This window comes from Tinamus guttatus, unplaced genomic scaffold, assembly GCF_059628265.1.
Source record: "Tinamus guttatus ecotype Peru unplaced genomic scaffold, ASM5962826v1 Tinamus_guttatus_pri_ptg000332l, whole genome shotgun sequence".
NCBI classification, from domain to species: Eukaryota; Metazoa; Chordata; class Aves; order Tinamiformes; family Tinamidae; genus Tinamus; species Tinamus guttatus.
The window spans coordinates 65,676-209,854 of NW_028288866.1; the positions used below are offsets into that span (position 1 = coordinate 65,676).

The following is a 144,179-nucleotide window of genomic DNA, read 5'->3' on the forward strand; positions in this document are numbered from 1 at the left end:
CACTCCAAGCACAAAGCGTGCGCAGCACGAGTCTTGGCACAGCAGAACACTTCCCTTGGCATGCCCTTTGCAGCCTCACTCCAAATGGGGCTCTCCGCTTCATCCATCCCCTAACTCCGTACTAGCACCAACGGCCTGCTAAAGCGTTTCGCAGAAAACACCAAGGAACCTGTTTCTCACTCCAAGCACAAAGTGTGCGCAGCACGAGTCTTGGCACAGCAGAACACTTCCCTTGGCATGCCCTTTGCAGCCTCACTCCAAACGGGGCTCTCCGCTTCATCCATCCCCTAACTCCATACTAGCACCAACGGCCTGCTAAAGCGTTTCGCAGAAAACACCAAGGAACCTGTTTCTCACTCCAAGCACAAAGTGTGCGCAGCACGAGTCTTGGCACAGCAGAACACTTCCTTTGGCATGCCCTTTGCAGCCTCACTCCAAACGGGGCTCTCCGCTTCATCCATCCCCTAACTCCGTACTAGCACCAACGGCCTGCTAAAGCGTTTCGCAGAAAACACCAAGGAACCTGTTTCTCACTCCAACCACAAAGCGTGCGCAGCACGAGTCTTGGCACAGCAGAACACTTCCCTTGGCATGCCCTTTGCAGCCTCACTCCAAACGGGGCTCTCCGCTTCATCCATCCCCTAACTCCATACTAGCACCAATGGGCTGCTAAAGCGTTTCGCAGAAAACACCAAGGAACCTGTTTCTCACTCCAAGCACAAAGTGTGCGCAGCACGAGTCTTGGCACAGCAGAACACTTCCCTTGGCATGCCCTTTGCAGCCTCACTCCAAATGGGGCTCTCCGCTTCATCCATCCCCTAACTCCGTACTAGCACCAACGGCCTGCTAAAGCGTTTCGCAGAAAACACCAAGGAACCTGTTTCTCACTCCAAGCACAAAGTGTGCGCAGCACGAGTCTTGGCACAGCAGAACACTTCCCTTGGCATGCCCTTTGCAGCCTCACTCCAAACGGGGCTCTCCGCTTCATCCATCCCCTTACTCCATACTAGCACCAACGGCCTGCTAAAGCGTTTCGCAGAAAACACCAAGGAACCTGTTTCTCACTCCAACCACAAAGCGTGCGCAGCACGAGTCTTGGCACAGCAGAACACTTCCCTTGGCATGCCCTTTGCAGCCTCACTCCAAACGGGGCTCTCCGCTTCATCCATCCCCTAACTCCATACTAGCACCAATGGGCTGCTAAAGCGTTTCGCAGAAAACACCAAGGAACCTGTTTCTCACTCCAAGCACAAAGTGTGCGCAGCACGAGTCTTGGCACAGCAGAACACTTCCCTTGGCATGCCCTTTGCAGCCTCACTCCAAACGGGGCTCTCCGCTTCATCCATCCCCTAACTCTGTACTAGCACCAACGGGCTGCTAAAGCGTTTCGCAGAAAACACCAAGGAACCTGTTTCTCACTCCAACCACAAAGTGTGCGCAGCACGAGTCTTGGCACAGCAGAACACTTCCCTTGGCATGCCCTTTGCAGCCTCACTCCAAACGGGGCTCTCCGCTTCATCCAGCCCCTAACTCCGTACTAGCACCAACGGCCTGCTAAAGCGTTTCGCAGAAAACACCAAGGAACCTGTTTCTCACTCCAACCACAAAGCGTGCGCAGCACGAGTCTTGGCACAGCAGAACACTTCCCTTGGCATGCCCTTTGCAGCCTCACTCCAAACGGGGCTCTCCGCTTCATCCATCCCCTGACTCCATACTAGCACCAACGGCCTGCTAAAGCGTTTCGCAGAAAACACCAAGGAACCTGTTTCTCACTCCAACCACAAAGTGTGCGCAGCATGAGTCTTGGCACAGCAGAACACTTCCCTTGGCATGCCCTTTGCAGCCTCACTCCAAACGGGGCTCTCCGCTTCATCCATCCCCTAACTCCATACTAGCACCAACGGGCTGCTAAAGCGTTTCGCAGAAAACACCAAGGAACCTGTTTCTCACTCCAACCACAAAGTGTGCGCAGCACGAGTCTTGGCACAGCAGAACACTTCCCTTGGCATGCCCTTTTCAACCTCACTCCAAACGGGGCTCTCCGCTTCATCCAGCCCTTAACTAAATACTAGCTCCAACGACCTGCTAAAGCGTTTCGCAGAAAACACCAAGGAACCTGTTTCTCACTCCAAGCACAAAGTGTGCGCAGCACGAGTCTTGGCACAGCAAAACACTTCCCTTGGCATGCCCTTTGCAGCCTCACTCCAAACGGGGCTCTCCGCTTCATCCATCCCCTAACTCCGTACTAGCACCAACGGGCTGCTAAAGCGTTTTGCAGAAAACGCTAAGGAACCTGTTTCTCACTCCAACCACAAAGTGTGCGCAGCACGAGTCTTGGCACAGCAGAACACTTCCCTTGGCATGCCCTTTGCAGCCTCACTCCAAAGGGGGCTCTCCGCTTCATCCATCCCCTAACTCCGTACTAGCACCAACGGGCTGCTAAAGCGTTTCGCAGAAAACACCAAGGAACCTGTTTCTCACTCCAACCACAAAGTGTGCGCAGCACGAGTCTTGGCACAGCAGAACACTTCCCTTGGCATGCCCTTTGCAGCCTCACTCCAAACGGGGCTCTCCGCTTCATCCAGCCCCTAACTCCATACTAGCACCAAAGACCTGCTAAAGCGTTTCGCAGAAAACACCAAGGAACCTGTTTCTCACTCCAACCACAAAGTGTGCGCAGCACAAGTCTTGGCACAGCAGAACACTTCCCTTGGCATGCCCTTTGCAGCCTCACTCCAAACGGGGCTCTCCGCTTCATCCAGCCCCTAACTCCATACTAGCACCAACGGCCTGCTAAAGCGTTTCGCAGAAAACACCAAGGAACCTGTTTCTCACTCCAACCACAAAGTGTGCGCAGCACGAGTCTTGGCACAGCAGAACACTTCCCTTGGCATGCCCTTTTCAACCTCACTCCAAACGGGGCTCTCCGCTTCATCCATCCCCTAACTCCATACTAGCACCAACGGGCTGCTAAAGCGTTTCGCAGAAAACACCAAGGAACCTGTTTCTCACTCCAACCAAAAAGTGTGCGCAGCACGAGTCTTGGTACAGCAGAACACTTCCCTTGGCATGCCCTTTGCAGCCTCACTCCAAACGGGGCTCTCCGCTTCATCCATCCCCTAACTCCGTACTAGCACCAACGAGCTGCTAAAGCGTTTCGCAGAAAACGCCAAGGAACCTGTTTCTCACTCCAACCACAAAGTGTGCGCAGCACGAGTCTTGGCACAGCAGAACACTTCCCTTGGCATGCCCTTTTCAACCTCACTCCAAACGGGGCTCTCAGCTTCATCCATCCCCTAACTCCGTACTAGCACCAACGGCCTGCTAAAGCGTTTCGCAGAAAACACCAAGGAACCTGATTCTCACTCCAAGCACAAAGTGTGCGCAGCACGAGTCTTGGCACAGCAGAACACTTCCCTTGGCATGCCCTTTGCAGCCTCACTCCAAACGGGGCTCTCCGCTTCATCCATCCCCTAACTCCGTACTAGCACCAACGGGCTGCTAAAGCGTTTCGCAGAAAACACCAAGGAACCTGTTTCTCACTCCAACCACAAAGTGTGCGCAGCACGAGTCTTGGCACAGCAGAATACTTCCCTTGGCATGCCCTTTGCAGCCTCACTCCAAACGGGGCTCTCCGCTTCATCCATCCCCTAACTCCGTACTAGCACCAACGGGCTGCTAAAGCGTTTCGCAGAAAACGCCAAGGAACCTGTTTCTCACTCCAACCACAAAGTGTGCGCAGCACGAGTCTTGGCACAGCGGAACACTTCCCTTGGCATGCCCTTTTCAACCTCACTCCAAACGGGGCTCTCCGCTTCATCCATCCCCTAACTCCCTACTAGCACCAACGGGCTGCTAAAGCGTTTCGCAGAAAACACCAAGGAACCTGTTTCTCACTCCAACCACAAAGTGTGCGCAGCACGAGTCTTGGCACAGCAGAAAACTTCCCTTGGCATGCCCTTTGCAGCCTCACTCCAAACGGGGCTCTCCGCTTCATCCATCCCCTAACTCCGTACTAGCACCAACGGCCTGCTAAAGCGTTTCGCAGAAAACACCAACGAACCTGTTTCTCACTCCAACCACAAATTGTGCGCAGCACGAGTCTTGGCACAGCAGAACACTTCCCTTGGCATGCCCTTTGCAGCCTCACTCCAAACGGGGCTCTCCGCTTCATCCATCCCCTGACTCCGTACTAGCACCAACGGGCTGCTAAAGCATTTCGCAGAAAACACCAAGGAACCTGTTTCTCACTCCAACCACAAAGTGTGCGCAGCACGAGTCTTGGCACAGCAGAACATTTCCCTTGGCATCCCCTTTGCAGCCTCACTCCAAACGGGGCTCTCCGCTTCATCCATCCCCTAACTCCGTACTAGCACCAACGGGCTGCTAAAGCGTTTCGCAGAAAACACCAAGGAACCTGTTTCTCACTCCAACCACAAAGTGTGCGCAGCACGAGCCTTGGTACAGCAGAACACTTCCCTTGGCATGCCCTTTGCAGCCTCACTCCAAACGGGGCTCTCCGCTTCATCCATCCCCTAACTCCGTACAAGCACCAACGGGCTGCTAAAGCGTTTCGCAGAAAACACCAAGGAACCTGTTTCTCACTCCAAGCACAAAGCGTGCGCAGCACGAGTCTTGGCACAGCAGAACACTTCCCTTGGCATGCCCTTTGCAGCCTCACTCCAAACGGGGCTCTCCGCTTCATCCATCCCCTAACTCCATACTAGCACCAACGGGCTGCTAAAGCGTTTCGCAGAAAACACCAAGGAACCTGTTTCTCACTCCAACCACAAAGTGTGCGCAGCACGAGTCTTGGCACAGCAGAACACTTCCCTTGGCATGCCCTTTGCAGCCTCACTCCAAACGGGGCTCTCCGCTTCATCTATCCCCTAACTCCGTACTAGCACCAATGGGCTGCTAAAGCGTTTCGCAGAAAACACCAAGGAACCTGTTTCTCACTCCAACCACAAGGCGTGCGCAGCACGAGTCTTGGCACAGCAGAACACTTCCCTTGGCATGCCCTTTGCAGCCTCACTCCAAACGGGGCTCTCCGCTTCATCCATCCCCTAACTCCGTACTAGCACCAACGGGCTGCTAAAGCGTTTCGCAGAAAACACCAAGGAACCTGTTTCTCACTCCAACCACAAAGCGTGCGCAGCACGAGTCTTGGCACAGCAGAACACTTCCCTTGGCATGCCCTTTGCAGCCTCACTCCAAACGGGGCTCTCCGCTTCATCCATCCCCTAACTCCGTACTAGCACCAACGTGTTGCTAAAGCGTTTCGCAGAAAACACCAACGAACCTGTTTCTCACTCCAACCACAAAGTGTGCGCAGCACGAGTCTTGGCACAGCAGAACACTTCCCTTGGCATGCCCTTTGCAGCCTCACTCCAAACGGGGCTCTCCGCTTCATCCAGCCCCTAACTCCGTACTAGCACCAACGGGCTGCTAAAGCGTTTCGCAGAAAACACCAAGGAACCTGTTTCTCACTCCAACCACAAAGTGTGCGCAGCACGAGTCTTGGCACAGCAGAACACTTCCCTTGGCATGCCCTTTGCAGCCTCACTCCAAACGGGGCTCTCCGCTTCATCCATCCCCTAACTCCGTACTAGCACCAACGGGCTGCTAAAGCGTTTCGCAGAAAACACCAAGGAACCTGTTTCTCACTCCAACCACAAAGTGTGCGCAGCACGAGTCTTGGCACAGCAGAACACTTCCCTTGGCATGCCCTTTGCAGCCTCACTCCAAACGGGGCTCTCCGCTTCATCCAGCCCCTAACTCCGTACTAGCACCAACGGGCTGCTAAAGCGTTTCGCAGAAAACACCAAGGAACCTGTTTCTCACTCCAACCACAAAGTGTGCGCAGCACGAGTCTTGGCACAGCAGAACACTTCCCTTGGCATGCCCTTTGCAGCCTCACTCCAAACGGGGCTCTCCGCTTCATCCATCCCCTAACTCCGTACTAGCACCAACGGGCTGCTAAAGCGTTTTGTAGAAAACACCAACGAACCTGTTTCTCACTCCAACCACAAAGTGTGCACAGCACGAGTCTTGGCACAGCAGAACACTTCCCTTGGCATGCCCTTTGCAGCCTCACTCCAAACGGGGCTCTCCGCTTCATCCATCCCCTAACTCCGTACTAGCACCAACGGCCTGCTAAAGCGTTTCGCAGAAAACACCAAGGAATCTGTTTCTCACTCGAACCACAAAGTGTGCGCAGCACGAGTCTTGGCACAGCAGAACACTTCCCGTGGCATGCCCTTTGCAGCCTCACTCCAAACGGGGCTCTCCGCTTCATCCATCCCCTAACTCCGTACTAGCACCAACGGGCTGCTAAAGCGTTTCGCAGAAAACACCAAGGAACCTGTTTCTCACTCCAACCACAAAGTGTGCGCAGCACGAGTCTTGGCACAGCAGAACATTTCCCTTGGCATGCCCTTTGCAGCCTCACTCCAAACGGGGCTCTCCGCTTCATCCATCCCCTAACTCCGTACTAGCACCAACGGGCTGCTAAAGCGTTTCGCAGAAAGAAAACACCAAGGAACCTGTTTCTCACTCCAACCACAAAGTGTGCGCAGCACGAGTCTTGGCACAGCAGAACACTTCCTTGGCATGCCTTTGCAGCCTCACTCCAAACGGGGCTCTCCGCTTCATCCATCCCCTAACTCCATACTAGCACCAACGGCTGCTAAAGCGTTTCGCAGAAAACACCAAGGAACCTGTTTCTCACTCCAACCACAAAGCGTGCGCAGCACGAGTCTTGGCACAGCAGAACACTTCCCTTGGCATGCCCTTTGCAGCCTCACTCCAAACGGGGCTCTCCGCTTCATCCATCCCCTAACTGCCTACTAGCACCAACGGGCTGCTCTAAAGCGTTTTGCAGAAAACACCAAGGAACCTGTTTCTCACTCCAACCACAAAGCGTGCGCAGCACGAGTCTTGGCACAGCAGAACACTTCCCTTGGCATGCCCTTTGCAGCCTCACTCCAAACGGGGCTCTCCGCTTCATCCATCCCCTAACTCCGTACTAGCACCAGGCTGCTAAAGCGTTTCGCAGAAAACACCAAGGAACCTGTTTCTCACTCCAACCACAAAGCGTGCGCAGCACGAGTCTTGGCACAGCAGAACACTTCCCTTGGCATGCCCTTTGCAGCCTCACTCCAAACGGGGCTCTCCGCTTCATCCATCCCCTAACTCCGTACTAGCAGCAACGGCCTCCTAAAGCGTTTCGCAGAAAACACCAAGGAACCTGTTTCTCACTCCAACCACAAAGCGTGCGCAGCACGAGTCTTGGCACAGCAGAACACTTCCCTTGGCATGCCCTTTGCAGCCTCACTCCAAACGGGGCTCTCCGCTTCATCCATCCCCTAAGTCCGTACTAGCACCAACGGGCTGCTAAAGCGTTTCGCAGAAAACACCAAGGAACCTGTTTCTCACTCCAACCACAAAGCGTGCGCAGCACGAGTCTTGGCACAGCAGAACACTTCCCTTGGCATGCCCTTTGCAGCCTCACTCCAAACGGGGCTCTCCGCTTCATCCATCCCCTAACTCCGTACTAGCACCAACGGACTGCTAAAGCGTTTTGCAGAAAACACCAAGGAACCTGTTTCTCACTCCAACCACAAAGCGTGCGCAGCACGAGTCTTGGCACAGCAGAACACTTCCCTTGGCATGCCCTTTGCAGCCTCACTCCAAACGGGGCTCTCCGCTTCATCCATCCCCTAACTCCATACTAGCACCAACGGCCTGCTAAAGCGTTTTGCAGAAAACACCAAGGAACCTGTTTCTCACTCCAACCACAAAGCGTGCGCAGCACGAGTCTTGGCACAGCAGAACACTTCCCTTGGCATGCCCTTTGCAGCCTCACTCCAAACGGGGCTCTCCGCTTCATCCATCCCCTAACTCCGTACTAGCACCAACGGCCTCCTAAAGCGTTTCGCAGAAAACACCAAGGAACCTGTTTCTCACTCCAACCACAAAGCGTGCGCAGCACGAGTCTTGGCACAGCAGAACACTTCCCTTGGCATGCCCTTTGCAGCCTCACTCCAAACGGGGCTCTCCGCTTCATCCATCCCCTAACTCCGTACTAGTACCAACGGACTGCTAAAGCGTTTCGCAGAAAAAACCAAGGAACCTGTTTCTCACTCCAACCACAAAGTGTGCGCAGCACGAGTCTTGGCACAGCAGAACACTTCCCTTGGCATGCCCTTTGCAGCCTCACTCCAAACGGGGCTCTCCGCTTCATCCATCCCCTAACTCCGTACTAGTACCAACGGGCTGCTAAAGCGTTTCGCAGAAAACACCAAGGAACCTGTTTCTCACTCCAACCACAAAGCGTGCGCAGCACGAGTCTTGGCACAGCAGAACACTTCCCTTGGCATGCCCTTTGCAGCCTCACTCCAAACGGGGCTCTCCGCTTCATCCAGCCCCTAACTCCGTACTAGCACCAACGGGCTGCTAAAGCGTTTCGCAGAAAACACCAAGGAACCTGTTTCTCACTCCAACCACAAAGCGTGCGCAGCACGAGTCTTGGCACAGCAGAACACTTCCCTTGGCATGCCCTTTGCAGCCTCACTCCAAACGGGGCTCTCCGCTTCATCCATCCCCTAACTGCATACTAGCAAAAATGGGCTGCTAAAGCGTTTTGCAGAAAACACCAAGGAACCTGTTTCTCACTCCAACCACAAAGCGTGCGCAGCACGAGTCTTGGCACAGCAGAACACTTCCCTTGGCATGCCCTTTGCAGCCTCACTCCAAACGGGGCTCTCCGCTTCATCCAGCCCCTAACTCCGTACTAGCACCAACGGGCTGCTAAAGCGTTTTGCAGAAAACACCAAGGAACCTGTTTCTCACTCCAACCACAAAGCGTGCGCAGCACGAGTCTTGGCACAGCAGAACACTTCCCTTGGCATGCCCTTTGTAGCCTCACTCCAAACGGGGCTCTCCGCTTCATCCATCCCCTAACTCCATACTAGCACCAATGGCCTGCTAAAGCGTTTTGCAGAAAACACCAAGGAACCTGTTTCTCACTCCAACCACAAAGCGTGCGCAGCACGAGTCTTGGCACAGCAGAACACTTCCCTTGGCATGCCCTTTGCAGCCTCACTCCAAACGGGGCTCTCCGCTTCATCCATCCCCTAACTCCGTACTAGCACCAACGGGCTGCTAAAGCGTTTCGCAGAAAACACCAAGGAACCTGTTTCTCACTCCAACCACAAAGTGTGCGCAGCACGAGTCTTGGCACAGCAGAACACTTCCCTTGGCATCCCCTTTGCAGCCTCACTCCAAACGGGGCTCTCCGCTTCATCCAGCCCCTAACTCCGTACTAGCACCAACGGGCTGCTAAAGCGTTTCGCAGAAAACACCAAGGAACCTGTTTCTCACTCCAACCACAAAGTGTGCGCAGCACGAGTCTTGGCACAGCAGAACACTTCCCTTGGCATGCCCTTTGCAGCCTCACTCCAAACGGGGCTCTCCGCTTCATCCATCCCCTAACTCCGTACTAGCACCAACGGGCTGCTAAAGCGTTTCGCAGAAAACACCAAGGAACCTGTTTCTCACTCCAAGCACAAAGTGTGCGCAGCACGAGTCTTGGCACAGCAGAACACTTCCCTTGGCATGCCCTTTGCAGCCTCACTCCAAACGGGGCTCTCCGCTTCATCCATCCCCTAACTCCGTACTAGCACCAACGGGCTGCTAAAGCGTTTCGCAGAAAACACCAAGGAACCTGTTTCTCACTCCAACCACAAAGCGTGCGCAGCACGAGTCTTGGCACAGCAGAACACTTCCCTTGGCATGCCCTTTGCAGCCTCACTCCAAACGGGGCTCTCCGCTTCATCCATCCCCTAACTCCATACTAGCACCAACGGGCTGCTAAAGCGTTTCGCAGAAAACACCAAGGAACCTGTTTCTCACTCCAACCACAAAGCGTGCGCAGCACGAGTCTTGGCACAGCAGAACACTTCCCTTGGCATGCCCTTTGCAGCCTCACTCCAAACGGGGCTCTCCGCTTCATCCATCCCCTAACTCCGTACTAGCAGCAACGGCCTCCTAAAGCGTTTCGCAGAAAACACCAAGGAACCTGTTTCTCACTCCAACCACAAAGCGTGCGCAGCACGAGTCTTGGCACAGCAGAACACTTCCCTTGGCATGCCCTTTGCAGCCTCACTCCAAACGGGGCTCTCCGCTTCATCCATCCCCTAACTCCGTACTAGCACCAACGGCCTCCTAAAGCGTTTCGCAGAAAACACCAAGGAACCTGTTTCTCACTCCAACCACAAAGCGTGCGCAGCACGAGTCTTGGCACAGCAGAACACTTCCCTTGGCATGCCCTTTGCAGCCTCACTCCAAACGGGGCTCTCCGCTTCATCCAGCCCCTAACTCCGTACTAGCACCAACGGCCTGCTAAAGCGTTTTGCAGAAAACACCAAGGAACCTGTTTCTCACTCCAACCACAAAGCGTGCGCAGCACGAGTCTTGGCACAGCAGAACACTTCCTTTGGCATGCCCTTTGCAGCCTCACTCCAAACGGGGCTCTCCGCTTCATCCATCCCCTAACTCCATACTAGCACCAACGGGCTGCTAAAGCGTTTCGCAGAAAACACCAAGGAACCTGTTTCTCACTCCAACCACAAAGCGTGCGCAGCACGAGTCTTGGCACAGCAGAACACTTCCCTTGGCATGCCCTTTGCAGCCTCACTCCAAACGGGGCTCTCCGCTTCATCCATCCCCTAACTCCGTACTAGCACCAACGGGCTGCTAAAGCGTTTCGCAGAAAACACCAAGGAACCTGTTTCTCACTCCAACCACAAAGCGTGCGCAGCACGAGTCTTGGCACAGCAGAACACTTCCCTTGGCATGCCCTTTGCAGCCTCACTCCAAACGGGGCTCTCCGCTTCATCCATCCCCTAACTCCGTACTAGCACCAATGGGCTGCTAAAGCGTTTCGCAGAAAACACCAAGGAACCTGTTTCTCACTCCAAGCACAAAGCGTGCGCAGCACGAGTCTTGGCACAGCAGAACACTTCCCTTGGCATGCCCTTTGCAGCCTCACTCCAAACGGGGCTCTCCGCTTCATCCAGCCCCTAACTCCGTACTAGCACCAACGGGCTGCTAAAGCGTTTCGCAGAAAACACCAAGGAACCTGTTTCTCACTCCAACCACAAAGTGTGCGCAGCACGAGTCTTGGCACAGCAGAACACTTCCCTTGGCATGCCCTTTGCAGCCTCACTCCAAACGGGGCTCTCCGCTTCATCCATCCCCTAACTCCATACTAGCACCAACGGCCTGCTAAAGCGTTTTGCAGAAAACACCAAGGAACCTGTTTCTCACTCCAACCACAAAGCGTGCGCAGCACGAGTCTTGGCACAGCAGAACACTTCCCTTGGCATGCCCTTTGCAGCCTCACTCCAAACGGGGCTCTCCGCTTCATCCATCCCCTAACTCCGTACTAGCACCAACGGGCTGCTAAAGCGTTTCGCAGAAAACACCAAGGAACCTGTTTCTCACTCCAACCACAAAGCGTGCGCAGCACGAGTCTTGGCACAGCAGAACACTTCCCTTGGCATGCCCTTTGCAGCCTCACTCCAAACGGGGCTCTCCGCTTCATCCATCCCCTAACTCCATACTAGCACCAACGGGGTTCTAAGGCGTTTCGCAGAAAACACCAAGGAACCTGTTTCTCACTCCAACCACAAAGTGTGCGCAGCACGAGTCTTGGCACAGCAGAACACTTCCCTTGGCATGCCCTTTGCAGCCTCACTCCAAATGGGGCTCTCCGCTTCATCCATCCCCTAACTCCGTACTAGCACCAATGGGCTGCTAAAGCGTTTCGCAGAAAACACCAAGGAACCTGTTTCTCACTCCAACCACAAAGTGTGCGCAGCACGAGTCTTGGCACAGCAGAACACTTCCCTTGGCATGCCCTTTGCAGCCTCACTCCAAACGGGGCTCTCCGCTTCATCCATCCCCTAACTCCATACTAGCACCAACGGGCTGCTAAAGCGTTTCGCAAAAAACACCAAGGAACCTGTTTCTCACTCCAACCACAAAGTGTGCGCAGCACGGGTCTTGGCACAGCAGAACACTTCCCTTGGCATGCCCTTTGCAGCCTCACTCCAAACGGGGCTCTCCGCTTCATCCATCCCCTAACTCCGTACTAGCACCAACGGGCTGCTAAAGCGTTTCGCAGAAAACACCAAGGAACCTGTTTCTCACTCCAACCACAAAGTGTGCGCAGCACGAGTCTTGGCACAGCAGAACACTTCCCTTGGCATCCCCTTTGCAGCCTCACTCCAAACGGGGCTCTCCGCTTCATCCATCCCCTAACTCCGTACTAGCACCAATGGGCTGCTAAAGCGTTTCGCAGAAAACACCAAGGAACCTGTTTCTCACTCCAACCACAAAGCGTGCGCAGCACGAGTCTTGGCACAGCAGAACACTTCCCTTGGCATGCCCTTTGCAGCCTCACTCCAAACGGAGCTCTCCGCTTCATCCATCCCCTAACTGCATACTAGCACCAACGGGCTGCTAAAGCGTTTTGCAGAAAACACCAAGGAACCTGTTTCTCACTCCAACCACAAAGCGTGCGCAGCACGAGTCTTGGCACAGCAGAACACTTCCCTTGGCATGCCCTTTGCAGCCTCACTCCAAACGGGGCTCTCCGCTTCATCCATCCCCTAACTCCGTACTAGCACCAATGGGCTGCTAAAGCGTTTCGCAGAAAACACCAAGGAACCTGTTTCTCACTCCAAGCACAAAGCGTGCGCAGCACGAGTCTTGGCACAGCAGAACACTTCCCTTGGCATGCCCTTTGCAGCCTCACTCCAAACGGGGCTCTCCGCTTCATCCATCCCCTAACTCCGTACTAGCACCAACGGGCTGCTAAAGCGTTTCGCAGAAAACACCAAGGAACCTGTTTCTCACTCCAACCACAAAGTGTGCGCAGCACGAGTCTTGGCACAGCAGAACACTTCCCTTGGCATGCCCTTTGCAGCCTCACTCCAAACGGGGCTCTCCGCTTCATCCATCCCCTAACTCCATACTAGCACCAACGGCCTGCTAAAGCGTTTTGCAGAAAACACCAAGGAACCTGTTTCTCACTCCAACCACAAAGCGTGCGCAGCACGAGTCTTGGCACAGCAGAACACTTCCCTTGGCATGCCCTTTGCAGCCTCACTCCAAACGGGGCTCTCCGCTTCATCCATCCCCTAACTCCGTACTAGCACCAACGGGCTGCTAAAGCGTTTCGCAGAAAACACCAAGGAACCTGTTTCTCACTCCAACCACAAAGCGTGCGCAGCACGAGTCTTGGCACAGCAGAACACTTCCCTTGGCATGCCCTTTGCAGCCTCACTCCAAACGGGGCTCTCCGCTTCATCCATCCCCTAACTCCATACTAGCACCAATGGGCTGCTAAAGCGTTTTGCAGAAAACACCAAGGAACCTGTTTCTCACTCCAACCACAAAGCGTGCGCAGCACGAGTCTTGGCACAGCAGAACACTTCCCTTGGCATGCCCTTTGCAGCCTCACTCCAAACGGGGCTCTCCGCTTCATCCATCCCCTAACTCCGTACTAGCACCAACGGGCTGCTAAAGCGTTTCGCAGAAAACACCAAGGAACCTGTTTCTCACTCCAACCACAAAGCGTGCGCAGCACGAGTCTTGGCACAGCAGAACACTTCCCTTGGCATGCCCTTTGCAGCCTCACTCCAAACGGGGCTCTCCGCTTCATCCATCCCCTAACTCCGTACTAGCACCAACGGGCTGCTAAAGCGTTTCGCAGAAAACACCAAGGAACCTGTTTCTCACTCCAACCACAAAGCGTGCGCAGCACGAGTCTTGGCACAGCAGAACACTTCCCTTGGCATGCCCTTTGCAGCCTCACTCCAAACGGGGCTCTCCGCTTCATCCATCCCCTAACTCCGTACTAGCACCAACGGGCTGCTAAAGCGTTTCGCAGAAAACACCAAGGAACCTGTTTCTCACTCCAACCACAAAGTGTGCGCAGCACGAGTCTTGGCACAGCAGAACACTTCCCTTGGCATCCCCTTTGCAGCCTCACTCCAAACGGGGCTCTCCGCTTCATCCATCCCCTAACTCCGTACTAGCACCAATGGGCTGCTAAAGCGTTTCGCAGAAAACACCAAGGAACCTGTTTCTCACTCCAACCACAAAGCGTGCGCAGCACGAGTCTTGGCACAGCAGAACACTTCCCTTGGCATGCCCTTTGTAGCCTAACTCCAAACGGGGCTCTCCGCTTCATGCATCCCCTAACTCCATACTAGCACCAATGGGCTGCTAAAGCGTTTTGCAGAAAACACCAAGGAACCTGTTTCTCACTCCAACCACAAAGCGTGCGCAGCACGAGTCTTGGCACAGCAGAACACTTCCCTTGGCATGCCCTTTGCAGCCTCACTCCAAACGGGGCTCTCCGCTTCATCCAGCCCCTAACTCCGTACTAGCACCAACGGCCTGCTAAAGCGTTTTGCAGAAAACACCAAGGAACCTGTTTCTCACTCCAACCACAAAGTGTGCGCAGCACGAGTCTTGGCACAGCAGAACACTTCCCTTGGCATGCCCTTTGTAGCCTCACTCCAAAAGGGGCTCTCCGCTTCATCCATCCCCTAACTCCATACTAGCACCAACGGCCTGCTAAAGCGTTTCGCAGAAAACACCAAGGAACCTGTTTCTCACTCCAACCACAAAGTGTGCGCAGCACGAGTCTTGGCACAGCAAAACACTTCCTTTGGCATGCCCTTTGCAGCCTCACTCCAAACGGGGCTCTCCGCTTCATCCATCCCCTAACTCCATACTAGCACCAACGGCCTGCTAAAGCGTTTCGCAGAAAACACCGAGGAACCTGTTTCTCACTCCAACCACAAAGCGTGCGCAGCACGAGTCTTGGCACAGCAGAACACTTCCCTTGGCATGCCCTTTGCAGCCTCACTCCAAACGGGGCTCTCCGCTTCATCCAGCCCCTAACTCCATACTAGCAGCAATGGGCTGCTAAAGCGTTTCGCAGAAAACACCAAGGAACCTGTTTCTCACTCCAACCACAAAGCGTGCGCAGCACGAGTCTTGGCACAGCAGAACACTTCCCTTGGCATGCCCTTTGCAGCCTCACTCCAAACGGGGCTCTCCGCTTCATCCATCCCCTAACTGCATACTAGCACCAATGGGCTGCTAAAGCGTTTTGCAGAAAACACCAAGGAACCTGTTTCTCACTCCAACCACAAAGCGTGCGCAGCACGAGTCTTGGCACAGCAGAACACTTCCCTTGGCATGCCCTTTGCAGCCTCACTCCAAACGGGGCTCTCCGCTTCATCCAGCCCCTAACTCCGTACTAGCACCAACGGGCTGCTAAAGCGTTTTGCAGAAAACACCAAGGAACCTGTTTCTCACTCCAACCACAAAGTGTGCGCAGCACGAGTCTTGGCACAGCAGAACACTTCCCTTGGCATGCCCTTTGTAGCCTCACTCCAAACGGGGCTCTCCGCTTCATCCATCCCCTAACTCCATACTAGCACCAACGGCCTGCTAAAGCGTTTCGCAGAAAACACCAAGGAACCTGTTTCTCACTCCAACCACAAAGTGTGCGCAGCACGAGTCTTGGCACAGCAGAACACTTCCCTTGGCATGCCCTTTGCAGCCTCACTCCAAACGGGGCTCTCCGCTTCATCCATCCCCTAACTCCATACTAGCACCAACGGCCTGCTAAAGCGTTTCGCAGAAAACACCAAGGAACCTGTTTCTCACTCCAACCACAAAGCGTGCGCAGCACGAGTCTTGGCACAGCAGAACACTTCCCTTGGCATGCCCTTTGTAGCCTCACTCCAAACGGGGCTCTCCGCTTCATCCAGCCCCTAACTCCATACTAGCACCAACGGCCTGCTAAAGCGTTTCGCAGAAAACACCAAGGAACCTGTTTCTCACTCCAACCACAAAGCGTGCGCAGCACGAGTCTTGGCACAGCAGAACACTTCCCTTGGCATGCCCTTTGCAGCCTCACTCCAAACGGGGCTCTCCGCTTCATCCAGCCCCTAACTCCGTACTAGCACCAACGGGCTGCTAAAGCGTTTCGCAGAAAACACCAAGGAACCTGTTTCTCACTCCAACCACAAAGCGTGCGCAGCACGAGTCTTGGCACAGCAGAACACTTCCCTTGGCATGCCCTTTGTAGCCTCACTCCAAACGGGGCTCTCCGCTTCATCCATCCCCTAACTCCATACTAGCACCAACGGCCTGCTAAAGCGTTTCACAGAAAACACCAAGGAACCTGTTTCTCACTCCAAGCACAAAGCGTGCGCAGCACGAGTCTTGGCACAGCAGAACACTTCCCTTGGCATGCCCTTTGTAGCCTCACTCCAAACGGGGCTCTCCGCTTCATCCATCCCCTAACTCCATACTAGCACCAACGGCCTGCTAAAGCGTTTCGCAGAAAACACCAAGGAACCTGTTTTTCACTCCAACCACAAAGCGTGCGCAGCACGAGTCTTGGCACAGCAGAACACTTCCCTTGGCATGCCCTTTGCAGCCTCACTCCAAACGGGGCTCTCCGCTTCATCCATCCCCTAACTCCATACTAGCACCAACGGCCTGCTAAAGCGTTTCGCAGAAAACACCAAGGAAGCTGTTTCTCACTCCAACCACAAAGCGTGCGCAGCACGAGTCTTGGCACAGCAGAACACTTCCCTTGGCATGCCCTTTGCAGCCTCACTCCAAACGGGGCTCTCCGCTTCATCCAGCCCCTGACTCCATACTAGCACCAACGGGCTGCTAAAGCGTTTCGCAGAAAACACCAAGGAAGCTGTTTCTCACTCCAACCACAAAGCGTGCGCAGCACGAGTCTTGGCACAGCAGAACACTTCCCTTGGCATGCCCTTTGCAGCCTCACTCCAAACGGGGCTCTCCGCTTCATCCATCCCCTAACTCCGTACTAGCTTTCACAAATATTCCCTCCCATGCTTGTGACCATTTTCCCACACTTGTGAAGATTTTCCTACCCTTTTGTCTTTTACCCAACCTCTCCTTCTTTTCCCATGCTTTCTCAATATTACTGAGCTCTCGGTGTTCTTTTTGTGCTTTCCTTTTTTTCTCATCACTTCACACTCTTTCCACTTTTGTAACCATTCCCACACTTTTGACCATATTCCTACACTATCGTTCCTTACCCATTTTTTCCCTATTTTCCACAATCTTGACACTTCTCCAATGCTTTTGCAATTCTTCCTGCCATTTCATTTTTTTTCCCAATGCTTACATTTGCCATCTATTATTTTCCAACTCTTGCACTCATTTGCCACACTTTTGCACTTTTCCCTATGCTTTTAGTAATTTTCCCATGCTTTCCCTTCTTTCCCTTCCTTTAACTGTTCACCTACACTTGCCATATTCTTTCCACTCATTTCCCCTTCTAGAACCTTGTAAAAAACCCTGTACATACCAATAAAACCAGTAATGATTTCTTACATATTAAGACGATAGCTAGTGTCTCTTAGCTAGGCAGGGCACCTAGATGGGGACAAGAACAATTTCTTTACATATTGATTGCAATTAATAAATGGTATTAACTTCCTTCTCCACTCTTGCCACTCAAGGCTGCACCCACAGAGCAGGAAGTTCAGCAGTGGTAAATGAGTGTGGGCAGAAACAAGCCCATGTCGGGAACCTAAGCACGAGAGTCCCAAGTGTTTTGTCTTTTCGTGGTGGCCGGTTGGGGGTTAGTGTCAAATGGGGCTGAGGGGGTGTAAAACGCGGCTGTTCCCATGTGCTGACCTGATGGTCGAGCAGGTGGCCACGCTGGTGAGGAGAGCCTCAAAGTGGGAGCAACTCGGGGAGGAGGAGGACTCCAAAAAGAGTGAGGAAGTGATGGCCTGGGATGGCAAGGAATAGCCACGGGGTGATGTGGGAAAGAGAAGCGCAGGGAGGAGGCAGTGGGGTGCAGGGAGCTCTGCCTTGGGGTGAACCAAGAGGCAATCGAGAGCACAGGGGCGAGGACAGGGGTGGCCTCATGGTGGGTGTCTGCTATGGAGCGCCTGACGAGGGGCAGCATCTGCAAGGCCCGGGGAGGGCAGAGTGTGGAGGGGACAACTCGTCCTGCGCCCCAGGGACCTGCTCAGGAGTGGGGAGAGGAGGAAACGACGTGGTGCCTGGTGTCCCCATGGTGACTCCCAAGGCTTTGTGATGGGGGTGGCATCATGCCCACAGGCCACTGTGATGGGGCAGTCCCCAAGGTGACCGTGTCCCTGCTGGGGTCTTCACTCTGAGGAGAGCGGCACAACCAGCAGGGAGCAACTCCCCTTGGTGCCCGTGTGAGAGATCCTCAGAGAGGTTCCTAGACATGGAGAAGGAACAGCAGGGTAATTCCTGCTCCTCCTCCACGGAAAGGAATTCCAGTGCACAAGAGAGCACGAGTGAGGTGAGTAGTGAGGCTGGAGGGAGAGGTGGGAGGCAGGGCCAGGATCCGCATGGAGAGCACGAGGATGGCGAGCAAGGAGCCCTGAGTCAAGATAGCCAGGCAGGAGCTCCTCCAGTGAGGGGACTTGTATTCCTGGCCGTGGGAAAAGCAGCGCGGCCTGCACTCTCCCACTGTACTCGGTGCCAGTGAGGATGCACCTTGAATACTGTATTCAGATTTGGGCATGGGAAAAACGTTGAGGTCCTGGAATATTTCCAAAGGGCAATGAAGTTGGTGAAGGGTCTGGAGCACAGACCTTATGAGGAGCGCCTGAGGGAGCTGGGGTTATTTAGTGTGGAGAAGAGGGGCTCAGGGTTGTCTTTATTGCTCTCTACAACTACCTGAAAGGAGGGTGCAGTGAGGCGAGGCTGATCTGTGAAATACTGATAGGAAAAGAAGAAATGGCTTCAGGTTGCACCAGGAGAGGCACTGGTTAGATATTAGGAAAAATTGTCACATGGAAGGAATTGTAAAGCATTGGAAGAGGATGCCCAAGGAAGTGGTGGAGTCACTGTTAATGGCAGTGTTCAAGACACGTGTAGATGAGGCACGTAGGGATATGTTTAACAGTCATGGTGCTGAAGGGTTTATAGTTGGCCTTGATGGTTTTGAAGATCTTTCCCAAACATAATGATTCTATAATCTGGATGCTTCAAGGCCCACATGAACCCCATGAGCTCTGTGCTGAGGGCAGAGAACAGGTCCAGGCCAAGCACAGCCGCATTGTGCTCAGCCAGGAGGTTCCCTTCGACACGAGGCTGGGGTTTCCTGTGCTTAGGAGCTGCTTGTACCAACACAAGTGTCCCCATCATGGGCCTCCTTCTCCCCACAGGTGGGCCAGCAGGAGCTGCCCGCAGCAGTGCAGTGCAGATGGACCCCAGCTTCGTCCCATCGAAGGGACCGGATGTCACCGCTGCCCGGCCCTCAGGACTCACGCTGCTCCCAACATGGCATCGCACAGGTACAGAGCTGAGCGGCGGTGACAGCCAAGCGCCCGCCTGGGAAGCATGGAGGGAGGGAAAAGGACACCAGTAACCTGGCCTTTGTGGTGGGCTTCAATTGCAGGTCGTGGAGGACACAGTCAGCGGTGTCTCCTGTGTGGTGCAAGATCTGCATCCCTCCACCGGCCCTGTAAGGAAGAGTCCTTCAGGATCTTCAAGGCACACAGGATCCAGCGGGACACGTCTTGCCAGGGTTCCTGGAAGAACAGGGACATCAGATGTGCCCAGCTTCCCACCTCTCCCATCCAAGGCAGCTTGGCAGGCACAGGGAGGCCTGGAGGACTGTGCAATAAAACCAGCAGGATCTGCAAGTCACACCAAGCTGCCTGCTCTGGAAACGTCCTGCAGGTCTTCTCCCAAAGGCAGCGCCTTTGCCCTGGACAAGGAAGAGGTGGCCAGGAGAGTCCTGGAGAGAATGAACAGGGCATTGGAGAGGGTGGCTGCAAATTCCAGCAAAGCTGCTGCCAGGGAATGCTTCCCACCTGTTCCTGGTGCTGGGGTGGCTCTGGACTCAGGGAAGAGAAGGGAAGAGTACAAGCTAAAGGCATCGTGTCTGGCCTTGCCTCCGCTTCAAAGACCCAAGTGGAAGACCCATGCTCTCATCCAGGAAACTCAGGAGCATGTGCAGTTCTTGCCTGGATCTAGGCCTGAGTCTTCAGCATCATCAGTGGGAGAAGCCAGGATGTTGCAAGGGGGTCGTGAGAGGACAAGTCTTTCCCTGAAAAGCCAGCAGCTCTCGGGAAGCTCTTCCTTTGTCCTGGGAGCACAGACTATTCCTCCTGAACAGCAAATGCCTGCCAGGGCAAATCCTGAAGATGAAGTGGCCTCTTCTGCCCCGGATGATCCCGAGCAGGGTGCGATGGCAGCTGAAGGTGTTTCAGAGGAGGCTGGACTCAGCAGCTCCTCCATTGCAGTGGTGCCACCCAGCTCTGCACAAGACGTCACTGCCGGGTGCTGCAGTGAAATGGCCCCACTGGAATCCCCATGGCCCTTCTCACCTGAGCCTGTCAGCCTCATTCAGGGCATTGATGGAGAAACTGGCACGGAGCTGAGATCTGAGAGCCAGGGGCCTGTCCCACATGGCCCCACACCTCCTGCTGTGGATCTGGAGGACGCAGGAGTGGGGCTGGGGTCTGCCCCCTTGAGCCGTCCTGATGACGTGAGCCCTGGAGCCAGCCAGCAGCCAGCACAGCCTGATGCCTTGGCACACACCGTCGATCAAGGCACACAGGCAAGCTCATGGCTGCTCCAGACCATGGAGTGCGACCAAAGCAGAGCCCCTGCAGCTGAGGAAGGGCCATATCCCTGCACTCATGGGGAAGAAAGGGAGGTCAGCAGGGCTGGGACACCAGCTTCCCCAGGCAAGGATGGTGGGACAGGGACACCACGACGAGCACCGGCAGGGCAGGATCCGAAACAGCAGCCTGTGGGCATCACCTGCCACGTGCAAGGAAGGCCGCTGCGTGTGCACCAAGACAACACCGCGCGGTACCTGGGGGTGCTCAGCGTCAAGACAGAGGCACTGGAGGAGCTGGACAGGAGCTGCCTGGCCCGCACGGGGCAGAGCTTGGCCCAGATCCGGGAAGTCACTTTCCTGAGGAAGGAGCAGAGCCTGCAGGAGAGCCAGGGTGAGGAAGAGGAGGGCCATGGGGAGCGTTTCTGCCTGTCAGCATCAGGATCCCTCAATGTGAAACCCAAGGAGGTGAGTGCATGGGAGGGCTGGGCCAGGTGGGAACCTTCCTGATGCTGGGGCCAGCAACCATGCCATGCTATGACAGCCGGCTTGCCCCAGCACTTGCAGAAAAACCCCCAAGAGACTTTTCCTGTTGGGAAAAGAAGTTCTTGTCACAAATTCTGCCTCTCTTCTCCTAGCTCCTTGCCAGAAACTCCTTCCACAACCTGTGGAAACCAGAGATTACACAGGTGGAGCTCCTCAAGGACGCCAAGACCAAGTGGGAGGTGCTGGAGCGGCTCTATGCTCATGGCCCTGTGCAGAAGGGGAAAGCAGGAAATAGCGGCCTAGATGAGAGAGCACAGTGGAGCGATGATCTGGAGGATGAAGAGATTCTGCAAGGGCAGGAGTTGGAGGAAAGCAGCTCCCTGCCCTGGGTCAGACCCAGCCTTCGCAGCCTATTTGCAGAAAGGGAGACGGACCTCCAGAACGTGCCATGCTCACGTGATGTCAAGGAAAGAGAGGCTACCAGAGAGGGCTGTGGTGAACAGAGAGCCCCTCTGTTGAGCCAGCAGTGCTCAGAGTTGCTGAGGCAGCAGCACCTGCTTTGCCCAACACCTTTCCGGAAACTTCAGGAACAAAAGAACCAGAGGCCTTCCCTGCACCCAGTGACCCACAGAATTCAGGAGATAAAGTGCCTTCCTTGCCATCACTTCTTGATGAAGTCACACCAGAGGCCTCTGCCTTAGCTGAAGAAACCTGGGATGAGATTAGCAGCAGTGCATCTCCCAAGGAAGTCCTGCTGCAGGAAAGGACACCAGGAGCTTCTCTCCTGGCTGCAGGCCCTGCTCCCCAGGTGAGCAAGCAGCGCCTCCCCTGTCCCCACGATCCAAGGGAGCTCCTATGTGAGCTGTGTCAGGGGGTTGCAGAGGGCATGCCCAGAGCTGCCCCTTCCCAAGGGATCCCCCTGTCCACGGTGCCCCACTGCCACCCCCAGCCATTTGCCCTGTGCAGTCTGCCATGGGGAGATGATGGGTCCTCTCCATTTCCAAGTGCCAAAGACGCAGAGCTGACATCCCCTCCACCCCTGCACCACATTCAGCCCTGGGGCCTGGATGCCCAGCGAGGAGGGAAGGGGCAGCCCCAGCAGCAGCCCCCTCCTCACCCAGTGCATGAGCCCCCTTGTGCCACGCACGCCCCCATCTGCCTCTGTTCCCCTGTGCATCACGGCCCCAGCCCAGCCCTGCTGCTACGGCCCCACAAGGAGCCATGTCCCATCACCGTGCCAGCCGCAGGTCCCTTCCCTTGGGACATGCAGCCCTGGGCAGCCTCCCCCAACCTCAAACCCTTTGACCCTGTGTAACCAGGGGCACTGGTACCCTGATCAGCAGCAGCTGATGGCCAATGGGTGCGTGTTCTTGCTCTGCCCATGCAGGATGCTTTGGAGCCCCAAGAGGAGGAGAAGTCTTCGTCCTCCTGCAGCCCCACGGCAGACATTGAGCCAGGTACGTACCCGAGTGGAGAGCCCTGCTGGGGACGGCGGGTCTCTCTGGGACAGCGAGCGGCATCGGGGCCGGCAGCAGGAAGCGCTCGGGGGCTGCTGTGCTGAGGCCACAGCCCCTTGGGAAGCCCTTGGCGGCAGGGACAGGCAGGTGCAGCCCTGCGCCCGTGCAGCCCGTTGCCCACAGCTCTGCTTCCCACCGCAGGCATCGCTGCCCTTCCGGACATCGCGTCTCCCCGGCGATGGCGCTCGCGGCTCAGGACGGCGCTTCGGGCCCTGCACAGAGCGTTCTGCTGCCGCTGCATCGCGGGGCAGCGAGAGGAGCGGCGCAGGTGAAAGAGCCCGGCAGGATCCCAAGAGCGGGGCTGGCACAGAGCGACAGACACTGTGTCCTGGCGGGCACAGAGATGCTGCTGTGTCGTGTCCCCGAGCACCCGTGTGCCCATGCGAGCTCTGGTTTTCAACAGCCATTGCTTCTTACAAATAAAACCCTCATAAACTTTTTCTCCCCGTGTCACTTTGTGTCAGGCCAATCTCCACATTTGGACTAGAGCAGGCAATGCCAATGCATCCAGTAGTGTCTGGAGAGACATTCGTTCACCAGACAGCCACAGAGCTGCCATGGAGGGAAGGGGCTCCTGGAGGTCTCCACTCAACCTTGTGCTGCAAGTGGAAGCAACACAGGGGATTTCCCAGGGCTGGACAGGGCTGAGCTCCCATGCTCTCTGGGGATGGATTCCCCAAGGCTCTGGGACCTTCCCTCAGTGTCAGCCAACCTTAGGCCCCTCATCCTGTTCCTGGGCACCACTGGGAAGGCTCTGGCTCCATCCTCTCCCCACGCTCCTCTTAAGCAGCTACAGGCAACACTGAGATCCTCCTGCCTCTTCTCCCAGCTGAACAGACCCAGCACCCGGGGCCTCGTCTCCTGTGTTCTCTCCCACAACTCGCAGCCATCGCAGGGGTCTCCACTGGGCTCACCCAGGAGCTCCTGGCCTGGCAGCAGCTCCGGGAGCAGCCACCTTCGCGGCCCTGGGGGCTCTGCACGCTCCCGCTGTGGAGCTCGTGGTGCCATTCGGGAGCTCGTGGGGCTTCAGTGCCCTGGGCGCTGGCTCCAGGCTGCCGTTTCTGAGGCCGCGGGGCAGCTCCTCCTGCCTCCTCTCCAGGACGCCCGGCTGCAGCTGCCTCCAGCCCTGGGCCTGGCCGTGCCGAGTGCCAGCCCAGGGCAGGCGCTGCCAGCAGTGGCTGTGTGACCCGTGACACCAAGGCCAACCAGTGCCAGCAGCGCCAGGACACACTGACAGGTCACCTTTATCACCACAGAGGTGACACCTCAGCACTCAGCCAGGGTTTGTTGCCATGGACCCTCCTGGCCCCAACTCTCCAGCTTGTGAGATTTCTGGTCTTGGGATCCTGGTTATTCCCATACAACTCCACCCAAAAAATGCTCCACACTAGTTGGAGGATATAGTTTAATTCAGGAGATTAAAACTTGCTGTTTGTGGTCATCATGAACAATTTTCTTCTTCTTCTTGGCTGCCTTTCCAGTGCTGAGGAGGGAGAAAGGAAGAGGCTGCGTGATGCTCAGGGACAAAGGCAGAGAAATACCCCACACTAGCTCAGGACATGTGTGCTTGGATGTGCTTCTGATGGCATCTCCCTGCTCATCGTCATGTAACACAGGCCCTTGTGTTCCAACAAGGCCCCCTTGCAGCACATCAGCCTGTGGCTGAGCCTGCTGGGGGGTGATCCTGGCTCTGGGATACCCCCTTGGGGAGCAGTTGGAAAAGGTGCAGGCAAACCCTGGAGGGGCCCCTTTATGCTCAGCTGTTCAGGACTTGTCAGTCCCAAAGCTGCAGCCTGTGCTAAGCAGTGGAAGGGAAGTCTCATCCTAGGCCAGCGTGACTTGTTCAAGGTGAAAACAGGATGCAGAAGCACTGACAACTCTCACTCCGAGACCCCTCCTGCTTCTGTCCTTCCCCAGCTCCTCCACCCTGGTCCCATTTGCACTCTCCAGCAGAGCACTTGGCATTTGCTTGGGACTGGAAAGAGGCGCTGAGGGTCCGGGTGGAACGCAGATCCATCCCATGTTGTGAGAACTCTCAGGGTGCTCTGTCCAACCCAGTGCCTCGGGCTTGGGAGTCTGACCCCTTGTAGGACCTCTGCTACTCAGCGGTCCCAGGCTTTTCCTGGAGCTGGCACATACGTACCCTTTCGGTTCAGTCCCCTGTTGTTGGGCCTCAGTTTTCACCTCCTGCATTATGCCGGACAAGGAATATGTTACGGAAAAACCCTCATCTTCCAGGTAACATTCAAATACTTTCTGAAGAACAGGTGGTTCTTCAGGCAGCTTCTCAATTGTTGTCTGGATCTGCAAGACAATTCCCAAAGGATTAGTGCTCTGCTTCCAAGTCCACTCAGCTTCTCTCAGCTTGCACAAGTAACAGATGCATTAAAAAACCAGAAGACAAGTGGTGTCTTTGAAAACAAGCCACTGGCAAAGAGAGTGAGGGCTCAAAGGAACACATTGGAGGGGTCTTGTACAGCCGCTGCCCATTGGCTGATGCTTTTGCGTAATTCAGACTGGCACAAGAAGCACTTCATGCATCAGGAGCACCTACCTCTTCTGCCTCCTGAGGGCCTTCCTTGTCCGGCCTCGCAGCTGGTGGTCGAGTGGCAATGGTTCTTCTCCCACCTTGTGCTGCCACCCGAGTGCAGGCCCTGGGGATACACGGGAGCACACTGCAAATACACAACGTGAGGAGTCGCATGAGCACAGGGGGAGCTGGAAAACCAGCCCTTGCTCACACGCTGGGCATCTGCTTCTGCAGCAGAAGGCAGCTCTACAGGAGAAGCTCGAGGTTTGCCTGGATGAGGCGGAATAAATGGAGAGAGCAATCCCCCCTCACCAAAACACCCAGGGGTGCATCACATGCCCAGAGGAAAGCTCCAGGTACCCACTTTGAGGCTTCCTCTCCATGCAGCATGGAGAGCAGCAGGGTCATTTACAAGCACACATTCCAAGACACACTGTTACCCTCTGTCCTGCCAAGTGCTTTAGCCACTGCTAAGGCAAAGAAAGAGCTCCTCAGTGTTTAATCCTGTCTCACTACAAACTCTCTGGCCTCTGGTAAGAGCCCCCATGGTGGGGCAAGCCCAACACACACCTCTCCTCCTTCAGAGGCCTTGCAAGAACACAGGATGTTTCTCAGCCTCACTAGATGGCCTTAGAACCCCAGCCCTATGAACACTCCCCCACATTCATTGACCCAAACCACTCACCTGACAGGACACTTCTTCTCCACTTTCACCTCCTTTCCTTCTCCTGCATTTCGAGGCACTATTTGGAGGGGTGGCTGCGGCTCCCGTGAGACGCGGCACAGGGCAGGAAGCTTTTCTGCAAGCAGGAGACAGGAAAACACTTCAGAGCAGAATCACAGTCACCACTGGGACAGGAGTGACGTGCAGATCTGCTCTGGTCTGGTCTGGAACGGCAAGACCTCAATGGGAGACCTTTAAAGCCAGGTCTCCTAGGCTGTCTGTGACCTGTCCTTCACATTGGCTGCTGTCCAATTCTTTGCCTTTTCTCTTTGCAACATCATTTCCTGACATGGGCCATTGCTTCTGCTCTATCATGTCCCCGCTAGGGGAGACCTTTCACAGCTCACAGTGATGTGTAAGTGTCTTAAGAGAGCCTCTTTGGGGCAATAACTTCTTCACAAGAGGGAAACGCATGCCGGGATCCCTCTACAGGTCTCACAGGCCTGCGTTGCCTCTGGTCACACAGTGAACCCAAAGGCAATGCTGAGGGCACGTGCAGCAGAAACTCACAAGGAAAGGGCAGAGCTACTTGTTTTGGAAATCCAGTGAAGTCTTGGCACCCATTGCCACCATCCTGACCATCCTGAGCAGCTTACTTGGGTTCCATGAGATAGGTCAGGAGATAGGGCACTCTTCGCATTACCATTCTGCTCCAGGCAGAATGGATGATTTCCAATAATTGTCCTCAACTCTGTCTCTCTCCTTCCTGACCTCCTCAAATGGAAGAGCGGTTTGACTGCTGGTACACTGGTGCATGGAGTCCAGTGGGAAAGCTTAACTCAGAGGGACCAACTGCATGCGGAAGTGCTGGGCTGCCTTGAGCTCTTTCTCCCTCAGGCCCTCACTTGACATTTGCCATCAGGGATGAGAAGCAGCACATCTCATGTCTCAAGGCAACCGACATATCACACTGGAGCCTTGGCTCCAACACTCGACACCAAGGAGGAGAGAAGGATGAGGCACAACTCCCAACCAGGATTTAACTGCTCCATTACCTTTCTCAACTGCCGTTCCCCTTTCCTTTTCCAAAGCAGGCTTTGCTTCATCCACGATGAGAACTCTCACCCTTCGATGTCGAAGAGCTGGACCTCTGCCAGTGGGAGGTCTCCCAGGTGGAGGTCTCACCAGCAGGTGGTTGTTGGAAGCCTCCAGCCCCAGCCTGCAAACAGCAAAAGGACAGTGTTCTGATGGAAGGACTCCACATTTCCTCTGTAGCATATGCTAACCCTGGGGACCAGGACACCAAATAGAGCCACTCTAAGGGCCATCCTTTTCCAGAGCAGAATATGCAGAATAGGACTGATCCTGCAGGACTGTCTTAGGAAGTGGAGTGACACAGCACAGAATTCCAGCATGGAAGTTTCCTCCCCAGGCTGCTCCACGGCTTCCAATCCCCACCCTAGGAGAAAACTTTTCCAAAGCTTTCCCAGCCATATGACCCAGGCTACCTCTGGAGATCAGCTCCCAGCAGCTCTCCATGCTGCTGTCCAGGCAGGACAGACTGGCCTCCTTTCCTTTCCTCCCACTTGCCACCACCATTTGAAATCCCAGTCTTGCCCTGCACATCCCTGGCAGTCCCTCCTACACATGCATCGCTGCATATGGAAAGAATGGCCTCCAGCCCCCAGGTCACTAAGGGAACAAACCCTCTACAAGCCGGGAGCCAGCACAGAGCTCTCCAGAAGCCCCTGCACAGAGCTCTGCAGAGCCTGAACAAAGCCAGAAAAGCCTGGAGTTCACTGCTTTCCAACAACTGGAAGGAGTTACTCCCAGATCACCTCCGGAGCGCCTTCACAAGCCCTGGCAATGCAACACTACCAAACACGTGCTGAGAGGATGCTCACAAGGTCAACCAGCAAGCAAACATACTCACTTTGGAAAGTGCATGTCAGAGCCAGCTCTTTGAGTGCCTGACAGCACTGAGTCTTTTCTCGCTGACATCTGCAAAGGAGAGGGACACATGTGAGATGCTGCCAAGAAAAGCCTCTTGTTGCCCACAAGGGCCACCAACGCTTCCACTCTTCATACAAGTTACTGCCCTTCAGAAGTTCTGAAACAGTCTTTGCTGTTCTGCACAGCAGCTCCTCCTTTTCACAGAAGACGAGCTACAGGGGAACACAGGAGAATGGGTAGTAACACTGCAGGGCTTTCGGCAAGGGCAAGGATCAAGAGCCTCCCTGGGCAGGACGGCAATTCTTTCCTAAGGGACAAGCCCCTGCAGGAGAGCACAGCTGATGGCATTCCCCCAGAATGTGAGGAATGGGCAAGGCAGTTCTTCTAGGGAGGGAGAAGAAGGACAGGGACAGAAGGTTTGTTATTCCCTGAAGGGAACACCATTCCCCACACTCTCCTCTGACCACGCTCTTGAGGCTGCCTGTCAGCACCATTGTGCCCCTCATTGAATCCTGGCAAGACTGAACCTCCCTTTTCTGTTATGGTCAGTCGTGTAAATGATCACAGAGATGAACGGAAAATCTGTCTTCAGACAAGGAAGAAGCAGCAGTAATACTTCCACCAGAATCAGGCCCCAAGAGATACTTTAGATGCTTAGAGGGAGAATGTGGCAGCAACAGATGCACTGCAAAAGCAGAGCACAAGGAGTGTCTTTGAAAGCAAGCTCATGGCAGAGGCAGTGAGAGCTCAAGGGAACACATTGGAGGGGTCTTGTACAACCGCTACCCATTCTCTGATGCTGTTGCATAATTCAGGCTGGCACAAGAAGCACCTCATACATCAGGAGCACCTACCTCTTCTGCCTCCTGAGGCCCTTCATTCCCCGGCCCTGCAGCTGGTGGTCGGGTTTCAAATGTTGATCTTTTTCCCCCTTGTGATGCCACCTGTGTGCAGGGCCTCAGGATACGTGGGAGCACACTGCAAATACACAACACAAGGAGTTGCATGAGCACAGGGGGAGCTGGATCAGCAGACCTATCTCACATGCTGGGCACCTGCTTCTGCAGCAGAAGGCAGCTCTGCAGGAGAGGCTACAGGCTTGCCTGGATGTGGTAGAATTAATGGAGAGAGCAATCCCCCCTCACCAAAACACCCAGGGGTGCACCACATGCCCAGAGGAAAGCTCCAGGTGCCCACTTTGAGGCTTCCTCTCCATGCAGCATGGAGAGCAGCAGGGTCATTTACAAGAACATGCTCCCATATACACCATTAGCCTCTGTCCTGCCAAGTGCTTTAGCCACTGCCAAGGCAAAGAAAGAGCTTCTCTGTGTTTAATCCTGCCTCACTACAGACTCTCTGGCCTCTGGTAAGAGCCCCCATGGTGGGACAAGCCCAATACACACCTCTCTCCTGTCTTGAAGAACACAGATTTTACCTCAACTTCACAAAAGGGTCTTAGGTCCCAGCCCTATGGACACTCCCTCACTTCCATTCACCACAGACACTCACCTTCCAGAATGCTTCTTCCCCTCCTCTTTCTCCTCCTTTCCGTCTCCCACATTCCCAGGCTCTACTTTGAGAGGTGCTTGGGGCTCTCGTAAGAGGCAGCGCATGGCAGGAAGCTTTTCTGTAAGCAGGAGGAAAAAAAAAAAAAAAAACACTTCAGAACTGAAGCACAGTCACCATTGGGATGGGAGTGACATGTAGATCCGCTCCCTGCTTGCTCTGAAAATCCAGTGAAGTCTTGGCACCCATTACCACCCTCCTGACCAATCTGAGCAGGTTACATGAGATAGGTTAGGAGATAGGGCACTCTTCCCATTACCATTCTGCTCCAGGCAAAATGGGTGATTCCCAATAATTGTCCTCGACTCTGTCTCTCTCATTCCTGACCTCCTCAAATGGAAGACCAATTTGACTGCTGGTACACTGGTGCATGGAGTCCAGTGGGAAAGCTTAACTCAGAGGCACCAGCTGCATCTGGATGTGCTGGGCTGCCCTGAGCAATTCCTCCCTCGGGAGTCATTTGACCTTTCCCATCAGGGCTGAGAGGTAAAACAGCTAGTGCCTCATGGCATCTCATACATCCCATTGGAACTTTGTCTCCAACACCCAAAAACAGGGAGAAGGAGAAGGCACAACCCTGCACCAAGTTTCAACTGCTCCTTTACCTTTCTCAACAGTCTTTCCTCTTTCCTCTTCCAGAGCAGGATTTGCTTCCTCCATGGTGAGAGCTCTCACCCTTCGATGTTTCAGGACGGGACCTCTCCCAGTGGGAGGTCTCCCAGGCGGAGGTCTCACCAGCGGCTGGCTGGGAAAAGTCTCCAGCTCCTGCCTGCAAACAGCAAAAGGACAGTGTTCTGAAGGAAGGACTCCACATTTCCTTTGCAGCACATGCTAACTATGGGCAGACACACACGTCAGAGCCATTCTCGAGACCATCCTTTTCCAGAGCAGAATACGCAGAATAGGCCCAATCCTGCAGAACACTCACTTTGGAAAGACCATCACTGATCCTGAATGGGTCAGTGAAACAGCTCTAGTATTCTCCGAGATGACTCTACCCTTCATCTTCGGCATCTGCAAAGGAGAGGGACACAGGTGAGATGCTGCTAAGAAAAGGATCTTGTTGCTCACAAGGGCAGCCAATGTGCTTCCACTGGTGACAGCAGACCCTGCATTCGACAGAATCATAGCTGAGGGCCCAGGAGTGAGACCCACTGCAAAATAAAAAAGTAAACAAGCAAACAAACAAACAAACAAAAAAAACACAAAGAAAGGGCAGAAGAAAAGTCGCTGGCCTAGAGAATGGCCTGATAGGGCACCAAGGACTAGGGCAGAGAAAAAGACAAAATGAGGAGCTGGTCTGGGCTACAGGCTGCTTACAGTGGGGTAAGCCCTGCCAGCTCCTCTGGCCCTAGCACCACTGAAGAAGATGTGCTCAGGCAACCTTAGGAATGCTGGCAGCTCATCCACAAGCTGCAGTTGCCTGGTCTTACCACAGAAGGACAGGGAATTACAGCAAACCACTCCTTCCAACAGCACCAAGGGCAATCAAAGGTACCATGACCCCCTGCCACACAGGAGGGATGAAAAACACTGACGACTTCTGTCCTCAGAGAGCGAGGGCTGAGATCACCAGAGAGCTGGCAGAGATGTCTGATACCGCCAGCAGTGCAGGGAAGGGCAGGAGGGGTCACTGTGCAGGAACCGGCCATTCCTCTAGTTCAGGAGTGACCCCATGCCCAGACACATTGTGGCAGCCCAGGAGAAATCCATTCACTTGAGCTTGGTTAGGGATGCCAAAAAGCAAGAGGTAGCACTGCAGAAATGCAGAACTTACCCCAAGAAGAGCTGTTATCACCTTGTCAGACTCATTCATCCTTTCAAGAAGGCTTCTGTAAAACTTCATTTTCACAACTTTGTCTTCAATGACTAGGATGCCAATGTCCCTCAGAACAAGGGCAACATTAGTCCCAGTCTGAAGACAGGAAGAGAGCTGGTTCATGGTCTCTCGTATGCAACTCAGCACTACGTTGGAAGGAAAGCTGGTGTAATATGCTATGCGATCGTACTGCAGGCGCACACATCCGGTACGACCTAGGCAGCAACAAAAGAGCAAGAGTAACACAGTCACCAGTGGAGCTCTACAGCAGGCAAAAAAAGGAAAACAAAAAGAGAGAGAGAGAGAGTGAGTGTGTCTGCAGCTGGAAGGTCTTCCAGCAAGACGGTACTACAGAACTGTCATCTTTAACCCTCTGGAAATCCATAAAGAAGGCTGATGCATCCCTCCTGTGGGAGAAATTGCTGGTAATCCACAGCCTCATGCGCCAAGAGTTCAGCAATGCTTCCTTCCTGCACAAACTAAAGAAAGGCTTCTGGCTAACTCGCATGACCGTGAGGCAGGACGGCAGCACAAGGAGAGGAAAAAGGGAGCCAGTTCCCAGGAGAAGGCACTGCTGAATCTTCATTCATGCTCCCTAGTAAAGAATATTAAGTAATCCTCATTTTTGCCTCACTCCTTCTGGCCACCCCCAGGCCCTCAGAATTGCCTTGGGTGCCCGAGGCCCATCCCCAAGGGATGCCAGACTGATCTTATAGCACTATAGCCCCAACAAGGTAGAGTCACTGGAAAGGAAAGGCCCACTGGAAACACTGCCCAGAGCTCCTGCTGCCCACGGCCATCATCCCCGTCACACTGCAGCTGCACTCCTCCCAGCACTGCCCAGCAATCACTGCACAACTGGCCTTGGAGGGATTTTCCTGCACAATAGTGTTCCCATCACTGTTTCACTCTGCCAGAGAACACTACGAGTGTCTTCAATCCACTTTGAAGCAGAAGCAGCTTGGAAGAGCCAGCAACAGTGCTGACCTTCGCCCTTGCAAGGCCTGCTGAGGCAGCAATAAGGAACAGGAGTTTTAACTACATTGGATTAGAAGCAGCAGCTCCAAAACACTTGATTGGAGACAGCTGTAAAAGCAAGTCCAAGACGGAGACAGAGAGGACCCTGCAGTTCTGCATTATAATGTCATAACAATACGAATGAAAATAAATAAATAAATAAATAAGACCTGAAGCTCTTCTTAGCACCCAATGGAGGAACTACAGATTTCAAACAGCCCATATAGAACAGCAGTTATCCACATCCCACTGATGTTGCAAGGCAGAGCAAAAGTTTCAACCTGTCTGCTTACCAGCATCATCATCCTCCTCTTGGTCGAGACCATGACGCTCTGCAAGCTCCTCAGACATGCAAAACACAGGTCTGTAGGCTGTCACACGAGCAGTCTTGCCACGTTTTCCAATGACAGAGACTTTTTCTCTGACAGCCCTGAAGACCCCAAGTGGACAAATTTTCACATCCTGCAAACAGAAGAGAAGAGAAGAATTCTAAGCAGGTGAAGGGAACAAAGAGACCCAGGTCTTGTGAGAACATGTCCATGGTGTGATGGGCTCTGCTCACTCCTGACATACAAAGGAACAAGATGGAGCCCTCTGGAAAGCCTTGGAGAGATCCTTTGGAAGAACATTCCAGAAGGTCCCCTCTCCATCCTCCCCCCACTCTCAAAAGTATATGTAGAGCCTCCAACCACTCCCAAGAACAAAATTGGACTGGAGATTTGCCGTCTCTCTTTAGGGAGACATTATCCATGGCACTGTTGCTGTTTAGAGCATCGTTCTCCAAGGGATTTCCTTTTGGTTTCAATGAGGGGCAGAACGATTGCATCCAATGGCACAGAGATGCCAGGACTGCCGGAACCATCAGAGCTGGAGGGGAGGGACAGCAGGGCAGACCCACCGTGTTCTGCACCAGCTTCTCCACGACATATTCAGCAGCACCGTCCCAGATGAGCACAGCCGCTGGAAAAGCAAGGGAAAGGGCTGCCTGTCAGGCTCCAGGTTGGGCAGTTCACAGCCATCCAGCACACACCTCAGCAAGGAGATGTCAGGAGCAGGCACCAACAAACAGCACCCCCTCCCCAAAATGACCCCCTGCTGCGAGGGGCCACAGCGCTGAGGTGGGCACTGCCTTCAGGCTGGAACCTGTGCCCTGAGTGGGGCAGCGCTCGGCACCTGGCACAGGCGTGAGGACGCGGCGATGCTGCCCGGGACAGCCACGCTGTCTCCAGCTCACAGCCTGCACTGCCAGCCTGGAGGCACGGGCAGCGCGGAGGGAAGGAGCAGAGGCAGCGCCCGGGGTGCCGCGCAGAGATCCCTGCGGAGCTGCGGAGCAGCGCGAGGATTCTTCTGCAGCGCATGCGGGGCCGGCAGCCTCTGCAGAGCCCAGCAGGAGCTGCGGGAGCCCTCGGCCTTCCTCACCCAGCTCTCCTTGCCTGGCAGACACAGCTCTCGCAGGGTGAACCTCTCCCTAGGGATGGTGGTGGTGGATTTTCACCCAGCGAGGGGATGGAGATGCCCGTGGCAGTGTGGGGACTCAGGGCATTCCCGAGGGACTCCACTGCATGGCCAGTTTCCCTAAATGGGATCCCTGCACACACACGGCCACCAGAGCTGCTCCAGCTCCTTCCCTCACCAGGAGCTTGGGTGGGTGATTCCCCACTGTGAGGCCAGCAGGAACCCTTGGGAAAGGGACATCTGCCCAGGGGCCCCGGGACAGCAGGGGCAGCATCAGGGCTGGATCCAGGAGTCCTGGCGGTTGCACTGGCACCACAGTTAGAGGGGACCATCAGCCTGGGCTCTGCCTGCTGCCCCCAGCTCCTCCAATTCCCCCATCCCAGGGTTTCCACAGCCAAGTTCACAGTTCATCATCTCTGTGACAGCTCCTGGAAAAGATCTCCTGAAGGCCTCACCTTCTGGGGGTACTTTTGGCACCGCCTTGCCACGTTGTGTCCTGTGGCCACCCTTCCAGAGCGCCATCCTTCTCCTCCTCGCTCTGGGTCGCCCTGCAGAGGGAGGTGATGAGGACAGAGCTCCTCTCCTCCTCTTCCTCCGCACACGTCACTCAGCACTAGGCTGCCCACGCTGCCCCTCGCCGGCTCCCGCTCGGAACCAGCAGCTCTTTGGAGCAGAGCAGAGCCAAGAGCAGCCCCAGCGCCTGCGCTCTCCCAGCTCCGCCGTGACGTGTGGAGAGAGGCCGGGCCACGCAGGACAGGGCAGCTGTGGCTGTGACACGGGACGTCCCCTGTGACCGCAGCCCGTGTCACAGAGGGGACCGGGCCCCTCGCCCCCAGGGCCTGGCCAGGGCTGGCCCTGCAGCGGCAGGGGCTGCGAGGGGCGCTGGGGCTGCCCTACGCAGGCTCTGTCACAGGGATATCCCCCCGATGGGGTCCGGCTGGGCTGCACACTGAGCCTGTGCTCATCCGGCCACGGCCCCGCGTGGGGAACCTGCCTGCCAGGGAGGGCAGCGGCACCGCAGCGCGCTCGCCCCATGGCCACACAGCGCGGGCGGCTGCTGCCGCCGGGGCAGGGAACGCTGCCCACTGAGACCACAAAACCTCCAGCAGCTCCTTGCAGCCACCCAAATGTTCTCCTGGGTGCTCCAACCAGCGGGTCCTTCCCTTGCCAGCTCCTGCAGAGCTGCAGGCCCCAGATAGATCACTGAACACAGGAGCCTCACTGGCCTCATCACACCACAACCAGCAGAACAAGTGGAGAATGGGGGCCCTGAAGCCACATGTGTGGTGACCCTCGCACAGGGAGGGAGCAGCTGCAGGGACTTAGAAGATCAACACAAGCTCTCAAACTTTTAAAAAGATCGGCAAGATCCATCTGCAAGGAACAAGAGACACTCAAAGGCAATCTGCAGACCTCTGCTTTGAACACACTCAGATCTAGGGTGGGGATGCCTAAGGTGGCGAGGAAATGAAAGAGTGGAAAGCAGCTCATACCCACACTTAAATAACCTACTGCTGAAGCAGGTATCAGGAATGAGGTTTTCAAAACTTCCCAGCTGCACACTTGCCCACTAAATAACTAGTAAGGATCTAAGTATTACATCAGCTAAGGCAAAGAGGAATTCCTGGGAAAAGGTCAATTTCGGGAACAGAGAGTAAACATGATTTTGTTGTTCTTTCCTTTGTTTGCTTTCCTCTCTTGTCCTCTTTTCATTTCCAATAGAACAGCAGACACTGCAAGGAACCTTTGACTTAAAAAACAAAACAAAACAAAACAACAACAACAAAAACCATTTTCTTCTCTGAAGCTTTAAAACCCAGCTGGTACCATCACTATGTGAGTATCTGAGCAAGAAAGAAATGAGGGTGGTGTTGATTTTTGAAATCTGGGGATCCCAGAGTGTCCCTCTGCCAAGAGCCCAGGCAGAAGTGCTGGAAGCTGGACCAGAGGAGCCACTGGCCACAAAGAAGGAGAGAGGATTTCCCAGATGGTCATTCCTCCCGATGACCATCGAGACCCAGCATGGCTCCTCACACACTGTTCCTCCACCATGAAGATCACAGAGCTGGTATTTCTAAGGTTCAGTCACAGGGGAGAAATACATTTACTATAAAGAGTTCACACTCATAGAATTCCCTCCAGAAATGCCATGGCCACAACACCATTTATAAAAGTTGGTAAGGAGAGCTTTCTCTTCCTCTGCGCTTTCCTTCTACCCTCATGGAATTAAAAAAAAAAAAAAAAAAAAGGGAGACAAGGGATAAAGGGAAAAGGGGAAAAGGGGATAAAAGGGGATTATTTCCATTGTCAACAGTACATACAAATCAAGATATGCATGGAGGGATATATAATTTTATTGATGGACAAGAACAAAAAAATAAGGGTAGTAGAACTATCACTCTAGTTCTAGTGACAGTATTTGAGATAATTTGAAATATTTCCCACTCATGAAGAACTCCTTCAGCAAAGAACAAGTTTGTAGAAAAAGCCAGTTGTCCAAGAAGAAATACGTTTTGTTTCTTTCACAGAAACGTATCCTAGAGTCACCAAACAGAATTGCCACAGACAAAACAGAGTTTCTAACTGTGAACATGCTTGTCTTTTTGTCTTTATCACAGCATTAAAACTGGCAAGTGGTTTCTGGATTTGAATCCACTGAATCTGAATCCATTTTAATGTCTGAGCTTAATTTTTGTTCTTAGAATCTTCTGCAATTCAGGGTGAGGAGGTGTTTTCAGCTTTCCTCACTAACCCTTGGAAAAGATCCCTACAATTCGCAGTGGCATTTCTGGAAACAATATATGAAAACTGCCTTGGGTCAGCATACACTGGCAGTATGTCATAGAATCCTTATGGTTGGAAAAGACCTTCGAGATCATGAAGTCCAACCATAAACCCATCACCACCATGCCTACCAAACCATGTTCCTAAGTGCCTCATCTATATGTCCCAGTCCAAAAAATTGTGTGCTCAAAATTTTACTAATATCTCTCCAGATGTCACTTATGATAGCTCCCTGTAAGCATGAGGCACAAGGCGCATTCCTTCCTTTCACAGGATGGGGAGAGATCTCCCCAGTATGGACCCAGCAACAACCCCTCATGTCTCAGCCCACCACAGCTCTCCTGCTTGGGCAGCCACCCTCAGCAACCTGCCCCTGCTGAGTCCTGCAAATGTCCAAAGTTGGACGAGTACTGGAAATGGCCAAAGTGAGAGACCAATCCGTGACAAATGCCCTGCGGCCCCTTCACAGTCAGGCCATGGACATCCAGCAACCAAGGACATCCAGCTCAGCAAACGTGCTTTTCCTCTCGGGACCCTCTCCAGCCCAGCCCAGCCCCTCTCCAGCTCTCCCCGCCTGCCCTGACCTCTCCCAGCCCACCCAGCAGAGCAGACCAGGCTGGGGGTGGCCCCACAGCAGTGCCCCCCGCAGGGCACTCACCCCACAGCTCAAGCCCCACTGTGGGCACAGCAGCTCCAGGGGACAGGGCTGTGTGTGTCAGGTGCCCCATCAGGCTCCAAGCTGGAACTGGCCCCATACGGACACAGAGGACAGGGACACTCTGTGCCTCTTGTTCCTGTATCCCAGAGCTTCCCTACCCAAGGCTGCCTGCAGTCCCCATGCCAGCCCCTCTCTCCAGCACAGCACAAGGCTCCCTGCCCTGGGGCTCTGCTGGCACCTCCTGCTGCCAGGGACACAGCAGCCAGCCCCTAGCTGACATGCACAGAAACATATTTCTTTTCCCCATTTATTCCTCCTTCCAAGAGCACAATTGCTCCTTTTCCCCTTCCCCAGGGATATCCCTGATCCCTGGAAAACCCTTCCCCAGCTTAATTCCTTAGTTATGGTCTCCCTGGAAGCTCCTGGAGCCTCCCCGGTGCTCCCTGCAGGACCCCGAGATGCTGGTGCTGCTCTGCAGAGTGAGTGGCTGTGGTGCTCTGGGGTCACAGGGTGACTCTGCAGTTGTTGTGCTCATGGTTGGACACAGACACAGCTGGACAGGCGTCATTGTACCTGAGAACACCATATCAAGGGGCTTCTATCTGTGAATGATGCTCTGAGCAATCACAGGGCGTATAAAATGGCTCAGGCTGTGTTCATGTGTCCCTAGATCCAGACCATGACTTCAGGTATAAGCTATCATGGGCAGCTCTTGAAGCTCCTTTCCCTGTGCCTGCAAGGTCCCCAATGTGGTCATAGGCCACCACACGGGCGACAGTCCCAGGCAGATACTACTTGGCCATTCATCACTATCAGGAGCACCCAGCACTCACAAGTGAGAACTGAATCCAGTCCTTATTCCCTAACATATCCCCCCAGGAGCTCATTGCCTTGGGCCCATGAAGAGCCACAGAAAAGCAACAAGCATCTCTCAGGCTGAAAATTCAGCAAATTCTCAGCAAATTCTTGGCACCAGCTTTGGAAGAAGAGCTAAATCCACAAGATGCAATGAAAACATACCCTTTAATTATGGGAACGACAGCTCTGCCACAATGATAGACACATTTAAAGAAGACCTCTGGGTCAGAAAGACACGGTTAACACCTCTGGAGAAGTGGGATGAATTCAGAAACTTGTGTACAAGCCTCATTATTAAAGCAAGAATGCCAAAATCACAGGAGTTGTCTGAGAGAAATTATATATCATTTCAGTAGAAGGATGGGATTTCAGCTTATTGCTGCTGAAATATTACCAATTGAATCATTTTTTTCAGTGCATTCCTGAGTTCCTTGTTCCTCATGCTGTAGATGAGAGGGTTCAGTACTGGAGGCAGAACTGAGTACAGAACAGCTACAACCAGATCCAGACCTGGGTTCGAAATGGAGGGGGGCTTCAGGTAGACAAACATTGCTGTGCTGACAACCATACAGACCACGGCCAGGTGTGGGAGGCACATGGAAAAGGCTTTGTGCCCGCCCTGCTCTGACGGGATCCTCAGCACAGCTCTGTAAGATCTGCACGTAGGACATCCCGTGGGTGGGTGAGCCAGGACCGAAGGGTTCCTTCCCCCCGGGGGGGGGGACACCAGGGGATCTGGGGGGTCCCAAGAGGTCTGTGGGGAGGGTGCCAAAGGGGCCCCTGGCACTTAAGGTCCAGGGGGTCCCATCACTATCACAGGGCAGAGCTGGTGGGAGCGGGTACCAATGGGGTGGATCATCGGGGCTTTTAACGAGAGTCTCAGAGTACTGGGTGGTCCAAAGGGCACAAGGATCCTGTCCTGGGGTGCAGGCAGGGGTTGGGAATTGTTTCTGTGGGCTTCCCAAGATGCCCTATGGTGCAAGAGGGGGGTTCTGAGGGGTCTGCAGGGGCCCAGGGGTGCCCCAGGCTGCAGGGGGGTCCCAAGTGGATTCCAAGGGAGCAACGTGGGGGTAAGAGGGATTTGGGGGGGTGTCCCGTGGGTGCCCCAGGGTACCACATGGGGGTTTAAATGGGTGGGGGGGGGGGGCCGGGTGAGACAGGAGTGTCCCCAGGGGTCTGGGGTGGGGGTGGGGGTTCAGTGGTGCCCTATGGTGCAACAAGGGGAGTCCCAAAGGGTCCAAAGGGACCATGGGTGCTCCAGAGTGCGCACAGGGCTCAGCCCCTCCCAAGAGCTCTTGAGGGGCACAGTGGTACCCCAGAGCATGGTCAGGATGGACCCAAGGGGTCTGGGAGCTGCAAGGATGCCCCAGGGTGAAACAGGGGAGCCGCAAAGGGTCTGGTGGGGCCCATAGGTGCCTCAGGGTGTAGGCTGGGGTGTCCCAAGGGACCAGCAGTGTGCCATGGGTACCCCAGTTTGCAACAGAGGGATTCCAAGGGGATCCCATGGTGCAACACGGGGATCCCAATGGGCAATGGTGGCCCAGGATGCAGGAAGGGGGGTCCCAAGGTGTTGGAGGGTCCCATAGGTGCCCCAGGGTGCAACAGGTGGGGGGTCCCAATGGATTGGGGGTGGGGAATGATGCCCAGGATGTAGGTGGGGGGATCTCAGTGCGTCTTGGAGGTTCCAAGGGTGCCCAGGGTGCAAGACCGGGTCCCAATGGGTGTGTGTGGGGCAGGGAGGGCAGGTCAAGGGTGCCCAGGGTGCAGGCAGGGGGTTACGAGGCATCTGTAGTGGGGGAGGGTTCCAAAGGTGCCCTGTAAGAGGGGAATCCCAAGGGGTTTGGAGGGGTCCCATGGGTGTCCCAAGGTACAGCAGGGGAGTCCCAAAGGGTCTGAGGGATCAAGGGAGTCCCAGGGTATCTGATGGGGGGTCCCAATGGGTCTGGAGGGCAATGAGGGTGTCTCAGGGTGCAGGCCTGGGGGTCACAAGAGGGCTGCAGAGGGGCGAGGGGGGCAAAGGTGCCCTGTGCTGCAACAGAGGGTCCCAAAGGATCTAGTGGAGTCCCATGGGTGCCCCAAGGTGCAGGTGGGGGTGCCAAGAAGTCTGGGGAAGACCAAGGGTTCACCAAGGTGCAACAAGCGGATTCCAGTGGGACTGTGGGGTTCCCAGGCTGCTCCAGGGTGCAGGCAGGATGGTCCCAAGGCGTCTGGGGCTCCAGTGATTACCCTGAGGTGCAGGCAAAGGGCTCCCAGTGGGTCTGGAGGGGATCCCCTAAGTGCCCTATGGTGTAGCTGGGGGTTCCAGTGGGTCTGGAGAGCTCCAAGGGGCAGCTGCGGGAGGAGGGAAACTCCACGGAGTGGCTGGGGCTCCAGGGGGAAGGGGGCCCTGCCCCCCTGCAATGCTGGGTACCTCCTGGTGACACCGAGCCCGGCACAGGGCTCCCCGCGGGTGCTGTGCTCCAGGGAGCTGGAGGGGGCCGTGGGGCCCAGCGCCCCCCCTGTGCCGGAGCTGCAGCTGCAGACGGGGCCCGCGGCCCCGCGAGCCCCCGCGCGCGGCGCCCCTCGCCCTGCGGCCCCCGGCACCCAGTGCCCCTGGGGCGCTGCCACCGGGACCCGCCACCCTGGGGGTCCCAGCACGAGGAGCCCTCCCTGCTGGGTCCCAACCAGCAGGACCCGTCACCTTCGGGCCCTCAACACCAGGGGCTCCCACTCAGGGACACGTCCCACCTGGGCACCTCAACCTCGGGCTCCCAACCCCAGGCCCCTTCATCCCCAAAACGTGTGACCATGTCTGTATTGTTATAGAACCCCCACCCACAAGACCCCCCACCCCAGGCCAATGGCCCAGGGACAGTTCACCCATGGGAAGAAGTCTGCAGGATCCCTCACCCACCTGCTCTGACCACCAGGCTGCTTCAGTCCCAGGGCTAGGCCCAGAGGACCCTTCATCCATGGGCCCAGCCCCACCAGGACCACTTCACACATGGACCCCCATTCCCAGGACCCCATCGACCCCCACCTATGGAACCCATCATTCGTGGGCCCTGGTATACTGGAACCTTATTTCCAGACCTGCCCCACCCCAGCTTCTTCCCCCATGAATCCCCAACTCTCAAACCTGTCACCCGTGGGCCCTGCTTCCCTGCATTCTTCTTCCATAGTGACCCCTGCCCTGGACCCTTCACCCGTGGGCCCCCACTTCCAGCAACCATCCCCCATGGACCCCAGACCCGAGCCCCCACAACTGGTGTCCCCCAACCTGCAGGACCAGTCTCCTGTGGGCGCAAAACGGCAGCACCCATCACCAAGGGTCCCCCCCATCAGCAGCCCTACCTTCATCAGTAGCCCTGGACCCTTCATCAGCAGGTCCCCCTACCCTGGGTCCTTTACCCATGGACCTCCACATCCTGAACACTTTGCCCGTGGGCCCCACTTCCCTGGACTCTTTATCCGTGGGCCCCGCTTCCCTAGACCCTTTACCCATGGACCCTGCTTCCCTGGACCCTTTATTCGTGGGCCCCCACCTCCCGGCCGTTTCTCTCATGGGCCCCCATCTCCTGAGCACTTTCCCCGTGGGTCCCAGCTCCCCAGACCCTTCTTCCATAAGGGCCCAAGCCCCTGAACACTGCAGCCAAGGGGGCCCCATCTGCTCGGGTTCCCCCCCTCCAGGAGCCAGCACCCATGGACTCCCACTTGCAGAACAGTTCACCTGGGGGTCCTTGTCCTGAGTGCACATCCCCTGTGCTCCCCCCTCTAGCACAGTTCATCCATAGGCCCTATGAACCATCCCACTTGTGCCCCCACTCTCAGGACCGCTGACCCTTGGGTTCCCTTTCCTCAGCGTGATCCTCCCCACAGCAGCCGCAGGGCCCTGTTGCCAGGATCCATTTCATACAATGCCATTTCATAGAATGCTTAAGGTTGCAAGGGACCTCTAGAGATCACCTAGGCCAACCCCCCTGCACACGCAGGGTCACCTAGAGCACGTGGCACAGGGCTGCGTCCAAGCGGGTTTTGAAGATCTCCAGAGAAGGAGACTCCACAACCTCTCTGGGCAGCCTGTTCCAGTGCTCTGTCACCCTCACTGTTAAGAAAATTTTCCTTAAGTTCCTGTGGAACTTTTGGTGTTTCAGTTTGTGGCCATTACCTCTAGTTCTGTTGGTGGGCACCAGTGAAAAGAGGCCAGCACCATCCTCCTCACTGCCTCCCTTGAGGTACTTCTAGACACTGCTCAGGTCCCCTCTCAGCCTTCTCCAGGCGGAACAGGCCCAGCTCCCTCAGCCTCTCCTCATAGGGCAGATGTTCCAGGCCCCTGATCATCCTTGTGGCCCTGCGCTGGACTCTCTCCAGCAGCTCCACATCCCTCTTGTCCTGTGGAGCCCAGAACTGGACACAATACTCCAGATGTGGCCTCACCAGGGCTGAGTAGAGGGGCAGGATCCCCTCCCTCGACCTGCTGGAGATGCTCTCCTTAATGCACCCCAGGATCCCATTGGCCTTCTTGGCCACAAGGGCACACTGCTGCCTCATGGTCAACTTGTCGTCCACCATGATGCCCAAGTTCTTCTCTGCAGAGTTGCTCTCCAGAAGGTTGGTCCCCAGCCTGTACTGGTGTCTGGGGTTATTCCTTGCAGTGGGGCTGCGTGTGCGGTGCACGCGCACCCGGCATGCTTCACGTGTCACGTGCTCACCACGTGCGCATCTTGCAGGTGTTCCGCGTGCACTATGCATCCACTGCAGGTGTCTTACATACACGCTTTGCATGGGTTGCACACATGTTGCACGCATGCTGCCCAAGGGTTCTGCACACATCACACGTGCGTTTTCCTTGCGTTCTGTGTGTGTTGCCCGCGCATTACCCACCATTCTTCATGTGTTGTGCGTGTGTTGCACTGTGCACTGAGCAGCACAGAACCCATCTCTGTGTCTGGTCTCTTTAATGTTTATGCTTGCAGTGCTAAAAACATCTGTCCCCATGAAGAATCCTCACCAGATGTGATGGGGTAGAATCTAAGATCGCCAAACAAAGTAATTGTAATTGTAAAATTGCAAAAGGAATTGTAAAAGTAATTGTTCCGCAGGGCCCCTGCGGCAGAGCCCAGCCCCGCCGGGGCAGCCAACGCGCCCCAGGGCCCCAACCTGCCCCACACACGGGGCCCCACTGCCCCCAACCCCGCACGATGGCTCCACCTGCAGCAGGGGAGGGCGGAGCTGCCGGTGGGGCAGGAGGCCGCAGCGTTGCCATGGCAGCTGACAGCCAATGGCTGTGCTGGGCATGAGGAGGTCACTGCTGCCGCAGCCCCTGATAGGCCAGCTGCAGGGAGAGGGCGTGGCTGCTGCTTGGGAGGTCTCTGCTGCGGGCAGAGCTGATTGGGCAGCAGCAGGGCTGGCTCTGCCTGGTGACTGTGAGGTCACCGCTCCCGCAGCGCCTCCTTGGGCAGCAGCCGGGCCCTGCGGGGCTCTGCGCTGCTGAGATCATCTCCGCGGAGCAGCTGCTGAGCCCGGGCTGGGCTCCTGGCGGGGAAGGGCTGAAGAGGCCATTGCTGCCCTGGAGGGCAGGGCCAGAGAGCTGGGTGGGACGGCGCTGTGACGTCATGTCTTTGTGAGTGCCTGATTGGCCAGCAGCAGGCAGGCAGGCGTGGGCGGTGGGTGGGGGGTCTCTGTGGTGAGAGGAGCTGAGAGGGCAGCAGTAGTTCCTGTGTGGGGAAGGGGTTTGAGGAAGCTGCTGTCTCTGAAGGCCACAGGCAGCAGCAGGGATGTGGTGGGTTTGCACCTGTGAGGTCACCTCCATGTGAGCAACTGGTTCTAGGCTTTAGGGTTGTGATTCAGTGGCGCAGAGCTTAGTTGGAGGTCTGTAGCTAGCGGTGTCCCCCAGGGGTCCAGTCCAGCTCAGCTTATTCATTAATGCCCTGCATGAAGGGACAGAGTGCAGCAAGTTTGCTGAGGATCTAAAACTGGGGGCAGTGACTGATCCATTGGAGGGCTGTGCAGCCATTCAGAGGGGCCTGGAGAGGCTGGAGAGCTGGGGGTAGAGGAACGTCATGAAGTTCAACACAGTCAACAGCAGCACGTGGGGAGGAATGACTGCATGGCCCAGGGCAGGTGGGGGTTGACCTGCTGGAGAGCAGCTGTGCAGAGAAGGACCTGGGCATTCTGATGGGCAAGGCCTTGACCCTGAGCCAGCAATGTGCCCGCATGGCTGAGAAGGCAAATGGCATCCTGGGCAGGGAGGGGATCTTATCAGTATTTATAAATACCTTAAGGGAGGCTGTCCAAAGGAGGGGGGCAGTCGTGTCACCAAGAGCTCTGTAGGTCACTGCCATGGAGATGGCACAGCCAGGCAGAGAACAGTCCTGGAAAGCAGTGCCCTCCACTCACCCCTGTTGTTGTCCAGAACTTTCTGATAAATCTTTCAGGAATGTCTCGAAATGGTACCAAAGGATGTGAAGTATTTCCAGTGGGGCACCTGAGAAGTCCCTGCTACTCCCCTGCTCCAACAGGCCTCTGCACTGGGCACAGCTGTGCAGGAAGGCAGGGCTTTGGGGCTGTTTGGGGGTTTGGTGTTTTGCGAGGGAACCAGGGTTTCAGGGTGCTTTCAGACTGGGTATTTTTCAACACTAGAATTGAAGTCATGTGGGATGAAACAGCACAAAACATGGCCATGGCATGAGATGCTTTGATGGACCTCAGTACGAGTTTCTCCTGGGAGTTGCTCTTTTTGTGCAAGTCAGATGTAGGACAATATAGGACAGGTCAGACATTTCCTTCTTTAGGCACCAGAGCAGCTTTTAAGCACCAGGAATCATGTTTCTTAGTTGCTACATATGATTAGTAGGAAGAAGGTGCCTCTTGGCTAAGAGCACAAGAGGGATCATTTTTCTGTCTAACTTTTAAGTGGGAGTAAATTTTTACACAGACATTAATTTACATGATGAATCAGATCTATCCACCATTCTTGATCCTACCTATCCCTTTGCTGTGTTACAGTGTGAGTTAGTTCTGTGTGGACATGAAATGGGCCATTGGGGCTGATTTTGCACTTCTAGTATAACCTTTGCACAACCTTTGTGCCTCTGGCTGGATTAGACTGCTTTCTTTGTAGCACTTCTATTTTATAAGAAGAGCGGGTCTGTGGAAGGTCAGCTGAGATGTCCTGCTCACGGGGTACATGGCCTTGCATGTTGTTTCCTGTAAAACTAGAATATAATATAAATTTCCTTCACAAGTGACCAATAAATTTCTGCAATGGAAGGAGGTTCTGAGAAGAAGATAGGGTGTGATGGACCACAGTTCTTGCAAGGAAAGCTAAAGGGTGGGACTGTAGGGTGGCTCTTGTTTTAGATAAGCTGCAAGACCACTTCAGTGGAGTAGTTGACCATATTCCAGCTGAGTGGATCAAGTGATTGCACAAATGTCTTTGACCATATTAATCAAAAGAGAGTGAATGTCTCCCTGAGTGAGCCAGACCAGTGTGTGTTGGGTAGGGGGAGTGTGGACGTGGCTCAGCTCAACACGGGTTATAAAAAACAAAATTTAAGAAAGAAATAAAAAAGGGATCTGGAGCTGTTTTCATCGTATTCCTTTCTGGCTGTCAGTGTGGTGGCAATGAGCGTGTTGTAAAGACAGGTTAATGGGAATCCAGTTTGTACTGTCCCACACCTGAGTTCCCATCCAGCTGTGGGACGGTCCCTGGCCAGCTCCGTCCTCCTGCAGGTCCCCATATCCCAAGGGAGAGGAAAAGGCCAGGCTTGCACGACCTCTCTTGTGCAGCAGAGCCCAGCAGGTCCTGCAGCCCAGCTGCCTGCGGAGCCCTGTGTGGGGCACAGCCTGGGGTGGGCAGAGACTGGCTCCTCGGCTGCCTCAGACCTGACCCCGCTGAGCAGCAGCCCCCATTTCCCTCCCTCCTTCCTTGTGCTCTGGATGTGCTGGCAAGAGGCCTCCGCGTTGCCCTCCCCTCCCCTCGCTCTTTCCAGCTCCAGCCGAGCTCTGCATTTCCTCTCTCCATCCCTGCTTGCACAGAGCAGGTCTTGATGCTCCCCCGGGGCAGCCCGTCCCCTCCTGCCCTCTGTGCACTCCCATCCCGGCACCCTGAGCGCTGGTGCTGCTGCCAGGGCAGAGGTGGAGGATCCCCTGGAGCGGCTCAGCAGGGAGCTCCCAGGAAAAAGCTGTGCCCAGCCCCAGCGTGGCAGCGTGCCCCCTCTCTGGCACCGGAGGTGCCAGACTCACCTCAGCCCAATCCTGAACAGCTCCAGAGCAGCCCTGGAGGAGCCAGAGCTGCCTCAGGCCCTGGGGCAGTCTGGACGCTGAAGGGTTTGACATGGGCACAGCATTAGTGGTGCTGGAAGCAGGAGGAGAGCAGGGGAATTGGGGCAAAGACCCTGGCCCTCAGTTGCACAACTTTGGCACTGGGCAGGAGATGCCTTTGTGGGGGCTGGTCTCCAGGCTTCGGGGATGCTAGCTCGAGGGTAGGAGCGCCAGGGTCTTCATGCAGAATGAACTTCCAATGCTTCTGGATCCGGGGATGAGGCAAAAGAAGTCACCGAGTTGCAGAGCAGTTGTGGTGAGGAGGGACCTCGGGAGGTCTCCAGTCCATCTCCCCCACAAACCTGGGCTGCTTGGAGGCTTCCAGTCTTGTGTGGCCATTACTAGACTGTGCCTGACCCCGGTTAACATCCCAAAAGCTGCTCTGCTGCTCTTGTCCTGGCACCGTGGGATGTCAGCTCTTCTCAGTGGGTACCTCCCCTGCCTGCCCTGCCAGCACTCTCGGCTCCCACACGGAGCAGCCCTGCTGTGGGGCTAAGGGCCACGCTGGCCAGTGCATGAAGCAGACCCAGTTGGACAGGGATCAGCACTGCTGATTCTGCTGGCTCAGGTCTGTGCTCATGGATGGTACCCTCCAGTGCCCCTTCCCTGGGCCTCCTGGGTCCCCACTGTCTGTTCCGGGATTGCAGAGCCCTCCTTTCCCCATGTGCACCTTGATTTAGTGCTCTCCCCTCTGGTCACTGCTCTGTGAATCACCCTGATTCAGTAAAGCTGCACGCACTGCCCCTCGAGCTCCCCTGGGGGTTTGGATGCCCCTCCAAAGCATCTCTCACCAGCACTGTCACCCGCGGGGCAGCCGGGCACAGGCAATGCAGAGCCCATTGCCCATGTCCCCTGGTCACTGAGCGATGAACCCTCGATTCAGGCTAACAGAGCACCTGAGAACACTGAGCTCATCCCCTGGATCTCATGGAGTTCACAAGCAGAAGAGCAGGCCCTTTGGGGCTTGCACACCCTTGGGCATATCTTTTGACTGCAGTTTCTGTAAGGCAGATTTAGGCTGATCACAGGGCAAATCCCCTCTTATTAAGGAAATGCCATTCTAGAGGCCAGGAAGGGAGCCCAAGGACTCATCCTGCCAGTTCTTCCAGGACACATGCACATGGAAACACAACCCTGTGGCCCTCAGGTAATAAGAGCTGCTGGACCATATCTATGGAAAAGAACGTGGAAGGACAGCATGGAAATGAAGAGAGCGACTCTCAAAAGAAAAAGTTCTGCTGCTCTGCTGGGACGTGTCTCCAGGAAAGCTGCCCCCCCCCCCACAGGAAGGCTGCTGTCACTGTGGGGATGATACTGTCAAGCATGGGGTCTATCCTCACAAACTGCTGTCCGAGTTCCCTCCTCTCCAATGTTCCTCCTCTCCCACATGTTGAAGCTCTGTAGAGGGAAGGCACCAGCCCACAGTGACACGTGGCTGTCCCCTTGCAGGAGAGGGTTGTGAGATGACATGCTGACTGCGCCTGGAGCATCTGAGCTCTCCTCATGGACAGGGGACCCATGGTCTCACCCCATCCATACTTGTCTGAGCAAAACTCTGTGCCTCGGATCTCCCCTGGTGCCAGAGCAGGAGGAGACACTGCACAGGGAAACTCTCCTCACTGCACTGAGGGACACGACGCCTGGGGAAGCTCTGACCAGCGAGCTCTGAGGTTGCCCCTCTCTGCTGGTGAAGGGGAAAGCAGGGCCTCCTGCTTCAACAGAGTCTCTGGAGAAGATACAAATGAGAGGAATCAGTACTCACAATCTCTGTATTCACTTATTTATTTTTTATTTGAATGCATCAAAAAAAAAGAGAGAAAGGAGGAGAAAGGAAAAGAAGGGAAAGGAAAGAGAAGCGAAGAGAAGGGAAGGGAAAGGAAAGGAAAGGAAAAGCAAGGGAAGGGAAGGGAAGGGAAGGGAAGGAACAGCATAAAGACTTGATGCCAGATAGCCTGTAACTGGTGAGTGGTTGTGCATGGCGGGGTTATTGCTGCTGACATTGGACCCATGTAACCAGTTTCCTCAGGGCATCCTTGAGCTCCTTGTTCCTCATGCTGTAGATGAGGGGGTTCAGTGCTGGAGGCACCACCGAGTACAGAACAGCCACCACCAGATCCAGAGCTGGGGAGGAGATGGAGGGGGGCTTCAGGTAGGCAAACAATATAGTAATGACAAACAGGGAGACCACGGCCAGGTGCGGGAGGCACATGGAAAAGGCTTTGTGCCGCCCCTGCTCAGAGGGGATCCTCAGCACAGCTCTGAAGATCTGCATGTAGGACACCACAATGAAAATGAAACACCCAAAGGCTAAACTAAGGCTAACCCCAAGAAGCCCAACTTCTCTGAGGTAGGAGTGTGAGCAGGAGAGCTTGAGGATCTGAGGGATCTCACAGAAGAACTGCTCCACCACATTGCCTTGGCAGAGTGGCAGGGAAAATGTGTTCCCAGTGTGCAGGAGAGCATTGAAAAAGCCACTGGCCCAGGCAGCTGCTGCCATTCTGACACAAGCTCTGCTGCCCAGCAGGGTCCCATAGTGCAGGGGTCTGCAGATGGCAACGTTGCGGTCATAGGCCATGACTGTGAGGAGATAAAACTCTGCTGAAAATAAAAAAAAAGGAAGAAAAAGACTTGCGTTGCACATCCCAAGTAGGAAATGGCCTTGGTGTCCCACAGGGAACTTGCCAAGGATTTGGGGAGAGTGGTGGAGATGGATCCAAGGTCAAGGAAGGAGAGGTTGAAGAGGAAGAAGTACATGGGGGTGTGGAGGTGGTGGTCGCAGGCTACGGCTGTGATGATCAGGCAATTGGCCAGAAGGGCAGCCAGGTAGATGCCCAGGAAGAGAGAGAAGTGCAAGAGCTGCAGCTCCTGCCTGTCTGAGAACAGCAGGAGCAGGAACTCATTTAGGGAGCTGCTGTTGGACATCTGTTCTATTGGGCCCAGGAAAACTGTGTAGGGAAAAAAGGCAATAATAGCTTAGAAGAATTTTCTCTGAAATAAACTTTCCATTTTTCATAGAAATGCTTCTCGACCCCCTCCCAACTCTCAGTAATTTCTTCTTCAGCTCCTCATTCTCTGCTCCACCTGAGTGTTCTGGCAGGAGCCGTAGCCTGAGTTACTCTACGTCAATGTGTATAAAGCACTGGTTCTTGATATCTCTCTTGTTCGGAGTTGATGTCAGAGGACATTAACCTTTAATATAAAGGGTCTTTTCATATGCCCACACACACTTCCAATGAGTTTGGGGTGCAGCAGGGGGTTTTAGCATTTTGTTTTAGAATTACTTATTTTGGAATTTTTTAGATTGTGTCATCATATCTGGTCAGGTTCTTTGCATGTCTTTATTGACATGCAAATAAAGACAGATGTCTCTATTTCTGAAAAGGTGAACATTAGGCAGACTGGAGAAGGAAATAGGGTCTCTGCTCCTTAGGGAACCATGAGGAGTGCTGTTAAGTCCATCTGCCTTGTTCCCAGTGGACAACCCTGGACTCTGTTGAGATCATAGAAGGCTGGTTTCAAAGCACTCGTTTAACTCTGCTCTCCCTCGAAGTTCAAGGTGGATATGTGATGGAGAGAACAGGACACTGCTCCTGACATGGCAAAGACTCTGTGCACTGAGTCCACTTATGGAGGGCAGCTCACAACCCCAGTAGGACAACAGAGACATTCACGTGTCCTGACAGTCACAGGGTCTCCTAAAGGAAGAGTCAACCCCTTTGCAGCCCCTCCAATGACGCTGCCCAGCACCCTGGGCACATTGCCCCTCTTTAGACACCTCCATGGCAGCAGCTCAGGGTGAGTATCTGAATTTGTATCTGAAGCCCCAGCTGACTGCCAGGACAAGAGCAGAAAGGAGAGGCAGGGAAACGAGGAGAAACACTGTGACTGCTGCCAAGGGAGGACAGAGAGACAGAGCAGCACAGTCCCCAGGTTGCACCTCCCAGACAGTGTGGACTCCCAGGGCAGTGGTTCTCAGCCCCTGTGCCTTGCAATGGGAAATGGGCACATGGCAGGAGAGAGGCAGCTCTGCTGTTCTGGAAATCTGACTGCAGAGGAGGTCAGAAATGCCCTGGAGCACTTCCCCTTGAGAGCAGAGTGAGACTAAGCACAATGAGAATGAGGAGAGCTGCAAAGGGGATATTGCTGCTGCCCACAGGTAAAAAGGCAGTTGAAGGAATATTCTGGGGTCCTCGCAGACCTATTGATTCCTCAGAGCAGCACTGCAGAACTCTCCTTCAGGCATCTAAACCTAAAATGTCCCATTCATTTGCTGCCTTATCAAAGATAACAAACAAAATCCTAGCCTCTGGATATTGCCATCCCTTTCATAGAAGCTTCCCAAGAGTGTCCTCTTGAAAAGCCCCTTCCAGATATGTGGTGTGGGTGAGGCTGAGCTGTGAGCAGCCCTGACCCCACACAGCAGCCTCTCAGCAGGAGAATGAACCTGCCCGGGGGGATCTCTCCTCCCACCCAGAGCTTCTCCCTGCAGTGCCCTGGCAGGCTGAGTGCTGATCCTCACAGAATCACTGCCCCGGGCACACAGCACCCTGGGGCGCATGGGCACTGCTCTGAAGAACAGTGCTCTGAAGAACCTATGTGCCCACATTGCCTTCACTGTCCTGCACCAGCTCCAGAAGAAGTAGCCATGATGCCCTGACCTTGTGATGCTGGGACAGGGAATTTCTGTTCTGAAGGATCTCCTCATATGCAAAGTAGAAGCAGGGAGAACAATCCTCAAAAAAAAAAAAAAAAAGTCATCAGCTGGAGGGGGGCTGCAGACCCCTCCAGAAACCTCAGTAGCATTACCCTGCAGCCGGCGACTTACCGTGTCACAGATTGCTCCCACCATGAGCTCTCCTGTGTCCTCCCGCTCCACGCTGCCTTTCACCTCTGTGTCCTCTCTCCTGTGCTGTCCGCAGCAGCAGGCAGTGCCTGCAGCCCTGCTGCTCTTGGCACAGGAGCTGCTCCTGCACTCGGCTGTCTCTGGGCAGTGCTGACAGGTTGCCACGAGCTGCGGCCCAGCTGAATTCATGAATTACTCTGTCCCTTGGGATTCCTCCCTCTGGGATATGTTCCATCAAGTAGAGTAACCTGTTTTCCTTCTCTAAAGAGTACAGGGATACAGATTCCAACATTGCAATTTATTTCATCAGATAATGATTATCTACCAAAGTTAGAAATATCCCACTGGAAGTCCTGATTCACATCTCTTAACTAGGCAGGACACCCAGACAAGGATAAGAAGGGAGCTTGTTAATACATGGTGCATATATGATTCAGATGACTTATTCAGATGGCTTATTGGAGCTCCACATGTCTGTTCAGAAGCGCCATGTTTGGAGAAGGATTCAGCTAACTCATGAACTCCACAAATACATAGCAGGTGGGATTCCCCTTAGCAGGCTAAGCATGCACGTCGTCTGCTTGCAAGCTCCTGGCCTAAAGGTCCTAATGGAATCACTGGAGATAGAGCTTCAGTGGGAGGCCAGGTCAGGAATTTCCTTGGACATCTCCAATGACCCTGGATACCTTCTATCCTACTAAAGCACTACTCACAATTAAGCTGAGGGACAGGCAGATCCCTACAGCTCAAAAAGCTGATCTATTCCAGTGGAGACCATTTATAGAATCACAGAGTGGTTGAGGTTGGAAGGAGCTCTGCAGATGATCTAGTTCAAACCCCTTGATCAATCAGTGTCACCTACAGCACATTGCACAGGATCCTGTCCAGGCAGGTCTGGAATATCTGTAGAGAAGGAGACTCCACAACCTTTCTGGGCAACCCATGCCAGTGCTCTGTCACCTTCACAGGATGCTTTTCCTCAAATTCAGACACAACTTCCTGTGCTTCAATTTGTGTCTGTTGCCTCTTGTGCCATCACTAGTCACCACTATAAAGAGTCTGGGCCATCCTCTTCTGCCTTGGCATCCTCCCTTCAGGTATTTGCATACCCTGATAAGATCCCCTCTCAGCCTTCTCTTCTCCAGGCTAAAACAGGCCCGTTCTCCTCACAGGAGGGATGCTCCAGCTCCCTGATCAACTTTGTAGGTCAATGCTGGGCTCTCTCCAGTAGCTTCATGTCCCTCTTGTACTGCAGAGCCCAGCACTGGACACAGGACTCAAGGGGTGGCCTCCCCAGGACCTGGTAGAGAGGCAGGATCACCTCCCTTGTCCTCCTGGCAGCAATCTTCCTAATGCACACCAGGAGGTCATGGACCCCCAGGTCCTTCTTTGCAGAGCTGCTTTGCACCCCTGTGATCTTCAGGGCATATTGTGCCTAGCATCAACCTTTGGCCTCAGGGGCTGCTCTGCCAGCAGTCTGCAGGTGGGTAGGCAGGGCTTCAAGGGGGCTTGAGTGAAAGAAGGCACCTTCCTCTGGTTGCAAGGGATGTTTGGAGATCATCTAGTCAGATGATGGTCAAGTCAGTGTTTGCAACCACATGGGAGGCCAGCAGCAGGCACATGGCACTGCTCCTGCTTGGCAGCGGGGTCACATTGTCTGTGCTCCTGGCTGGACAGCACCAGGCATTAGCAGGTCCATACATGTCTGTGAGGGTGACCGTGAGCTCTGCTTTTTGCTGTGTCCCGGGCAGGCCAGCAAGAGGCGCCTGGCTGGGCAGTTCCTTGGGAGGTCCCTGCTGGCAGAGCAGCTGCGAGGCCAGCGCTGGCCCATGGCTCGGGACGGGCTCTGAGGCCGCTCCTGTCCCAGCAGCAGTGGCAGGGATGAGAGGGTTTGCTGAGGGTGCCCCGTGGAGGGGCTGACACCTGCCGAGCTCTGCAGCCCTGGAGAAAGGCAGCTCCTTAATCAAGAGGAGGGAGATGGAGCACTTAGCACCATGAATTTGTGCCACTGTGAGCATGATCTTCTCCATTAAACGTGGACAAGGAGTAGAGACTTGCAGCGAGCTACCATTGGACCTGGGAATCCAGCAAGATCTTTCAGGCTGCTAAATGAACCCAGTGCCCAAGTAAGCATGGTGTAACAAGAGCAGTGGCGTAAGGAATTTATGATTCCCAGGCTGTTTGTGCTGCAGTAATTCCCCTCCCTGTCTGATGGGTGAGCTATTGTAGCCTCGGCTGAATTGCAATCTGAAGATGTGGTAAGCAAAACGATGGGCACTGTCTCCAGCATCAAGTTCACAGAATCACAGAGTGGTTAACATTGGAAGGGACCTCTAGAGATCATCTAGTCTAATGGCCCTGCTCAAGCAGGAACACCTAGAGCACGTGGCACAGGGTGGCATCCAGGTGGGTTTTGAAGATCTCCAGAGAAGGAGACTCCACAACCTCTCTGGGCAGCCTGTTCCAGGGCTCTGTCACCCTCACAGTGAAGTTCTTCCTCACATGGAGATGGAACTTCCTGTGTTTCTACTTGCACCCATTACCCTTTGTCCTGTCACTGGCCAACACCAAGAAGAGTTTGGCCCCATCCTCCCTACATTCACCCCTAAGGTACTCACTTCTATGTGTTGATCAGATCTCCTCTCGGTCTTCTCTTCGCCATACTAAACAGGCCCAGCTCGCTTAGTCTTTCCTCGTACGACAGATGCCAGGATCCCATTAGCCTTCCTGGCCATGAGGACACATTGCTGACTCATTGTTAACTACTTGTCAACCAGGGTTCCCAAATCCCTCTTTGCGGATTTGCCTTCCAGCAGGTCAACCTCTAATCTATACTGGTGTCTGGGGTTATTCCTCCCCAGGTGCAGGACCCTGCACTTGTCCTTGTAATGAGATGCTGGGCAATATTTCTAAATGCCTCTGCCTTTTTTCTCCACTACATTGCCCTATTACTCTGGATCTAAGTAAGGAGATCCCAGTCTACCCAAGGGGTATCTGCTGGTTTGAGTGCCCTGAGCTATCTGATAGTATTAGTGAGTATTGGAATGGCCCATCCTTATGCTTGGCAGGTCTGTCCTTAAAGACCTGCTGGCTTTCCAGAGCTCTGATGTCCTTGAGAGCTGCCTCCCCTGGAATCCCCCACCAGTCCCCTGAACAGGCCAGGAACTCGGCTCTTCTGAAGCCCAGTCTCTATTCTGCTACTGTCCTTCTGCACTCCCCTCAGCATTAGGCACTCCGGATTCTCATGGTCACAGTAGGCAAGGCAGACACTGACTATCCCATCCCTGATCAGTTTGTCCTTGTTTGAAATGTCCAGATACCAGAAAGCATCATCCTTATCATCCCATCTGGCAGCTGTGCAAAAAAGTTCTCCTGGATGTCCCCCAGAAGTCTCCCAGACTGCTTGCACCCTGCAGTTTGCCTTTCCAGGTCATGATAGGGGGATTAAAGTCTGCCCAACAAGAACCAGGGCCAGTGATCCACGGACTTTTTTTGTACTGCCAAGAAATAGGAGAGCTCCCTCCTGAGGTGCTCACCCACAAGCTCTCACTTCAAACCTTGCCTCTTCCAAGGAAGAGCTCCACACATCCAGTCTGCTCCTTCACACAAAAGGCATCCTCCCTCATCTTCCATTGATCACCATTCCAATGATATTTCTGGCCTGTGACAGCTCGCACATCTTCATGTGCTCCTGCCTCTACTTCAGGCAGCCTACACTTGCATATATTTGGGCTATAGAGCTTCAGCTGTGGCACAGAGAACAGAATGGTCACAGAGAAACCTGTTACCAAGAGGCAAAGACACTGGGTGTGCAATGGCCCAGTTCAGAGCAGAGCCATGCCGTCATATATAGCAGGAACAATGCAATGGTGGAAGCAGCTTCCTACTAAGGAAGTGAATCCAGCAGTATCCGAGGCCAGGAAGACACAGAGCTGGGCCATTGAGAAACAGCAGGAAAGGGGGTTCTACCTGAGGTGACTCTGTGGCTCTACTGGACCTATGACAGACTTCTTGCACAAATCTCCAGGAAGGACAAGGTGCCTCTGAAGATGTCCATGCACCTTGACAGCCTGTGATCCAGACACGCTGAGGTCCTCATTAGCCCAGTCCCTGTTCATATAATATGATGGAGTGAGCAGACGTTGAGGGGAGGAGAGCAAGAAGGGTTTGAGAGAGCAAAGAATCTCAAGATACCTTGGTGTGATGTGCCTCTCATTTATGCAGCACACATGCATGTAGACAGGATGGACTTTCCCTGCAGACAGTGCTGGATTTCATTTGTTTGGGTTCAGGATGGAACCCTAGGATTCCCTGCAGCACTTGTCCAGCAAGTGCTCCAAAGGGGATAGTTTCCCTGTAGGTCCAATCTACTAGAGACATATGGTTGAGCTGGACAACCCAGGCATCTGACAAGGCTCTTCCAGCACTTTTCAACGCCATCAAATCAAGTGTCTGAACTGAATTACAAGAGCTGCTGGTTAATAGTGGAATCTTCCTATGCCTCAGCTGGAGTGAGTGGGGCTCTAGTTGTATTTGGCACCAGGAGGTCATTTCAGATAGCCGAGACAATTCCCCACCTGATCCTCACCTCATCCTCTAGGATGATGCAGGTCCCCCAATTCCTGCATCAGAGCAAGCAGACACTGACACCACATCTGTGTGTGGCACATCTGCTTTGGACCACATCTGTCTCTTCAGCTGTCACCAGATATCTGTGTGTAAGAGACTGACTCTTCCATCTCCAATGATTACAGTGGGATCTTAGACAGAGCACACATGCACACCTCTGTGTTGTGCTCACTCTGTTTTTGGCAAGGGGAATCCCACCGATGGGGTCTGTGGAGTTTACAGGAATAATCTGAATATCACTTCAGACCCAGTCCTCGGGGTCTGAATTCTGTAATGCCCAGATTGATTAATCCTAATCGAAACCTGAACCACTCAGTGAGTTGGCTTTTGTCCCATCTAGGTGTCCCTGTCTGGTTGAGAGATGAAAATCATTCTTCCAGAGTGGGACATTCACAACTTTCATAGCGCCTCATCCTCTGATGAAATAAATTGCAATGTTGGAACCTCTCTCCACTCACGAGAAAAGGAAAGCAAATGATTATTTTAGTTTGCTTGAGGGAACATTCCCCAGGAGGAGGGAGCACAAGGGACAGAGAAATTGGTGAGTTCAGCTGTTCCTCTGCTCCTGAGCGGGGCCAGGCTCCTGGGACGGAGGCAGCTCATGGCAGCCTGGCCAGAGACAGCCGAGTGCAGGAGCAGCTCCTGTGCCAAGAGCAGCAGGGCTGCAGGCACTGCCTGCTGCTGCGGACAGGGGAGGAGAGAAGGCAGCGAGAGGGGAACGGCAGTGTGGAGCGGGAGCAGAGCTCATTGTGGAGGAAATCTTCACAGCCCTTGAAACAGTGAGTCTCTGTCTGCAGGGCAATGCTGCTGAGGTTCCTGGAGGGGGTGTCTGCATCCCAGCCAAACCATGGCTCATAGGATTTTTAATGGTCTCTCTCCTGGAGCAAGCAGGACATAGCAGGAGGAGGAGATGCTTCAGGGCAGGGATTCCCTGACACATGGTCAGAGGATCGGGGTATGCTTCTCTTGGGTATGCCACTTAAACACATGGCTGTAGGGCTGTGAAGGCAGGGAGTGCACCAAGGTCTGCCTGGGACTGTGATTCAGAGCAGTGTCCCTGTACCTCATGGTGCTGTTTGCCAGGGCAGTGACTCTGCCACCTGTGAGGGTCAGCACGCAGCCTCTCCAGGGAGCTCCCTGTGGTGCTGTGGGGAGAAGCTTTGGGTGGGAAGAGAGATCCCTGGCTGGGCAGGTTCTTTCTGCCTTTGAGAGGTGCTGCAGGGGTCAGGTTCTGCTCACAGCCCCAGCACATGCGCAGGACATGTCTGAGGGGTCCTTTCAAGAGGAAAAGCAAGAGAAGAGCTGCTTGAAGGAGAAGGAGCTTTCCTTCGGGTTTCTGCACTTTCACTTTCCTAACGTTGACAGGGAGAATGAAGGAACAAATTTTCTGTTTTGGCAATGAGCTGGGAGTTGTAAGTCTTCACTCTGAGAGATTAATAGGTCTGTGAGAAATGTCAGTGGGCTGCTTCATCCCCACTTTAGTCTAAAGGCAGCATCAGCATCTTCTTTGCAGCATCCTAGGACTTTATGTGACCTGCTCATTTCAAACTGCAAACACAGAGCCGGCCCTGGACATTGCCAGAGGTTTCTGCAGGTTAGAACTGAGCACCCAGAGGGTGACATGGGATCTTTGAGCAGTGACAGGGACAAGACATTGGGACAGAGAAAGCGCTGCCAGCAGGGACAGCTCCGGGCAGCAGAGATGGGCAGGGAAGGAGAAGGAACTACAGGGCATGAGACTCTGCTGAACTCTGCAGCCAGAGCTGTGGAGGAGAGGGGCATCTCTTTGGTGCCTCCCCACCAAGGGGCTGAGAGGGGCAGTGCTGCAATGTCCCCCTCTGCAAGGTGCCATACCCTGCTGCTAAAGTGAAGGTTTTCCAGAATGCCTGTCTGTCCCTCTCCTTGCCTCCCTTGGCAGCCGGGTCATGGTGTTGTTCCTTAATTCTTTTCCTGTCCATGCTGCTCCTGTTCTTGCTCTCTGCTTCCTGTGGTTGGGAGGATTCAGCTGCAGTTCAGGCACCAAAGCTACAAGTAGCGGAAAAGAGGGATTTTCAAAGGAGTGAGGTCTCCACAGCCCCATTCTGTCCTGTGGAGCTCCGAGAAATGCAGTACAGGGAAATGAATTGACTGTCCCTTAAGGACTTAAATCCTGACAATCATTTGGCTCTTACCCTGTGGTGTCCTGCAGGCTGCCACTTGCCCTCCAGAAAGGCTCTGCTGTCTCATGGCATATCTGTGGTATCTCAGCGACCCATGGGGAACCTATTGAAATAAAGATAGTACGGAAGTGATGGTGGGAGGCTGTAAATGGGCAGCAGAAAAGGGTCGTATGTGTTGTTTGCTAGAAGGGGAGTGTGGAGACCACCCTCAGGTGCATGTAGAAAGGGTGAGAAGATCAGAGATGGGCACTCTGAAACCAGACTCTGCTCTCAGCAGGGGCTGCTCTCTTTTTAGAGTGACATCATTTTCTAGCTAGAAGAAGCATGAGCCTCAGAGATCTGGGAATGAGACAAATAGATGAGAAAACATCATTAATTTGTTTATTTTCCTTTTAAGAGTATCCTCCTAACTTCTCTCTGTCTGTTTTTCCCTTGGTGAGTCTCCCATATGGATGGGGAGGAAATGTCCAACAGCAGCTCCCTGAAAGAATTCCTGCTCCTGCCATTCTCAGACAGGTGGGAGCTGCAGCTCTTGCACTTCTCGCTCTTCCTGGCCATCTACCTGGCTGCCCTCCTGGCCAACGGCCTCATCATCACATCCATAGCTTGTGACCACCACCTCCACACCCCCATGTACTTCTTCCTCCTCAACCTCTCCCTCCTCGACTTTGGCTTCATCTCCACAACTGTCCCCAAATCCATGCACAATTCCCTGATAGACACCAGAACCATTTCCTACTTGGGATGTGTTGGGCAGGTCTTAAGTTGTACTATTTTTGTATCAGCAGAGTATTGTCTTCTCACAGTCATGGCCTACGACCGCTATGTTGCCATCTGCAGACCCCTGCATTACGGGACCCTCCTGGGCAGCAGAGCTTGTGTGAAAATGGCAGCAGCTGCCTGGACCAGTAGCTTTCTCAATGCTCTCCTGCACACTGCGAACACATTTTCCCTACCCCGCTGCCAAGGCAATGTGGTGGAGCAGTTCTTTTGTGAGATCCCTCAGATCCTCAAGCTCTCCTGCTCAGACTCCTACCCCAGGGAAGCTGGGGTTATTGTGGTTAGTGCCTGTTTAGCCTTTGGGTGTTTCATTTTCATTGTGGTGTCCTACGTGCAGATCTTCAGAGCTGTGCTGAGGATCCCCTCAGAGCAGGGCCGACACAAAGTCTTTTCCATGTGCCTCCCACACCTGGCCGTGGTCTCCCTGTTTCTCAGCACATGTGCATTTGCCTACCTGAAGCCCCCCTCCATCTCCTCCCCAGCTCTGGATCTGGTGCTGGCCGTTCTGTACTCGGTGGTGCCTCCGGCAGTGAACCCCCTCATCTACAGCATGAGGAACAAGGAACTCAAGGATGCCATTAGGAAAGTGATTTCATGGACCTTTTCAAGCAGTGGTAATTTTTCCACATCTTTCCACAAATGACTCTTTCTGTATTCCGTAATTGTATTGAGCATTGCTTCTTCATGTTATTTTTATTGCGGCTTGTATTAGTGATAATAATTGTTATCATGTTCCTACACAACTACTTGTATTCATTCCCCTTTTTACGATGTCTGCTCTGTCTTACCTGACATCCTAAATAGTGTTGAATGCTGGACAAGGACTGGCTCCCTAACAGTATTTCTGTAATAAAGTAATTTCTATCAGTACAGTGTGTGAAAGCTGGGCTTTTCTTCCAAAGCTGGTGTCAAGACTAGGCCCAAAGACTTGCATCCCTCAAGGGCCTGCTGCACAGGATTCTCCATGGGTTCAGCAACACAGATCTCAGAATCATGCAATGATCTTTTAGAGACCAAGGGCTGGTTTGGGAATTCACCTATCAGAGTCCAAGCATAGTGGAGAGGCTGAATGGTCATGGATTTACACACAGACAGCTCTCCTGCATATTAAGTCACAATGTCAGATGGCTGTTCTCATGGAGGGGAAGCTGGAGGTGTCAGGAGAGCACAGAGATCCTCCTGGGACAGCATATGCCTGGGATGGACTGTGAGTAGAGCCTCATAAAGGGAGAGGTCCTCAAAGATGGAGTTTCTTAGAGGTAAAGCACTGGGTATTCGCAGGCAAAAGAGGACTCTGCAGTCTCAGGAGAGGCAGTGAGGAGTCAACTGTCAGGAAGAAGGGAGAACGGAGAGCCCTCTGGGTCACCATCTATCAAATACCAGGGGCAGGATGTATAGGCACAACTGGACACAACGAGCACCCTTGGAAATGCTCTGCAGTCCAGGTGCCCTGGACTGTGCAGTCATCTGCAGTCCCCCAGAGGGATTAGAGATCATGATACCCATTTGGTTGGGTCTGACTCCTACCCCCGGTCACAGGGGCAATGAAATGTCACCCTTAGCCACTTTCTCTCCCCTTTCCCCGCTTCTTATCCTTCCCAGCTCTGGATCTCTCTGTACTGGCCATTCGGTACTCAGTGGTGCCTCCAGCACTGAAACCCCTCCAGGCCATCTGCTGACTGCTATGCAGAGGCCAGAAATCAGGTTTGGACAAAAGAAAGGACGGAAAGCATGGAGCTCTGGAGAGTTTTCCTTCTTCCTTTACACCACAGGATCCAGGAAGGAGGAATTTGTGACTCGACTAAGCAACATCGCATGAAAACCAGGACACCCATTTACCAAATGAAGAGTACAGCAACACTTGCCTGCTCACTACCCCTGAGCAGGAAACTGCTGCCTGAGAGAACTCCAGGTGCAACTTGTGTCCTTGGTACGTCTTCAGAGCTGGCTGGAAACACTTCTGGCCCCCTCCAACTGGTCTGGATTTGAGGGTGACCAACTGCAGGAAGCAGCACCAGACCAGAAGTACAGCTGCCTTCAGAAATACTGTGGCCTGCAAGGCTGAAAATCAGAGGCCAACCTTGCATCCTGAGAGCTGCAATGGGCATCTGCAAAGAACATGGTGTTTTGCCAATTGACTGGGGCAGACGGGGCGACGGAAAGAACCAGACACCACTGGAAAGAATGGTCTTATTTCACTATTAATATTAAGGCAGTACAGAATGAGACAGTTAACAAAATAAGCTTATTACACACTGGTTTTAGCAACAGATAAAATAGGCAAGGTAATGCACCTAACCATTACTATATGAGAAAGAGAATAGTCGTTAAAAGATACATCACCAATTGCCTAAATATGTCACCACATGTCATCATCATCCAGGTCTGCAGTTGCTGGGGAGTCCCTGTTGTGGCGAGGATTTGGAGAAACTTCCCGGCAACTGGGAGGTCTTACGTGGTGCATCCACCCGTGAGGTCTCCAACATCGCGGCAAGAGTGTCCATCTTTTATAGAGCCAAATCAGCAAATCATGATAACTTGCATTTTGTTTGTGAGCGGTAACATCTGATGTGGCATACTTTCCCTACCATGTGGGATGGGGATCTGGTCAGAGCCCAGGCCTTGGATGGGAGGGTTCCCTTTAAGGTCAAAAACAGCCGCACGAGAGCTTAAAAAAGCTACAGTTTAATAAGTCTCCGTGCAAGCTGGCATGAGCGATTCTATAGTACATTCTTGTGTACTGCAAGGGCAGTGCCGTATTCATCTCTAAGTCAACCCCACCTCGGGCCTGTCGTTCAGGCCCTGGCACTTCAGTTCCTCACGTTCCACTCTGTCGTGACACACAAGGTTATATTCGTCCCCACATTGTGGTGCTGCCAAGAGATTTCCTTGGTAGTGGGAAGCAGCATGAAAAGAGGAAACAGGACCAAAATACAGCTTGGGAAACTCACATTGGGCAAGAGGATGAAGAAATATCACTTGAAGGATAGAGCAGTGGTGCTACAGGGCACCCAGAGAGAGTCTGTCACCACCCATGGCTTCGCGTTTTAAGAAACACACACTGAGGATGGAAAAGCCATCAAGGAAGGGAAGGAGAACCTCTTGTGAGAACTTGTTGGGGAAGCGGATTGGGTGTCTACAGTCTGCAGGGACACAGGAGCAGGTCTAGGATGACCTGTGGTAGAGATGGCCAAGAGCGTTGCCAGGGCCACAACAGAATGGAGGTCTTTATCCTCTTGACTATGGCTGTTGTGTCTGTCACCGAGGCCTACCCCGAATCATCAGGACTTCTTTGCCCCCTTTATCCTTCTGGCAACCCTGGGAGGTGTCGTGTGTTTGTCCTGCACTCAGCATTGCACACCCCTACCCAAACACTGATGCCAGGAAGAGATTTGGGCAACAAATGGAGGAAAGAATCTCCCTTCCCAGGGTTTCTCTGCCCGTGCTTGGCCAATGTGTGTTGACAAAACACATCAATGGTGTATTCAGCATCAGAGCCACCTGAGTATTTTCTCTACCTAACTATTACCAATGATTATATTTTTTTAGCTTTAATCAGCCCCTGGTGAGTTGTTGTAGTTAATGGCCACAGTGGGATCCATTAATGCTCTACAAAACTTTAGGGTTTCCTTCTGACTTTGACTTCTTCACAGATTTCTTCAATCTCAATAGCTGCAATTCATGGACTCAGCTCCAAGTACTGCATGAAGCTCATAAAAAAGCAAAAAGCCCTGATAAACCAGGACTCTCCCTGCTATTTCCTTCTAGTGTCCATGGCTAATCGGAGAGGTTTTGAGAGTTTAGTATGAAAGCTGAAGACAACAATCATATACAAGTATTTCATCTTTTTAAACATTTCTATTATTATTCTAAAGAATAGGTGACAGCACATCATCCAATTCAGAGCCATCCAGAGTGACTCCTAATGAAGTCAGCACATGCAGGAAAAGCAGTGTCCCAGAGACCAGGCACTGTATGCACAATCTTCCTCCCCAGCTCCCCAGCCCTACCATTTCTCTCATCAGCCTCTTGGGAATTTAAATCACTCGTGTTGAAAGCCAGCCTTAGTCCACCAAAGTCTGCATTGAATGTTATAGCTCACCTGCCCCAATTCTCACCCTGCTTTACTTAGACAACTGGCTGCCAACAGGCACAGGGGGGATCTTCTAGTTACAAGGAAACAAACAAACAAAAGCAGAGCACAGTTTCACGGAAAATAATGACACTCTTTGACTGGATGCTAAGTCCATACAATCCGTACATATAGTAAGGACTTGGCTAATGGGGCAGACTGCAGGAAGACAGAGCAAGCTTTAACCTCCCTAAAGGGCAAACGAATAGCTGGGTCTCTGAGTGAACGGAGTATCGGGAGGAGTCACAATGTGTCCAGATAGTGCCCTAAAGGGGATGTTAGAAATTATCAGTTTAAACAGGACATGTGGGAAAGACCCCCAGCACACAGAACTGTGCTTACAGCATCACTGATGAACTGCCACAGACTGAATAAGCAACCCAAAGAAGTCCTTCCTTTGGCAGTGACTTGGAAAGCCACATCTGTGACAGGGTTGCAGGGAGATGGGGGTTTTCGTTTGTAAGATGATAACCAGGACTTTGCTGCAGAGATGAAGAAGAGCATGAAGGGAGGTTGCAGGGATTGTAGTTCACCAACTTTATCAGCTGCAGAGCAGGGAACTGGTCATCTCGCAAACTGCTGATTCAGTCAAATGAGATGGGGACTGCTGAATCAACACCCGCAGTGCGGGTTAGTGTTAGTGTTCTTGTTCCCAGTGATCCTGCTGCTCTCCAACAAGGCTCCCAGCTTTGGGAGCTCCTTCCCAAGGTGTCACACAGAAACTGTCATGCAAAGACCCCTGTGGATCCCAGGCTGTGGCAGCAGCTGCTCAGGGCTGGGGGCTGCCGCAGGAGTCCTGCCTGAGGGTCCCACCTTGGTTGGGGACAATGTGGCAGCCAGGACTCCTGGGGCTGGGGCTTCCCCGAGCCCCAAGGCTCCCATGGGGCAGCTCCAACCCTTGTGTGGGTGCTGGGGGCAGAAGGAGAGAATCCAGGGCAGGTTTCCCTGGCACTGGCTGCCCCTCTTCTCCCCCACGCCGGGGTGGGCAGTGCTGGCTGAGCCCAACACAGCAGCTCACACAGCCCCCCAGGCCCCCACACCAGCACCCCCAGCACCAGCAGCCCCGAGCTGGGCTCCCCTCCCTGCCCCGGCCCCGCACAGCCCCCAGCACAGCCAGGAGCCCCACGGGGCCTCACAGCCAATGGCTGCGCTGGGCACGAGGAGGTCACTGCTGCCGCAGCCCCTGATAGGCCAGCTGCAGGGAGAGGGCGTGGCTGCTGCTTGTGAGGTCACTCCCACAGGCAGAGCTGATTGGGCAGCAGCAGGGCTGGCTCTGCCTGGTGACTGTGAGGTCACCGCTCCCGCAGCGCCTCCTTGGGCAGCAGCCGGGCCCTGCGGGGCTCTGCGCTGCTGAGATCATCTCCGCGGAGCAGCTGCTGAGCCCGGGCTGGGCTCCTGGCGGGGAAGGGCTGGGGAGGCCATGGCTGCCCTGGAGGGCAGGGCCAGAGAGCTGGGCGGGACGGCGCTGTGACGTCATGTCTTTGTGAGTGCCTGATTGGCCGGCAGCAGGCAGGCAGGCGTGGGCGGTGGGTGGGGGGTCTCTGTGGTGAGAGGAGCTGAGAGGGCAGCAGTGGTTCCTGTGTGGGGAAGGGGTTTGAGGAAGTTGCTGTCTCTGAAGGCCACAGGCAGCAGCAGGGATGTGGTGGAGTTTGCACCTGTGAGGTCACCTCCATGTGAGCAGCTGATGGGTCAGGAGAAGTCCCATGTGCTTGTTGCAAGGCCTTGGAGGACTGGAAGGGAATGCATGGATGGAGAATTGGGCTTGCTGTGTTTTGGGGCACTTTGGGGTGTCTGTTGCCATGTGTGGTGCTTAGCCCAGTGTGTCTTTGATGCAGAGGCAGGTGTAGGCTGAGGACCCTCTGTTTAGGTGTGCAGGTAGTGGCGTGCTACAGTGCGGGGTGTCCCCAGTGTCTTGATGCTCAGAAGGGAGGAGGTGTCTGCAGAGAGCAGTGCTCTGCTGCCTGCCACCCCAGGGTCCTGCTGGGAGAGGACTGTTGGTTTCCCTGTTCTCTCCTTGGAGCATCCTGGTGCAACCCAGGGGTTCTCGCAGTTGGGTGGTTTCTGTCAGCTGATGTTCAAGCTTGCAGTTTCTGAAGGTCCTGTTGATTACCTGAGTGTTTGGGATTTGAGTCACTCTGGTGGAGTAGGTTACCTACTCCTTTAAAGGCTTTCTGTTGAAGCTGGACCCTCATTGCATCTTCCCATCGCAGCACGAATCCCTTGTGATCCCTCCTAGGAATCGGTAGTTAATCAGTCAGAGGCACTTTGTGCCTACGCAGACACTTGCAGATAGGGAGATGCCCCCTCACAAGATTCAGGCCTCTCTGTGTGGTGGGTGGCTCTGAGATACCTGTCCTTGGTCAGTGGTGGAGACAGAAGGAGGCCCACTCTTATATCCTGGCGTCTCTCCCTTTCTCTCTCCTGTCTCCTCTGTGTCTGCTCAGTCACTGACCCTGCACTAAGGTCATGAGAAGTATTGGTTTAGGGAGCTCCCCTGAAGCTATGACAAGTTGTGGAGCTGAAGGCCTGATGGAGGAAGTCTGGGACGTGGCTGTTTCCCCTGACCCTGTTCCCAGCCCAAGGGCTGAGGAAGGTCCAGTGCTTTTGGTGTTGGTGGTTTGGATTTCCTTTGGCATCCTCGAGTCCTACATGGGCCAAGCTCGGGCAGCCGGAAAAATCCCTCCTCTCTAAGGTCTTGCATCAGAGGCTTTTCCCTACTTTTTGTAGAGAAGCGCAGGCAGGTCTGAGATGTCCAAAAACAGTATGGCCCACATCATGACCCAGGGCCCACAGGAGCTTTATGGCTCTCCCATTTACACATGTCCTGCTTAAGCTGACAATTTCTGACACCATCTTTACAGGACATGAGCTGACCATTGTAAAACCACGGTCTTGTGACTCCTCCTGTTACTCTCTGTTCCCTCGGAGACTCAGTTGCTGGTTTGCGCTTCAGGGAGTTTAAAGCTTGTTCTGTCTTTCAGGAAGACTGTCCCTTGTGTTGACATGTTGGACATAGCCTACACTCGAAGAGCATAATTAGCATTTATAATATTATGTCATGCTCTATTTATGTTTCTTTGCAGTTGAGAAAAACCCTGTGTTTGTTTGCAGCTTTCTCTAAGGCAAACAGGTGGGAGTTGGGACAGATGAGCTGCTACCTTCAGTTGCAAACTTTAGAGGAACAGGGAAGCTTCTAATGAGAGTGATGGAAGTCCCAGGTGACTGACGAGAAGAATTGCAGGGATTGATGAGAAGAATGAGGAGAGGGGAGGAAGAGTGTCCCACTGTCACCTGAGGTCTGGGACACTGGTTTTCCTACATGTCCAGACTTCATTAGGAGTCATTCTGGATTGATACGAATTGGAGAATGCTGCTGTCACTTACTCTGGAAACTGAATAACAATAAAAACATTAAATGCTTTAAAAGCAGAAATGTTTGTATATTATTGATATCTCCAGCTTTCATCTACGCTCCCAAAACCTCTCCAATTATCCATGCAAGACTTGACGAAAATTACAGGGAGAAACATGGTTTGTGAGAGCTTTCTGTATTTTAATGAGCCCCGTGGTGTATTTGGTGCTGAGCCCATGTAACCCAGTTAAGCCCCGTAACCTCAGTTACTGAGAGGGGACTGAACAAAACATTCAAAAATTCCAAGTGAAAATCAACCCCAACATTTTGTTGAGTTTTAATGGGTCCCACTGATACTTGTTAGCAGCAAAGACTGCCCAGGGACTGATTAGAGCAGAAAATTGTCATCACTGATAACAGGTAGGCAGAGGAAACGTGCAGGTGGCTCTGATGCTACGTTAACCCTTGGTGTGTTTTATCAGTCGAAATGTCCAAGCTCAGCTGCTGCGCTTTTGGGAAGGGAGATCCTTTCACCCACATGTTTTCCAAGTCCTCCTGGGGACAGTGTGTGGGGGGGGAGGAGGATGTGCAATGCTCAGTGCCGGACAATGATATGACACTTTTCAAGGTGTCAGCAAGAGGAACACTGAGGCCCAGTGTCTCCTGACAGACCTTGGTGGCAGAGACAACAACCACAGTCAAGAGGATGAAGACCTTCTCTGGTGTCTGTGAGCCCAGACAGAGCCTTTGTCTGTCTCCACCTGTGCCTGACCCATGCTGGTTCATACCTGCAGCTGTGTCCATGCATCCTGCAGACACCCAGCCTGCTTCCGCAGTCACAACCCTGAATCCTCAGAAATGCCTGAAGGCTGCAGAGGACACAGAAATCATTCTGCCTTAAGCTAGGTCTTAGCTTCCGTCTAAGCTCCTGAGCTGAGCCTGGCTCCTGGGACAGTGGGATCCCATGGCAACTTGGCTGCAGAGAGACAGCTCTGCCCAGAAGCAGAGCTCTTAAAGGAGCATCAAGACTCTGGGCACTGCCCACAGGCACCAGGCTGGGATGAGTCGCTCATAAGTGAGGGACAGGTGAGGGACAGTTGGGAATGCGAGGACAATTGAGAACTCACTGCAGGGAGAAATCTTACCAGCCTGCGATACGGAAAGTGTCTGTCTGCAGGACAATACTGCTGTGGTTACTGGAAGGATCTTTTGAATGCAGCACCTTCCCCAGCTGGGGTGGCTCTCCCAGCTTCTCCTGCTTGGAGTTGGTGGTGCTTTGGAGTAGGGATTCCCAGCCAGACCATCAAAGGGACCGGGCATCATGGCTGCCTTCTCCCTGGGATAGTGCAGGGGTGTGAAGCCAATGAGTGCACCCAGGTCTGCATGGGCTGCAATTCAGAGCAGTGTTCCTCTGCTGAAGGGTGCTGTGTGCCCAGGGCAGTGACTGCCACCTGCGAGGGTCAGCACTCACCCTGCCTGGGATATCCCCATGGTGCTGCAGGGAGAAGCTCTGAGTGTGAGGAGAGACTCCCATAAGGAGAGGTTCATTTCTGAAAGAGCCTTTTCAAGAGGACAGTGAAGGCAGTGTTAATGTCTAAGATCAGGAGATTTCTTGTGTCATCTTTCCGAAAACTCGAGGGTGTATGGAAAGGAAATGCCAGGTTAGAGCAGGAACCTGACACTCTAGTCCTTTAAATGGAGAGATCTGTGAGGAACCTCAGAAAACCCCTGCCCCCCTCCCCTGACTGCAGATAGCACCAGCATCACCTTCTCTGGCCTCACCAGGGTTTGTCTGACCTTCTCCTTACTACCTGCAGAGAGATGTCCCTGGACAGCGCCCTGCTGCTGAGATACTGCTATAGGGCAGAGTAAGTGTCCAGGGGGTGGGATGGGTTGTCCAGCACTGACAGGGAGAAGACGTGGGCAAGAGGAACTGCTGCCATCAGGAAAAGCTCCATCAGTGGAGATAAAATCAGCAAATGGGAGGGAACTAGAAACATACTCACTGTGGGAAGGGGAGATTTGGATCACTTCCCCCCCAGTCTGTCCCTGCAATGCGGGATGTCTTCCTCTAAGCAAAGCCCCATGTCTCCTCTCCCACCGCTCAAGGCCATGGGGTCCCAGCCGTGAGTACCCTCCTTGGTAGAAGAGGGGCTGTGTCTCTACTGCAGCCTGGTCCTTTCCCACTGCAGGAGAAGGGGACTGAGAGGGACTGTGTGGAGATGTTGTTGTCTGGGCGGTGGCGTGCACAGCCTGGGGAGGTGAAGACTTTCCCCAGTGCTCCTCTGTCTGTTACTCCTTCCTGTCCTGTAGTGTTGCTCTACATTTCTTCACCTCTCGTTCTGGCCTGGTCCTTGCTCCCTCAAGCTAAGGACAGGGAGTCAGCTGCAGTTAAGGCAGAAACTTCCCTCTCCCACTGCATTGTGTCAAGCAAGAGTGAAGATATTAAGATGCTTGGAGGACAGGGTCCATTTCAGGCACTTCTGTTCAAAAGGGTAAGCTGGAGATGAATCCTTCCCAACAATTTTTTCTTTTAGAAAGAGCTGTCATGAGTGATGCCATTTGCGCAAGAGTAATTAGAGAATATTGCTACTGAGTCCTTGAATCAAGTCCCCTTCACTCAGTTCATGGTGCCCATCCCCTGGTCTCCTCACCAAATACATAGGGTAGTTGGACACCTCTATTTACACCACCCACAAGAGCAGGGCTGACTGACACAAGCACAGGTGAAGAGCACACTCAGTCAGCACAAACCAGAGGTCAGATAAGGGAGCTGAACAAGGTAAAGGAGAGAGGCAGTGTGGGATTACTAAGAGGAGTAGAAGGAGTTTTGCTCACAGAAGGACTTTTGCTCAGAGAAGCCTATTCTAACGTGTTGACACTTTTTCCTCATTGGGCAGTGCTCCGAAACAACAGCAGCTCCTTCAACGAGTTCCTCCTCCTGCCATTCTCAGACAGGCGGGAGCTGCAGCTCTTGCACTTCTCGCTCTTCCTGGCCATCTACCTGGCCGCCCTCCTGGCCAACGGCCTCATCATCACAGCCGTAGCCTGCGACCACCACCTCCACACCCCCATGTACTTCTTCCTCCTTAACCTTTCCCTCCTCGACATTGGCTGCATCTCCACCACTGTCCCCAAATCCATGGTCAATTCTCTGTGGGACACCAGGGCCATTTCCTACTCAGGATGTGCTGCACAGATGTTTATGTTTGCCTTTTTCATTTCAGCAGAGTTTTCTCTCCTCACAGTCATGGCCTATGACCGCTACTTTGCCATCTGCAGACCCCTGCACTATGGTGTCCTTATGGACAGCAGAGCTTGTGTCAAAATGGCTGCAGCTGCCTGGGCATCTAGTTTTCTCAATGCTCTCCTGCACACTGGAAACACATTTTCCATACCACTGTGCCAAGGCAATGTGGTGGAGGAGTTCTTCTGTGAAATCTCCCAGCTCCTCAAGCATTCCTGCTCACACTCCTACCCCAGGGAAGTTGGGCTTCTTGGGGTTAGTCTTTGTTTAACTTTTGGGTGTTTCATTTTCATTGTGGTGTCCTACGTGCAGATCTTCAGAGCTGTGCTGAGGATCCCCTCTGAGCAGGGCCGGCACAAAGCCTTTTCCATGTGCCTCCCGCACCTGGCCGTGGTCTGTATGGTTGTCAGCACAGGCATGTTTGCCTACCTGAAGCCCCCCTCCATTTCCACCCCAGCTCTGGATCTGGTTGTGGCTCTTCTCTATTCAATTCTGCCTCCAGTACTGAACCCTCTCATCTACAGCATGAGGAACAAGGAACTCAGGGATGCACTGAAAAAAATGATTCAATTGGTAATATTTCAGCAGCAATAAGCTGAAATCTCATCCTTCTACTCAAGTGATATCTAATTTCTCTCATACAACTCCTGTGATTTTGGCATTCTTGCTTTAATAATGAGGTTTGTGCACAAGTTTCTGAATTCATCACACTTATCCAGAGGTGTTAACCGTGTCTTTCTGATCCAGAGGTCTTCTTTAAATGTGTCTATCATTGTGTCAGAGCTGCCATTCCCCTAATTAAAGGGTATGTTTTCATTACATCTTGTGGACTGAGTTCTTCTTCCAAAGCTGGTGCCAAGAATTGCTCCATGATGTTAAGCCTTAGAGATGCTTGTTGCTTTTCTGTGGCTCTTCATGGGCCCAAGGCAATGAGCTCCTGGGGGGATATGTTAGGGAATAAGGACTGGATTCAGTTCTCACTTGTGAGTGCTGGGTGCTCCTGATAGTGATGAATGGCCAAGTAGTATCTGCCTGGGACTGTCGCCCGTGTGGTGGCCTATGACCACATTGGGGACCTTGCAGGCACAGGGAAAGGAGCTTCAAGAGCTGCCCATGATAGCTTATACCTGAAGTCATGGTCTGGATCTAGGGACACATGAACACAACCTGAGACATTTTACATGCCCTGTGATTGCTCAGAGCATCATTCACAGATAGAAGCCCCTTGATATGGTGTTCTCAGGTACAATGATGCCTGTCCAGCTGTGTCTGTGTCCAATCATGAACATAACAACTGCAGAGTCACCCTGTGACCCCAGAGCACCACAGCCACTCACTCTGCAGAGCAGCACCAGCATCTCGGGGTCCTGCAGGGAGCACCGGGAAGGCTCCAGGATCTTCCAGGCAGACCATAACTAAGGAATTAACCTGGGGAAGGGTTTTCCATGGAGCAGGGATATCCCTGGGGAAGGGGAAAAGGAGCAATTGTGGTCTTGGAAGGAGGAATAAATGGGGAAAAGAAATATGTTTCTGTGCATGTCAGCTAGGGGCTGGCTTCTGTGTCCCTGGCAGCAGGAGGTGCCAGCAGAGCCCCAGGGCAGGGAGCCTTGTGCTGTGCTGGAGAGAGGGGCTGGCATGGGGACTGCAGGCAGCCTGGGGTAGGGAAGCTCTGGGATACAGGAACAAGAGGCACAGAGTGTCCCTGTCCTCTGTGTCTGTATGGGGCCAGTTCCAGCTTGGAGCCTGATGGAGCACCTGACACACACGGCCCTGTCCCCTGGAGCTGCTGTGCCCACAGTGGGGCTTGGGCTGTGGGGTGAGTGCCCTGCGGGGGGCACTGCTGTGGGGCCACCCCCAGCCTGGTCTGCTCTGCTGGGTGGGCTGGGAGAGGGCAGGGCAGGTGGGGAGAGCTGGAGAGGGGCTGGGCTGGGCTGGAGAGGGTCCGGAGAGGAAAAGGATGTTTGCTGAGCTGGGTGTCCTTGGTTGCATGGCCTGACTGTGAAGGGGCCGCAGGGCATTTGTCACAGAGTGGTCTCTCATTTTGACCATTTGCAGCACTAGTCCAACATTGGACAGTTGCAGGACTCAGCAGGGGCAGGTTGCTGAGGGTGGCTGCCCAAGCAGGAGGGCTGTGGTGGGCGGAGACACCAAGGGTTGTTGCTGGGTCCATGCTGGGGAGACCTTTCCCCATCTTGGAGTGCACCCTGCCCCACGCGGTGCCTGCACATCAGGACCATGGTGTGCAGGGCACCAGGGATGGGAGCCACAGGGCTCCTCACTGCTCCACTGCAGAAGGGAAACTGCCAGGGCAGCTCTCCCAGTGCTGCCCCACAAGCTCTTGTCCCTACTCCAGACACGCCAGGCTAGATCGTGAAGACCAGAAGGTCCCTCAGTCCAAGCTGTGCCAGCCTCGGGGAGCTGCCCTGAGCACTGGGACACACAGAGTGTTCTCCTTGTAGAGCCTTGTCCTGCTAGGCGGGTATCACGGGCACCAGGGGAATGGCCTGTGTCTGCATGAGGTCACTTGGGGCTTCTGCATGGGAGGTGAACACATCAGCCCCTGCACTGCAGCCTCACCAGCCATGACCCCTCACTGCAGCCGCCACTGCTGTTCACCCCTGCCCCTACTGACCTGCCACCACCCCCACATTGTCCTGACTCCTGTCACGTGTCCCCACACGCTTAGGACCAACAGTGCAGCAGGAGCTGGCACAGCCCTATGGCCCTATGCCTGACCCCCAGGCCTCCCCCCCAGGCATTACAACCATCTTCCAGTAGGCCAGGAAAGAGGATCTGGGGAGTGATGGGCTGATCAGTGCCACCTCAGTCCCTGGGAAGTAAATCATTCTGTGGGCTACTTCCAGCTACATGAAGGGACACAGAACTGGCAAAGTATCAAGGGCAAAATTCTGCCCTGGCAGAACTGGAGAATCAAGATTTTTTTTTTTTTTTTTTTTTTTTATCGTGTATGTGAATCACTGCCTGCAAAGTCCCATGTACGTTTTCATCAGCAATCAGGCCTTCCTTGAAATCTGGTTTTTGTCCTCTAAACCCCTCACATTGTTGGTGATTCTGAGTTCTGGGAGGAGAACAATTTCCTGAAGCATCTCTTTTGCCCAATGCTATTTCTATTTTGTCCTGGGCTGTACAGATTTTGCTCCCTTATTATCATGTCCTTTTACTGCTACCTTGCCCTCCACCAGCCTTTGCATTGTGCTGCCATCATGAAGCAGTAGCTCTTCACCCACCTGATTATTGCTCTGTGGGTCACAGGCTTCACTCTGTTGTGTTACTACCTGGTCCTGCTCTCAAAGCTGACTTTCTGTGGCCCCAACAAGATCCACCATGTCTTGTGGGACAACTACTCCTTATGCAAACTGTCCTGCTCTGATACCAGCCTGATTTGGAAAGCAGACTCTGCTTTGATATTGTTTGTTGTGCTGAGTTCCTTATATTGAACCATGGTGTCCTACATGCGCATTCTTCCACTGTATTCTGCACATGCCCTCAGTACCTGGGAGGTAGAAAGCTTTTGCTACATGTTCTTCTGATCTCACCAGCTTAGCCATCACAGAGGGAAGCTGCCTTGTTCTCTATGCTTGGCCCTAAGACAATGTTTCCCTGGAAATCAGCAGAACTGTAGCTTTGCTGAACACTGTCTTGTATCCATTCTTAAACCCCTTCACCTACAGTCTCCGAAAGAGGACTGTTAAGATTGCCCTGAAGGAAGCCATTGGCTGTGCAAAGATTTGGCTTTTTCCCCACTCATGATGCCTTCCATGACAGCAGTTCTAATTATGTCCCATATATTATACCATGCACATCATATATGTAGCAACTAAATACACATAGCTCAGGAGATTTATGTTCTCATTGGATTGTCGTGGTGAAAGGAAGGAATGCGACTTGTGCCTCATGCTTACAGGGAGCTATTATAAGTGACGTCTGGAGAGATATTAATAAAATTTTGAACACACAATTTTTTGGACTGGGACGTGTAGATGAGGCACTTAGGAACATGGTTTAGTAGGAATGGTGGTGATGGGTTTATGGTTGGACTTCATGATCTCAAAGGTCTTTTCCAACCATAATGATTCTATGACATACTGCCAGTGCATGCTGAATCAAGGCAGTTTTCATATATTGTTTCCAGAAATTCAGCTGCAAATTCTAGGGATCTTTTCCAAGGGTTACTGAGGAAAGCTCCAAACACCTCCTCACCCTGAATTACAGAAGATTCTAAGAACAAAAATTAAGCTCAGACATTAAAATGGATTCAGATTCATTGGATTCAAGCCCATAAACCACTTGCCAGTTTCAATGCTGTGACAAAGACAAAAAGACAAGCATGTTCACAGTTAGAAACCCTGCTTTGTCTGTGGCAATTCTGTTTGGTGACTCTAGGATACGTTTCTGTGAAAGAAACAAAACGTATTTCTTCTTGGACAACTGGCTTTTTCTACAATCTTGTTCTTTGCTGAAGGAGTTCTTCATGACTGGGAATTATTTCAAATTATGTCAAATACTATCACTAGAATTGGAGTGATGGTTCTACTATCCTTATTTTTTTGTTCTTGTCCATCAATAAAATTATATATCCCTCCATGCATATCTTGATTGGTATGTACTGTTGACAAGGGGAATAATCTCCTTTTATCCCCTTTTCCCTTTATCCCCTGTCTCCTTTTTTTTTTTTTTTAATTCCATGGGGATAGAAGGAAAGCACAGAGGAAGAGAAAGCACTCCTTACCAACTTTTATAAATGGTGTTGTGGGCATGGCATTTCTGGAGGGAATTCTACAAGAGTGAATTCTTCATAGCAATTGTATTTCTCCCCTGTGATTGAACCTTAGAAATACCAGCTCTGTGATCTTCATGGTGGAGGAACAGTATGTGAGGAGTCGTGCTGGGTCTCTATGGTCATCAGGAGGAATGACCATCTGGGAAACCCTCTCCTGTTCTTTGCGGCCGGTGGCTCCTCTGATCCAGCTTCCAGCACTTCTGCCTGTATCTTTCTAGATCCTGAGTTGGGGCCAAGCGGGGAATTTCCACGGCCATCACAAATGACCCCAGATGACCAATTCTGCTAAAGCAGCACTCACTATGAAGCTAGGACACAAGTAGGTCCCTATGATGCAAAATCATAATGCCATCCCCTCAGACTCTTCATCCAATGACATAAAAATAGACCCGAAGGGCCATGTCAGCTGCCTGGGGCATCCTACACAACTGCATGTTTCTAGCAGATAGAGCCTGGCACCCCCAGGAAAGCCATGCCCTTTTGGAGTGGTGCTGGGCAAGTGCCCCAGGGCATCCCCGGTGTTCCACGTCTGCCTTCAGGCACAGTCTGCGCTGTCCACATCCAAGCATGCTGATTTAATGGGACACACATCACACAAAGGTCTCCACTCGTGTCCCTGGGCTCTTGAAACCTTCTAGTTCTCTTCTCTGTCACCCTCTTTTCATTACCAGATGACAGGAATAAGAACAGTGTTAATATGTCCATAGGGTCACTGGATTGCGGTCCAAGGCAGGACCCTCTTCACTGGTGCATCGTCCTTCCTGGAGATCAGCTCAGCTCTGGCCCAGGCCCCAGGGTGCTGCAGAGGGATCTCAGGCAGCAAAATCCTCTCCTTTCAGGGTTGGGTGGCCCAGCTCTGTTTCTCCCTGACCCTGGGCTCTGCAGGCTTTGCTCACTTATCGGGACCCTCCTCTCACCATCACATTGCCACCTGCTCTCCATGACAGCATGCCTGTGCTCTGAAGTGCAGCCACTGCAAATGCTGTGTCCTGGCCCTTGGTAGAACAAGTTTCACTATTGCCAATCTGTTCTCTGCGTCACAGCTGAGGCTCTGCAACAGAAACATGCACAAGTACATAAAGCCTGGGCCTCGAGAGGAGTAGATAAAGGTGCCCAATTGACTGAGACATTCTTGCTAGAATAGCTTGGAGGTAGTGGAATCTCGCATGTGATTCTACAGCCCATAGAGTGGCAGGGTACGAGATCTTCAGGAGAAGCCAGAGGAAGATGAGCAAGGAGGCTGCCCTTTGTGCATAGGGGCAGCTCAGCTGTGTGGAGCAATTTGAACATCAGAGCTAGAGCTTGGGCGCGAGCTTGTAGGTGACAAGGGTGAGACCATAGTGGGAGTGACCAAGCACCCAAGCAGGATGTGGAGGTGGGTACAGTCTCCTTTAGGCAATGTGAGCTAGTATGCGACTCAAAGGGCACCCCATGTGCATACAACCTCCCTGCATTGGCTCCCAGGTTGTAGGGACAGTTGTTCTTCAGGGGAACTGGAAGAGGGTCTAGAAAGCAGCAGTTGTTGGCTGGCTCCTGCAGGAGCTGGGAGAGGGCTGGGGAGGCAGCAGTGCCCTGGTCCGCGGCACATGTCAGCACCTTCGCCTCGCAAACCACAGGAGGACTCATGTCCCTCCTCCCTGCAGTCCTCCAAGTGATCAACTCCTCCTCAAGAGGCTGAGGGCAGCCTGACGCCTTCTTGTCCATCCAGAGGGCCTGTCCTGAATGGGGTCCTGTCAACACTGCCAGCTGCTTGTTCCCAAGTACCTGTTCCAGGAACCGTTTTCTGGAGGGGACTGCTCACTTGTCACAGCCACAGGTAGTGCAGGGCCAAAAGGTTGGTGCCAGGCCTGTTCTTCCAGCATTGCCTTGAACAAGCGGCTTGTGAGGAGAAGGAATGGCCAGGCCCCATGTGTGTCCCTGCAGCCAGCTGTAGGGAGCAGCTTGGGGATTTGGTTGAGTTGAGCATGGAGAAATTGTGGGTGCAGCAGCAGGGGCATCACTGGCACTGGTGAGTCCCGGCTGGGAGAGCTTTTGGCAATTTCCCTTCTCTCAAGCGGAACATGGGGGCTTCCACCTATGCCCACCCCTGCACCCATACACGGCTCCGCAGCTCCACTGTGCAGACAGTGCCCAGGGCAGGGTGCTCAACACTGGGGAAATGTCCCTCTGACAAGGTCCCCATGACAGCCTGCACTGTCACAAACCCTGCTGGTTCCAGCCTTGTGCCACGTTGGGGTTGGTGCAGAGCCGTCCCCGGTGTCTGAACTGGGAGAGAGGCTGGGCAGGCCTGGCTGGTCCTCTGGCTACAGGCTGGCTACCGAGGCTGGCAGGAAGGAGCTGCCCAGGCAGCTAAATGCTGACACTGAAGGTGACCTCAGTGACTCTCCAGGCTCCCTTCCCTGGGTCTCCTGGATCTCCACTTCCTCTTGTGGGACTGCAGAACTCTTACTAGCCTGGACATTCACTGCTTTTGCCCTTTCCATTTGGGTGGCTCCCCTTGAGTTACTGAAGCTCCATTCACTCCTAGGAACATGGTGCCCTTGGAGATGCCCTGTACTCTCTTGGAGGCTCCATTCCCATCTCCAGCCCTGTTATATGAGAGATACGCCTTGATCATTCACCAGCTGCAGGAGCTCTGAGCACCCACAGGTGAGAACTGAAGCCAACCCTCATTCCCTAACACATCATCTATGAGACCATTGGCTGGAGCCGGTTCAGAGTCACAGAAGAGAAACAGACTCTGTGAGGGTGAAAGTCCTTGAGTACATTATGGACTCCAGCTTTAGAAGGAGAGGCCAACCTTCAAACACTGCTCTGCAGAAATCCACTTTTATTTGAGTGAAGGCAAGGGACACAGAGACAGACATATTTAGAGTAGGTACGGCAATTAGACAGACTGAGCTCATGCCTCTGACAAAGTGGGAAACATTCAAAAACTTATGTAAAAAAAGTCATGATAAAGACAGATAAAATGTCCAAAGCAAAGAATTATCTGAGATGCTTTAGAAACTACTTCTTAGGAAGAGTGGCGAGCTTATTTCTAACACTAACTGAGCAGTTTCTTCAGCACATTCTTTAGATCCTTGTTCCTCATGCTGTAGAAGAGGAGGTTGACTGTTGGAGGCACCACTGAGTGCAGAATGGAGAGCACCAGATCCAGAGCTGGGGAGGAGCTGGACAGGGGCTTCAGGCAGACAAATGCTGCAATACCGACACAGAGGGATACCATGGCCATGTGAGGGATGGCTTTGTGCTGGCCCTGCTCAGAGGGGATCCTCAACACAGCTCTGAAGATCTGCATGTAGGACACCACAAAGAAAAGGAAACATGCAAGGAATAAACAAAGACCAACCCCAAGAAGCCAAATTTCCTTGAGGTAGGAGTGTGAGCAGGAGAGCTTGAGAATCTGGGGAATCTCACAGAAGATCTCGAAGGGAAGGGCTCTGGAGCGGACGTTCGTGCCGGAGTTCCTTGTCTAGAGGCGAACAACAGAGTGAGAGGCAGCCCCGACGCTGACCCCTATTCGGGCAGTGCTGAGCTCCCGACCAGAGGCGGCTCTGACTCAGCGGGGGTGGAGCCAGCAGGGCAAGCGGGATTTCAGAAGCTGCCCCCAGGGAGCGCGGCAAACAGAGCGGGCAAACAAAACGTGGCGCGCCAGGGAGGGCGTGGCACGGCAGCTAGTGCAGCAGTTCACTCAGGCTGGAGGTGCAGGCAGGGGTCAGGGAGTCTCCCCCCAGGTGTGGAAAAGAATCCTCTCCACAGACTCTTCCAGCAGCGGGAGATCAGGTGAAGCCATGGCCTCTACTTGGCAGAGAGCTTCCACCAGGAAGACTGTGGCGACACAGACTGAACCGCCTCAGAAACATGCAGCGGTCCAGGTTTCTGGCTGTGGGGAATGCCTAAGCCTCTCCATGTTACTGGAGAATAGCGAAAACACAGCCTGCCTTAGGTGTGAGCAGGTGGGCGACCTGCTCTGCCTGGTGGTGGAGCTAAAGGAGGAGGTAGAAAGACTGAGGGCCATCAAGGAATGTGAAATAAACTGGTGGAACTGCATTCTGCAGTCTTCCCAGGAAAGTCACCCAGAGAACCCCCAATTCAGTATGTAAATCCAGTACCCTCATACCATAGGGCAGAGGAGACAGAATTAACAGTATCAAGGGACGATCAACAATGGAAACAGGTCACTACTCGAGATGGCAGAAGAACCCTTCCACGGCCCACCTCACTTTCACCTGTGACCACATCCAACAGGTACGAGGCCCAGGAACTTGGGGATCAGATAGAGGAGGCCTTGAACCAAGGCCCATCTAGGGAGCTGTCTACAGAGAGGCAGTCAGGTCCACGCTGCGAGGCTGCTCCCCCTAAGGAAAAAGGAGCACCCAGAAGAAGCAGCGGGTGATCGTTGTGGGGGACTCCATGCTACAGGGCACGGAGGCACCGATATGTAGACCAGACTCCTCATCGAGAGAGGTCTGCTGCTTGCCAGGGGCCCGAATAAAGGATGTTACAGAAAAGCTTCCAAGGCTTGTTCAGGAGTCTATTACCCACTGGGTACTGTTTCACAAGGGCACAAATGATGCCATGGGGAAACTGAGGGATATCAAATGTGACTTCAGAACCCTTGGGATGGCCATCAAAGGTATGGGAGCCCAGGTAGTGTTCTCCTCTATCCTGTCCACGAGGAGAATGGATTCAAGGAGGAGAAGGCGGATATGGCAGATTAACAACTGGCTGTGCCACTGGGCTTGGCAACAGGGTTTTGGATTCTATGACCATGGGACTCTGTTTTATGACAAGCTAGTGGGGAATGATGGGATCCATCTCAGCAAGAGGGGCACACATCTCTTTGCCAAAGGTCAGGTGGCTTCCAGCGGGAGTATGCTAGTGGGGAGGTGAGGATAGGAAATGATCACAGAGGGTCCTCTTTCACCCCTCCTGGGAAACCTGTGGCCTCTGTTGCTTCCCTGAAATGCCTGTACACCAATGCGCGAAGCATGGGGAATAAGCAGGACGAACTGGAGATCTGTGTGCGGTCCCAGCATCATGATCTCATTGGAATCACAGAGACGTGGTGGGATAGCTCACATGACTGGAGCGCTGCCATGGAAGGCTATGTGCTCTTTAGGAAGGACAGGCTGGGAAGGCGAGGTGGTGGAGTTGCTCTTTATGTGAGAGAGCAACTGGAATGCATGGAGCTTAACCTGGGAGTGGAGGATGAGCGAGTTGAGTGCTTGTGGGTAAGGATTAGAGGGCAGGCTAATGTGGGAGACACTGTGGTGGGTGTCTGCTACAGGCCACCTGACCAAGACAAGGAGGTTGATGAGGCCTTCTATAGTCAGCTGGATATTGCCTCACGGTCACAGGCCCTGGTTCTCATGGGGGACTTCAGCTACCCTGACATCAACTAGAAGGACAACACAGCCAGGCACAAACAGTCCTGGAGGTTCCTGCAGTGTGTTGATGATAACTTTTTGACGCAGGTTGTGGAGGAGCCAACGAGGAGAGGTAGGCTACTGGACCTCGTGCTATCAAATAGAGAGGGACTTGTAGGAGATGTGAAGGTGGGAGGTAGCCTTGGCTGCAGTGACCATGAGTTAATGGAGTTCAGGATCCAAAGAGGTGGCAGGGCTGTAAGTAGCCTTGCAACTTTGGACTTCAGGAGGGCCAACTTTAGCCTCTTCAGAGACCTCCTCGGAAGAATCCCATGGGCTAGAGCTCTAGAAGGAAGGAGGGCCCAAGAGAGCTGGTTAGTTTTCAAGTGGCACTTCCTCCACGCCCAGCAACAGTGCATCCCTGTGTGTAAGAAGTCAGGCAGAGGGGGCAGGAGACCTGCGCGGATGAGAAAGGAGCTTGTGGCAATGCTTAAGCAGAAGAAGGTGGTATATAGAATGTGGAAAAAAGGACAACCCCCCTGGGAGAAATACAGGAACGTAGTCAGGGAATGCAGAGATGTGACAAGGAAAGCTAAGGCGTGTTTGGAATGCAATCTGGCAAGGGACATTAAAAATAACAAGAAAAACTTCTTCAAATCTATTAACAGCAAAAGGAAGATCAGGGATAACGTGAGTCCGCTGGTGAATGGGATGGGCACCCTGGTTACGAATAACACAGAAAAAGCAGAGTTGCTGAATGCCTTCTTTGCTTTGATGTTTACCAAGGGCAGCCCTTTAGATTTCCAGGCCCTAGGGACAAGAGAAGACTCCTGGAGAGAGGAAGACTTGCCCTGGGTAGGGGAAGATTGGGTCAGAGAGCACCTAAGGAAACTCGATACCCACAAATCCATTGGCCCAGATGGGATGCACCCCAGAGTTCTGCATGAGCTGGCATATGTCATAGCTAAGCCACTCTCCATCATCTGTGAAAGATCCTGGAGAACGGGGGAGGTGCTGGAGGACTGGAAGAAGGCCAATGTCACGCCAGTCTTCAAAAAAGGCAAGAAGGAGGACCCAGGCAACTACAGGCCAGTGAGCCTCACATCCGTCCCCGGAAAATTGATGGAACGGCTCATACTGGCCGTTGTCTCCAAGCACATGGAGGACAAGAAGGTGCTCAAGAATAGTCAGTGTGGATTCACCAAGGGGAAATCTTGCTTGACTAACCTGATAGCCTTCTATGATGGAATGACCAGCTAGATAGATGAGGGGAGAGCAGTGGATGTCGTCTATCTCGACGTCACCAAAGCTTTTGGCACTGTCCCTCACAACATCCTCCTGGGCAAGCTCTGGAAGTGTGGGATAGATGAGTGCACAGTGAGGTGGATTAGGAACTGTCTGGATGGTAGAGCTCAGAGGGTGGTGATCAGCGGTGCCAAGTCTAGTTGGAGACCTGTAGCTAGCGGGGTTCCCCAGGGGCCAGTCCTTGGTCCAGTCCTGTTCAATTTTTTCATAAATGACCTTTATTCATCAATGACATCTGCCCTATGAGGAGAGGCTGAGGGAGCTGGGCCTGTTTAGCCTGGAGAAGAGAAGGCTGAGAGGGGATCTAATCAGTGTCTATAAGTACCTCAAGGGAGGGAGTGAAGAGGAAGGTGCTGGTCTCTTTCACTGGTGGCCACCGACAGAACTAGAGGTAATGGCCACAAACCAAAGCACCAAAAGTTCCACAGGAACTTAAGGAAAAAATTTTTAACAGTGAGGGTGACAGAGCGCTGGAACAGACTGCCCAGAAAGGTCGTGGAGTCTCCTCTGGAGATCTTCCAAACCCGCTTGGACGCAGTCCTGTGCCACATGCTCCAGGTGACCCTGCGTGTGCAGGGGGGTTGGATTAGATGACCTCTAGCAGTCCCTATCAACCTTAAGCATTCTATGATTCTATTCTATGATTCTATGCACTGCTCTACCACATTGCCTTGGCAGAGCGGAATGGAAAATGTGTTCCCAGTGTGCAGAAGAGCATGGAGAAAGCCACTGGCCCAGGCAGCTGCTGCCATTATAACAAAAGCTCTGCTGCTCATGATGGTTGTGCAATACCAGGGTCTGCAGATGGCATTGTAGCGGTCATAGGCCATAACTGTGAGGAGAGAATACTGTGTTGAAAATAAGAGTGTTACCAAGAAGATCTGGACAGCACATCTTTAGTAGGAAATGATCTTGTTGTGCGATAGGGAATTGACCAGGGATTTGGGCAGAGTGGTGGAGATGGAGCTCAGGTCAAGGAGGGAGAGGTTGAGGAGGAAGAAGTACCTGGGCCTGTGGAGGTGGGGGTGTACATGGGGATGTGGTCACAGGCTACAGCTGTGATGATGAGGCCGTTGACCAGTAGGGCAGCCAGGTAGATGCCCAGAAAGAGCGAAAAGTGCAAGAGCTGCAGCTCCCACCTGTCTGAGAATACCGCAAGGAGGAACTCATTGAGGGAGCTGGTGTTGTTGGACATCAGTTCCTTAGGGGCACAGGAGTCCTGTCCAAGGAAGGAGAGAAAGACAGAAGTTAGATCAGGCTTGCCTGAGCCAAGCCATTTCAGTGTCTCAGGGAATTCCCCACACTTTCTCTCCCTTATTTCAGCTCCCTTTCAGGTGCTCCTCTACGAATTGCCTGTGTGTGTCACATGCAGCAGGGAGCCCTGCCTATAGATCCAAAGGAGTTGTTTCTGCTGTGCTGCAGGTCTAAATGGATGTGTCAAGCTATTCTTTGACTGATATTTGTGGAGATGCCTGGGAATGGCATCTTGCACTGCTTGGAAGGGACTTGGTCCAGAGACCCAGCGGGCATATTCTTGATTCACCAGCATCAGAGTTGAATACAGCCCTCACATCAGTTGTGTCTGAAGGAGAAGAGCTCTGTGAGGGATTCACCCCCATCAATCTTGCCCTCCTCAACAGAGATATTTGTATCTGAATCTCTCACACCAGAACCCCCTGCGGTAAGGGAGAATGCAAACAAGGATTCACCTTACCCTTTCTACATGTCCAGATGTTTAAAGGTAGACCTTATCCTCATGCCACTTTACAATCTGCACCCTTATTCCAGGCACTGTAGAGGAAAACATTCCCCAGTCCACATCCTTGGAAGGGTTGGTCTGTCCCGAGGGCAGGACCTGGTTTTTGTCCTTATTGGAACACCATCCCTACCAAGTAGACCATATTTTCCTGTGTAGCCAAGCTGATCTCCCAAGGTGTCTTCTAGTTTTAATGAGCATCGTTACGGACCACCCACCTTGTGCTGGGTGGCTGTGGTCTTTAAAGACCTGGTAGCTTTCCTAAGCTCCATTGCCCTTCAGATTGTCAGATTCCCCCACCAGGAAGTCAAGTCCCCTCTTGACTTGACCAAGATTTGAAAACTATGCCCAAGATGACATCCAACCACCACATCTCCCACCAGTCCTTCTCTCTTGGAAAAGAGCAGGTCCAGCGGGGCTCCTCCCCTTGTAAGTTTACTAGCTTTGGTAGGATGTTATCTCCCATAAACTCCACAAATTTCCTAGACTGTTTCATCTCTGCCTTATTATATTTCCAACAAACATCTGGTAGGCTGAAGTTTCCCACAAGAGCAAGCACTGCCAATCATGAGACTTCTGTCCCCTGCTTGTTAGAATGCCTTGTCTGTTTCTCCATCCTGTTTGGGTGGCTTGTAGCAGACTCTCATCAGGATATCATCCTTGTTGGCCTTCCACCTGATCCTGACCCATAAGCATTTCCATCACCTGCTTGGAGCTCCATGCATTCAAAGCACTCCCTAACACTCATTGCAACTCAATCCATTTGCTTCCTTGCCTGTCCCTTCTGAAGAGCCTGCAAAAGGAATGAATGGATAAATAAATAAATAAATAGATCAACCGCTGACATAAGCCTCTTAGTCATCTGTTAAGCAGGTGGCTTTTTCTGTTACTCTCAGCTACCTTTCCTGCTTCACAGCTTTGGCCATGATCCAGGTGAGGTCCCCTGACACGAGCTTCTGCTCTGGAGCCCTTTCCTTTGAGGTTTATTATTATTTGATCAAGAATATAAGAATAAAAATAGAGAAAGAAAGAAATGAAGAGGACAAGCTTGAGGCCAGGTATATGGGAATCACAAGTGGGTACACATGGGACAGTTATTGGGACTGACATATGTACCCATTGAGCAAGTATTGAGCACACCTGTTAATCTTTCAGAGTGAAGGTTTAGGACTACCACTTCTTTGTCAAAACAGAAAGCTTGTTCCTTCATTCTCCCTGCCATAATGAGACTGAAAGAGCAGAAACACAAAGGAAAGCTCCTTGACTTCCAAGTAGCCCTTCTCTTGATCTTCTGCTGTAAAGGACCCCTCGCACATGCCCTGTGTATGAGCTGGAGCTGTGAGCAGACTTCACGCATGCAGCAGCCTCTTGGCAGGAGAATGAACCTGCCCTGACCGGTGTCTGTCTCCCCAACCAGCATTTCCCCACAGCTGTGGGAAGCAGTGTGGGGAGCAGTGTGGGCAGGCTGGGTGCTGCCCCTCTCAGGCTGCAGAGTCACTGTCCCAGGCACGCAGAACCCTGGGCCTGGCGGATGTTGCTCTGAATCACAACCCATGCAGAGCTGGGTGCAGACCGCACCTTCACACCCCTGCGTCTTCCCTGGGAGAAGGAAGCAGGATGCACTGTCCCCGTGACCGTGCAGCAGGGAATTCCTGCTGTAAAGCATCTCCTCAGCCTGCTATGCTCTGAATAATCCAGGAGAGAGACTATTAAAAACTCAGTGCACAAAGACATGGACCAAGTGCAGAACTTCCCTCCAGGAAGCTCTGCTGCATTGCTTTTCAGCCAGAGACTCACTGTGTCAAGGGCTGGAAAGGTTTCTCCCACAACAAGCTCTCCTCTCTCCTTCACACTGCTGTTCACCTCTCACTGCCTTCTCTCCTCTGCTGTCTGCAGCAGCAGGCAGTGCCCGCAGCCCTGCTGCTCTTGGCACAGGAGCTGCTCCTGCACTCGGCTGTCTCTGGGCAGTGCTGCCAGGCTGCCACAAGCTGCCTCCGTCCCAGGAGCCTGGCCCCGCTCAGGAGCAGAGGCCCAGCTGAACTCACCAATTTCTCTGTCCCTTGTGCTCCCTCCTCCTGGGTAATATCCATGAAGTAATCTAAAAGTCACATTTGACCTTTCCTAATGAGTGGAGAGAAAAGGATTCCCATCTTGTCATCTATTTCATCAGGGGATGACTATCTATGCAAGTTAGAAATGTCTCACTCTGGAAGGCCTTAGTTAGGAAGCTCCTAATAGTCAGGACACCCAGAAAGGAGCAAGAAGGGGGCTTATGGTTGTAGATGAGTCAATCTAGGCATCCCATGGTGGTTCAGAAGCCCCTGATCTAGGATGAGACACACATTCCTCCCATGAACTCCACAAACACACAGAAGGTGGGATTCTGCTTTCCCATGCTGAAGTGTGCACAGCACTGACATGTGCATGGGCGCTCCTTCTCTGAGCTCCCCTTGTAATCACTGGTGATGGAGGGTGCAAGTCAGATGACAACACACAAACACCTGGTTGAAGAGACAGAGGAGGTAGGGAAAAGGTGCCCCTGTTTGCTTGCTCTGATGGAGCAAATGTGACACCTGCATCCTCATGGAGCTTCAGGAGAAGGCCACATGGGGAAAGTCCTTGGCCATCTCAAATGACCCCAGATGCCTTCCACTACTATGTGAGCACCATGCAGTATAAAGCAGAGACCTGGGCGGTTCATTACAATGCAAAAAGTTCATATAATTCAGTGCAGACATTTGATTCAGGCACACAGAAATAAGCTGCAAGGCCGAAACAGATGCCTGTGTTGTCCAGCATAACCGAATGTCTCCTCTAGGAGACACAGCATGGGATCTATGGGAAACCATGTCCCGTTGGAGCTGGACAAGTGTCCTAGGGCATCTCAGGTTCCCTCCCAGTGCTCAAACACCTGGATCCCACCACTGCCTTTAGGCCAAGTCCAAGTCTATCCCTCCTACAGCTGAGCATGCTTCATAGATGCTCATAGAGGCACATCACACCAAGGGGTCTGCTCTCGTCTCTGCACTCTTAAAAGCTTCTCGCTTTGTTCCCACGCAACCTCCTTTCACCCCGGAGGACATGATGAGGCTAATGATGACCCCAAGATGACTGGATCACAGCTGGCTCAAGCCTAAGGATATCTTCAGAGGCATCTTCTCCTGCCTGGAGATTGGCTCACCTCTGTCCCAGGCCCCAAGGTGCTACAGATCAGCTCCTGCAACAACCCCCTCTCCTGTCGTTCCCTCACAGGCCAGCTCTGTTTCTCCCTGCTCTTGGGCACTGCACCCTTGGCTCTCTTAGTGGGAACCTCCTCTTACCATTGCATTGACACCTGCTCTCCATGGCAGCATGGCTCCACTTTCAAGTGGGGCCATTGAACACAGCGTCTTTGGCTCTTGCTAACCGGTTTCAGCAGGACCAGTCTTCTGCGCCACTCCTGATGTTTTGCAGACCAAATATGTGCAAGTGCCTGGAGGCACTCAGTAAGAGGAGGAGTGGGCAGGTCCTTTGTGCGGAGGGGCAGCTTGGATGTAAAAAATCCTTCCACGGCATGGAGAAGGGTTTGGGTAGGTGCATGTGGGTGAGCATCAGATGAAGGGTGACATCATGCTGGGAGCTACAGACCATGCAGTCAAGCTGATAGATAGGTGACAGCTCCTTTAAGCAACATGAGAAAGTTTGTGAATCACAGGCCCTGATTCTTACTCAAGTAGGGGCAGGGCACAGAGGGACTTTAATCCCTTTTGCATTTATTGGAATGGCAAAAAGCAGGGTTCAAACAGGCCAGGAGAGTGCTGGAGAGCATCAGGTACAAATTCTTAGCACACGTGCACTGTAGACAAATGCTTGTGACTGATAGTTTCTTGTGTTTGGATTTTTACATACAGGGAGGAAAGCATCAGATACGGGCATAATTAGTGTCATACTTCCCTAAAGTGAGCAGAAAAATGTGGAATTCCATATCCAGTAGAGGAAGGACAGAGTTGCAGCACAGACCCTGGATTTCAGCAGAATAGGTTTGACTGTTCAGCGAACTGTTGGGAGTTTCCATGAGAAGCAACTCTGAAGGGCCCAGGGCTTTAGGGACAGCACCTGCCAAACACAACGATGATCTGCATCAATACCATGTAAAACTCATCCACCTCTCCTGGAAATTGGGATGTACCTGAGTGCTGCAGGAGCTGTTGGATGTTCTTGCCAAGCCAGTCTGCATCATCTCAGAAAGGTAATGGAGAAGAGGAGAGGTGCTGGAAAAATGGGAGAAAGCCAATGTCACACCAGTCTTCAAAAAGGGCAAGGAGGAAAAACCCAGAAACTATTGGCCAGTCAGCCTCACCTCCATCCCTGGAAAGGTGATGCAGTAACTCATCCTGTTGGCTATCTCTAAGCATGTGGAGGACAAGAAGAAGATGAGCAGTAGTCAGCATATATTCACCAAGGGGAAATCATATGAGAACCTACTAGGATGGAATGACTGGCAGGATAGATGAGGGGAGCACAGTGGACATTATGTCCCTTGACTTCAGCAAGGCTTTGGATACTGTCTCCCAGAATATTCTCAGAGGCAAGCTCAGGCAGTGTGGGTTAGATGAGCGGACAGTGAGGTGAAAGGAAAACTGGCTGAATGAGAGAGCTCAGAGGGTGGTGATCAGTGACACAGAGTCTATTTGCGGCCTGTAGCCAGCAGTGTCTCCCAGGCGTTAGGATTGGGTCCAATCCTGTTCAACTTCATCAGTGATCTGGAAGAAGGGACAGGGTGCACCCTCAGCAAGTTTGCTGATGATACAAATGTGGGAGGCTTGGTTGATACACTGCAGGGCTCTGCAGCCATTCAGAAGTGCCTGGACAGGCTGCGGAGTTGGGTGGAGAGGAACGTTCTGAAGTTCAAGGAAGGGAAGTGAAAGGTCTTGCACCAAGGGACGAATACTCCCATGCACTAATACAGGCTGGGGGATGACCTGCTGGAGCACAGCTGTGCAGAGAAGGACCTGGGCATCCTGGTGGACAATAAGCTGGCAATGAGGCAACAATGTGCCCTTGTGGCCAAGAAGGCAAATGGGATCCTAGTCTGCATTCGGAAGACTGTTGCCAGCAAGTCAAGGGAGATGATCCTGCCCCTCTACTCAGCCCTGGCTGGGAAGTTCCTTGGGAGGTCCCTGCTGGCAGAGCAGCTGCGAGGCCAGCGCTGGCCCATGGCTGGGGACGGGCTCTGAGGCTGCTCCTGTCCCAGCAGCAGCGCGGCCGGCAGCGGGGTCTGGTGCAGACACGCGGGGAGGTCCCTTGTGTGCACGGAGCTGCTGGGGCAGCAGCAGGTGCTGCCTGTGAGGCCAGGGGTGTCTCAGCAGCGGGCAGGGACACGGAGGCCATTGCGGGGACGCTGCCGGGATGCCCCTGCTCTCTGCAGGGCTGGCTCTGTGCTGACGTGTAGGCGTCGGCTGGTGACGTCACTACTGCTGCAGCCCCTGATAGGCCAGGCCGCGCAGCTGGTTGTGACGTCAGCAGCCCCTTCCTGGCTGGGGCGGCTCTGCCGAGGAACCTGATGTCCCTGCAGCCCGCGGCGGCAGCAGCCCACGCTGGGCTGTGCGTGAGCGAGGTCCCCCTGCCCGAGGAGCTGCTGGGCCGGCAGGAGGCTCACGGCGGGTGCTGGCGCTGAGGTCGCTGCTGCCAGAGCAGTGAGGGGCCAGCAGCAGTGGCGGGGACGAGAGGGTTTGCTGAGGGTGCCCCGTGGAGGGGCTGACACCTGCGGAGCTCTGCAGCCCTGGGGAAAGGCAGATCCTTAATCAAGAGGAGGGAGATGGAGGACTTAGCACCATGACTTTGTGCTGTTGTGAGTATGATCTTCTCTGGCAAAGGTGGACAAGGAGCAGAGACTTGCGGCCAGCTACCATTGGACCAGGGAGTCCAGCAAGACCTTTTAAGCTGCTAAATGAACCCAGTGTCTAAGCGAGCATGGTGTAAGAAGAGAAGTGGCATTAGTAATTGATGATTGCCGGGCTGTTTGTGCGGCAGTAATTCCCCTCCCTGTCTCATGAGTGAGTTAATGTAAACTCGGCTGAATTGCACTCTGAAGACATGGTAAGGGAAACAATGGGCACTGTCCCCAGCAGCAAGTCCACAGAATCACAGAGTGGTTAACATTGGAAGGGACCTCTAGAGCTCATCTAGTCCAACCCCCTGTTCAAGCTGGGACACCTAGAGCATGTGGCACTGGGTGGCATCCAGCTGAGTTTTGAAGATCTCCAGAGAAGGAGACTCCACAGCCTCTCTGGGCACCTGTTCCAGGGCTCTGTCACCCTCACAGTAAAGTTCTTCCTTGCATGGAGATGGAATTTCCTGTGTTTCAACTTGCACCCCTTAGCCCTTGTCCTGTCCCTGGCCACCACCAAGAAGAGTTTGGCCCCATCCTCCCTACATTCACCCCTAAGGTACTCACTTCTATGTGTTGATCAGATCTCCTCTCAGTCTTCTCTTCTCCAGACTAAACAGCTTAGTCTTTCCTCATACGATAGATGCTCCAGTCCCTTAATCATCTTTGTCGCTTTATGCTGCAGCCTCTCTAGAAGCTCAATGTCCCTCTTGTACTGCAGAGCCCAGAACTGCACACAATACTCCAGGTTAGGCCTCACCAGAGCTAAGGAGAGGGGGCAACATCTGCTGGCAACACTCCTCCTGATGCAGACCAGGATGCCATTGGCCTTTTTGGCCATGAGGGCACAGTGCTGACTCGTGTTTAACTCCTTGTCAACCAGGATTCCCAAATCCCTCTCTGCGGAGCTGCTTTCCAGCAGGTCAACCTCTAGTCTATACTGGTGTCTGGGGTTATTCCTCCCCAGGTGCAGGACCCTGCACTTGTCCTTGTAATGTGATACTGGGCAATATTTCTAAATGCCTCTGCCTTTGCCTCTGCCTTTTTTCTCCTCTACATTGCCCTAATAGTCTGGAGCTAAGTAAGGAGATCCCAGTCTACACAAGGGGTATCTGCTGATTTGAGTGCCCTGAGCTATCTGATAGTTTTAGTGAGTTTCAGAATGGCCCATCCCTATGCTTGGCAGGTCTGTCCTTAAAGACCTGCTGTCTTTTCTGAGCTCTGATGCCCTTGAGAGCTGCTTCCCCTACCAGTCCCCTGAACAGGCCAGGAAGTTGGCTCTTCTGAAGCCCAGTCTCCATTCTGCTACTGCCCTTCTGCACTCCCCTCAGCATTAGGCACTCCGAATTCTCATGGTCACAGCAGGCAAGGCAGACACTGACTATCCCATTCCCAATCAATTTGTCCTTGTTTGAAATGTCCAGATACCAGAAAGCATCGCCCTTATCAGCCCATCTGGCAGCTGTGCAAAACAGTTCTCCTTAATGTCCTCCAGAAGCCTCCCAGACTGCTTGCACTCTGCAGTTTGCCTTTCCAGGTCATGACAGGGGGATTAAAGTCCACTCAACAATAACCAGGGCCAGTGATCCACAGACTTTTTTTATACTGCTGAGAAATAGGAGAGCTCCCTCCTGAGATGTTCAGCCACAAGCTCTCACTTCAAACCTTGCCTGTAGAGAAATGCTGTGCTGAGGATCTGCACCACCTGTGCCTTGCTGATAATGTACAGGGGAGTGTTAGCGAATTGTCCTTGGCCGGCTGGGAATGAGGAGCTAGCTGGGAAAGAGTAGCTAGCCGTTTCGGGTAAACAACTTTGCAGAGCTGAGAAGAGCCTATGCAGCCGGGACCTAGCAACCTCCCTAGCAACCAATCATAGCTAGCCTGGAAATCCCTCAGATGCTTGTAGGTATAAATATATGCGCACTTTGGCTAATAAACGGAGCAAGACCTAACCTCATATTGAGTCCATGTCTTGTAATCCGGCCCGGCACCCAGAAGGCCCGTGCAGTTGTCCTGCACTGGTTCCAACACTTGCCTCTTCCAAGAAAGAGCTCCACATATCCAGTCTGCTCCTTCACACAAAAGGCATCCTCCCTCATCTTCCATTGATCACCATTCCAATGATATTTCTGACCTGTGACAGCTCGCACATCTTCATGTGCTCCTGCCTCTACTTCAGGCTGCCTACACTTGCATATATTTGGACTTCAGCTTCAGCTGTGGCACAGAGAACAGAATGGTCACAGAGAAACCTGTTACCAAGAAGCAAAGACGCTGGGTGTGCAATGGCCCAGTTCAGAGCAGAGCCATGCTGTCATATATAGCAGGAACAATGCAATGGTGGAAGCAGTTTCCTACTAAGAAAGTGAATCCAGCAGTGTCTGAGGCCAGGTAGACACAGAGCTGGGCCATTGAGAAACAGCAGGAAAGAGGGTTGCTGCCTGAGGTGACTCTGTGGCTCTACTGGACCTATGACAGACTTCTTGCACAAATCTCCAGGAAGGACAAGGTGCCCCTGAAGATGTCCATGGACCTTGACAGCCTGTGATCCAGCCATGCTGAGGTCCTCATTAGCCCAATCCCTGTTCATATAATATGATGGAGTGAGCAGATGTTGAGGGGAGGGGAGCAAGAAGGGCTTGAGAGTGCAAAGAATCTCAAGATACCTTGGTGTGATGTGCCTCTCATTTATGCAGCACACATGCATGTAGACAGGATGGACTTTCCCTACAGACAGTGCTGGATTTCATTTGTTTGCGCTCAGGACGGAGCCCTAGGATTCTCTGGAGCACTTGCCCAGCAAGTGCACCAAAGGGGATAGTTTCCCTGTAGGTCCAATCTGCAAGAGACATATGGTCGAGCTGGACAAGCTAGGCATCTGACAAGTCTCTTCCAGCACTTTTCAATGCCATTAAATCAAGTGTCCGTGCTGAATTACATGAGCTGCTGGTTAATAGTGGAATCTTCCTATGCCTCAGCTGGAGTGAGTGGGGCTCTAGTTGTGTTTGGCACCAGGAGGTCATTTCAGATAGCCAAGACAATTCATCTCCTGATCTCACCTCATCTTCTAGGATGATGCAGGTCCCCCAGTTCCTGCATCAGAGCAAGCAGACACTGACACCACATCTGTGTGTGGCACATCTGCTTTGGAGCACATCTGTCTCGAACTGTCACCAGATATCTGTGTGTAAGTGACTGACTCTTCCATCTCCAATGATTATCAATGATTATCCATCTCCAATGATTATCTCAATGATTATAGTGGGATCTTAGACAAAGCACACATGCACACCTCTGTGTTGTGCTCACTTTGTTTTTGGCAAGGGGAATCCCACCTGTGGCGTCTGTGGAATTTACAGGAATAATCTGAATATCACTTCAGATCCAGACCTGGGGGTCTGAATTCTGTAATGCCCAGATTGATTAATCCTAATCAAAATCTGAACAACGTCTCAGCGAGTTGGCTTTTGTCCCATCTAGGCATCCCTGTCTGGTTGAGAGATGAAAATCATTCTTCCAGAGACTTTCATAACTCTGTTCACAACTTTCCTGACATTCACAACTTTCATAGCTCCTCATCCTCTGATGAAATGAATTGCAATGTTGGAAAACCTCTCCACTCACAAGAAAAGGAAAGCAGATGATTATTTTAGTTTGCTTGAGGGAACATTCCCCAGGAGGAGGGGACACAAGGGACAGAGAAATTCACGAGTTCAGCTGGGCCTCTGCTCCTGAGCAGGGCCAGGCTCCTGGGATGGAGGCAGCTGTGGCAGCCTGGCAGCACTGCCCAGAGACAGCCGAATGCAGGAGCAGCTCCTGTGCCAAGAGCAGCAGGGCTGCGGGCACTGCCTGCTGCTGCGGACAGCAGAGGAGAGAAGGCAGCGAGAGGGGAACGGCAGTGTGGAGCGGGAGCAGAGCTCATTGTGGAGGAAATCTTCACAGCCCTTGAAACAGTGAGTCTCTGTCTGCAGGGCAATGCTGCTGAGATTCCTGGAGGGGATGTCTGCACCCCAGCCAAAACACGGCTCATAGGATTTTTAATGGTCTCTCTCCTGGTGTAAGCAGGGCATAGCAGGAGGAGGAGATGCTTCAGAGCAGGGATTCCCTGACACATGGTCAGAGGATCAGGTATGCTTCTCTTGGGTATGCCACTTGAACACATGGCTGTAGGGCTGTGAAGGCAGGGAGTGCACCAAGGTCTGCCTGGGGCTGTGATTCAGAGCAGTGTCCCTGTACCTCATGGTGCTGTTTGCCCAGGACAGTGACTCTGCCACCTGTGAGGGTCAGCACACAGCCTCTCCAGGGAGCTCCCTGTGGTGCTGTGGGGAGAAGCTTTGGGTGGGAAGAGAGATCCCCAGCAGGGCAGGTTCTTTCTGCCTTTGAGAGGTGCTGCAGGGGTCACGTTCTGCTCACAGCTCCAGCACATGCGCAGGACATGTCTGAGGGGTCCTTTCAAGAGGAAAAGCAAGAGAAGAGCTGCTTGAAGGAGAAGGAGCTTTCCTTCAGGTCTCTGCACTTTCACTTTCCTCATTTTGACAGGGAGAATGAAGGAACAAGCTTTCTGTTTTGGCAATGAGCTGGGAGTCGTAAACCTTCACTCTGAGAGATTAGTAAGTCTGTGAGAAACGTCAGTGAGCTGCTTCATCCCCACTTTAGTCTAAAGGCAGCAACAGCATCTTCTTTGCAGCATCCTAGGACTTTATGTGACCTGCTCATTCCAACCTGCAACCACAGAGCTGCCCCTGGACATTGCCAGAGGTTTCTGTAGGGCAGAACTGAGCACCCAGAGGGTGACATGGGATCTTTGAGCAGTGACAGGGACAAGACACTGCAACAGAGAACAGGGACAGCTCCAGGGCAGGGACAGCTCCAGGCAGCAGAGATGGGCAGGGAAGGAGAAGGAACTGCAGAGCATGAGACTCTGGCTGAACTCTGCAGCCAGAGCTGTGGCAGAGGAGAGGGGCATCTCTTTGGTGCCTCCCCACCAAAGGCCTGAGAGGAGCAGTGCCTCAATGTCCCCCTCTGCAAGGCGGTATACCCTGCAGGTAAAGTTTTCCAGAATGCCTCTCTGTCCTTCTTCTTGCCTCCCTTGGCAACAGGGTCATGGTGTTGCTCCTTAATCCTTCTCCTGTCCATGCTGCTCCTGTTCTTGCTCTCTGCTTCCTGTGCTTGGGAGTATTCAGCTGCAGTTCAGGCACCAAAGCTACAGGTAGCGGAAAAGAGGGATTTCCAAGGGAGTGAGGTCTCCACAGCCCCCTCTGTCCTGTGGAGCTCCGGGAAATGCAGTACAGGGAAATGAGTTGACTGTCCCTTAAGGAAACTCTGTCTTAAATCCTGACAATCATTTGGCTGTTACCCTGTGGTGTCCTGCAGGCTGCCACCTGCCCTCCAGAAAGCCTCTGCTGTCTCATGACATATCTGTGGTATCTCAGCGACCCATGGGGAACCTATTGAAATAAAGATAGTACGGAAGTGAAGTGATGGTGGGAGGCTGTAAATGGGCAGCAGAAAAGGGTCGTATGTGTTGTTTGCTAGAAGGGGAGTGTGGAGACCTCCCTCAGGTGCATGTAGAAAAGGTGAGAAGATCAGAGATGGGCACTCTGAAGCCAGACTCTGCTCTCAGCAGGGGCTGCTCTCTTTTTAGAGTAACATCATTTTCTAGCTACAAGAGGCATGAGCCTCAGAGATCTGGGAAAGAGACGAATAGATAAGAAAACGTCATTAATTTATTTTCCTTTTAAGAGTGTCTCCTAACTTCTCTCTGTCTGTTTTTCCCTTGGTGAGTCCCCCATATGTATGGGAAGGAAATGTCCAACAGCAGCTCCCTGAAAGAATTCCTGCTCCTGCCATTCGCGGACACGCAGGAGCTGCAGCTGGGAATCTACCTGGCTGCCCTCCTGGCCAACGGCCTCATCATCACAGCCGTAGCCTGCGACCATCGTCTCCACACCCCCATGTACTTCTTGCTCCTCAACCTTTCCCTCCTCGACTTTGGCTCGACCTCCACAACTATCCCCAAATCCATGCACAATTCTCTGAGCAACACCAGAGCCATTTCCTACTTGTGATGTGTTGGGCAAGTCTTAAGTTTTACTATTTTCATATCAGCAGAGTATTGTCTCCTCACTGTCATGGCCTATGACCGCTACGTTGCCATCTGCAGACCCCTGCACTACGGGACCCTTCTGGACAGCAGAGCTTGTGTCAAAATGGCAGCATCTGCCTGGGCCAGTGGTTTCCTCAATGCTCTCCTGCACACTGGGAACACATTTTCCCTACCCCTCTGCCAAGGCAATGTGGTGGAGCAGTTCTTCTCAGATCCTCAAGCTCTCCTGCTCAGACTCCGACCTCAGGGAAATTGGGATTATTGTGGTTAGTGCTTGTTTAGCCTTTGGGTGTTTCACTTTCATGGTGGTATCCTACGTACAGACCTTCAGAGCTGTGCTGAGGATCCCGTCAGAGCAGGGCCAGCACAAAGCCTTTTCCATGTGCCTCCCGCACCTGGCTGTGGTCTCCCTGTTTGCCAGCACATGTGCATTTGCCTACCTGAAGGCCCCCTCCATCTCCTCCCGATTTCTGGATCTGGTGCTGGCTGTTCTGTACTCGGTGGTGCCTCCAGCAGTGAACCCCCTCATCTACAGCATAGAATCATAGAATCATAGAATGCTTAGGGTTGGAAGGGACCTCTAGAGATCATCTAGTCCAAGCCCCCTGCATACGCAGGAACACCTAGAGCACGTGGAACAGGACTGCATCCAAGCGGGTTTTGAAGATCTCCAGAGAAGGAGACTCCACAACCTCTCTGGGCAGCCTGTTCCAGTGCTCTGTCACCCTCACTGTTAAGAAATTTTTCCTTAAGTTCCTATGGAATTTTTGGTGTTTCAGTTTCCGGCCATTTCCTCTAGTCCTATCAGTGGCCACCACTGAAAAGAGACCGTCCCCGTCCTCTGCACTCCCTCCCTTGAGGTATTTATATACACTGATTAGATCCCCTCTCAGCCTTCTCTTCTCCAGGCTGAACAGGCCCAGCTCCCTCAGCCTCTCCTCATAGGGCAGATGTTCCAGGCCCCTGATCATCCTTGTGGCCCTGCGCTGGACTCTCTCCAGAAGCTCCACATCCCTCTTGTACTGTGGAGCCCAGAACTGGACACAATACTCCAGATGCAGCCTCACCAGGGCTGAGTAGAGGGGCAGGATCACCTCCCTCAACCTGCTGGAGATGCTCTTCTTAATGCAGCCCAGGATCCCATTGGCCTTCTTGGCCACGAGGGCACACTGCTGCCTCATGGTCAACTTGTCGTCCACCATGACACCCAGGTCTTTCTCCGCAGAGCTGCTCTCCAGAAGGTCGGTTCCCAGCCTGTACTGGTGTCTGGGGTTATTCCTCCCCAGGTGCAGGACCTTGCACTTGGCCTTGCTGAATTGCATGAGGTTTTTCACCGCCCAGTTGTCCAGTCTATCCAGGTCCCTCTGGATGGCAGCGCAGCCCTCTGGGGTATCGGCTACTCCTCCCAGTTTCGTGTCATCAGCAAACTTGCTGAGGGAGCACTCCGTGCCTTCATCCAGGTCATTGATGAATAAATTGAACAGGACTGGACCAAGGACTGACCCCTGGGGGACCCCGCTAGCTACAGGCCTCCAACTAGACTCTGCACCGCTGATCACCACTCTCTGGGCCCTGCCATCCAGCCAGTTCCTAATCCACCTCACTGTCCACTCATCTATCTCACATTTCCGGAGCTTGCCCAGGAGGATGTTGTGCATGAGCATGAGGAACAAGGAGCTCAAGGATGCCATTAGGAAAGTGATTTCATGGACCTTCTTAAGCAGTGGTAATTTTTCAACACTCTCCACAAATGACTCTTTCTGTATCCTGTAACTGGATTGAGCATTGTTTCTTCATGTTATTTTTATTATGACTTTTACTAGTGATAATAATTGTTATTGTGTTGCTACACAACTACTTGTATTCATTCCCCTTTTTACGGTGTCTGCTCTGTCTCACCTGATACTCTAAATTGTGTTGAATGCTGGACAAGGACTGGCTCCCTAACAGTATCTCTGTAATAAAGTAATTCCTACCAGTACAGTGCGTGACAAGCTGGGCTTTTCCTCCAAAGCCGGGGTCAAGAATAGGCCCAAGGACTTGCACCCCTCAAGGGCCTGCTGCACAGGATTCTCCATGGATTCAGCAACACAGAGCTCAGAATTATGTACTGATCTTTTGGCGACCAAGAGCTGGTTTGTGTATTCACCTATCAGAGTCCAAGGATAGTGGAGAGGCTGAATGGTCATGGATTTACACACGCACAGCTCTCCTACGCATTAAGGCACTGTGTCAGATGGCTGTTCTCATAGAGGGGAAGCTGGAGGTGTCAGGAGAGCACAGAGATCCTCCTGGGACAGCATATGCCTGGGATGGACTGTGAGTAGAGCCTCATAAAGGGAGAGGTCCTCAAAGATGGAGTTTCTTAGAGGTAAAGCACTAGGTATCTGCAGGCAAAAGAGGACTCTGCAGTCTCAGGAGAGGCAGTGAGGACTCAACTGTCAGGAAGAAGGGAGAACGGAGAGCCCTCTGGATCACCATCTATCAAATACCAGGGGCAGAAGGTATAGGCACAACGGACACAACGAGCACCCTTGGAAAATGCTCTGTAGTCCAGGTGCCCTGGACTGTGCAGTCATCTGCAGTCCCCTGGAGGGATTAGAGGTCGTGATACCCATTTGGTTGGGTCTGACTCCTACCCCCAGTCACAGGGGCAGGGAAATGTCACCATTAGCCACTTTATCTCCCCCTCTCCCCCCTCCATATCCTTCCCAGCTCTGGATCTCTCTGTACTGGCCATTCGGTACTCAGTGGTGCCTCCAGCACTGAACCCTCTTGTCTACAGCATGAGGAACAAGGAGCTCAAGGAGGCACTGAGGAAACTTGCTCAATGGGTACAATGTCAGTGCCAAAAACTGTCCTGTGTGCAGTCACTTGTCATTCCCATGTACAGGCATGAAACATGTGCTCTTCATTTATTTCTTTCTGAATTCTTACTCTTACCTTCCTGAAAAAATAATAATAAATAATGATTTAAAATACAATATAGCAATACAGCAGGAACAAAAGGCTGACTAGGGAAAATACAGGCCTTTTGCTAAATGGGCCAAGAGCCCTGGTGAAAGAGGACACAGAAAAGGCCACCTTTGCCTCAGGCTTTAGTGCTAAGAGTGACCCTCAGGAATCCTAGGCCCTGGAGACCATGGAGAAATGCAGAAAAGAAGACTTTCCCTTGCTGGAGGAGAATCTGAGTAGCACTCACTTCAGCAAACTGGACACCCACAAAACCATGGGCTCTGAGAGGACTCTCTTGCACTGTTCAGTGCCCACGTCTGACATAGCTCCATGAACTGGAGAAATCAAGTCCCTCCAGTTACACTGCTTGTACCTCTGGCCCTTGGCAAGCGACCGTCACACATCAGAGACTCTCCGAGCACTGCCTGACAGATGCAAAAAGAGGCTCACATTGGAATGCTGCATTTATGACACTGCATCTCGCACTGCTTTCATGCCTCCTGATGGTTAGCTTGCTTCCCTTTACCCCTTCTCTGTTTGTTGCACTGCACCATTGCAAGTGTCACGATCACATCTCAAAGTGCACAAGTGGCAATTTCTCCTCTGGTGTTATTCCTGTGTTTCACACCTCAGACAACTTCACCTGTGACCTGCATGGTCAAAGTGACAACTGGGAATAGAAGAAGCTGGGTGCAAGGAAGGACCTTGCTCTACCTTGCTTGGTCTTGTTAAAAGGCATTGCCTGGTTCAGGCTGGGCTGCTTTTTCTTGGAGAGCAGGAAGAGAAGAGGTATCTTTCCCTTCTTTTAAAAGTCATCAGGCAATAATTTGCATACTGCTTGTAACACACACTTGCTACTCAGGGCCATAAGGGCAGAGGGCTTGGGGCATGCAAAGGAGCACGATGAGAAAGAAGAGCACCAGCACAGCTCAGCACTGGAACTAAGCTCTTTCTCCTTGGAAGGTGGTCGGGAGGGGAGATTAGCGGGTGGTGTCACAGCCACCCACGGGATGGAAATCCATGCTGTCACACACAGCATGTAGCCCTTCCTCTACAGTCCTGCACTCCTGCCTTTCACAGGATGGGGAGGTGTGTGCTGAGAGGGATTTCTGGCTGAAAATGAGCTCCAGCAGGATGAAGAGGGTCACAGGGGAAGAGAACTGCTGCTTCCAGGGCTTGTCTGAACCGACAGCAGCTTGTGGATGTTTCTAAAGCACAGTTGAGCCACAAGACACTGAACAAACTTGACCTGCAATCAGAACAAAACCACAAGAACTGCTCCTGCTCTTTGTCCTCCTTGAGCCTGGCAAAAGGAATGACAGTTTTATTCACCACCAATGCCCAGTGCATTTTAAGTGAATGGGCTCTAAGGCAGTACCCGAGGTGACAAGACCCACACCTCCAGGCCATCTGCTGACTGCTATGTAGAGCCCAGAAATCATGCCCAGAAACATCTGATGTGGCATACTTTCCCTGTCACGTGGGATGGGGATCTGGTCAGAGCCCAGGCCTTGGATGGGAGGGTTCCCTTCAACGTCAAAAACAGCCACACAAGAGCTTAAAAAAGCTACAGTTTAATAAGCCTCTGTGCAAGCTGGCATGAGCAATTCTGTAGGCGAGTGTTCTGTACTGCAAAGGCAGTGTTGTATTCATCTCTAAGTCAACCCCGACTCGGGCCTGTCATTCAGGCCCTTGCACTTCAGTTCCTCATGTTCCGCTCTGTCGTGACACACAAGGTTATATTCGTCCTCACATTGTGGGGCTGCCAAGAGATTTCCTTGCTAGTGGGAAGCAGCAGGAAAAGTGGAAACAGGACCAAAAACCACCTTGGGAAGCTCAGATTGGGCAATAGGATGAAGAAATATCACTTGAAGGATAGAGCAGTGGTGCTACAGGGCACCCAGAGCGAGTCTGTCACCACCAATGGTTCTGTGTTTCAAGAAACAGCCACTGAGGATGGAAAAGCTCTCAATGAAGGGAAGGAGAACCTCTTGTGAGAACTTGCTGGGGAAGCAGATTGGGTGTCTATAGTCTGCAGGGACACAGGAGCAGGTCTAGGATGACCTGTGGTAGAGATGGCCAAGGGCGCTGCCAAGGCCCCAACAGAATAGAGGTCTTTATCTTCTTCACTATGGCTGTTCCATCTGTCACCGAGGCCTACCCCGAATCATCAGGACTTCTTTGCCCCCTTTATCCTTCTGGAGACCCTGGAAGGCGTCCCGTGTTTGTCCTGCACTCAGCACAGCATACCCTCACCCAAACACTGATGCCAGGGAGGATGTGGGCAACACATGGAGGAAAGGATCTCCCTTTCCAGGGTTTCTCTGCCTGTGCTTGGCCAATGTGTGTTGACAAAACACATCAAGGGTGTATTCAGCATCAGAGCCTCATGAGTATTTTCTCTACCTATCTATTACCAATGATTATATATTTTAGCTTTAATCAGCCCCTGGTGAGTTGTTGTAGTTAATGGCCTCAGTGGGATCCATTAATGCTCTACAAAACTTTAGGGTTTCCTTCTGACTTTGACTTCTTCACAGATTTCTTCAATCTCCTTTCAAAGCTGCAATTCATGGTCTCAGCTCCAAGTACTGCATGGAGCTCATTAAAAAGCAAAAAGTCCTGATAAACCAGGACTCTCCCTGCAATTTCCTTCAAGTGTCCATGGCTAATTGGAGAAGTTTGGGGAGTGTAGCTGAAATTTGAAGACAACAGTCATATACATGTATTTCATCTTTTTAAAGTTTTCTATTATTATTCTAAAGCATAGGTGACAGCACACCGTCCAATTCATAGACATCCAGAGTGACTCCTAATGAAGTCAGCACATGTAGGAAAAGCAGTGTCCCAGAGATCAGGCACTGTATGCACAATATTTCTCCCCATCTCCCCAGTCCTACCATTTCCCTCATCAGCCTCTTGGGAATTTAAATCACTCATGTTGAAAGCTAGCCTTAGTCCACCTAAGTCTGCACTCAATGTTATAGCTCACCTGCCCCAATTCTCACCTGCTTTACTTGGACAACTGGCTGCCAACAGGCACAGGGGGATCTTCTTTTAGTTACAAAGAAACAACCAAAAAAATAAAGCAGAGTATAGTTTCATGGAAAATAATGACACTCTTTGAATGTATGCTAAGTCCACACAATCCATACATAGAGTAAGGACTTGGCTAATGGGGCAGACTGCAGAAAGACAGAGCAAGCTTTAACCTCCCTAAAGGGCAAACCAGCCACTGGGTCTCTGAGTGAACAGAGTATCGGGAGGAGTCACAGTGTGTCCAGATAGTGCCCTAAAGGGGGTGTTAGAAATTGTCACTTCAAACAGGACATGTGAGAATGGGAGACTTACGTAGATGCACAGAAGGCAGGGAAGAGAATGGGCCAAGACCCCTGGCATGAAGAGCTGGGCTCACAGCATCACTGATGAGCTGCCACAGACTGAATAAGCAATGCAAAGAAGTCCTTCCTTTGGCAGTGACTCGGAAAGCCACATCTCTGACAGGATTACAGGGAGATGGGATTTCTCCTCTTTAAGATGGTCCCCAGGATTCTGCAGAGATGAGGAAGAGCATGAAGGGAGGTTCCAGGGATATTCGCCAACTTCAACAGCTGCAGAGCAGGGAGCTGGTCATCTCACAAACTGCTGATGGAGTCAAATGAGATGGAAACTGAGGAGTGAGATTGAGATGGAAACTGAGGAGTGAGATGGGGCCTGCTGGATCAACACCCGCAGCCTGGACCTCAATTCTTGTTCCCAGGGATCCTGCTGCTCTCCACCAAGGCTCCGAGCTTTGGGAGCTCCTTCCTGAGGTGTCACACAGAAATTATCACTGCAAAGACCCCTTGTGGATCCCGGACTGTGGCAGTAGCTGCACAGGGCTGGGGGCTGCCGCAGGAGTCCTGCCTGAGGGTCCCACCTTGCTCAGGGGACAATGTGGCAGCCAGGACTCCTGGGGCTGGGGCCTTCCCGAGCCCCAAGGCTCCCGTGGGGCAGCTCCAACCCTTGTGTGGGTGCTGGGGGCAGAAGGAGAGAATCCAGGGCAGCTTTCCCTGGCACTGGCTGCCCCTCTTCTCCCCCACGCCGGGGTGGTCAGTGCTGGCTGAGCCCAACACAGCAGCTCACACAGTCCCACGGGCCCCACACCAGTGCTCCCAGCACCGGCAGCCCAGAGCTGGGCTCCCCTCCCTGCCCCGGCCCCGCACAGCCCCCAGCACAGCCAGGAGCCCCGCGGGGCCCCTGCAGCAGAGCTCAGCCCCGCTGGGGCAGCCAGTGTGCCTCGCGGTCCCGACCTGCCCCACACACGGGGCCCAGCTGCCCCCAGGCCCGCAATGCCCCACGCGGCTACCGCGAGATGGCGCCGCCCGCAGCAGGGGAGGTCAGAGCTGCCAGCGGAGCAGGAGGCTGCAGCGTTGCCATGGCAGCTGACAGCCAATGGCTGTGCTTGGCATGATGAGGTCACTGCTGCCGCAGCCTCTGATAGGCCAGCTGCAGGGAGAGGGCGTGGCTGCTGCTTGTGAGGTCACTCCCACAGGCAGAGCTGATTGGGCAGCAGCAGGGCTGGCTCTGCCTGGTGACTGTGAGGTCACCGCTCCCGCAGCGCCTCCTTGGGCAGCAGCCGGGCCCTGCGGGGCTCTGCGCTGCTGAGATCATCTCCGCGGAGCAGCTGCTGAGCCCGGGCTGGGCTCCTGGCGGGGAAGGGCTGGGGAGGCCATGGCTGCCCTGGAGGGCAGGGCCACAGAGCTGGGCGGGACGGCGCTGTGACGTCATGTCTTTGTGAGTGCCTGATTGGCCGGCAGCAGGCAGGCAGGCGTGGGAGGTGGGTGGGGGGTCTCTGTGGTGAGAGGAGCTGAGAGGGCAGCAGTGGTTCCTGTGTGGGGAAGGGGTTTGAGGAAGCTGCTGTCTCTGAAGGCCACAGGCAGCAGCAGGCATGTGGTGGGTTTGCACCTGTGAGGTCACCTCCATGTGAGCAGCTGGGTTTGGGGTTTAGGCTTTAGTGTTGTGATCAGTGGTGAAGAGCCTAGTTGGAGACCTGCAACTACTGGTATCAGGAGTGAGGCAAAACTGTTCAGTTTATTAATGAGTGACCTGAAGGGACAGAGTGCACCCTCAGCAAGTTTTCTGAGGATAGAAAAGTGGGAGGAATGGCTGATAGCCCAGAGGTCTGTGCAGGCTCTAAGAGGCACCTGGACAACCTGGAGAGTTGGGGGTAGAGGAACCTCATGAAGTTCAACAGGGGCAAGTTCAGGGCCTTGCAGCTAGAGAGGAATAACCCCATGCACCTGGACAGGCTTGGGGTTGACCTGTTGGAGAGCAGCTCCACAAAAAGGGACCTGGGAATCGTGCTTGGCAACAAATTGGCCATGAGCCATCAGTGTGCCCTTGTAGCCGCTGATACTGGTGGCTGAGGTCTGATGGTACTTAGAGTGCCCCACAATATTGCAATGGCAGGAGATGTCTTTGGGTGGCCACTAGCTCCAGACTGCGGTGTTTCACTGCGGGTGCAGGAATTGCCCTCCACTGCCCCTTCCCTGGTCCTCCTGGGTCCCCACTGCCTCTCTGGGGATTGCAGAGCCCTCCTTTCCCCATGTGCACCTGAGTTTAGTGCTGTACCTTCTGGTCCCTGCACTGTGAGTCATCCCTGTTTCATTAAAGCTGCACTCAGTGCCCACTCGCAGGCAAACACTGTGCCTGGAGATCTCCTGGGGGTTCTCTCATCAGCACAGTCACGTGTGGGGCAGCCTGGCACAGGCAATGCAGAGACCATTGCCTCTCTGCAGTGGTCACTGAGAGATGGACCCTAGATTGAGGCTAACAGATCACCCTGGAATGCTGATGTCATCCCCTGGCTCTCATGGAGTTCAAAAGCAGAAGAGCAGGCCCATTTGTGGTTGCACACCCTTGGACATATTTTTTGATTCCAGTTTCTAAAGAGAGGCCAGATCCAGGACCATCGTAGGGGAGATCCCCTTTTATTATGGAAATGTTATTTTGGAATCCAGCTGTCGCTTAAGGGAGCCCAAGGACTGGTCCTGCCTGTTCTTCCAGGGTATGAGGGAAAACAAGCCTCTCTCTTCCAGGTTATGAGAGTTCCTGGGCCATATCTGCAGAATAAAGCGTGGAAGGACAGCACGGAAATTAGGAGGCCAACTCTAAATAGAGAAAGTCCTGCTGCCCTCCTGGAATGTGTCTTCAGGAAAGATGAACTGCCACAGGAAGGCTGCCTCTAGATTTTTCCTTCAATTCACTCATGTTTAGTTTTGTGTGTTGGAGCTTTGCATGGAACCATGGAGAGCTGTGGTGACACTTGGTTGCCATTTCTCTCAGAGAGATTTGAGATGACACTCTTAACCATAGCCACGAGAGCTGAGATCTCCTAAACAACACAGGACCCCTGGTCTCAGCCCACCTGCCCTTGTCCCACCATGACTCTGTACCCCAGAGGTCCCTTGGTGTCAGTGCTGGAAAAGACGCTGCAGAGGGAAACTCTCCTCCCTGCACTGGGCACATCCAAGGGAGCTCAAAGAAGCGGCTCAGAGAATTCCCCCTCTGTGCTAGTGAAGGGGGAAGCCTGGCTTCCTGCTTTATCATGGTCTATGTTTAAGTGTTAAATGAGAGATTCCTGTGCAGACGTGACAAAAACTAGGTATCTTTATTATTTATTATTTTAAGATGGATGTAAAAGAGAGAAGTAAAAAAGAAAGAAATGGATAAAATACAGCTTTGATGGCGGATATCCTGGTGAGTGAATGAAACAGTTGTTACCACTGACCTTGTACCCACTGGATGAGTTTCTTTAGTGCCTCCTTCAGCTCCTTGTTCCTTATACTGTAGATGAGGGGATTCAGGGCTGGAGGCACCACAGAGTACAGAATGGACACAACCATATCTAGAAGTGGGGAGGAGATGGAGGGGGACTTCAGGTAGGCAAACATTGCTATGCTGGCAACCGTATAGACAACGGCAAGGTGCGGGAGGCACATGGAAAAGGCTTTGTGCTGGCCCTGCTCAGAAGGGATCCTCAGTACAGCTCTGAAGATGTACACATAGGACACCACAATGAAAACGAAACACCCAAAGCCTAAAGAGGTACTAACAACAAGAAACCCAACTTCCCTGAGGTAGGAGTCTGAGCAGGAGAGCTTGAGGATCTGGGGGATCTCACAGAAGAACTGCTCCACCACATTGCCTTGGCACAGTGATAGGGAAAATGTGTTCCCAGTGTGCAGGAGAGCATTGAGGAAACCACTGGCCCAGGCAGCTGCTGTCATTTTGACACAAGCTCTGCTGTCCAGGAGGGTCCTGTAGTGCAGGGGTCTGCAGATGGCAACGTAGCGATCATAGGCCATGACTGTGAGGAAAGAAAACTCTCCTCCAAACAAGAAGACAAAGAAAAATATCTGGGGAGCACATTCCAAGTAGGAAATGGCCCTGGTGTTCCACAGGGAATTGTGCATGGCTTTGGGAACAGTTGTGGAGATGAAGCCCAGGTCAAGGAGGGAGAGGTTGAGGAGGAAGAAGTACATGGGGGTGTGAAGGTGGTGGTCACAGGCTATGGCTGTGATGATGAGGCCGTTGGCCAGGAGGGCAGCCAGGTAGATGCCCAGGAAGAGCGAGAAGTGCAAGAGCTGCAGTTCCCGCGTGTCTGCAAATGCCAGGAGGAGGAACTCATTGAGGGAGCTGCTGTTGGACATTTCACTCTCTCCAGGCTTTGTGGATTGTTCAGAAAAAAAAAGATATTGAGCAGTTATCCCATAGTTTTAAAGTTAAATATCTCCCAACTTTTTCCAGTTCTAATACACTGCCCGTATTGCCTCTCTCCATGGAGATCTTTGTGTAGCTCCCTTCCCTGAGCCTCAGTGTGGGGTGGCTGAATGTGTTGTGAGGAGCAGGGGCATCTCCCCAGAGCTCCAGAGAACTCTGTCCAGCTCTACAGTAGTGGGAAGGGGACAACAGGGGTGATGAGCTCTGAGATTCAAAATTTTTCAGGTGAAATCCCCCTGGTTTGTAAAAGGGCTTTTCAGTGTCTGCAGCACCACTTCTAATGAACGTGTATTGAGAGCACAATTCGGGGATTTTTAATATTTATTTTGACATGTATTTTCTTTGGGATGCCCCTCTCACTTCTGCAGAGTGTTCCTCAGAGGCAGAACTTTTCATTATTTCTACTGGGAATCATGAGAAAATGGACTTACAGTCATGTTATGCAGAGTGAGGAGAGCTCCTCTGCCTATTAGCCTTGATTGCAGCTGCTGTGTGCCCAAACCTGTTTGAAGTGCATGATGATCACCCTAATCAGTTGCCCTAGAAAGAACCCAGCCCCTCCAAAGAGCAGACAAGTCCAGTTTCAAAACCTCGGATCTCCAACTTCTCTCCCTTTCTCAGGGCATCTGAGGGAGGTCTCCAAGCTTCGCTTCTCGCCAAGAATATGCAGGGCTCTTTTCAGCTGCCCATATGCAGTTTCCAAACCATTTTTTCATACTCTCAGTCTCAGTAACAGATTCTTCAGAGGTCTCTTGGACATCACAGTGAGTCAGGGGGCAGCAGTTTCCCTCCTGAGGGCACCTCCAAGTCTGTTAAGACATTACAGGCAAAAAGGTCAAATGAAGTTGCATTGAAAATGGACTCTGCTTAAGGGAGAGTTAGCTCAGTTCCTAACCCCCTGGGCTGCATTTCCTGGAGTTGCACAGGTTAGAGGGAACTGGAGACGCCTCACTCCCATGCATATTCCTCTCTTCCACAGCTTGCAGGGTAGGTGTCTGAACTGCATCTGAAAACTCTGCAACCCCAGGGAGCCCAAGAGAAGAACAGGAGGGGAAACAAGGAGCAATCCTGCGATCCTTCTGCCAAGGGGAGAAAGGAAAGACAGTCAGAGGGGCACTCAGGAACACCCTTACCTCACCTATGTGGGCATGCTACCTCACAGATGGTGACATTGCAGGGCATGCATCTGAAGCCCCTATATTGGGCAGCAGGAAATGTGCCCATAGCTGGAGGGATGTCCCTGTCCTTTGCCAGAGATCTGGCTGTAATGGAGTGAGCTTATACCCTGGACCCCAAGGCTGTCAGGGCAGAGAGGCTGCTGGGTGGCAGAGGAGACGTGGCAGGGCTTGCTCAGAGGAAGGTGTCTGCATTGGAAGGACTGAGCATGACTTCCCCAAACATCATGGTGGGCACTTCCCTCTCCTTCCCTGACCATCTCTGCTGCCCACAGCAGTCCCTGATGGCGCCTTACTCTGCCCCAACAATTTTTGTCAGTCTGTGCTCGCAGAGCACATCACTTTTGTGTGCTCAGTTCTGTCCTACACAAGCCTCTGGGGACAGGGCACTGTCCAGGGGCATCGCTGTGCAGGCACTTTACGGAACAAGTAGAATAAATTGCACAAAGGCAATGCTGATGCTGTCTGCAGACTAAGGTGGGTTGAAGAGGCTGTATAAAGTTTCTCACAGACCTATTGATCTCTGAGAGGGAAGGCTTGAGTCCACTACCTTGGCAAACCAGAATACACTCCTCTTTTCTCCCTGCAGCAGTTAGGGAGATAATGGAAAGTGCAGATAGGAAGAGGAAAGTTCCTGCCCTTGGAAGCAGCCCTTCTCTTGACCTTCCTCTTGAAAAGGCTCTTGGGACATGTCCTGTACATGAACAAGGTGAACAGACTTGACCGAGGTAGCACAGTCTCAATAGGAAGATGATGCTGGCTGACTGGGAGCCAGCCCTGTCAGAGCTTCTCTGTGCAGCACTGACCCTTGCAGGCAGCAGAGTCACTGCCCAGGGTGCTCCCTCGGGTGCAGGGATGCTGCTTTGATTCAGAAACATGGAGAGACCTATGTGCACACCCAGCACTTGACACCCCTGCAGCGATACCTGGAAGAAAGGAGCAGCGTGCCCTGCCCTGTGAAGGTGCATCAGGGAATCCCTGAGCTGAATCAGCTCCTTCTCCTGCCATGCCCTGGATACTACAGGAGGGACAAGTCCTATCAGTCATGGGTTGGGAAGCATTCAGAAGATCCCTCCAGGAACCTCAGCAGCATTGCCCTGCAGACAGAGACTTACCGCGCAAGGGGTTGTGAAGATTTCTTCCTTCAGTGAGCTCTGCTCTGTCCTCCCGCTCCACACTGCCATTCCCCTCTCACTGCCTTCTCTCCTCTGCTGTCCGCAGCAGCAGGCAGTGCCCGCAGCCCTGCTGCTCTTGGCACAGGAGCTGCTCCTGCACACGGCTGTCTCTGGGCAGTGCTGCTAGGTTGCCATGAGCTGCCTCCGTCCCGGGAGCCGGTCCCTGCTCAGGAGCAGAGGCCCAGCTGAACTCACCAATTTCTCTGTCCCTCGAGCTTCCTCCTCCTGGGAAATGTGCACTGTAGTCAACTAAAATAATCCCTGCTTATCCCTCTCTAAACACTAGGAAAGACTGGTGTCAGCACTGTAGTTTGTTTCATCAGAGCATGCTTACTTGGAAGAGCTGAAAATGTCCCACTCAGGAAGCCCCTCTTCCCAACTCTTAGCTAGGCAAGATAAATAAATACAAGAATAGAGCTCCCTTTCCCAGTGTTCAGGTATTGGTTGATGTCACCCAGTTTGGGATTCTCAGGCTGGTTTAGAAGACCCTGGGCTGCCATGGTATTCCTGCGAGCTTCACAGAAACACACAGCAGGTGGGATTTCCCTTGCCCAAGCTGAAGTGAGCACAGCAGGGATGCCTGGGTGGGAGGTCTTGCTCTATGCTCCCAATCACTGGTCATTCAGGGTGGGTGTCAGCTGCACACACACAAACCCTTGGTGACACTGAAAGGGTGAGAGGTGGTTGAAGGCATGTGCCAGTGTCTGATTGCTATGATCACCATATCTACTTTATTCTAGAGCATATGTTGGGACCGGGTACGGAATTGCTTTGGTCCCCCAAAATGTTATCAGATGCCCACTGCTACCAGAGCTCTACTCACTAGGAAGCTGAGACACTAACAGATGCTGACATTGAAATAGTTCATCTCATTCTGTTCAGGCACTTGATTCACTGACACAGAAATAGGCCATGCTGGATGCCTGGGGCGTCCAGAACAGCCACGTGTCTCTAGCAGATACACCCTGTGACCTACAGGGTAAACGTGTCCCTTTCAAGTGGGTTTGGGCACTCAGGTTTCTTAGCAGTGCCCACATGTCTGGATCCCACCACTGTCCTTCAGTCAAGTCCTAACAGTCTGAGTCAAGCTTACTTCATAAATGAGAGAGGCACATCACACCAAGGTCTCTGCACCCTTAAAACCTTCTAGCTCTCCCTCTCTTGAAAATCTTCACACCCCTAGATGGCATGAACGGGACTTGGGTCAATGATGACCTCAGGCTGTGAACTCAGGCCAAGGGACTTGTTTGCTGGCATCTTGTCCTTCCTGGAGATTGGTTCACCTCTGTCACAGGTCCCATGGTAAAGGCCGCTCCTGCCATTCTTTCTGCACAGCCCAGCTCTGTTTCTCCTGAGGCCTCCCCTCCTCCTGGCCTGGGTGAGAATGACGGTGCTGGTGCTGGGGCTGGGGCTGGGGAGCACCACGGGGCTGCTGGGGCCCTTGGCCATGACAGGGGCAGAGCCTTGCAGGAGGGTCGGGAGCAGGAGATATGGTGCAAAGGCCGACCGGGGCAGGCGACGCCGCAGGGGAACATCGCCCCCGCAGGGACCCTCCGCGGCTCCCTCTGCTCTTCCCGCAGGATGGAGGAGAGACTCCCCAGCCGCCCCCGGGTGGCCTGGGAGCAGGACGGGGCTCAGCAGGGCAGCAGCTCTGCCCCCGCGCCCTCTGAGGGCTGCGAGCCCCAGGTGCCGCGGGGCCTGTGCAGCCACGGTGAGTGACAGGCTGCGGGACAGGGACCTTTCCTGCCCGCCCGCCAGCACCTTCTGCAGCCCGGCCTCGCTGGGCCCAGCACCGCAGCCCCGCGCTGGGCCCAGGGGAGCAGCCAGGGCTGCTGTGTTGGAGAGGGAAATTTTTATGATCTGTAGAGTCATAAATAATTACTGTGTGAAACAAAATCCAGACCTTGGAGGGAAAATACTCAACTTTGATAATGCTCAGCAGAGGCCACCAACAAAGGAAGATTGTAACGCCCAGTTCTCTGAGGAAGAACGGAAAGCACATAGCGGTTACATGTTATCCAAACAAACAAAGAAGTTTGTTAGCTCAGGAGAAACAAGAACTGCTGTTCAGGCTGCTTTGCTGCCAGCCTAACTACAAAATGCTGTCTAAGGAAGTTTGAGAATGTGAGAATGAGAAGGATAAGGAAAGCAGGACCACCACATTGAGGAATGAGATCCCCTTCTGGAATGTGCGCATGCACAGTCTTAGAAGGATTCTATAACAGGAAGGTGGAGACTTGCCCGCCCCTGGGCAGCCTCCTGGCATGTAGTGGCCTTACGTGACAGGACACCCCAGGAATAAAACATGAGGGCAGACTCCGGTGGGACAGAGGCTCCCAACATCGAGGTGAACATTGTCTCCTGCAGGGATGCCTGCTATGATTGAGAGCCTGCCAGCCTCTCCGCTCCACTCTCTTGGAGAAATGTGTGGTCTCATAGTTCTGCAGGCAAATATTATTCAGTAAGTAGCCATTTCCTATTCCTTTGTGCTTGTACCTATGTTGTTTTGATTAAAGGCATCAGTGTCAGTAAGTGTGTCTCATCAGATGTGTTTTTATTGCCGAATCCCGAGCCCATGCGGCACACCTGCTCAGAAGCAGAGGCCCAGCTGAACTCATGAATTGCTCCATCCCTCGTGCTCCCTCCTCCTGGGGAATGTTCACTGGAATAGACTGAAATAATCAACAGCAGCCCCTGTCTAAGCACTGAAGGAAGATTGATGCCAGCATCGCAACTGGTCTCATCAGAGAATAGTTATTTGCAAGCGGTGGAAACGTCCCACTCTGGAAGACCTGATTGCCATCTCCTAGCTGGGCAGGGCCCCTAGAGGGGAAAAGAACAGGGTTCATTTTCCCACACTTCAGGTATTGACTCAGATGGGCCAGGTTGAGCTTCTCAGGCTGGCCTAGGAGGCCCTGGGCTGGAGGGGAATTCAGATCCTTCCCATGTGCTCTACAGAAGCACCCAGGAGGTGGGATTCCCCTTGTGCAGGCAGAAGGGAGCACAGCAAGGCTCTGTGCAAGCAAGATCCTGCTCCATGCTCCCTTTAAAATCACTGGGGATGGAGAGGGAAAGCCAGTTGCTCACACACAAGCACATGGTGACACTGAAAGCGAGCAAGGTGCCTGAAGGCATGCACCTACTTCCATCAAGAGCGTGAGTTGGGGACCGGGTAGGGAGTTGGTGACCTGAAAGGACAGCACATGCCCACTGCCACCAGAGCTCCTCAACTAGGCAGCTGAGGCACATGCAGACACTGCAAGCACTTGATGTCGATCAGTGCAGCCACTTGACTCAGTGACACCAAAATAGGCCCACAGGGACAGGTGGGCTGCCTGGGGTGTCCAGCACAAACCCATGTCTCTAGCAGATACAGCAGGGCACCTATAGGAAAACCAGGACCCTTTGGAGTGGTTTCCTGACAATGCCCAAACAAACGGATGCCACCACTGCCTTAGGCCAAGTCCTCCTTATCTACAGTCAAATGTGCTTCAGAAATCATAGAACCATAGAATCATAGAATGCTTAAGGTTGGAAGGGACCTCTAGAGGTCATCTAGTCCAACCCCCCTGCATGCACAGGGTCACCTAGAGCACATGGCACAGGACTGCATCCAAGTAGACTCTCTCCAAAATGGGAGAGGCACATCACCCCAAGGTCTCTGCTCTAGTTGCTGCACCCTTAACTTCTTCTATCACTCCTTCCCCAGAAACTCTTCACACCCCTGGAGGATATGAAGAAGAAATGGGCTGAGGGTGACCTCAGACTGCTAAATCACAGGCTGCCCACATCCAGGGACTTCTTCACTAACTTGATGTTATCATGAAGCAGTCCTGTCCCACATGCTGATCACTGAGGGATGCCACTAATAGCCAGCTGCCACTTGGCAGCACTGTACTGCTGATCACTGTTTTCAGTGAGCCTGATGCTCCATCCACCTGCCTTATGGTCCACTGATCCTCTGCAGATCAGTTCACAATTTGACTAGAAGGAAACTAAGAGAAACCTTTTCAATGCCTTTGCTAAAGTGAGAGTTCACAAAATCCCCTGCTTTGTCCTTCTGCACACAGGCATTCCTCTTGTGGCGGAAGGTAAACAGGTTGCTCTGGGAAGGGCTAACTTTACTCTTATATCAGGTTGGTAGGTGGTTTCACCAGGAAAATCTCCTGGCTCCTGTCCCAGTGCTGCTCAGCTACAAAAATTATTATTAGTTTTTCCTTAACTCTCTTGAAACTCCCTTTGCTACTGCTTGTCCTTGTTGTCTCTTGTCCTTTCCTGACCTTGGCCCCAATCAGACTTTCACCGAGGACAGTGACACCTTCACCTCTAAGCGCAGCCTTGCTGGGGTCTCCAGGCACCGCGCAGGCAGGCCTGCTCCATGGTAGGAGAGGGGTCTGCAGACAGTGGGGCTGCCTTGGGGACCCTCAGCAACAGGCAGCAGAGCAGGGGCACATTGCAGGCACCTGGCGGTGACAAGAAGGCAGGAGCGTCCCTCCTCCCTGGAGGCAGACGCCTTCTGAGGGCAAGGGCATGCTGGAGATGTGGGGGACCCTGGACCCTTCCACAAGTCTTCACACGGTCTGTTTTTCTCCTGCTTTGGAGGTTTTCCCCACAGATTCATTTTCACTAGTATTCTTACACTTTGCCACTTCTTCCCACATTTTTGCCACATTTTCCTCTACTTTGATAATTTTCCCATGCTTTGACTTTTTTTCCTTCTCTTTCACAAACATTCCCTTTTATGCTTGTTACCATTTTCCCACACTTGTGAAGATTTTCCTACCCTTCGGTCTTTTACCCAACCTCTCCTTCTTTTCCCATGCTTTCTCGATATTACCGAGCTCTCACTGTTCTTTTTGCACTTTTTTTCCCATCACTTCACACTCTTTCCACTTTTGTAACCATTCTCACGCTTTTGACCATATTCCTACACTGTTGTTCCTTACCCATGTTTTTCCCTATTTTCCACAATCTGGACACTTCTCCAATGCTTTTGCACTTCTTCCCACCATTTCAATTTTTTTCCGATGCTTACATCTGCCAGCTATTATTTTCTAACTTTTGTGTTCATTTGCCACACTTTTGCACTTTTCCCTTTGCTTTTAGTAATTTTCCCATGCTTTCCCTTCTTTCCCTTCCTTTAACTGTTCTCCTACCCTTGCCATATTCTTCCCACTCATTTCCACTTGCAGAACCTTCTAAAAACCCTGTATGTATCAATAAAACCTATAATCTATAAGGCCTGTGGAGCACAGAGCTGTGGAGAGGACAACTCCTCCTGTGCCCCAGAGACCTGATCAGGAGTGGGGAGAGGAGGAAATGACGCGGTGCCTGGTGCCCCCATGGCGACTCCCAGGGCTTCGTGATGGGGGTGGCAACCTGCCCACAGGCCACTGTGATGGGGCAGTCCCTAAGGTGACCATGTCCCTGCTGGGGTCTTCACTCTCGGAGAGCGACGCAACCAGCAGGGAGCAACTGGCCTCGGTGCCCGTGCGAGAGATCCTCAGAGAGATCCCTGGAGATGGAAAAGGAGCAGCAGGTGAATGCCTGCTCCTCATCCACGGATGGGATTCCTGGAGCTCAAGAACGTCCAAGTGAGGAGAGTGATGGGGCTGGAGGGAGAGGTGGAGGGCAGGGATGAGATCTGCATGGAGAGCACGATGATGGTGGGGCAAGACCTTGGATCAATAGAGCCAGCCAGGAGTTTCTCCGTCAAGGGGATGTGTATTCCTGGCCGTGGGCATTTCTTATTTGACAAAGCAGCCCCATCTGCATGTACCAAGGCCCACACAGGCCCTGCAAGCTCTGGGCAGAGGACAGAGAGCAAGTGCAGGCCACGCGCAGCCAGGCCATGCTCGGCACAACCTTCCCTTTGACACGAGGTTGGGCTTTCCTGTGCTGCTCCTACCAACACAAGTGCCCCCATCATCAGCCTCCCTCTCCCCACAGGTGGGCCAGCAGGAGCCTGTCTTCGTCCCACCAAAGGGACTGGCTGTTGCCACTGCCTGGCCCTCAGGGCTCACACACCTCTGAACACAGCATCGCACAGGTACAGAGCTGAGCGGTGGTGGTGGCCGAGCCTCTGCCTGACTTCCCATGGGACCGAGAAGCAGGCGGGACGTGCTGGGAGACACCAGGAGGTCTCTGTGCCCGGCAGGCCAAGCGCTGCTCTGCACGGCAGCCTGCACGCACCCACCTCGGGCTCTCCGAGGAGCTGCCTTTGCCCAAGGTTTGCCCATAGGCCCGAGCCCTCTCCCCAGGCAGTCTTTGGGAGCAGGGCAGCAGCCACCTGCATGGCAGAGCCATCGTCAAGGGGGTCAGAGGCTGCAGGAAGTTTCCAGTCGGGAAGGATGGAGGGAGGGACCAAGGACGGCAGTAACGACTGCCTTTGTGGTGGCCTTCATTGCAGGTTGTGGAGGAGAAGGACAGCGATGTCCCCTCCACGGTGCAAGAGCCGCAGCCCTCCACCAGCCTTGGAAGGCCTCAGGAAATGCCAGCGCCCTCTCCACAGGAGCCAGCACAGCCTGATGCTGACAGAGCTAGGATGGAGCTGACTGTACCTGTGCCCCCACATGCACTGGCATGTGCGATTGATCAAGGCGCATGGGCAAGATCCTGGCAGCTCCAGAGCATAGAGAGACGCCCAAACACATCATCCTCTGCACCTTAGACAGGGCCTGATCCCTACAGTAATCGGGGAGAACGCCAGTGCAGCATTCCTAGCTGGCCTAGCTGGCCTAGCAGACTGGGGTGCCCAAGTGGGCCAGTGAGAGCACGGACAGCACGGGCATGGCACCAGCTTTTGGAGATCACGTGCCACCTCCAAGGAAGGCCAGTGCACGTGCACAAAGACAACACTGCGCGCTACCTGGCTGTGCTCAGCATCAAAACAGAGCCACTGGAGGAGCTGGAGAGGAGCTGCCTGCACCGCACTGGACAGAGCTTGGCCCAGCTCCGAGAAGGAGCTTTTCCAAGGAGGGAGCAGAACCTGAGAGAGAGAGCCAGGGCAAGCAAGAGGAGGGCCATGACAAGCGTTTGTCCCTGACGCTGGCAGGATCACTCAATGCCAAACCCAAGGAGGTGAGTGCAAGGGAGTGCTGGGCCACGGGGGAGCCCTCCCAGTGCTGTGGCCAGCAGCTGTGCCGCGCCGTGTGGGACAGCCGGCTTGTCAAAGCACTGGCGGAGCCCCACGAGGCCTTTCCTCCCTTCACAAACCTCCCTCTCTCCTTCTAGATCCTCACCAGAAACTCCTTCTATGACCTCTGGAAACCAGAGATCACGCGAGTGGAGCTCCTAAAAGGCGCAGGCTGCAAGTGGGAGGTGCTGGAGCGGCTCTATGCTCATGCCCCAACACGGGAGGCGCCGAGAGGCAAGAGAGGCCTGGGAACACTGCAGGAGGAGACAGCAGAGGACACTGATGAGGAGGAGGAGGCTGGGGAAGAGCTTGTTCAAGGGGAGGAGCTGGAGGAAATCAACTCTTTGACCTGGGTCAGAGCCAGACTCTGCAGCTCGGCTGTGGACAAGGAGACGGAGCACGAGAAGGTGCCCTGCTCGCCCCATGTCAGCACCACAGAAGCTGTGAGCGAGGCACCTGGCACTGTGGAGAGCCCCTCTCTTGAGTCAGCAGTGCCCAGAGGTGGCGAGCCAGGAGCACCCGCTTTGGCCCCAGCTTTCTGCATGCAGAGGAGAGCGTGTCTGTCCCAAGAGCAGCAAGTGCAGGAGAATCATAGAATGCTTAGGGTTGGAAGGGACCTCTAGAGATCATCTAGTCCAACCCCCCTGCATACGCAGGCACACCTAGAGCACATGGCACAGGACTGCATCCAAGCGGGTTTTGAAGATCTCCAGAGAAGGAGACTCCACAACCTCTCTGGGCAGCTTGTTCCAGTGCTCTGTCACCCTCACTGTTAAGAAATTTTTCCTTAAGTTCCTTTGGAATTTTTGGTGTTTCAGTTTCCGGCCATTTCCTCTAGTCCTATCAGTGGCCACCACTGAAAAGAGACCATCCCCGTCCTCTGCACTCCCTCCCTTGAGGTATTTATATACACTGATTAGATCCCCTCTCAGCCTTCTCTTCTCCAGGCTGAACAGACCCAGCTCCCTCAGCCTCTCCTCATAGGGCAGATGTTCCAGGCCCCTGATCATCCTTGTGGCCCTGTGCTGGACTCTCTCCAGAAGCTCCACATCCCTCTTGTACTGTGGAGCCCAGAACTGGACACAATACTCCAGATGCAGCCTCACCCTGGCTGAGTAGAGGGGCAGGATCACCTCCCTCGACCTGCTGGAGACGCTCTTCTTAATGCAGCCCAGGATGCCATTGGCCTTCTTGGCCACAAGAGCACACGGCTGCCTCATGGTCAACTTATCATCCACCATGACACCCAGATCTTTCTCCGCAGAGCTGCTCTCCAGAAGGTCAGTCCCCAGCCTGTATTGGTGTCTGGGGTTATTCCTCCCCAGGTGCAGAACCTTGCACTTGGCCTTGTTGAATTGCATGAGGTTTTTCACCGCCCAGTTGTCCAATCTGTCCAGGTCCCTCTGGATGGCAGCGCAGCCCTCTGGGGTATCGGCTACTCCTCCCAGTTTCGTGTCATCAGCAAACTTGCTGAGGGAGCACTCTGTGCCTTCATCCAGGTCATTGATGAATAAATTGAACAGGACTGGACCAAGGACTGACCCCTGGGGGACCCTGCTAGCTACAGGCCTCCAACTAGACTCTGCACCGCTAATCACCACTCTCTGGGCCCTGCCATCCAGCCAGTTCCTAATCCACCTCACTGTCCACTCATCTATCCCACACTTCCGGAGCTTGCCCAGGAGGATGTTGTGAGGGACGGTGTCAAAAGCCTTGGTGAAGTCGAGATAGACGACATCCACCACTCTCCCCTCGTCTATCCAGCCGGTCATTTCATCATAGAAGGCTATCAGGTTAGTCAGGCAAGATTTCCCCTTGGTGAATCCATGCTGACTACTCTTGAGCACCTTCTTGTCCTCCATGTGCTTGGAGACAACGGCCAGTATGAGCCGTTCCATCACTTTTCCGGGGACGGAGGTGAGGCTGACTGGCCTGTAGTTGCCTGGGTCCTCCTTCTTGCCTTTTTTGAAGACTGGCGTGACATTGGCCTTCTTCCAGTCTTCCGGCACCTCCCCCATTCTCCAGGATCTTTCAAAGATGATGGAGAGCGGCTTAGCTATGGCATCTGCCAGCTCACACAGCACTCTGGGGTGCATCCCATCAGGGCCCATGGATTTGTGGGTATCGAGGTTCCTTAGGTGCTCTCTGACCCAATCTTCCTCTACCCAGGGCAAGTCTTCCTCTCCACCAGCTTCTTCTCTTGTACCTAGGGCCTGGGGCTCTAATGGGCTGCCCTTGGTAAACACCGAAGCAAAGAAGGCATTGAGCAACTCTGCTTTTTCTGTGTTATTTGTAACCAGGGTGTCCATCCCGTCCACAGGCGGACCCACGTTTTCCCTGATTTTCCTTTTGCTGTTAATGTATTTGAATAAAATTTTTTTGTTATTTTTAACATCCCTTGCCAGCTTGCCTTCCAGCCGTGCCTTAGCTTTCCTTGTCGCATCTCTGCATTCCCTGACTACGTTCCTGTATTTCTCCCATGGGACCTGTCCTTTTTTCCACATTCTGTATACTGCTGCCTTCTGCTTGAGCATTGCCACAAGCTCCCGGCTCATCCACGCAGGTCGCCTGCCCCCTCTGCCTGCCTTCCTACACACAGGGATGCACTGCTGCTGGGCGTGGAGGAAGTGCCGCTTGAAAACTAACCAGCTCTCTTGGGCCCCCCTGCCTTCTAGAGCACTAGCCCATGGGATTCTACTGAGGAGGTCTCTGAAGAGGCTAAAGTTGGCCCTCCTGAAGTCCATCGTCGCAAGGCTACTTATAGCCCTGCCTCCTCCTCGTTGAATCCTGAACTCCACCAACTCATGGTCACTGCAGCCGAGGCTACCCTCCACCTCAACATCTCCTACTAGGCCCTCCCTATTTGATAGCATGAGGTCCAGTAGCCCACCTCTCCTCGTCGGCTCCTCCACAACCTGCGTCAAAAAGTTATCGTCGACGCTCTGCAGGAACCTCCAGGACTGATTGTGCCTGGCTGTGTTGTCCTCCCAGTTTATGTCGGGTTAGTTGAAGTCCCCCATGAGAACCAGGGCCTGTGACCGTGAGGCAATATCCAGCTGACTATAGAAGGCCTCATCAACCTCCTTGTCTTGGTCAGGTGGCCTGTAGCAGACACCCACCACAGTGTCTCCCACATTAGCCTGCCCTCTAATCCTTACCCACAAGCACTCAACTCGCTCATCCTCCACTCCCAGGTTAAGCTCCATGCATTCCAGTTGCTCTCTCACATAAAGAGCAACTCCACCACCTCGCCTTCCCAGCCTGTCCTTCCTAAAGAGCACATAGCCTTCCATGGCAGCGCTCTAGTCGTGCGAGCTATCCCACCACGTCTCTGTGATTCCAATGAGATCATGATGCTGGGACTGCACACAGATCTCCAGTTCATCCTGCTTATTCCCCATGCTTCGCGCATTGGTATACAGGCATTTCAGGGAAGCAACAGAGGCCACAGGTTTCCCAGGAGGGGTGAAAGAGGATCCTCCGTGATCATTTCCTATCCTCACTTCCACACTAGCATACTCCCGCTGGACGCCATCTGACCTGGGCTGTGCGGTACTGCTTGCCATGTCAGTGTGCCACTCCCCTTCCCCCTTCTTGCCTAGTTTAAAGCCCTCCTAACCAGGTTGGCCAGCCTTTTGGCAAAGAGACGTGTGCCCCTCTTGCTAAGATGGGTCCCATCATTCCCCACTAGCTGGTGGTCATCAAACAGAGTCCCATGGTCATAGAAGCCAAAACCCTGTTGCCAAGCCCAGCGGCGCAGCCAGTTGTTAAGCTGCCATATCTGCCTTCTCCTCCTTGAGTCCATTCCCCTCGTTGGCAGAATAGAGGAGAACACTACCTGAGCACCTGTACCTTTGATGGCCATCCCTAGGGCTCTGAAGTCTTGCTTGACGTCCCTCATTTTCCCCATGGCATCATTAGCGCCCAGGAGCAGAACCAGAGGCCTCCCCTGCATCGAGCGATTCTCCAGATGCAGGGGAAAATGCTCCTTCAGTCCCATCAGTTCCTCCAGAAACTGCACAGGAGGCCTCTCCCTTGGCTGAAAACACTTGGGATGAGATGAGCAGCAGCCCATCTCCCAAGGAAACGACAGCAGCAGCTTCTCCCCAGGCTGCAGGCCCTCCTCCCCAAGTGAGTAAGCAGCACCTCCTCTGTCCCCACCATCCCCAGGAGCTGCCGTGGGACCTGTGTGGGGGGTGCCCAGAGTTGCCCCATCTCGTCGCAGCCCTCCTGCCCACTGTCACCCCCAGGCATTTGCCCTCTGCCATGTCTCCATGGGGAGATGCCGTCTCCTCTCCGTTTCCCAGTGCTAAAGGCACAAGGATGAAGTCTGCTCCAGCCCATGTCACATTCAGCCCTGAGGCCTGGATGCCGAGCAAGGAGGGAAGGAGCAGCCTCAGCATCAGCCCCCTCCACACCAGGGCACGAGCCCCCTTGTGCCACACGCACCCCTGGCTGCCTGCATTCCCCCTGCCCAGCCCTGCTGGTATGGCTCTACAATGAGCCTTGTCCCATCGCCGTGCCAGCCGCAGGTCCATTCCCTTGAGACGTGCAGTCATGGGCAGCCTCTTCTGATCAAAACCCTTTGCCATTGTGCAACCTGGGGCACTGGGACCCTCAGCAGGGCCACCTGATGGCCGACAGTGCGTGTTCTTGCTCTGCCCATGCAGGTGGCCTTGGAGCCCCAAGAGGAGGAGAAGAAGCCCTCCGCCTGCAGCCCCACACTTCACGTTGAACCAGGTATGTACCCGAGTGCAGAGCCCTGCTGGGGACAGTGGCCTGTCCTGGCACAGGGGGTGGCACCGAGGCTGGCAGCAGGAAGCGCTCGGGAGTTGCTGTGCCAAGGACAGAACCCCTCAGGAAGCCCTTGGCGGCAGGGACAGGCAGGTGCAGCCCTGCGCCCGTGCAGCCCATTGCCCACAGCTCTCCTTCCCACCGCAGGCATCACTGCCCTCCCGGACATCGCGGCTCCCCGACGATGGCGCTCACAGCTCAGGACGGCGCTTTGGGCTCTGTGCAGAGCCTTCTGCTGCCACTGCATTGCGGGGCAGCGAAAGGAGCGGCCAGCAGACGCCCATGGCAGACAGGTCCCCTGAGATGGGGGCTGGCGCAGAGCGAAGGGGCAGAGCGACGGACGCTGCGTCCCGGGGGGCTACAGAGAGCCTCTCACATCATGCCTCATTGCACCTATGTGCCCACACGAACCCTAGCTGGCAACAGCCATCGCCTGCTTCCAATAAAATCCTCAGAAGCTTTATCTCCCTCTGTCAATTGGAGGTAAGCCAGTCTCCAGATTAGTGCAGGTGACACCAATGCAGCCAGTGGGGCCTGGAGGGTCACCCATTCACCAGACAGAGTCACAGAGCAGCTGGGGCAGGAAGGGGCTCCTCGAGGTCTCTGCTCAACCTCCTGCTGCATGTGGAGCCAGGGCTGGGCAGGGTCCAACTCCACTGGTCCTTGATGATGGATTCCCCATGGCTCTGGGACCCTCCTCTAGTGTCGGCCACCCTCAGGCTCCTCATCCTCTTTCCGGACACCTCTGGGAAGCTTCTGGCTCCATCCTCGCCCCACCCTCCCCTCAGGCAGCTTCAGGCAGCACTGAGATCCTCCTGCGCCTTCTCCCGGCCAAACAGACTCAGCACCCTGGGCCTTGACTCCTGTGTTCTCTGCTCCTACTCCCAACATCTCAGGGATTTCCCCTGGGCCTGTGGCAGTGAGTACACGTCCCTTTGGGGCTGGGACATTGTGGTGGGGGTTTCCCGTGGTGATGGTGGGGCTCACCTGAGAACCCCTTCTCCCCTCTTCCCACACACAGGGGCATCAGGACTTGCCACCCTCAGAGTCCACGTTTGGTTTCCCACCCCTCAGCAGGCAGCGAGGAGGCACAGGGAGTCTGTGGCAGACGGTGCAGCTTGAGATGGGACAGCGCTCCCCCATGAGCTTGAAGGCCCAGTGCAGACTGGTCCTCCCTTCGCTGTTCCCATGTGAAACTTATTTGGAGATGGCACGGAGCCAGCTGATGACTGGCATCTGCAAGGCCATGAATGCAGAGCTGGTTGGCGCTAGCAGACATGGTGTTAATATATAAGGTGTTCACTTGCGGAATAAAGGGATTCTGATTCTGATTAAATACAAATTGGGGTCTATATAATCATTTGCCACAAATGGTGCCCAACAAGGGGCTATTCAGCAATGTTTGGGATTGAAATTCATTGCTGGTGCTGAATCCGCAGCTGAGATGGAGGAGGCCTAGGCACGTGCACACTCTCGAGAGGCTTCATCCCCCTTCGCTGGACGATTGAGAGGAGCAGCTGCGGCAATTATAAGCTGGGGCAGTCAGCTACGAAGGAGCAAAAGCTCCATCAAGAGATTTTACAAAGAATTTTGAAAGAACAAGGCTTTGCGGCTTTGTGGAGGCTGCAGCGTTGCCATGGCAGCTGACAGCCAATGGGCATGATGAGGTCACTGCTGTCGCAGCACCTGATAGGCCAGCTGCAGGGAGAGGGCGTGGCTGCTGCTTGTGAGGTCCCCGCTGCGGGCAGAGCTGATTGGGCAGCAGCAGGGCTGGCTCTGCCTGGTGACTGTGAGGTCACCGCTCCCGCAGCGGCTCCTTGGGCAGCAGCCGGGCCCTGCGGGGCTCTGCGCTGCTGAGATCATCTCCGCGGAGCAGCTGCTGAGCCCGGGCTGGGCTCCTGGCGGGGAAGGGCTGGGGAGGCCATGGCTGCCCTGGAGGGCAGGGCCACAGAGCTGGGCGGGACGGCGCTGTGACGTCATGTCTTTGTGAGTGCCTGATTGGCCGGCAGCAGGCAGGCAGGCATGGGCGGTGGGTGGGGGTCTCTGTGGTGAGAGGAGCTGAGAGGGCAGCAGTGGTTCCTGTGTGGGGAAGGGGTTTGAAGAAGCTGCTGTCTCTGAAGGCCACAGGCAGCAGCAGGGATGTGGTGAGTTTGCACCTGTGAGGTCACCTCCATGTGAGGAGATGAGAGGTTGGGAGAAGTCCCATGCGCCGGTTGAAAGGTGCTGGTGGTCTAGAAGTGCATGGAAGGGATGGAGAGTTGGGCTTCCTGCATCTTGGGGCACTTTGGGGTGTCCTGTGTGATCCATGTGTGGTGCTTAGCCCTGTGCGTCCTTCATGCAGAGGCAGGTGTAGGCTGTCAGCCCTCGGGTCAGGTATGGAGGTCATGGAGAGCTGCAGTGCAGGATGGCCCTAGTGTGTCCCCAGGGTCTAGGTGCTCAGAAGGGAGGAGGTGTCTGGAGAGAGTGGCGCTCTGCTCCCAGAGCCCAGCCTGCCACCCCAGGGTCCTTCTGGGAGACCAGGCATGCAGAAACATTCTCCGATCTCCATATTCAGGGATAATCCAGACCTCTGCTGGGACCTGCCTTCAGCAGGGCGTTGGATCCCCCAATGCAGGTGCAAGGAATCTGCTCTTCTGAGACAGGCTGCACTGGCTCTTTGCTTTTAAAAGTCTTCAGCAAGGTTTCTTGGTCTGTGGTACTTGAGATGGAAATGATAGATCAGAAAAGAGTCAATGTGCCCTTAACACGTCTTCCTTCCAGAGGGCTTTAGCTGGGACACTGGTTCCTGCCAGACTCAAAACCATGGGTCAATCCAGGTAGCAAACGTGGGGAAGTTTTTCCAGATTCCGTGAATTTTGCCAAGCTTTCCTTTGTCTGCCCCGGAGGAAATCCATTTCTTATCTTGGACCTTAGTTGGTCCTTGGGCTTTTCCATGACACCTCCAAGTAGTGTTTCTGCCCTGGGTGTAGTTCCTGTCTGTCTTTCAGATTCATAGAGCACCTTGGATCTCCCACACTTTTGCCTGTGGGTCCCTCAGGACAGGCCCCTACACTGCGTTGCTGCTGTGCAGACTCCCATATGGGGCCTGTAAGGCACTGCTGGCCTCAGGAGCTGCATTTTGGCTTGTTCACAAGGTGGTGAGATTACCATCTCCCACCTCCCCAGCTGCTGAAGCTTGTGATCATCCCTACAACCAAAGTTCTCTCCTCCTAGTCTTTGCACAGTGCTGGGGCCAATCTTGCAGAAGGGAGATCCCATCCCCCTTGATCCTGTGAGATATGTGGCTTTCAAAGCCACTGCAAAGGGAAGTACGACCTTTACCCATATATTTGAGTTACTTATTCAGCCTCTAGCATCCTGTCTATGGCACATTGACCACCCCTTTGCACCTTGGAGTTTCTGCCCTTTCTCCTCTCCTCTCTCCTCTCTCCCCTGTCTCCTCCATTTCTACTTAGTCAGCAGGGTCATGGAAGTGCTGGTTTAGGGAGCTGCCTTGAAACTCTCAGATGTGCAGCTGAAGGCCTGATGGGGGGAAGCGTGGGACACGTCTGTCTTTCCCTGTCCCCTCCTGCTCCCAGCCAGATGGTTCCGGAAAGTCTCTGGGAAGAGCAGAGCTTTTGGTGTTGGTGGGTGTGAGTTACCTTTGACACCGCCAAGTCATGTTTGGGTAGCTCTGAGCAGCCAAGAAAATACTGCTTCTCAGGGACTTGCATTAGAGCAGAAGCACAAAGAGGTCTGTGATTGCCAAGAGCAGCATGGCCCACATCACGGCCCAGGACACCTAGGAATTGTGTGGCTCTCCCATTCCCACATGTCCTGCTTAAATTGACAAGTTCTAACGTGGCCTTCACAGCACATGAGATGGACATTGTAAAGCTGCAGGATTGGGAATCCTCCCATTACTCTTTATTCACTCAGCAACCCAGCTGCTGGTTTGCACTTCAGGGAGTTTAAAGTTTGCTCTGGCTTCCAGGAGCCTGGCCCCATGTTCTGCTTGTATCTAACCTTACCTTTCTCTCCAAAAGATATCCAGTAAGGCTCTCCCCTGTTAATAAGGGGACCTCATTGTTGGCATCTTGAACTTAGCCTACAGTCAAAGAGAATATTTACACTTTATGAAAATATTCACACTCTAATTTTCTTTCTTTGCAACTAAGAAAAATCCTGTGCCTATTTGCAGTGGGACATTTCCAGATTTCATAGTCATTGTCTGATGAAAGAATTTGTAATATTGGAATCCATTTCACTGCACTCTTTAGTTAAAGAAAGGAAGTGATTATTTTAGTTGACTACAGTGCACATTTCCCAGGAGGAGGGAGCACAAGGGACAGAGAAATTGGTGAGTTCTGCTGGGCCTCTGCTCCTGAGTGGGGCCAGGCTCCTGGGATGGAGGCAGCTCGTGGCAACCAGGCAGCACTGCCTAGAGACAGTTGAGTGCAGGAGCAGCTCCTGTGCCAAGAGCAGCAGGGCTGCGGGCACTGCCTGCTGCTGCAGACAGGGGAGGAGAGAAGGCAGAGAGGGGAACAGCAGTGTGGAGCGGGAGGACAGAGCAGAGCTGTTGTGGGAGCAACCTTCACAGCCCTTGTCACAGTGGGTCCCTGTTTGCAGGGCAATGCTGCTGATCTTCCCGGAGGGGACTTCTGAAGCCAGTCCAGGCCATTACTGATGGGGTTTTTACGACTCGCTCTCCTGCCTTCTCCTGTGCAGAGCAGGGGGAGATGCTTCCAAGCAGCATTCCTGTCACCCCAACAGCGGGACAGGGCATGCTGCTCTCTTCCGCCAGGGGTGGCTGCAGGGGTGTGAAGCCAGGGTCTGCGCCCAGGTCTGCCTAGCGCTGTAATTCAGAGCAGTGTCCCTGTGCCCAGGGCTGCGCTGTTCCCTGGACAGTGAGTCTTGCCACCTGCAAGGGTCAGCGCTCAGCCTGCCCGGGGAGCTCCCCACTGGGCTACGGGGAGAGCCTCTGAGTGAGAGGAGAACCTCCAGCAGGGCAGGTTCATTCTCCTGCTGAAAGGCTGAAAGGTCAGGGCCGCCCATAGCTGCAGCTCATCATGAGGACATTTTGAGAGTAGATTTTTCCAGAGCACTTTTGTCTGCATGGTGGAAATGGAAATGCTGCAGACGTGTTTAAACAAGGGCTCAGCATCTTCACCGCCACCCTGAAGGATGAGTAGTTTTGGAAATGACTTTACCACTCCTCAGTCTGCAGACAGCACCAGTGTCCCCTTTCCAGGCTCACCGGAGATTCTTCTATTAACTCTGTAGCACTGCAGAGCGGGGGATGTCCCTAGGCAGTTTCCTGCTACTTGGAGGATTCTGTGGGACTGAGCTGAGTGCCGAGTGAGTGGGAAGGGGTCTGTGTAGGGACAGAGCAACAGCTCCCAGCAAGGACACCTCCAAAGAGCAGAGAGATGATTTGAGAGTGAAAGGAAACTGCTGCCAGAAACCTCATGGAAGGCTGGAGTGCAGAAGTTCTCTGCCAGCCCTTGCAGCACAAATGCTTTGTCCTGAGAAAGTGCCCTATGTCTTTGCCACTCAGCAGAGGAACAGGGACTGAGCTGATTGTCCTTCAGGAGATGTCACCTTTAAGACACTGGACCCTGAGTTGGGGTGTGTTGTTGGGCTGTGCCCTGCCCTGCAGAGGGTCACAAGTCTTCTGTAGACATTTATGTTGACTGAATGTTCCCAGCAGAAGTTGTAGAGGGACTACAGAATTGGAAATGGTGCTGGTGGGTGGGGGGGATCTGTATGTGGGCAGCTGAAATAATCACTGTGTGTTCTCGCCTAAAAGCTGCATATCCAAATCTCCCTCAGGATGAGCACCAGATTGCAGAGCCCTTCTTCTCATCATCAGAGCCATGCACTTTGTTACAGCCTCTCCATCGCTCTCGGGACATCTGACTGAGAAACAGAGGTGAGCTTGGAGATCTGCACTTTGCAAGTGAACACACTGTCAGCACAGGCCAGTCTCCTTTATGGCTGACACACTGTCAGCACAGGCCTGTCTCCTTTATGGTTCCTTAGCTGAGAGAGGTGCATACCTAAAGCAGCTGGGAAAGGGATTGATATGGAGACCTGTTGGCTCTGTTCTCCGACAGAGAGCGCTTTTGCCTTTCACAACTGAAGCTTCAGACAGAGAGTTAAATGAAGATCCTGCCAAGGATAAAAGTAATGTTTATGTGTGGAGGAGGGATATGTATGTCTGCGTGTGTGTTTGTGAGAAAGGGAAAAGGTTTGGCAGTAACTTAACTTCTTACTGTCTTTTCCTCCTTCGACTGTTACCCATGTCATGAAGGAGCAAAATGTCCAACAGCAGCTCCTTCAACAAGTTCCTCCTCCTGGCATTTGCAGACATATGGGAGCTGCAGCACACACCCTGGGGAGGGGGTGGTCTGTTGCAGTGATTGTGGTCCAGCTGGCTCTGCCCTGACCATCATGGCCAGTGTGGAGTCACCCTGTGTCCCCACAGCTGCTCACCCTGCAGAGCAGCACTGCCAGCCCAGGATGCTGCAGGGTGCACAGGAGAGGGGTGCGCAGGAGAGGGCCAGGGCAGCAGAGGCTCACAGACCTGGGAAAAGGCCCTCTGTGTATCAGACACATCTCCAGAGCAAAGCAAAGGAGCAGTGATGAGCTTGTGGGGACAATAAATACAAAACTCAGTTCCCAAGGGTTTCAGTTGGGCAGGCTGCTCTGTCACTGGAGACGCCTGAGGAGCCCCAGAGCCAGGACCCCTGTGCTGTGCAGGGGTGAGGGGCTGCCCTGAGGGGCTGCAGGCAGTCAGGGTAATCTGCAGCCCAGCTGCCTGGCTGCTCTTCAACAGTCCTACCATTAGGAGATCGCTACTGCCAGAGCCGCTGAGCGGCCAGCAACAGTGACGGGGATGAGAGGGTTTGCTGAGGGTGCCCTGTGGAGGGGATAACACCTGCGGAGCTCTGCACCCCTAGGGAAAGGCACCTCGTTAACCAAGAGGATGGAGATGGAGCATTTAGCATCATGAATTTGTGCCGTTGTGAGTATGATCTTCTCCATCAAACATGGAGAAGGAGTAGAGACTTGCAGTCAGCTACCAGTGGAGCAGGGAGTCCAGCAAGACCTTTCAGGCACCTAAATGAATCCAGTGCCTAAGTGAGCATGGTGTAAAAAGAGCAGTGACATTAGTACTGATGATTGCCAGGCTATTTCTGCTGCAGTAATTCCCCTCCCTTTCTGATGGGTGAGTGAAAAGTTAATGTAGACTCGGCTGAATTGCACTCTGAAGATGTGGTAAGGGAAACGATGGGCACTGTCCCCAGCAGCAAGTTCACAGAATCACAGAGTGGTTAACATTGGAAGGGACGTCTAGAGATCATCTACCCAACTCCCCTGCTCAAGCTGGGACACCTAGAGCATGTGTCCGGGGGAGAGGAAGACTCACCCTGGGTAGAGGAAGATTGGGTCAGAGAGCACCTAAGGAAACTCGATACTCACAAATCCATGGGCCCTGATGGGATGCACCCCAGAGTGCTGCATGAGCTGGCAGAGGTCATAGCTAGGCCGCTCTCCATCATCTTTGAAAGATCCTGGAGAACAGAGGAGGTGCTGGAGGACTGGAAGAAGGCCAATGTCACGCCAGTCTTCAAAAAAGGCAAGAAGCAGGACCCAGGTAACTACAGGCCAGTCAGCCTCACATCCGTCCCTGGAAAAGTGATGGAACAGCTCATACTGGCCGTTGTCTCCAAGCACATGGAGGACAAGAAGGTGCTCAAGAATAGTCAGCATGGATTCACCAAGGGGAAATCTTGCTTGACTAATCTGATAGCCTTCTATGATGGAATGACCGGCTGGATAGATGAGGGCAGAGCAGTGGATGTCGTCTATTTCCACTTCACCAAGGCTTTTGACACCGTCCCTCACAACATCCTCCTGGGCAAGCTCCGGAAGTGTGGGATAGATGAGTGGACAGTGAGGTGGATTAGGAACTGTCTGGATGGCAGAGTTCAGAGGGTGGTGATCAGTGTTGCCGAGTCTAGTTGGAGCCCTGTAGCTAGCGGGGTTCCCCGGGGGTCAGTCCTCGGTCCAGTCCTGTTCAATTTATTCATCAATGACCTGGATGAAGGCACAGAGTGCTCCCTCAGCAAGTTTGCTGATGATACCAAACTGGGAGGAGTAGCCGATACCCCAGAGGGCTGCGCTGCCATCCAGAGGGACCTGGACACACTGAACAACTGGGCAGTGAAAAACCTCATGCAATTCAACAAGGCCAAGTGCAAGGTCCTGGACCTGGGGAGGAATAACCCCAGACACCACTACAGGCTGGGGACTGACCTTCTGGAGAGCAGCTCTGCAGAGAAAGACCTGGGTGTCATGGTGGACAACAAGTTGACCATGAGGCAGCAGTGTGCCCTCGTGGCCAAGAAGGCCAATGGGATCCTTGGGTGCATTAAGAAGAGCGTCTCCAGCAGATCGAGGGAGGTGATCCTGGCCCTCTACTCAGCCCTGGTGAGGCCGCATCTGGAGTATTGTGTCCAGTTCTGGGCTCCACAGTATAAGAGGAATGTGGAGCTGCTGGAGAGAGTCCAGCGCAGGGCCACAAGGATGATTAGGGGCATAGAACATCTGCCCTATGAGGAGAGGCTGAGGGAGCTGGGCCTGTTCAGCCTGGAGAAGAAAAGGCTGAGAGGGGATCTAATCAGTGTATATAAGTACCTCAAGAGAGGGAGTGAAGAGGAAGGTGCTGGTCTCATTTCAGTGGTGAAATGAGACCAGCTGAGTTTCACTGACAGAACTAGAGGTAATGGCCACAAACTGAAGCACCAAAAGTTCCACAGGAACTTAAGGAAAAATTTCTTAACGGTGAGGGTGACAGAGCGCTGGAACAGGCTGCCCAGAGAGGTTGTGGAGTCTCCTTCTCTGGAGATCTTCAAAACCCGCTTGGATGCAGTCCTGTGCCACGTGCTCTAGGTGACCCTGCGTGTGCAGGGGGGTTGGACTAGATGATCTCTAGAGGTTCCTTCCAACCTTACGCATTCTATGATTTTATGATTCTCTGCTTCACTCTAATGACCTCACAATGGATGACCTCACAATGGACGACCTCAAAATGGGCCTCTTGTGACCTCACAATGGACGACCTCACAATACACGACCTCACAATGGGCCTCTTGTGACCTAAGAATGGACAACCTCAGAATGGACGACCTTACAATGGATGACATCCCAATGGGCCTCTGGTGACCTGACAATGGACGGAACCAAAATGGTCGACCTGACAATGGGAGTCTTGTGACCTCACAATGCACGACCTCACAATGGACGACGTCACAATAGGTCTCTCATGACCTTATAATTGACAACCTCACAAAGGACGAACTCACAATGGGCCTCCTGTGACCTCACAATGGACTACATCACAATGGGCCTCTCATGACCTCACAATTCACGACCTCACAATGGATGACCTCACATTGGACGACCTCACAATAGGCATCTCATGACCTCCCAACAGACGACCTCAGAATGCACAAGTTCGCAATGAGCCCCTTGTGACCTCACAATGGATGAACTCACCATTGTCGACCTCACAATGGTCCTCTCATGGCCTCACAATGGACGACATCACAATGGACGACCTCACAACGAGCTTCTCGTGACCTCACAATGGATGACCTCACAATGGACGACCTCACAATGGGCCTCTCGTGACCTCACGTTTTACTACCTCACAATGGGCTTCTCATGACCTCGCAATGCATGACCTCACAATGGACGACCTCACAATGGACAAGGTCACAATGGGCCTCTTGTGACCTCACAATGGACCACCTCACAATGGACGACCTAACAATGGATGACCTCACAATGGGCCTCTCGTGACCTCACAATTTACGACCTCACAATGGGCTTCTCGTGACCTCTCAATGCACGACCTCACAACGGATGACCTCACAATGGACGAGCTCACAATGGGCATTTTGTGACCTCACAATGGGCCTGTCATGACCTCACGATGGACGACCTCACAATGGTTGACCTCACATTGGACGACCTCACAATAGGCATCTCGTGACCTCAAAATGGACGATCTCACAAAGGGCCTCTCGTGACCTCACAATGAACGACCTCACAGTGGATGACCTCACAATGGATGACCTCACAATAGGCATCTCATGACCTCACAATGGACGACCTCAGAATGGACGAGCTCACAATGGGCCTCTTGTGACCTCAGAATGGACGAACTCACAATGGGCCTCTCATGACCTCACAATGCACGACCTCACAATGGATGACCTTACAATGGACGACCTCACAATAGGCATCTCATGACCTCACAACGGACGACCTCAGAATGGACGAACTCACAATGGGCCTCTCATGACCTCACAATGCACGACCTCACAATGGATGACCTCACAATGGACGACCTCACAATAGGCATCTCATGACCTCACAACGGACGACCTCAGAATGCACAAGCTCACAATGGGTCTCTTGTGACCTCACAATGGACGACATCACAATGGACGACCTCACAACGAGCCTCTCGTGACCTTGCAATGCATGACCTCACAGTGGACGACCTCACAATGGGCCTCTCGTGACCTCACATTTTACGACCTCACAATGGGACTCTTGTGACCTCACAATGCATGACCTCACAATGGATGACCTCACAATGGACGAGGTCACAATGGGCCTCTTCTGACCTCACAATGGACCACCTCACAATAGACTGTAGGGTGCATTCGCCGGGAAGGTAGGGGTTAAGTAGCTAATGTAGAATAAGCTGAGTCTTAGAGCACAAGGACCCATGATAACTGGCGGAGTCCGGATGCCCTGCTCATGGCAAGGTCTGGACCCTTGATAGGTGACGGGGTTAGGGTGCCCTGCCCTCAATCAGGATGATAGAAGGGCTGCTTATCCAGATGTTTTAATTCAGCAAAATAGATAACATTAACAAGAATGCAAAACAGGAAAACGGGAGGGGGAACACTCTTGGGTAAGAACGGTATAAAAGAGGGACGCCCGAAGTGGTTGGGGTCCGTGGTGCCACCCTTGTGTGGGAAAGCCCGGACCCCAGCTAGCTGGTAATACTTATTATCTTCTTTCTATTAATATAAGACAATACATATCTATGGTGGTTGTCTCTCTCTCCCTGTCAATTCGGATACTGGACCCAACAGGACGACCTAACAATGGACGACCTCACAATGGGCCTCTCATGACCTCACAATTTACGACCTCACAATGGGCTTCTCGTGACCTCACAATGGATGACCTCACAATGGACGACCTCACAGTGGGCTTTTTGTGACCTCACAATGGACGACCTCACAATGGATGACATAATAATGGACGAGGTCACAATGGGCCTCTTGTGACGTCACAATGAACCACCTCACAATGGACGACCAAACAATGGACGACCTCACAATGGTCCTCTCATGATCTCACAATTTATAACCTAACAATTGGCTTCTCGTGACCTCTCAATGCACGACCTCACAATGGATGACCTCACAATGCATGACCTCACAATGGACGACCTCAGAATGCACGAGCTCACAATGGGTCTCTTGTGACCTCACAATGGAAGAACTCACAATTGTCAACCTCACAATGGTCCTCTCATGACCTCACAATGGACGACATCACAATGGGCCTCTCGTGACCTTACAATTTACGACCTCACAATGGATGACCTCACAATAGATGACATCACAATGGATGACCTCACAATGTGCCTCTCGTCACCTCACAATTTACGACCTCACAACGAGCTTCTGGTGACCTCACAATGAATGACCTCACAATGGATGACCTCACAATGGATGAGGTCACAATGGGTCTTTTGTGACCGCACATGGGCCTGTCAGGACCTCACAATGGACGACCTCACAATGGATGACCTCCCATTGGACGACCTCACAATAGGCATATCGTGACCTCACAACGAATGACCTCAGAATGGACGAGCTCACAGTGGTCCTCTTGTGAACTCACATTGGACGAACTCACAATGGCCGACCTCACAATGGTCCTCTCATGACTTCACAATGGACGACATCACAATGGACGACCTCACAACGAGCCTCTCGTGACCTCAGAATGGACGACCTAACAATGGACGACCTCACAATGGGCCTCTCGTGACATCACGATTGCCTACCTCACAATAGATTACCTCAGAATGGGCGACCTCACAATGGACGACCTCACAATGGGCCTCTCATGACATCACAATGGATGACCTCACAATGGACGACATCACAACGGATGACCTCACAATGGCACTCTTGTGACCTCACCATGGAAGACCTCACAATGGAAGACCTCACAATGGAAGACCTCACAATGGGACTCTTGTGACCTCACAATGGAAGACCTCACAATGGATGACCTCACAATGGGCCTCTAATGACATCACAATGGATGACCTTACAATGGACGACATCACAATCGATGACCTCACAATGGGACTCTTGTGACCTCACAATGGATGACCTCACAATGGATGACCTCACAATGAGACTCTTGTGACCTCACAATGGACGACCTCACAATGGGCGACCTCACAATGGACGACCTCACAATGGGACTCTTGTGACCACACAATGGAAAACCTCACGATGGATGACCTCACAATGGAAGATCTCACAATGCATGACCTCACAATGGGACTCTTGTGACCTCACAATGGAAGACCTCACGATGGATGACCTCACAATGGACGACCTCAAAATGGGCCTCTAATGACATCACAATGGATGAAATCACAATGGACGACATCACAATGGACGACCTCACAATGCGCCTCTAATGACATCACAATGAATAACCTCTCAATTCACGACATTAGAAAGGATGACCTCACAATGGGACTTTTGTGACCTGACAATGGAAGACCTCACAATGGATGAAATCACAACGGACGACCTCACAATGGGCCTCTAATGACATCACAACGGATGAAATCACAATGGACGAGCTCAAAATCAATGACCTCACATTGGGACTCTTGTGATATCACAATGGATGACCTCACAATGGAAGACCTCACAATGGATGACCTCACAATGGACGACCTCACAATGGACTACTTCACAATGGGACTCTTGTGACCTCACAATGGAAGACCTCACAAAGGACGACCTCACAATGGGCCTCTAATGACATCACAATGGATGACCTCACAATGGATGACATCACAATGGTCGACCTCACAATGGGACTCTTTTGACCTCACAATGGAAGATATCACAATGGATGACCTCACAATGGACGACGCCGCAATGGGCCTCTAATGACATCACGATGAATAACCTCTCAATTCACGACATAACAATGGATGACATCACAATGAGACTCTTGTGACCTCACAATGGATGACTTCACAATGGATGACCTCACAATGGGCCCCTAATGACATCACAACGGATGACATCACAATGGACGACATCACAATGGGACTTTTGTGACCTCACAATGGACGACCTCACAATGGACGACCTCACAATGGGCCTCTAATGCCATCACAATGGATGACCTCACAATGGAAGACCTCCCAATGCATGACATCACAATGCGACTCTTGTGACCTCACCAAGGATGACCTCAAAATGGATGACCTCACAATGGACCACCTCACAATGAGCCTCTAATGACATCACAATGGATGACCTCACAATGGAAGACATCACAATGGGACTGTAATGAAATCACAATGGATGACCTCACAATGGACGACCTCACAGTGGGATTCTTGTGACGTCACAATGGAAGACCTCACAATGCATGACCTCACAATGGACGACCTCACAATTGGCCTCCAATGACATCACAATGGATGACCTCACAATGGATGACCTCACAATGGACGACCTCACAATGGGCCTCTAATGACATCACAATGAATAACCTCTCAATTCACGACATCACAAGGGATGACCTCACAATGGGACTCTTGTGACCTGACAATGGAAGACCTCACAATGGATGACCTCACAACGGACGACCTCACAATGGGCCTCTAATGACATCACAACGGATGACCTCACAATGGACGACCTCAAAATCGATGACCTCACATTGGGACTCTTGTGATATCACAGTGGATTACCTCACAATGGAAGACCTCACAATGGATGACCTCACATTGGACGACCTCACAATAGGCATCTCGTGACCTCAAAATGGACGATCTCACAAAGGGCCTCTCGTGACCTCACAATGAACGACCTCACAGTGGATGACCTCACAATGGATGACCTCACAATAGGCATCTCATGACCTCACAATGGACGACCTCAGAATGGACGAGCTCACAATGGGCCTCTTGTGACCTCAGAATGGACGAACTCACAATGGGCCTCTCATGACCTCACAATGCACGACCTCACAATGGATGACCTTACAATGGACGACCTCACAATAGGCATCTCATGACCTCACAACGGACGACCTCAGAATGGACGAACTCACAATGGGCCTCTCATGACCTCACAATGCACGACCTCACAATGGATGACCTCACAATGGACGACCTCACAATAGGCATCTCATGACCTCACAACGGACGACCTCAGAATGCACAAGCTCACAATGGGTCTCTTGTGACCTCACAATGGACGACATCACAATGGACGACCTCACAACGAGCCTCTCGTGACCTTGCAATGCATGACCTCACAGTGGACGACCTCACAATGGGCCTCTCGTGACCTCACATTTTACGACCTCACAATGGGACTCTTGTGACCTCACAATGCATGACCTCACAATGGATGACCTCACAATGGACGAGGTCACAATGGGCCTCTTCTGACCTCACAATGGACCACCTCACAATAGACTGTAGGGTGCATTCGCCGGGAAGGTAGGGGTTAAGTAGCTAATGTAGAATAAGCTGAGTCTTAGAGCACAAGGACCCATGATAACTGGCGGAGTCCGGATGCCCTGCTCATGGCAAGGTCTGGACCCTTGATAGGTGACGGGGTTAGGGTGCCCTGCCCTCAATCAGGATGATAGAAGGGCTGCTTATCCAGATGTTTTAATTCAGCAAAATAGATAACATTAACAAGAATGCAAAACAGGAAAACGGGAGGGGGAACACTCTTGGGTAAGAACGGTATAAAAGAGGGACGCCCGAAGTGGTTGGGGTCTGTGGTGCCACCCTTGTGTGGGAAAGCCCGGACCCCAGCTAGCTGGTAATACTTATTATCTTCTTTCTATTAATATAAGACAATACATATCTATGGTGGTTGTCTCTCTCTCCCTGTCAATTCGGATACTGGACCCAACAGGACGACCTAACAATGGACGACCTCACAATGGGCCTCTCATGACCTCACAATTTACGACCTCACAATGGGCTTCTCGTGACCTCACAATGGATGACCTCACAATGGACGACCTCACAGTGGGCTTTTTGTGACCTCACAATGGACGACCTCACAATGGATGACATAATAATGGACGAGGTCACAATGGGCCTCTTGTGACGTCACAATGAACCACCTCACAATGGACGACCAAACAATGGACGACCTCACAATGGTCCTCTCATGATCTCACAATTTATAACCTAACAATTGGCTTCTCGTGACCTCTCAATGCACGACCTCACAATGGATGACCTCACAATGCATGACCTCACAATGGACGACCTCAGAATGCACGAGCTCACAATGGGTCTCTTGTGACCTCACAATGGAAGAACTCACAATTGTCAACCTCACAATGGTCCTCTCATGACCTCACAATGGACGACATCACAATGGGCCTCTCGTGACCTTACAATTTACGACCTCACAATGGATGACCTCACAATAGATGACATCACAATGGATGACCTCACAATGTGCCTCTCGTCACCTCACAATTTACGACCTCACAACGAGCTTCTGGTGACCTCACAATGAATGACCTCACAATGGATGACCTCACAATGGATGAGGTCACAATGGGTCTTTGTGACCGCACATGGGCCTGTCAGGACCTCACAATGGACGACCTCACAATGGATGACCTCCCATTGGACGACCTCACAATAGGCATATCGTGACCTCACAACGAATGACCTCAGAATGGACGAGCTCACAGTGGTCCTCTTGTGAACTCACATTGGACGAACTCACAATGGCCGACCTCACAATGGTCCTCTCATGACTTCACAATGGACGACATCACAATGGACGACCTCACAACGAGCCTCTCGTGACCTCAGAATGGACGACCTAACAATGGACGACCTCACAATGGGCCTCTCGTGACATCACGATTGCCTACCTCACAATAGATTACCTCAGAATGGGCGACCTCACAATGGACGACCTCACAATGGGCCTCTCATGACATCACAATGGATGACCTCACAATGGACGACATCACAACGGATGACCTCACAATGGCACTCTTGTGACCTCACCATGGAAGACCTCACAATGGAAGACCTCACAATGGAAGACCTCACAATGGGACTCTTGTGACCTCACAATGGAAGACCTCACAATGGATGACCTCACAATGGGCCTCTAATGACATCACAATGGATGACCTTACAATGGACGACATCACAATCGATGACCTCACAATGGGACTCTTGTGACCTCACAATGGATGACCTCACAATGGATGACCTCACAATGAGACTCTTGTGACCTCACAATGGACGACCTCACAATGGGCGACCTCACAATGGACGACCTCACAATGGGACTCTTGTGACCACACAATGGAAAACCTCACGATGGATGACCTCACAATGGAAGATCTCACAATGCATGACCTCACAATGGGACTCTTGTGACCTCACAATGGAAGACCTCACGATGGATGACCTCACAATGGACGACCTCAAAATGGGCCTCTAATGACATCACAATGGATGAAATCACAATGGACGACATCACAATGGACGACCTCACAATGCGCCTCTAATGACATCACAATGAATAACCTCTCAATTCACGACATTAGAAAGGATGACCTCACAATGGGACTTTTGTGACCTGACAATGGAAGACCTCACAATGGATGAAATCACAACGGACGACCTCACAATGGGCCTCTAATGACATCACAACGGATGAAATCACAATGGACGAGCTCAAAATCAATGACCTCACATTGGGACTCTTGTGATATCACAATGGATGACCTCACAATGGAAGACCTCACAATGGATGACCTCACAATGGACGACCTCACAATGGACTACTTCACAATGGGACTCTTGTGACCTCACAATGGAAGACCTCACAAAGGACGACCTCACAATGGGCCTCTAATGACATCACAATGGATGACCTCACAATGGATGACATCACAATGGTCGACCTCACAATGGGACTCTTTTGACCTCACAATGGAAGATATCACAATGGATGACCTCACAATGGACGACGCCGCAATGGGCCTCTAATGACATCACGATGAATAACCTCTCAATTCACGACATAACAATGGATGACATCACAATGAGACTCTTGTGACCTCACAATGGATGACTTCACAATGGATGACCTCACAATGGGCCCCTAATGACATCACAACGGATGACATCACAATGGACGACATCACAATGGGACTTTTGTGACCTCACAATGGACGACCTCACAATGGACGACCTCACAATGGGCCTCTAATGCCATCACAATGGATGACCTCACAATGGAAGACCTCCCAATGCATGACATCACAATGCGACTCTTGTGACCTCACCAAGGATGACCTCAAAATGGATGACCTCACAATGGACCACCTCACAATGAGCCTCTAATGACATCACAATGGATGACCTCACAATGGAAGACATCACAATGGGACTGTAATGAAATCACAATGGATGACCTCACAATGGACGACCTCACAGTGGGATTCTTGTGACGTCACAATGGAAGACCTCACAATGCATGACCTCACAATGGACGACCTCACAATTGGCCTCCAATGACATCACAATGGATGACCTCACAATGGATGACCTCACAATGGACGACCTCACAATGGGCCTCTAATGACATCACAATGAATAACCTCTCAATTCACGACATCACAAGGGATGACCTCACAATGGGACTCTTGTGACCTGACAATGGAAGACCTCACAATGGATGACCTCACAACGGACGACCTCACAATGGGCCTCTAATGACATCACAACGGATGACCTCACAATGGACGACCTCAAAATCGATGACCTCACATTGGGACTCTTGTGATATCACAGTGGATTACCTCACAATGGAAGACCTCACAATGGATGACCTCACATTGGACGACCTCACAATAGGCATCTCGTGACCTCAAAATGGACGATCTCACAAAGGGCCTCTCGTGACCTCACAATGAACGACCTCACAGTGGATGACCTCACAATGGATGACCTCACAATAGGCATCTCATGACCTCACAATGGACGACCTCAGAATGGACGAGCTCACAATGGGCCTCTTGTGACCTCAGAATGGACGAACTCACAATGGGCCTCTCATGACCTCACAATGCACGACCTCACAATGGATGACCTTACAATGGACGACCTCACAATAGGCATCTCATGACCTCACAACGGACGACCTCAGAATGGACGAACTCACAATGGGCCTCTCATGACCTCACAATGCACGACCTCACAATGGATGACCTCACAATGGACGACCTCACAATAGGCATCTCATGACCTCACAACGGACGACCTCAGAATGCACAAGCTCACAATGGGTCTCTTGTGACCTCACAATGGACGACATCACAATGGACGACCTCACAACGAGCCTCTCGTGACCTTGCAATGCATGACCTCACAGTGGACGACCTCACAATGGGCCTCTCGTGACCTCACATTTTACGACCTCACAATGGGACTCTTGTGACCTCACAATGCATGACCTCACAATGGATGACCTCACAATGGACGAGGTCACAATGGGCCTCTTCTGACCTCACAATGGACCACCTCACAATAGACTGTAGGGTGCATTCGCCGGGAAGGTAGGGGTTAAGTAGCTAATGTAGAATAAGCTGAGTCTTAGAGCACAAGGACCCATGATAACTGGCGGAGTCCGGATGCCCTGCTCATGGCAAGGTCTGGACCCTTGATAGGTGACGGGGTTAGGGTGCCCTGCCCTCAATCAGGATGATAGAAGGGCTGCTTATCCAGATGTTTTAATTCAGCAAAATAGATAACATTAACAAGAATGCAAAACAGGAAAACGGGAGGGGGAACACTCTTGGGTAAGAACGGTATAAAAGAGGGACGCCCGAAGTGGTTGGGGTCTGTGGTGCCACCCTTGTGTGGGAAAGCCCGGACCCCAGCTAGCTGGTAATACTTATTATCTTCTTTCTATTAATATAAGACAATACATATCTATGGTGGTTGTCTCTCTCTCCCTGTCAATTCGGATACTGGACCCAACAGGACGACCTAACAATGGACGACCTCACAATGGGCCTCTCATGACCTCACAATTTACGACCTCACAATGGGCTTCTCGTGACCTCACAATGGATGACCTCACAATGGACGACCTCACAGTGGGCTTTTTGTGACCTCACAATGGACGACCTCACAATGGATGACATAATAATGGACGAGGTCACAATGGGCCTCTTGTGACGTCACAATGAACCACCTCACAATGGACGACCAAACAATGGACGACCTCACAATGGTCCTCTCATGATCTCACAATTTATAACCTAACAATTGGCTTCTCGTGACCTCTCAATGCACGACCTCACAATGGATGACCTCACAATGCATGACCTCACAATGGACGACCTCAGAATGCACGAGCTCACAATGGGTCTCTTGTGACCTCACAATGGAAGAACTCACAATTGTCAACCTCACAATGGTCCTCTCATGACCTCACAATGGACGACATCACAATGGGCCTCTCGTGACCTTACAATTTACGACCTCACAATGGATGACCTCACAATAGATGACATCACAATGGATGACCTCACAATGTGCCTCTCGTCACCTCACAATTTACGACCTCACAACGAGCTTCTGGTGACCTCACAATGAATGACCTCACAATGGATGACCTCACAATGGATGAGGTCACAATGGGTCTTTGTGACCGCACATGGGCCTGTCAGGACCTCACAATGGACGACCTCACAATGGATGACCTCCCATTGGACGACCTCACAATAGGCATATCGTGACCTCACAACGAATGACCTCAGAATGGACGAGCTCACAGTGGTCCTCTTGTGAACTCACATTGGACGAACTCACAATGGCCGACCTCACAATGGTCCTCTCATGACTTCACAATGGACGACATCACAATGGACGACCTCACAACGAGCCTCTCGTGACCTCAGAATGGACGACCTAACAATGGACGACCTCACAATGGGCCTCTCGTGACATCACGATTGCCTACCTCACAATAGATTACCTCAGAATGGGCGACCTCACAATGGACGACCTCACAATGGGCCTCTCATGACATCACAATGGATGACCTCACAATGGACGACATCACAACGGATGACCTCACAATGGCACTCTTGTGACCTCACCATGGAAGACCTCACAATGGAAGACCTCACAATGGAAGACCTCACAATGGGACTCTTGTGACCTCACAATGGAAGACCTCACAATGGATGACCTCACAATGGGCCTCTAATGACATCACAATGGATGACCTTACAATGGACGACATCACAATCGATGACCTCACAATGGGACTCTTGTGACCTCACAATGGATGACCTCACAATGGATGACCTCACAATGAGACTCTTGTGACCTCACAATGGACGACCTCACAATGGGCGACCTCACAATGGACGACCTCACAATGGGACTCTTGTGACCACACAATGGAAAACCTCACGATGGATGACCTCACAATGGAAGATCTCACAATGCATGACCTCACAATGGGACTCTTGTGACCTGACAATGGAAGACCTCACAATGGATGACCTCACAACGGACGACCTCACAATGGGCCTCTAATGACATCACAACGGATGACCTCACAATGGACGACCTCAAAATCGATGACCTCACATTGGGACTCTTGTGATATCACAGTGGATTACCTCACAATGGAAGACCTCACAATGGATGACCTCACATTGGACGACCTCACAATAGGCATCTCGTGACCTCAAAATGGACGATCTCACAAAGGGCCTCTCGTGACCTCACAATGAACGACCTCACAGTGGATGACCTCACAATGGATGACCTCACAATAGGCATCTCATGACCTCACAATGGACGACCTCAGAATGGACGAGCTCACAATGGGCCTCTTGTGACCTCAGAATGGACGAACTCACAATGGGCCTCTCATGACCTCACAATGCACGACCTCACAATGGATGACCTTACAATGGACGACCTCACAATAGGCATCTCATGACCTCACAACGGACGACCTCAGAATGGACGAACTCACAATGGGCCTCTCATGACCTCACAATGCACGACCTCACAATGGATGACCTCACAATGGACGACCTCACAATAGGCATCTCATGACCTCACAACGGACGACCTCAGAATGCACAAGCTCACAATGGGTCTCTTGTGACCTCACAATGGACGACATCACAATGGACGACCTCACAACGAGCCTCTCGTGACCTTGCAATGCATGACCTCACAGTGGACGACCTCACAATGGGCCTCTCGTGACCTCACATTTTACGACCTCACAATGGGACTCTTGTGACCTCACAATGCATGACCTCACAATGGATGACCTCACAATGGACGAGGTCACAATGGGCCTCTTCTGACCTCACAATGGACCACCTCACAATAGACTGTAGGGTGCATTCGCCGGGAAGGTAGGGGTTAAGTAGCTAATGTAGAATAAGCTGAGTCTTAGAGCACAAGGACCCATGATAACTGGCGGAGTCCGGATGCCCTGCTCATGGCAAGGTCTGGACCCTTGATAGGTGACGGGGTTAGGGTGCCCTGCCCTCAATCAGGATGATAGAAGGGCTGCTTATCCAGATGTTTTAATTCAGCAAAATAGATAACATTAACAAGAATGCAAAACAGGAAAACGGGAGGGGGAACACTCTTGGGTAAGAACGGTATAAAAGAGGGACGCCCGAAGTGGTTGGGGTCTGTGGTGCCACCCTTGTGTGGGAAAGCCCGGACCCCAGCTAGCTGGTAATACTTATTATCTTCTTTCTATTAATATAAGACAATACATATCTATGGTGGTTGTCTCTCTCTCCCTGTCAATTCGGATACTGGACCCAACAGGACGACCTAACAATGGACGACCTCACAATGGGCCTCTCATGACCTCACAATTTACGACCTCACAATGGGCTTCTCGTGACCTCACAATGGATGACCTCACAATGGACGACCTCACAGTGGGCTTTTTGTGACCTCACAATGGACGACCTCACAATGGATGACATAATAATGGACGAGGTCACAATGGGCCTCTTGTGACGTCACAATGAACCACCTCACAATGGACGACCAAACAATGGACGACCTCACAATGGTCCTCTCATGATCTCACAATTTATAACCTAACAATTGGCTTCTCGTGACCTCTCAATGCACGACCTCACAATGGATGACCTCACAATGCATGACCTCACAATGGACGACCTCAGAATGCACGAGCTCACAATGGGTCTCTTGTGACCTCACAATGGAAGAACTCACAATTGTCAACCTCACAATGGTCCTCTCATGACCTCACAATGGACGACATCACAATGGGCCTCTCGTGACCTTACAATTTACGACCTCACAATGGATGACCTCACAATAGATGACATCACAATGGATGACCTCACAATGTGCCTCTCGTCACCTCACAATTTACGACCTCACAACGAGCTTCTGGTGACCTCACAATGAATGACCTCACAATGGATGACCTCACAATGGATGAGGTCACAATGGGTCTTTGTGACCGCACATGGGCCTGTCAGGACCTCACAATGGACGACCTCACAATGGATGACCTCCCATTGGACGACCTCACAATAGGCATATCGTGACCTCACAACGAATGACCTCAGAATGGACGAGCTCACAGTGGTCCTCTTGTGAACTCACATTGGACGAACTCACAATGGCCGACCTCACAATGGTCCTCTCATGACTTCACAATGGACGACATCACAATGGACGACCTCACAACGAGCCTCTCGTGACCTCAGAATGGACGACCTAACAATGGACGACCTCACAATGGGCCTCTCGTGACATCACGATTGCCTACCTCACAATAGATTACCTCAGAATGGGCGACCTCACAATGGACGACCTCACAATGGGCCTCTCATGACATCACAATGGATGACCTCACAATGGACGACATCACAACGGATGACCTCACAATGGCACTCTTGTGACCTCACCATGGAAGACCTCACAATGGAAGACCTCACAATGGAAGACCTCACAATGGGACTCTTGTGACCTCACAATGGAAGACCTCACAATGGATGACCTCACAATGGGCCTCTAATGACATCACAATGGATGACCTTACAATGGACGACATCACAATCGATGACCTCACAATGGGACTCTTGTGACCTCACAATGGATGACCTCACAATGGATGACCTCACAATGAGACTCTTGTGACCTCACAATGGACGACCTCACAATGGGCGACCTCACAATGGACGACCTCACAATGGGACTCTTGTGACCACACAATGGAAAACCTCACGATGGATGACCTCACAATGGAAGATCTCACAATGCATGACCTCACAATGGGACTCTTGTGACCTCACAATGGAAGACCTCACGATGGATGACCTCACAATGGACGACCTCAAAATGGGCCTCTAATGACATCACAATGGATGAAATCACAATGGACGACATCACAATGGACGACCTCACAATGCGCCTCTAATGACATCACAATGAATAACCTCTCAATTCACGACATTAGAAAGGATGACCTCACAATGGGACTTTTGTGACCTGACAATGGAAGACCTCACAATGGATGAAATCACAACGGACGACCTCACAATGGGCCTCTAATGACATCACAACGGATGAAATCACAATGGACGAGCTCAAAATCAATGACCTCACATTGGGACTCTTGTGATATCACAATGGATGACCTCACAATGGAAGACCTCACAATGGATGACCTCACAATGGACGACCTCACAATGGACTACTTCACAATGGGACTCTTGTGACCTCACAATGGAAGACCTCACAAAGGACGACCTCACAATGGGCCTCTAATGACATCACAATGGATGACCTCACAATGGATGACATCACAATGGTCGACCTCACAATGGGACTCTTTTGACCTCACAATGGAAGATATCACAATGGATGACCTCACAATGGACGACGCCGCAATGGGCCTCTAATGACATCACGATGAATAACCTCTCAATTCACGACATAACAATGGATGACATCACAATGAGACTCTTGTGACCTCACAATGGATGACTTCACAATGGATGACCTCACAATGGGCCCCTAATGACATCACAACGGATGACATCACAATGGACGACATCACAATGGGACTTTTGTG

General features: G+C 52.8%; 1 protein-coding gene and 1 pseudogene across 1 annotated transcript; both read left to right on the forward strand.

Annotated features, from left to right (window-relative positions):
* Positions 1–19,289: 19,289 nt before the first annotated feature.
* Positions 19,290–117,710, forward strand: LOC148593787 (uncharacterized; the record flags this gene model as incomplete). The annotated part of the gene is made up of 5 exons (XM_088529478.1): positions 19,290–19,418; positions 19,523–20,260; positions 20,867–21,160; positions 114,957–115,359; positions 117,676–117,710. Coding segments are annotated over 5 exons (1,599 nt in total), but the record flags the coding sequence as incomplete, so codon positions are not given.
* LOC148593788 (olfactory receptor 6X1-like) lies at positions 72,616–73,216 on the forward strand (annotated as a pseudogene).
* Positions 117,711–144,179: the final 26,469 nt, after the last annotated feature.